This window comes from Oreochromis niloticus, linkage group LG4 (genome assembly GCF_001858045.2).
Source record: "Oreochromis niloticus isolate F11D_XX linkage group LG4, O_niloticus_UMD_NMBU, whole genome shotgun sequence".
In the NCBI taxonomy this organism is placed as follows: domain Eukaryota; kingdom Metazoa; phylum Chordata; class Actinopteri; order Cichliformes; family Cichlidae; genus Oreochromis; species Oreochromis niloticus.
Genome location: NC_031969.2, coordinates 33,669,321 through 33,813,499, shown reverse-complemented (window position 1 = coordinate 33,813,499; position 144,179 = coordinate 33,669,321). Strand labels below are relative to the sequence as shown.

General features: G+C 43.6%; 4 protein-coding genes and 2 long non-coding RNA genes across 10 annotated transcripts in view; 4 read left to right on the top strand and 2 right to left on the bottom strand.

Moving 5' to 3' along the window:
• Positions 1-21,093: 21,093 nt before the first annotated feature.
• Positions 21,094-24,027, top strand: LOC102079304 (protein glass). Its single transcript, XM_005469233.4, has 2 exons — positions 21,094-21,552; positions 22,574-24,027. The coding sequence occupies exons 1-2, from the start codon at positions 21,360-21,362 to the stop codon at positions 23,620-23,622; spliced, it is 1,242 nt and encodes a 413-aa protein (XP_005469290.1). The 5' UTR covers positions 21,094-21,359; the 3' UTR covers positions 23,623-24,027.
• Positions 24,028-32,311: 8,284 nt separating this feature from the next.
• On the bottom strand, positions 32,312-100,292 carry doc2a (double C2-like domains, alpha). The gene is given in 12 exon segments (XM_003442450.5): positions 32,312-32,929; positions 33,332-33,428; positions 34,645-34,726; positions 37,340-37,548; positions 53,477-53,536; positions 54,104-54,230; positions 61,918-62,027; positions 66,341-66,415; positions 76,541-76,620; positions 80,880-81,080; positions 81,083-81,211; positions 99,997-100,292. Coding segments are annotated over 12 exon segments (1,455 nt in total). The 5' UTR covers positions 100,145-100,292; the 3' UTR covers positions 32,312-32,792.
• Positions 71,469-88,223, top strand: LOC109201863 (uncharacterized). 3 transcript variants are annotated; one of them, XR_003219742.1, is made up of 4 exons: positions 71,469-74,679; positions 74,768-75,452; positions 75,691-75,960; positions 76,530-76,664. It is a non-coding gene; the product is annotated as an uncharacterized LOC109201863 (long non-coding RNA). The 3 variants fall into 3 exon arrangements; XR_003219743.1 differs by lacking the exon at positions 76,530-76,664 and adding exons at positions 77,947-78,150; positions 86,896-88,223 and having other exon boundaries at positions 71,470-75,452; XR_002061782.2 differs by having other exon boundaries at positions 71,479-75,452.
• A 24,228-nt stretch (positions 100,293-124,520) lies between the features above and the next one.
• nupr1b (nuclear protein 1b) lies at positions 124,521-126,283 on the bottom strand. The gene is made up of 3 exons (XM_013269859.3): positions 126,105-126,283; positions 125,891-126,026; positions 124,521-124,638 (listed from the first exon to the last, which is right to left on the bottom strand). The coding sequence occupies exons 1-2, from the start codon at positions 126,199-126,201 to the stop codon at positions 125,899-125,901; spliced, it is 225 nt and encodes a 74-aa protein (XP_013125313.1). The 5' UTR covers positions 126,202-126,283; the 3' UTR covers positions 124,521-124,638; positions 125,891-125,898.
• Positions 126,284-128,480: 2,197 nt separating this feature from the next.
• Positions 128,481-132,114, top strand: LOC112846638 (uncharacterized). Its single transcript, XR_003219739.1, has 2 exons — positions 128,481-129,032; positions 131,917-132,114. It is a non-coding gene; the product is annotated as an uncharacterized LOC112846638 (long non-coding RNA).
• Positions 132,115-142,703: 10,589 nt separating this feature from the next.
• sgf29 (SAGA complex associated factor 29) overlaps positions 142,704-144,179 on the top strand; it is a 3,998-nt gene continuing 2,522 nt past the window's right edge. For all 3 annotated transcript variants that reach the window (XM_003442558.5, XM_025906487.1, XM_013269858.3), the window contains exons 1-5: positions 142,704-142,847; positions 143,280-143,353; positions 143,436-143,511; positions 143,587-143,659; positions 144,079-144,143. In XM_003442558.5, the coding sequence (XP_003442606.1) occupies positions 143,288-143,353; positions 143,436-143,511; positions 143,587-143,659; positions 144,079-144,143 (280 nt within the window). In that variant the 5' untranslated portion in view covers positions 142,704-142,847; positions 143,280-143,287. The remainder of the gene's footprint in view (positions 142,848-143,279; positions 143,354-143,435; positions 143,512-143,586; positions 143,660-144,078; positions 144,144-144,179) is intronic.

The window sequence follows — 144,179 nt, the reverse complement described above, 5'->3', positions numbered from 1 at the left end:
CGACATTAGCTACACTGGCTTCCCCGGAGTACCAGGAGGATGGACACTTTGAGCCTTCCCCTCAGTTTCTGCAGACTTCTTTCTCCTCGCGTTGCAGTTCTGAGCGACAGTCCTCGTCATCTTGACTTATCTCTGCGTCTGTACTCCATCTCACAAAGCCTTAGTTACTTCTTTGATTGTTCCCGTCTCATAGATGATGGATTCAAGGTTCTCATTGCTTGGACCAGAGGAGCTGGGTGAAGCCTCCCTCTGCATGCACAGGCAGCTCAGCCCACCTGAATATCTCTTCAGACATGAGAAAGCATGCGTCTGAGTTTTTTTATGTTGGTTGTTTGATTGTGATGTTAACATGGACTGCATTTTGATCTAAGACAAAATAATTATTTAAAAAACGTATCCTTAAATGTAAATGTGTAGACACAGGTCATATCTGCCATCACATTATACTGGCATACAGTTTCTGGGCACTGACTCGGGTGATTCAGGACTCAATATCATGTTGGAATTACATGAAAGTTTGTAAAGGTTGCTATTTGAACTCTGCAGAGAACAAAAATATGTGCGGCAGATGTAAATGTGTGAGTTTCTCCAGCCTACGAAGGTCTCGCATTGACGTCAACAGAAATGATGGAAAATCAAAGACGCCACTTGTTTCTCTAGTTTCAGAGGAGGTGTGCGCTGGCAGGCCATGGTTACCCAGCGATAACAACGTTTGGTCCCCTGAGACGACTGCCGTGTAGCGAGAGAGCCAGCGAGCGGGATTTTTATTTTGGTTCGAGTCGCCAGTGAAAGTGTTTCTGTGCCGCTGCTCTCGGCAGATTCATGAGCCTGCAGACGTCGAGGAGGTCGTATTTAACGTGGGCTTTATTGCCTTCAAACATGGTCAAATATTCAACATCAGAAGTCAAGATCAACAGTGTCTTTGATAAATGTTTTGTGTACAACCATACTCATTCATTATGCTCCATAAAGCAATCAATTTAAGGCATGCACAGGCACAACGAGAGTCCGGTGTCAGGACACAGCAATCAATAATAAGAGGACATAATGAAGTTGGTATACTCATGCTTACACCATCCCCCGCCTTGCAGTTTCTCCTTTGTCTTAAAAAGAAAAAGCAGGAAGCAGGTCATACTGAGCGATACAAACATTAGATTACCATGTAAATACAAAAGAGATTCAGAGGATGAGACTAGAAATATAAAAATACAAAGATCAGGTTATCAGGTGTTCAAAGAGCATTTACAAAAGAAATGAAAATGACAACTGGTGTAACATAAAGAGTTAAAGTAGGCATCAAATGAACGGACCGTCACTAACTGCAGCTTCTATACAGCATGTACAGGTGTGTGTTCAAAATGAGAAGCTCCTGGGAAACTTTTCAGTATTTAAATGACAAAATGATAAAAGTCTTTTAGGTATTTTGGAAAAAATGTAACCTAATTTCATGATCGTTGATGAGAAATTATGACATTGAAATAATTAGCTAAACATAACAGAACATACAGCACATCCACACTGGTACTGGTTCAAAATTAGCATAACCGTATTAAATTACATTTGATTTTATTTGCTTTGAATCAGATTGTTAAAAAAAAAAGAGCATTAATAAAATTTCAGTGGTAATTTCAGCTGCCGACCATGGCTCAGGGGATTGGGACGCTCATCTGTAACCAGAAGGTTGCTGGTTTGATCCCCATGCTCTCTCTGTCCTGGTCGTTGTGTCCTTGGGCAAGACACTTTACCTACCCCTGCCTACTGGTGATGGCCAGAGGGGCCGATATGGCAGCCTCGCTTCTGTCAGCCTGCCCCAGGGCAGCTGTGGCTACAACTGTAGCTGCCTCCACCAGTGTGTGAATGAATTGTAGAATTGTAAAGCGCTTTATAAATGCAATCCATTATAATTTAATTTTTTTACTATTTCTTGTTGGAAAGTAGATTTCTAGCTAACCGCTGCCACTGATTTTTAGATTTTGTGCTAAGCTAATCATATTCTGCATCATTTTATTTAAAACAATTCAGATAATTTCTCTATGAAGAACAAGAAAGCGTCACCATGAAGCAGTTGGATTTAAATATTTTCATACATTATAGTTTTGTGTCAGGATTAGCTAACTAGCTAGCAATGCGAATGTTTGCTTCCTTCTATTCAATTAAACATTGTGCCTAAAACCCCAGTAAAGAACACTTCCCTGTCTGTTCAATATATAATGTCACAGAGTCACATGATCATATTAAACATTATGGTGGTTTCATATAAAGCATGCATTTCAGAAACATTTTTTTTAAGTAAATTTCAAACAAGTTGCAAATTTTCTAAATGAAAAGCAAATTTATATATTTTCAAGCCATCTTTGGTATCTAGATTTGTTAGCTAGCATGCCAGCCTCCCACACTTTGCATTGTCAAATAAAATGTTAGCTTCCCCACTGAAGAACCAGGCTGTCTATTCACTGCGGACTCATTTTCTGTGAATTTATAATGTTAAGGAATTAGAAGGTCATATTAATCATGGCCAAGTTTTCCAAAAACAAGTTAAACATATGCTCAAGTATGTGTTAAACGTTGTGTTGACTTTTGTTTAAATTTATTTATGTAATGATGTCATGGGATTGCAACTAAAAGTGCAGAATTTAAGGCACGTTTCAGATGTTTTGAGCTCATCTTTTACTGGATCGTTTTTAGGGTTTGAACTTTGGGGTCATTCATGTCATCAAATATTACCTGAAAACTTTTACATTTATTATATTATGACATCGTGGTGGGCACAGCCACAAAACACCCCTAAAGTAAGAAGAGTGTAGCTGACAAACTCTTGCTGCTGACCCTCAGCAGGCTTCCAGAATCTGGCCAATCAGAAGACAGTGGGTTTTAGCCGGGGCGGCATAAAAAAGATTTCAAAAAGATGAACTAAAAACATTTAGTATGGCATCTTCTTTAAAAAAAAAAAAAAAAAAATCTAAATTAGAAAACAAGACTATTTTACTAATTGTTTCTTTAAAGATGATAAATGCTGGTTACCAAAATCTTCCTCAGAGCTTTTCATTTCTCAGTGTTAGACAGCTTGATTCTTATAACACAGTTTTCTGTTTAAATATATCTTGTAGAGATTTTTCTATTTACACGAGTTGTGGCGGCTGGACAGATGAAGAAACGTATAGATTTGTGGAAATATGTTCATAATCAAAACCCTGCATGTAGATATCATAATTACAATGGCTGCAGTGAAACTCTCACAGGAACAGAAGCACAAAGATTTAACAGTCACTTAGAAATCGGTGACACCGTGTGATGTGTGGTTGGTTAATAAAACACGGTAGGCAGCTTTGAGAGGTAGCGCAAGCAGAGTCCGTATGAAACCGTGTAAGAGTACACCACAGCAGAAATCAGCAAAGCTAGCATTCATACTGATACTGAGCCAGGCCTTTTTTTTTCCTTTTTATCATTTTTATTTTACAGTTTATTTTTTTGCATAATGTGATTAGTAAACAGGCATGCTACATACAGAACAGGAGTGGGCGGAGTGAAGGTGTGAATGGGATGGAGGTGACCTCGTGCTGCGTTCATGTCATACTGGAAGTATTTGTGTTGGTTTACGACATGTTTCTGATTTTTCATGTGAAAATACGGACAATGAAACCTGCGCTGAAGAAAGTTCTACAATTAACTAATGTTGTGACGCTGTCGACAAACGTACATCTAAAGTTAAACGACCGCCTCTGCAGTGACGCAGTCGATGATGTGACTGCTAACATTTGTGAAATATGACATGAACGCAGCGCTATAAGACCCTCCTTTCCTCCCCCACCTCTGAGCCTGACCTCACCTGACCTTACCTGTACACTCTGATTGGCTCTCAGTCCAAATGTGTCACCTGATCTCCTTAAAGACCTGCAGTGCATTTTTGGCACCGAGGTGACTGCAGTTTTGTCTCAGTGACAAACCCAGAGAGGCTGATGGGTTACCTTCCAATTATCATCCCATACTGTTTATTTACAAAGTGCTACTCAGTTAGCTCACCTGCTAACTGAGGCTACAGTCTGTATAAAAGCATTCAGTAATAAATACTCCAAGCATGCACAGGTTATAGGGGATGAAGGGCTGATTTAGTTCCACAACAACAGCTTATATCCTCAAAAACTCCCTAAAGTTTCTGTTAGCACACACACAGAGAGGCTAAAAGAGAAAGCGGTCCTGTGCTGGTTGGTGCGCACTCTCTGGTATTTGGCACAGCGTCACACTGAGGCTCAGCAAGCTGAGAGAACGCCAACTGGATGAGGACAAAATGAACGTTTTGAGAGCTTTTCTATGTAAAACACAAGCTGTTAAATAGCCAGTGTGCTCTAAATGGGGTCATGTCATAACCACAGCTACACCCGGCAACTAAGAATGAGCGTGTGGCCCAGAATCGCATTTCAACAGCAATAAAAATCGTGATTTCAGGTTTGCTAAACAGTGTGTGGCTGCAGACAGTCGCTTTGTTTACAGTGGATTAGATCATTCATCAGGTAAACCGTAATACTCCATCATAAACATCTGTGAGTGTTGGATGGATTGATAATGCCAAAGCTGTTTCGCAGCTGCACTCTAACCAGATTTGGGTATTAGTATTAGCATAGTTTAACTTGGTAATTATTAACAGAAATTAAAGGCTGGTAAGAAAGAAGGAGACACCTTATAGATCTTATAGATCCCTCAGACTGACTTACAAACTAATTACATTGATGACTCCTGATGAATAACTGCAATTAAAAGAAGTAAAATGCCAATGATGGGCTATAAACAAGCTACACCATGGTTGCATGACTTTAACATCACTTCACCACCTTTAAGCTCCTGTGTCACATGTACGTGAATCCGTGTAGTCTCCTTTAGGCCCTTGTTAGTGAACACCTTATCCTGAACATGTAAAACGCTCATCATTCAGCCCTTTATTAGCAACTTAGCTACTGGTTCTAAGACAACAGGTCCTTTTAAACCAAACCATTCAGGAGACTCTATACATATCCTTCGGGGCTTTTTTCTGGTTTTGCATTTGCACTGCAAACAGGAACGATAATGAGCCAGCTGGTAGCAGGTATAGATGACTCAAAATCCCATTTGCTTCCCGTAAAGGTCAGTAAAGCCGGGGCTTCACCTCTTAACATCCACATGTCATTTAGAATTTGAGCCTGTTTGGAAGAACCAAACGGAAAACACGCCTCACAAAACTCAAAATTCTAAAGATACGAATATACGAATATATGCAAACATCTTCATGTTATCACTAATGTAACAATTCAGCACGTGAGCGTCGGCTAGAACAAATTCCACCTGCAGCGCTGAGCTTAAATGGGTTGCTAGTTACAAGAAAACAATCGCTTGTTGCCAATGTTGCACCTTTAGCCAATAACCAGACAAAGTGAACCTCCAGTTTAAGTCATTATCGGTAACCCTAACTCTGTGTTTTTCAGAAAAGCCAAAAGGACTTTTCAGGAAGAAATGTAAATAGTTTTAAAATGTTATCGTCTCCTGCCAGGAGAATAGTTTAAAAGAGGATAATTTAAAAGTATATTACATATTCTGATAGCGTTAGCTTTAAGGATAGAACTAACAGCCACCAGGTCACCAACGAACCACCTACGTTTAAGGTTAGCACTGCAATTCCGACATATGCTAAACAAGCCTAGCTTAGAAGCTCGAACCATTCAAAGATCAAGGCTGTCACAGTTCTTGTGTAGCTATAAGAACTATGTTCATCCACTGTCAAAGCAAAGAACCTGATTCAACACTTCCTAAAACTATGAACAAACTCCTTCCAAGGTTGTTACCAACATGAGGGTTACACTGACGAACAAAGATATTTCAGAATTATGATTTTAGGCCATTGAGTGAAGACTGAGAACTTCATGCAGGAAGTTATTGTGGAAGTTCTTCTTGTATCTGCAGCAAAACACTTAAACAGAAAAATGTCTTTGTCTCCTTTATGGGAAGCGGGCAGCAGCTGTAAATGCTAGACTAAAGTAAAAGACGGACATTAAAAGGCCGGAGAGAAAGGAATTGATCCATCTCACATGAGATCACGCTGTGAGCACTCAGAGGGAGATCCCTCGGTCCAAATGTAACCTCATCCACCCAAATTAATAGAAGTCCTGGAGAACATCAGGAATAATGTGAAACTTTCCATCATTTTACATCCACTTAGAGCCAAAGGCTGTGGTTAGGGAGAATAATTCATTAATTACTAATGGACTCAGAATCGCTTACAGTCAGACGAGTGCAGCTAACAGCCGGGAGTCTGAGCATCTGTGGTCAGTTCACGGTCTCTGATAACCTTGGAACATGATGAATGTTATAGCAGCGCCGGGGGACATTTATCATGAATATGGAGAGTAAACGTCAGAATCATGCCTCCGGTTTTTCACAAAGACAGTGAAACAGAGAAGGTCCATCTCTGTGCTCGTGTGCTGAAACAAAGATCACTCTCCTACCTGCCGTCACAGTTCAAAGACTTTTAGAGTTCATCCTCAGTTCGAGTTAAACTATCACAGCAGCAGCTTCTCCCAGTTTCAGTTCAGCTGAGACTGCGTTTCTAAATTTTTGGCATCAAATGCAACAAACCAGGTCCCCCAGTTCGCACCATTATCGGACCATTAGGAATCCGAATAATCCCATTTCCCAGGATGTCCATTTCCTCTTGTAGGTGTGGCGTCTGAGGAGGAGATAAGCTGCTACCACAGACTGAAATGAGCATCTGGTGATCCATCCTTTTCTCCAGATCAGGTGTCAGGCATCAGGATTGGGTTTGTCGGTCGTGTCAGAGGTAGAGCGTCAGGCAGACCATGCTTGTCGTGCAGCAAGAAACAACAGCAAAGAACGGAAAGTGGATTTTATTCGTTTTACATCTGGTGCAGGCGCTCGACAACGATAGTGCTTCAGGAACGGGAGGAAAAGGTGTCGTGTCGGGTTCGATGTTGTCATGAAGTCAGTCTCGCCGTACTGGTTGGTTTTAATCAGGATTTTAATATCACTGGAGAGAGATAAGGATCAAATTCACACAGATTTAAGCTGGTTTTACATTTTTAATGATCCTGAACATTCGAGAAAAGCTAGTAGAGTCAACTTTAGGTCACTTTTTGAATCATGAGACTTACATCCCCAGTTCAGGACGATGGCTGCTGTGATGATGGCAATCCCTCCTAAAATGGAGACAACAGACAGCACCATGGCGTTACGGCCCAAACGGCGAGCGCCGTCAATGTTGCCTTGCTGCAGACTGTTTCGGGACTGAAGGAAAGCAGAGAGCAAAGAAAACAAGCAACAAACTCTCACTCAACATCGTAAAATAATGATATGATTGGGTTGGCACAACAAGACAACATTATAGCTACTGTTAAAATGAAGACAAAGATCACCAGATTAGACAGCAGACAATACGACTCGATACTGACAATTTAAGTGTTATATAAATGTTTTTCTGCCTGCGGCTCTATATTTCTATTGTGGGACCTCACCAAAGAACCTCGAGGCTCTCAGCTAAAATATATTCCTTATTTATCATTTGCTGGTTCTTTCTGCAGTTCTTCTAACAGGTCAAATAGATTCTTCTGTTTTTCGAGTTGTCAGCTCTTTTTGTCCTTAAAGATGAACAAGTTTTTGGTTGTGACTTATAAATCTGTCCGAGCTGCTGTTAACTGAGAGGTTTAAATGTGATACTGTTGTCAGAAGTCGTACCATCACAGAGAAGGCGAGGGCCACGATGTTGATGGGCCACATTGGGCAGAAGCAGGATAAGATGGCGAGGATCAGGTAGTCCCTCGGCTTGGACCCATCCACAGCGGCCTCTGTGATGGCGCTGGGCTGGCGGGTGAGCGAGGGCCTGGGCGAGCCCATCGCTAGCGAGCCAGACCGGCTGCCCAAGCGAGGCCGGCCATTAGCATGGCCAGCTGGCTTTGCATGCAGCTTGGGCGACACAGAGGGCGCTATGGGTGACGAGTCAGCCATGACAGGTGCGACGCCATTACCTAGAAAACAAGAAGCTGTCAGAGGGAACTGAAAAATAACTGATAAGCAACCATCATCTCTACCTGGGGTTTTAGCTTTTGTTGGCTGTGTTGAGCTTCCCTGAAAGTATATTCCTCAAGAGGAAACCTAGTAGGTGCTGAACCGCTTCACCGTGCTCTTTTCAAAGCAGGTGAAGCGGTTCAGCATCGGAAATCTTGGCCTTTTTCTAAAAATAAAACACCTAAAAATAGATGTCAGGGCAGGAAGTCAGGAAGCTCCAAGAGATGAACTAGCATGTCGTTTTTGGATATTCTCACAGGAAAGGATTGTGATTAAAACAACGATCTGCCAAAAAACACCTTTCAATATGTTTTGTTCATTTTCATTCCTGACGGCCCGGTTCAGTCGCAGCACCGGCCGTAATCCTGCTGACACGGTGCAGGCTGTACCAACAAAACAAAGCCAGTCAGGACAGTGGGCCATTTTCCATCATCGTCAGAATTTCCGTCTAAAACGAACATCCATCCATCCATTTTCTTCCGCTCATCCAGTTCAGGGTCATGGTGTGGGTGGAGCCTATCCCAGCTGTACATCCTGGACACGTTGCCAGTCAAATGCAGGGGTTCCACAGACAGCCTAATTTAGCCTGTTCACGTCTTTGGATTGTGAACCCACGCAGAGACGGGAGCTGTGTCCAAATTCATAGGCTGCATCCTCCTGAGGCCACATTTGTAGGCTGATTACGTCACAGCGACATGACAAAGGCTGTCGAAATTCGTGGACTCCTCCAAATGCGTCCTCCTTTTCCCCAGATTTGAAGGATGGGTCGGGTGTGTCCTTCGTGGCCCACCTATCCCAGAATTCATAGCGCGGCCCAGCCAAACTCCAGTTTTCAACAATGGTGTACTAAGTTTTAATATTACTCTTATTAATCTTTCTGGGTCACAAAATAAACTTTTAACATAGTTTCAGGCGAGAATGTTTCACACAGCTGAATAAACGTCAAACAGAAAACTGATTAAACAGAAGTGTGAGACGGTCGAGAGTTTACTCCAGTGTCCTGTTATATTTTAGATAGCAAGGAGCAGATGGACGTGTTTATTAAACTGCACCGAGACAGCGGTGACGCTAATCTGAAGGCTCGACCGTCCCATTTCACAGCCTTGCACTTCTGGCCTTCTCGGTCTTTGAAGGACCCAGCCCACGTAGACCGCGAAGGCCGCGTCCTCCGAAGGATGCAGCCTATGAATTTGGACACAGCAAGGGAGAACTTTTAGTCAAATTTATTTTCAAAATGAAATTGATCAGAGTTCTTAACTGTTATATTATGTCTCTAGTAAATCCTGGATCTTCTACTATCCAACAACTTTTGTGACGTTGATATGTGATGTATGTAAATAAAGTCAAACCTGTCTTCATTCATTCTTATTCTGGGAACACAGATCAACCACTAAATCAACATCTTTGATGAGGAAGCTTGTTTCCTCCAATTGTATATTCAATCCTTCACTTTTGGTCACAAACACAAATAAAGATCTGCTGAATTCATGGCTGTATGTGAGATAAAAAGGTACATTGACCCACAAATCAATGACTTCAGCTTCACCCTCAGCTCTCAACATTGACATCACTGCACCGATGCATCTGTCCCGCTCCAATCTTGCCCTGCTTGAGAACGAGACCCTGAGATAGAGATGTGAACCCACTCCAGGTTCTATCTCAGCCTCAGACTACACTACTACACACCCAGCTCTACGACACTGGACGAAACCGAGTCCACAAATCCAACAAACAAAGATATGATCCCGGGGCCACCTAGAAATTCTGTCCATGAAACCTGAGAACAGAATTGGTGACAACGGGCACCCAGGTGGAGTCCAACACCAACCACTGAATGAGTCTGACTGACCAAACTGTTACGTTAAAGTCAGAGAGCAACAGAATCAGAAACGTTTAATAACAGATTTTAGAACTGAGCAAAGGTAACGATGGTAACCTTTGTTCGGTATGACTGGCATTACACTGAGTCAACTCAACATCAGCTTTGAGTGAAACTACTGGAGAAGAAAACTTATCATGGCGGACTTTTAGGGCTGTATTTACTGGTCTCCGTGTTTTCGCTGAGTACTGTCAGGTGGTCCATCCCCTTCCCGTCCTCCGTCTGCTGGACCTCGGGAGCATCTGTCGTTGAGGGTGGGGGCTGTTGGTCAGAGCTGGTTGGTTGGGAAGTCACAGCAGTTTGGGCAGCTTCTCCATCCTGCTGCGTGCTGATTGGCTGGTCTGGCTGCTTGGGTTCCTCCATATTACCGGGCTGATGGGTGGCGCTGGGGCTGGTGGTCATCGGACTGCTGAAGCTAACTGTTGAGGAAATCTGAAGGCAGGGCTCGCTCTGAAAAGAATTACAGAGATGCCGTCAGTTATGCTGCTGCTATGAAAGTCATTAGGGCATCATTTTGATTGTTGATTGGCTGATTGATCTGGCTAAACCACCAGCTGCATAAATAAACAGAACGTGGCAGATCAGACTCGTGGAGGAAAAGCTTTGCAAACAGAAAAACACAACCACTGTATTCAAAGTCCTTGTATAATCTAGTTTGCATGGTGAAGCATTGCTTGATTTAAGAATGCAATCTATGGCAGCATGGAGCGTCCAGATGATCTAAAGGTTGCAGCATCAATAATTTGATTAAGAGCCAGAGGTCCTTTGTTGCAGGTCCTAATCATGTCTGTGTTTATATAAAGCAACCCTCAAAGTCATGTCAGCATTACTGAATATATAACAGCTTTTGTAACAGCCAGCCTTGCTCAAAGATCATGTTTATCTGTATCCACATCTGGTTTTCAGGTGCAGCTGCCAGCCATCTCCAGCTTTTCTGGGGGACATTGAGCAGTTTGAGTGCCCATGTTACCAAGACCCCACCCTGGATCCAGGCCAGTGAGACAGGTTGGGCACCAGTACCTTCTGGCCATGCCTTCGGTGCAACATGTCTCCACCCTCATGTGGGATACCCACCCAGAGGAGCTTTAGAGGTTCAGTGCTTTGTGCAGCAATGCTTTGTTTATCTGATTCCATATATCAAAAAATCAACCTAAGATTTGTATTTTATTTTATTATTTTAACTGAATACAGCATTGAAATTATTTGCCACTCTTACTCCAACGATATTAATCATTGCAGTTTTGCTGAAGACATTCGGATGGCCCTGTTTGACTCCATGTTCTTGGATGTGTAGGGTTACTGTTGTGAGGAGCTGTAGTTTACCTTAAAGCACGACCTTTTCTTACCCTAACCAAACCAGCGTCTAGTGCCTGAACAGAATTACCATAATGAGTAAAAGTGACAATAAAACTTTAAGGTCTCCACCCTCTGAATCTGCAGGTCTGATTACCAGTAAATGAAGACATTAAAGACACCTCGAGTGTAACAGTGAGACATGGGCACTGAAATTATAAAGCTCTGTGTTGTAATTTCAACTTTGACCCAGTGGTGGCAGCATTGCTTCAACCAAGAAAATACCTCCAAATAGTCAGAAATCCTAAAGCATAGAGGTCGATGTCCCCATCTCTTTGTTCTGAAAGCACAAATAGCGAGTCGGGTGGAGCAGGCACCAACTTGCGAGAGGCTGCACGGCGCTAACGTGTTAACGAGCTAACCGCGCTAATGCGTTGACGTCGTGCAGCCCCATGCATGGGGCAATCCGCGCTAACTCGCTAATGGAGATTTGCTGCGTTAATGCGGTTATGGCGTTAACGTCATTTTAACGAGATTAACGCTGACAGCAGTACTTCTAATATAATGTACGACTCTGCAGATACAGTCGAGGTTTTAGATGTTTTACAGGTTTCTACTGCACTAAAATATCTTTGTGTGAGTATTTGCAACATCACAATACCACAAGCTGCTTTGCGTCATCCTCCATTTTGATTTGGGGCGTGAAGCAAGCAGCAGCAGAGTATTTGTAGCAACAGCCTCCTGATAGCATCATCTTTATTGGCCACGACCTGCTGCTTCTTCCAGACTATGGAAGTCCTGCTGGGCTTTAACAGCACTCCTGACGCCGGTCCAGATATACTCAATTCTTCTGGAGGAAGCCTCAAGTGGCCATTAGAGGAACTGCAGTCGTTGGGCACTTTGTTCAAACTGAAAGCAGTTTTAGTTTAATTTGATGAATTTTCTTTTAAGAAACTAAATTTGATTTTGTAGTTTTTAAATCATGTTGTTCTTTTTGGTTTGGATGTTTATGTGTTATAAAAAGAGGAGATTAATAAACTAATTGAAATGGATCACTTAGCTCAGCATTAATCCATTGTAACAAAAGCAATAATCCCTCAAATATCCTTGCATGCTTTCAGCAGGTTCTTTCCTCTCATAAGTTCAGTTTTATTAAATCGCAGCATCCTGAGAACGAGTCGGTGGATGCAGCAGAGGAGACATGATATTAAAACTATAATGAAAGAACAGGATTTCTGCTCTGCTCCCGTTTCTCTGACGTCTCTTTCAGGTGTTTACCGAGGATGTCATCAGAGATATTAAAGGAAACAAAGCCTCAGATGAGTCCTGAGACTCCACACTTCATTGCCAGTGAAATAACAACAATATTGACGAGGGTCACATTTATGCCATATTTTATAAATTAAATTGAAATTAATCTTTAATATTAAATTTATTTACTATTTTGTTATTCCTTTAACTTTTGATCTTAATTTGATTATTTATTGAGATGTTCCTTTGTAGGCAGAGCCTCTGAGCTGTGATGTTCAGAGTTCCTTTATCCCGAGCTCCTTGTTCTTAGTAAAAGTTGAGATTCCTCCAAATGGACCGGGCGGCGGAGTTATTCATGAAGTATTCAGACGTTTTCTCTGACAGCTTATCTAACAGCACCAAAGTTAAAAGCTGAAATTATGACAGTGGTGCGTCACAAAGCTCAGAATAATTTTGTCTTTCCAAAGGTCGAGAAAAAGGAGAGGAATATTTATAAAACCGATCTGCAGCATCTGTGTGGGTTGATGAGGTTGCTGGTTTATTATGATGACTCAACACTTTCTTGCTGCTGAGGTTTGTAGCTCGCAGGCCTTCATGTAGGAGGACGTGAGCTCCGTCAGGAGCGCGGATTCATGTGTTGGTGAACAAAGAGCACAGTAACAATCATGTAATTTATCAGCGACTGAGAAGGGATCATTAGGCTGTCAGTCAGTCTGCGAGTACGAGCAGTCAGAGGAGTAATTACAGCCTTCAGTCACAACAGTTTTATCTGTTTTACATCCTTGGATTTAAATCTGAACAATGACTGTCTGAACCAGCTGTGAGATCCTCAGGTCTGTGCCCGGTCAGGTTACGGGCGTTATCTCAGAGCTCCGGTGTGTGGATGCAACGTGACGTGACATTACCTAACGAGGGTATCCTCAATAATCACAATCCTCCTTTCTGAAACTCTGAATGACCAAATTTACTAAAAGGACCCGACATCAGTGACCGAGCCCATAAACTAACCAGGAAAGTGTTACAGCAGAGGGCCGATTTCCCCGTAAACTACTACAGGACCAGAAGTCACGCTGTAAGCACAGGTATCGCCCCCTGGTGGCCATTGCAGAATGCAGAATGCACCCCGGCGCCCACATCGCTCCTCTGCTTTTAGAAGTCGACAAAGAAAAGAAACGGCCCCAGCTGGGTCAATGTTTAGACGCACTCATAGAACTGCAGTTACGTCCAGTAACCACTGTTTCTGTTTCCCACATGCGGCTCCCACTAACAGGAGGTCACTGCTAGACTGGGTAACGTGTGGTGGAGGTCCAGCCTGAGCAACATGCAGACGTCCTCCACTGTCTTCATTCTTAAACAGAAAAACAGGAGCCTGGAAACCAAAGAGGGAAGACTCCAACACAAGCTCCACACGGTGGTGCAGACAGGTGCCAGCATGAGCTCGTGTTTGAGTTTCTGATACGAGCAGTTCACCGTCAATCAAATGAGACAGAGTTTAGATTCAGACACGCCTTTAAATGTTGTTTACACTCAAAATAAAGCCACATGCTTTAAATTTGATCCTTACACGAGTCTGAACAATACTTCCTGTTTCTAAGATAACATAAGAATTTATTAACACTGGAAACACTGCAGATTCCCTGAGTGTGATAATATTTCAGACATTTTTACGTCTAAAGTTGTGCTAACCATAAAACTAAGTTTAATGTGTAAAGAGAGAAAAGCTGAAGCAGCATCATTTATCTGACTTTTTCAAACTTGTGCTGCGTTTGCTCCCGGTTCAGTGCTAACCCTGCGCTCCTCACTGTGATCAGCAGTAATCTTATCGGATCAATCAGACAGGCTCATCGATCCGAGCGATGCCTGGAGGACGAGCTGCTTCCTAAAGAGCAGGGGCTCTGTCGCAGCGCCTACACGCTCGCCGTTGTAACGACTGCCAGGACTGCATCGATCGCTCATCCCCCTCCCCGAGGACCCAGCGCTGCAGCGCTGCTTCGCTGACTGAAGCAGAGTGTGTTATTACAGCGCTGCACGAAGCTGCACGTGCTCCCTGATGCAGTGCGACCGTTTAGCAGCATCAGTGTCATTCGATGCAGGTCACAGGATACGTCTGCAAAACACCTCCGATCCTCCCAAGTCGCTGACGTGCTCAGCGTTTAGAGAAGAGGACGAGACAGAGGGTGTTTACCTCTTTCTTCCCTTTTTTCATCACTCAGCGAGGCGAGCACTCGGCTCTTTGTTCTTTTGGTGGTTACCTCAGGAGCTTCAGGTTAAACTTAACTAACTTTGAGATTTAAGTTTCATCCGGTCTCATCCTGGATCTGTGTATTAAAACCCATCAATCATTTAAAATGAAATGTGATGCAGAAAGATGAACTCAGCACTGCTACTGAGCGATCAGCAACATCCAATCAAAATCCTCGAATTTCACTGCTCCACTAAAACTGGAGCTCAGAGGGTCTGTTACTAAAGTGACCTCACAGGGCCATATTATTGGTCACATGACATCATTAAAAAGGCTCAAACAGCACAAACACAGTCCAGACCTCCAGTTCAGGTGAAGCTAGCAGCTACATCCACCTGTTAATCAAAGAGGCCACGCCCCTAATAATGCTAACTTTAAGCCTTAATGTGATTTAAACAAGTGAGTCATAAATTATCCACAGAGATCAGTTTGTGCATCAGGATGTAAACATGTGTGCTTCTTTGGGGACTCACTGCTTCCTCTGCTGGACGTTAGAGGAACTGCAAGTTCTGTTTTTATTGTAAATTTATATTCTTATTACTTTTATAAAGATTTTTTTGATACCACTTTGTAAATGTTTTCCAACTATTTCAAGTTTTCACACAAAACCTTTGATCCCAATTAGGACACGCCTCTGCTTTCTCTTTATTCAAGACAAATTCAGGTGATTATCATAAAAATCTGACGCACTCTGCAGCTGATGAACTTTTCAATGTCTTCATCATCAGGTTGGAGCTTTTACTTCAGAAGCAGCTCGAGAAAATGACATGAGCATATATAATCATCAGCTTACTGCAGTTGGAAATAAGAATAGCCACATCAGAGGCTTCGAGGAAATATCTGCAGAAAAAGCACAGGACTGTTTTTTATCTGCTGCCAATATTTCAGATTTTTATTTTAACAACCTGAATTTGCCTGAACATGGAGGCACACGGGTGTCCTGAATAATTAAAGAGCTTCTGCTCAGAACGCCGGTTTGAATTATTTGTTAGACCCACGAGCCTCAGCGGCTGCTGTTTGGGACCAAGTTTGTCAGACATATGAACAAACTCTCCTATGAACATTTTAGGCTTCACAGTGAAACATCAAAAACTATGTTTCCATAAAAAAGGAGGGAAAACTCCCATAAAAATAAGGATATTTCATCATGATAATAATGAAAACGTGCGAGAAATTAGGAAAAATTAAAACAAAATTCTGACACAAAACAGAAAAAAGCAAGTTGCTTTCATGTCCATCTTCAACGTACAGTCTGAAGTTCTCCATGAGGAAAATGATTTCTGTGACTAAATCAAACAAAATCATTGAATTTAAATGATTTATTAATCATCCATTCTGCTGATTACAGCGGTACACTGAGACTTTACTGTTGTGTCAAAGTTCAGGGACTCATTCAGATTTCCCCTTTTGTTCTCATTGGCTGGAGGAGGGTCACAAGGTCTTTAATGAAGGGTCCTTACAGGAGCCGGGGTTTAACATTAATTAACCTGCTGCTGCCTTCGTCCTGTCAGCGAGCGTCAGGATTAGCGCTGCGAGCCACGGCGGGCGCTCCGGAGGGAGCGACAGCAGGAAGACTTGACCATCGCAGCCATCAGTCTGTTGTTTTTAGCTCTGCGGCGGCGGGGCTCTGCTGATGTTTGTTTCATGCTGCTGGAGTTAGAGCGCCAGTCAGCTGATGCGCTGACATGATAGAAGCCTTTTATGAAATCCTGGGTAATGGCTGCTTCCCTGCACTCACAGACTCTGAGCTTGTTGGGCTGTAACTGCGAGGCTGCGGCACTAATCAGCTACAGGACCCTCGGACAACATGAGTCTGAGAGACGAGGCTATAACAGGATGAAACAGCCTCACACGGATCTCCGACTTGTGTCAGCTGATTTTACGCCACAGACACAAAATGAATCCGTTCAAATTTTATAGCATGAAAAAAAAAACATGTTTGGAGGCTGGATGGAGATTTCAGAGCTGCGAGTCATCTCACCGTTCACTTAGATTTGTCTTCTTAATCATTAATCACAGGGGATATCCTCCAACGCCCCCGTGACCCTGCAGGTTCAGGTTTAGTTTGTTTTTACTCACTAGAACAGCCTGGATCCAGATTCAGATCAGCCCCAAAAGGTCATCATGTTTTACGGTGGATCGAGACACCCCCACTGAGTTTGGTCCCACCCCAGTCAGAAAACCCCTCCAGGTTAGAGCTAGGGTTCAGTTTCTCTCTGTCTGTTTGGAACAAATGTGAAAGCCTCTGCCAGAAACAGTGAAATGCAAACGAGTACGAGCTTTTCTTTGAACAGCAACATCTTCCACCTCATGAGAGTTTGCCCCTTCGGCCCTGATCCAGCATGGGTTACTGGAGAGCTCGTGGATGACCTGACGGAGGTATGTAACCATGCAGCTCCTCTGCATGGTTACATACCTCGAACCAGAGGCGGACTTTGAACCTGCACAGAAGAAAATTCTTCATACACTGAGTTTGTATCCTTTACTTCGGTTAAAGCTGTCTGTAGTCATGTGCAAGGTTAAAGATGTTCACTTCTCCAACGCAGGCACCATAAGAAAGACTCAACTTTAAGGACAAGAAGAACACAGAGCCCTCAAACAGATGTATCAGTCTGGGATTGTGCGGGGACTTTCAGGAGTAATCCACACAAGAGCTGTGGAAAGTTCACTGAGATGCTCCAAAGCCATGTAAGTCCAAGACCAGTATAAAACCCAGAGTCCCAATCCCAGCATCCATGGCACTGAGTCCCAAGTCCTCCGAGATGATCCAAAACCAGCCTAAACCATGTTCATGGGCGAACCCTGATCCAAAATACTGCACCAAGAGTCCTGACAGGGACTAGAACAAGAGACAATGAGATTGGGAGGCATATTTCTCCGATATTGGCTTCCCTTCATTGGCTCCCTGTTAAGGTCTTAAATAATCAGGCCCCATCTTATCTTAATGACCTTGTAGTACCATATCACCCTATTAGAGCACTTCGCTCTCACACTGCAGGCCTACTTGTTGTTCCTAGAGTATTTAAAAGTAGAATGGGAGGCAGAGCCTTCAGTTTTCAGGCCCCTCTTCTGTGGAACCAGCTTCCAGTTTGGATTCGGGAGACACTCTAGAGATAGTGGGTCTATCTCGGGCCCTCCCCCGTTAGGTCACGCCCAGAATAGCTCAATTGGCTTCTTCCAATATGGAGGAGCAGCAGCTCTACTCTGAGCCTCCTCTCAAAGTAGCTCCTACTGAGCTCCTCACCCTCTCTCTAAGGGAGAGGCCACCCACAGATCAAGCGGTAAATGGAGAATTTCACTTTCAGGTTCAGCTCTCTCTTCACCACCTAAGACTGGTACAGCGGTCACATCACTGCAGGTGCTGAAACAAACCGTCTGTCAGTGTCACGCTGCCCTCACTCGAGGACAAGACCCCGATATAGCTGAACTCCTGTAGCTGGGGCAGTAACTTATCCCTGACCTGGAAAGGGACTCCACCCTTTTCCGGCTGACGACCACGGCCTCACAGTTGGCTGCAAGGCTGGACTGGGGCAAAAAAAACGCCCTGATATTTCAGGGTGTGACCCGCTCTTCGGTCGGGTCACACCTCCTGACTGCGACTCCTCTCGTTAAAGCTGTCACTGTGACTAAAACCAGCTCACTCAGTCAAACGGAAACATCAAAAGTCTTTAAAGGCAGACTTTCAAAATAATATTCACATTTTTTAGGCAGTTTAATTTGAAATTCTTTGGCTGACTTCAGACTGTAAACAATCTGCTCTTCTTTCTTTCAGCTTTTTGGAAATGAAATATTTCCTGAGTTTAACCTACTGGTCGAGCAAAGCAGGTTAAACTGATTCACCTCAGGTGAGGACGGCACGGCGGCGAGGCAGCGAGGACACGAGGCGGCGAGGACACGAGGCGGCGAGGACACGAGGCGGCGAGGACACTAGGCGGTGTCTGTGTTTTCTAGAAAATACCCGAAAAGCTTGAATGAAATCCTGCGAGGCAGCACGACTGCAGCCATATTTTATACATAATTAACACACAGTGATGCATGAACATGTCCATGCCTCACTCTCTCTCTCATACACACACACACACACACACACACACACACACACAGAGTCTTGGTGTGAATGCACCAAAACCTTCATCTTCATCACAGGCAGACAAAGAAAAGAGAAGAATCCAGATGGAGGTCCGATGCAGTGACACACCCACCCAGGCGGAGGCAGCCGCACATGTCCTGCACATCCAACCTGTGAAACTGAAAGATTTTTCCCAGGACGCTCACCTGGTCCTAGTCCAGCACGGGAAGCTGCAGGGTGAGGTTCATCGTGTCTGTGCAGGAGAAGCGGGAGGTACAGATCCCCTGATAGGAGCGATAGGAGCTGAAATGAGAGATGACAGGGCGCTGCGCTCGGCGAAACACCCGCCAGATCTTCTTTTAAATGATGCTGTGGCTCGCTCAGCCTCCTCTCACTGAGATCTGTTTGATTTGTGATGCAGAGAGTCTCTGCAGCAGCTCCGTCTGCTCCACCGCAAGAGGTGAAAGGGAAGGGAGGGGTGCTTTAACAGTGTGTGTGTGTGTGTGTGTGTGTGTGTGTGTGTGTGTGTGTGTGTGTAGTAGTAGTAGCTGCCCTCCTCTCCATCTTTCCTTCAGTATCGAGCTGGCTCAGGCTTAAAAGCACCTTCTGACAGAGCCTTCAAAATAAAAGCCTCAAGATGAAAGCTCAAACCCTTTCATTGATGTTAGCGCCTCTCTGCCACCAGATCAGTGATTCCAAAAGTTGAAATCCCTGATCCAAAAACCAGACTCTGACCCATGTTTAGCAGAATCTGTGACGTTAGCCCCAAATTAAAACCTGAAATTGAGCCTGTGAGATGTGGGCTGGTTCTCCAAAGGCACAAAGACCGAGTGGAAGATTTCTATTGGTCACGACAAGCACCACAAAACTCCACAGCGACGCCTCGTACAACCTTGACTGTGAAAAAGTTAGGATGATATATCAAATATAAATAAAGCTGCACAAAATAGTAAAAATGATGATGTCAGCAGCACAGGTCTGTGTTTCCTCTCTAAAATCAGTCTGTGATGTCTGTGAGCCGAGGACAGCAGCTGGCCTGATGGAGGATACTTTTCTGACCTTTTATTGCTTCAGTCTCAACTTTTTTGAGACGTGTTTCTGCCATCAAATTCAAAATGAGCTCATATTAAACATTTGATATATTTCTGTGTTTTACTGATAATAAAAAAATTGTTTATAGAATAGAATAGAATAGAATAATCCTTTAATTGTCCCACAAGGGGAAATTTGGTTGTAACAGCAGCCAGAAAGACACATATATAAAAAAAACAGTACACAGGACACAGAACATATTTACATCAAGGACAATGGTTACTATAAACAGAGTACTGAACAGTTATTAAATTAAATAAAATTAACTACTGATAAGAGGCAAACCAGGTTGTAGTGCGAATCGGTTGATTAAATTATTGCAGTTACAGCGCAGATGTAAACATCTATGATTGTTGGGAGCAGTTTTGATTGTTCAGATTGTTTATGAGATTTGTATTTTCTTTCCTTAAATAATTTCCCAGGTTTTTGACTCTTACTTTGAAATAAGACCCTGATACTGAGAATCATGTGTGTTTCCTGCCCTCCAGTGGTCACAGTGTGAAACTGCTTTTACAAACGTGTTACAGGTGCTCAGTCTGACACACACTTTCCTGGTAGTTCTTTCAAAATAAGAGGGGAACCAAACAAATTAATCTTTTCATTTTCTTTGAACTAAACATTTCCACGTGTCTCAAAGGTTGAATATAAAGTTTTTAATGTAATCTTATTTTCCTAATAAGTTCACTTTCATTATAATCCTGTTCACCTGGCTGGGAGCGAGCACTCTGGGGGTCCTCCACGAGAGAAGTTTACCTCTGAATCTGACTTAAATGTTATTTTTGGTAATTGTGTTGTGTTTAGTGTTTGAACTTCCTGTATGACAAATGGAGTCCTGGCGTTTGTGTGTGTACATGTGCTGTGAGCCCATGAAGGATCCAGATGAAGGATCACAGTCTGTGACTGTGAGTTAAACCGCCTCACATTTTTCAACCATCAACCTCTAACCTGAAAAACGAGACAAGAGCTGCAGTTCCTCTGACGTCCAGCAGAGGCAGCAGTGAGTCAGTCCCATAGACTCCCATGTTAAATCCTTACAGCAGTAATAAACATGTTTACAGCCTGATACACAAACTGTTTGGTCTCTGTGGATCATTTCCCCGTCATAACAGCTGTTTTTATAACTTAGCCTTTAAAGTTTGCATTACTAGGGGCGTGGCCTCTTTGACCGGCAGGTGGAAGGTGATACAGGTGGCTGTAGCTGCTAGCTGTCTGCTAGCTTCACCTGAACTGGACCTCTGGACCGTGTTTCTGCTGTTGGAGCCTTTTGGAGCATCTTTAATGACATCATCAGATATGTCATATCTCTGCTGTGAGGTTACTGTAGCAACAGACCGTCCATCACTGAAAGTGGAGCTCAGCCTTGTTGGAGTCTACGGACGGAGACTGATGACCACGCTTTAATTTTGAAAGACCGGAGCTGAGCAGGAGCGTTTCCTGTCGGGTTTGTTGTTTCCGGTGTGGATGCAGCTGTTGGAGGTCCCAGCATCAAAATGACCAAGCTGCAGCTGCTGAACGCTTACCTGACGGAGCGGCTGACGGTGGTGGTGAAGGAGATCCTGGACGTGGTGGAGGATACGGTGGCCGAGTACCGGGAGGAGACCGCCAGAGCCAAGCGGGAGAACGAGAGCCTGCGGAGGCAGCTGCGGGACATCCTGCTCCTGGAGGCCGGGACCGAGTGGCTGAGTAAGGGCCGAACTAGCCGGCTAGCTCCGCGAGAGAACGCGCGTTCAGAACTGGGAAGAAAATACGCCTGGTTAAAAGAAATACGCCGTTTTAACCTTAAATTCGGGCTTAACTGCGGATTTTAACGGTTTTATGTGATGCTAAGGACGGACTTATGTATTCGGCATCATTCAAACCGTCTGATTTTGCCGACATTTATACGATAGACGTGACTTTCTGTCATTTTTCGTGTCAGTTCCTCTTTGCCTTCGAGCTTAATGAGAGTTACCTGATGTAGGTAGTCATTTCACTTTTATTCACGCAGTGTTATTATTTAGACTTTATTTACACAACGTATTTCATTTACCCAATTAAAAAAAACGGAACACAGCTGAGCATTAAATTGACAGATTATCACAGTGACTTTGGTATGAGGAGCTTTGCGTGAGGTGTCAGTTGGGGAGAGCTGACTTTCAGGAAGTTTGAAGGACTTTCGGTCATTCGGGTTTCTGTTAAAGGGGAATTCCGTACATATTTACGGTACAGCACAGTGAACTGTAAAAAAACTCACACACACATTTGCATAGAAACCAGACGGTGAGAGCAAAGGAGGTTGTTTATGTTCGGTAACCTGTGAAAATATGTCAGCCTCTAAAATAATGAGGATAACTGGCTGACGCCTGGTGGCACTACTGCTTAACATGGACCTGTTCTGCTTTGTTTTATGTCCTGTTTTAAATAATGAGGTCAGTATAAGTACATGTATCCATGTGAGCTAAAAAAGAAAAATTAAAATGGCCCCACCCACCTCCCATTTATGAGGAGCAGCCAATCAGAAGAAAGCTGGCTTAGAGGACAAGGGGCTGTCCCTATTCAGGAGTGACAGTGTAACACAAAGAGAGCTTATTTTGAACTGTGAGTCATGCAAAGCTTTTCTTGGGACCCAAAAACAAACTCTGGAGCTCCAGGTGTGAGTCGAATGTTTCTGCTGATGTGCTGGACGTCATTCGGTCACATTACCTGTTCGCTTTCTGTGTTTCAGAGTCCACCAGGTCTAGTCTTGGTTTGGCGGCTCCCGATCGGCCTGGTGAGCCCGAGCGGAGGCCTCGCTCCGAAGAGCCGGACTCCAATCCGAACCCACCCAGACCGCCGCCACCTAATGTGGCCAAGCCCACTCATGAGCAGGTGGTGTCCGTGCAGCTGCTGGCGGTCCACAGCGACTCATCTCCGGGGCCGGTGCACCTGCCTGTGGAGAAGAAGCTCTTGGAGCTGCGGGACGTGGCGCCGAAGCCTGACCGTCTACAGGAAGCGTTTGGGAAAACTTCACCTGTCACCTCGCACTCCTCCCTGAACCCTCCCACTGTCTCCGTCCCCAAAATTCACATTGAAGTTCCTGCAGTGCTCAGTGAGGAGCCCCGGGCTCCGCCCCCCGTGCTCATCAAAGCTGAACCTGATGAGTACAGCGTGAGCGAGCCCAAAGGTCGCACAGACTCTCTGACTGAGGCTGCAAACAGTGCCACAGAAGAGTTCTGGAGCAGGGCGGAGGCAGAGAGGACGGTGGTGGTGGTGCGCGCTGAGAGGCAGGAAGCTGAGCGGAGCAGGAAGTCCTCCCAGGAGAAGCCGGCAGCCGGAGACAGCGCAGCCTCCGCTTTCATCCCCGAACTTGTCCATCGCTGCCCGCGCTGTGGCGAGGCCTTCGGACAGGCCACCAGCCTCCGCCTCCACCTGGAGCAGAAGAGGAAGACCTACGCCTGCGACTGGTGCTGCAAGTCTTTCGCGCAGTCGGCCGACCTGCGGCGTCACCTGCGCACGCACACAGGGGAGCGGCCGCATCGCTGCACCTTCTGCTCCAAGAGCTTCAGCCAGAGAGGAAACCTGCGACGGCACCTGCGCATCCACACAGGCGAGCGGCCATACAGCTGCCCGTACTGCTGCCGCACCTTCAGCGACGGCGACACCATGAAGAAGCACAAGCGCACGCACTCGGGAGAGAAACCGTACCGCTGTGCGCAGTGCGCCAAGACCTTCACCAGCGCCAGCGGCCTGCAGATTCACATGAAGAAGGACATGTGCTTTGTGGCTAACGCCTGATTGGGCCCCTTTGGGAATGGACGCCATTAGGATAGAGTGGAACGATCAGGCAGAAATGCTCAGACATAGCAGCCAATCAGAGTCCTCGAATGAAAGCTGGATGTATGACTGATGATGTCACTTCCAGGGAAGCACCGGTCCGATGTTTCAGACAGCTGAAGCTGTTTCAGGTGTTCTGTGTTTACTCTCATTAGCAGCAGGTGAGCTAGCGCAGCAGAGAGCACGCTAATGGTGACGGAGCGAGGGGCCGGCAGCGTTTCGTGCTGATGCACCCACAGATTTCTTTCTGTGTGTGTAAAATAGAGCTGGGCGATATAAGATTTTTTCATATCACGATATGTTTTTTTCATTTCAGGCGATAACGATATATATCACGATATAAGCCAAATAACTATATTTGTAAGATTTAAATGTGCCGTTGCTCACAAGTAAAATGTGAAATAATCAGCAGCTTGTTTTGATTTAAATATTTATTTCCCATAATAAGTTCAACAGGGTAGATGTACTTAAGGAACAGGAGACTTCAGTTTCAGATAAATAAAGGCAAATATTGCAAACTACACAAAAGGCAGCCGCTAAAGAGTTTAAGTTTCAAAACAGAACAAACAAACAGACTAAATTGTCAATTCCACTTAGAAACAAAATATTAATTCTAAAAATAAATCTTAGTTTGTTTTACAGAAGAACAGACAAAATTGACTAACTTTTGTCAATATCAAATAAACTGAGAACTGAAAGGAAATTCTCAATCTCTCCTTGTTGTATAGCTTAGCTTTTCAAACAGTTTTAACAGTTACTTTAGTCTGACAAAAGCCGAATGACGAATCAGCGCTTTCAGTCAGAGATTGAGCATGCACCGCTTTATTGTATTTCCTGCTTTCGGCACAATTTACAGTGCGCGCTACTCTGTTTTTTGTCAGACTTGAAATAGCCGAAATACCTTCACACTACGGAACTTCTGTGGCCCTTCCGTTCGACAAGCTCTCCGGCATTGGAACCATCATCGGTTTTTTCTTCGGTAACCTTCGCTCACGCTCTCGGTTGATTTTTCTCTAGTCGGCAAACTCATTTCCTTCATTACCCGGGCTGCACGGCTGCAAAAACAAATACACATGTGCGCCTTGGCACTTGTGCTGCACGTAACAAGTCACGTGACGTGACGCTGCGGCTGTGATTGGTTCGGCTCTGCGCTACTTAATTTGGATTGGCTGTTCTTTTTTTTTTTTTTTTTTAAGAGGACAAGAGAGATGAGGCCTATCGCAATAGTTTAATTTTTCTATCGAGAAAAAATTATTTCGCAATACATATCGTTATCGTTTTATCGCCCAGCTCTAGTGTAAAACTGTAAACACCGCTCGGTGATGGCGTTTCCCATCCCAGCTTCTCCTCTAGTGTTTTAGCTTTGAGCTCCATGCTAACACGAGCCACGCCTCCTGCTGTCTGCTCCTCTCCATGTGTGAGGAGGCGCAGGAAATACTCCTGCACTCAGCTCCAATCAGAGCACAGATTTTATATTTATGTATTTATCTGTCGCTCAGTGAGATTAAAAATCACTTTTATTGAGAGCGAGTGACGGACGTGCCAGCAGAGGGCGTTTTAACCCTTTATCAGCCAGCTTCATAACCTGAATCCTGTCGTGTAACAACGGCCCGTGTTTCAGATTTTACCTTCGGCTTTTATTCAGATTATGTTCTGGCACCATGAAGCTCACTCAGACATTTTAGGAGTTTCCAGAACTTTCAGTAAATTTATTTAAAGCGTTGACAGCGATGAGCCGTCTTTGTGCTGGATCAGTTTCTGGGACAAATCCTGGCTGATGGAGATCTTTCCCGGATCTTCACAGTTTGTGGGCTTCTGCTTTTTAAACACTGACCACAGATCCCGGATCAGAGTGACTGATGGTTGGAAGAATCCAGTCATTCTTTAAAAAATAAATGCCCACAAAGCGCGAACCTTAGAATTAGACTTGAAGCCCTGCAGCGAGTGTTTCAGCTGCTGTAGGCGACGCTCGCTCTCTGCCTCCCGGCGAGGAAACGTCGGACTCAGAACACCTGAAGCCAGTTTTTCGTGGGTGACGCATCGGATCGGTGCGTCCCTGCTGCTGTCAGCAGACTTGTGGATTCATGACAACAACAGAAAGCTGGTGAAGCTGTCGGTCAGAGAGCAGCTGACCAATCAGAGCAGAGGATGTGACTGAGCTGCAGCTGTGAGTCTGTAGGTGTGATCAGAGCGAGCTGCAGCAGGAACTGAAAGTGAGACGCCGCGGGCCAACGTGTGAAGACGTGGGCGAGCGACGGGAAACTGCAGAGGATGAAGAGCACGCTCCTCCTCGTCCTCCCGTCTTTGACACAGTTTCTCTCTAACAGGACTTGGCGGCATTTGAAGGCAGCTACACGGACATCGTTATTTATCTATTTATTTTCCTCGCGGGTCACTTCCTGTGCGGCGCTTTGTTTCTTCTGTTTCCATCACAAATATATCCGTCTGTTATCACAACTGTCTGCTTACTTTGCACCACGAGGTGCTTCCTGAAATATCTCACTGAGCTGCCAGTTTGTTAGGTACGCCTCCACCTTAACGCAGGTCGGGGAGGTCAGCTTATCAGGGCTCACCTCCAACACTGTGCCAGCATGGAAGCAGCTTAAGAGTCCTGAAGGGATATGAAAGGAAAATAGTCTTTAAACTCACGAATGAGGTTGTTTGTGTTCGTGGACAGGAAGTTGACAGGTAAAGAGGTCATGGTGTGTGCTCGGGTGGTTAGAGGGTTAAATGTGGCTGTTAATAAATGAGGTAAAAAGACACACGTGGACCCTGACTCTGAAAACTAAAAGTTTTATTTTGACTCAGTGAGGCTAAAAAAGTCAAAACAAAAAATACTGATGAGGTGACAGGTAATATCAGGACATCACACAGTGTGCAGTGCACAGATATGCCACCAGAGGGCAGTATATGCTGATGGGCTGGTAACCATGGTGACTACATGTTTAGTAAAATAAGACAGATCTGTGACATCACACCGTGAGTGGAGCGTTTTCTCCATCTTAGTGTTTTGAATGTGGGCGGGTCAGTCTGTGATTGACAGGTCTCCGCCCCTGGTTTATTATTCAGACAGTTCACTGACCTCAGATCAGCTGAGCACATTTTCTCAGGTCAAGTCTCTCAAATCAGCGATCCTGGTAAAACTCCTGAGACCCACCTGAGCGCTTGAAATGTACGTATAAGTATAAAAAACTGCCTCCACCTGTGAGACTGTCTGTGTTAAACTATCAGATCTGACAGATTTCAGGACGCAGCTTTTAAAAGAAGAAAAATAACTGAGTTCATGACAAATACAATGCAAGTCAGCGAGTCTGTTTTAGGATCAGATTTTAAAACCTTTGTGGAATGAAATATTTGAATAATCTCTGAAAGCGAACGTGTCCGTGCTCCTCGTTTCCTTAGTTATTCCCAGCAGGACGTCCGGGAAGGCTGATCAAAAACAGGAAATACAAGCGAGTGAATTTTTAAGTTATGCTGAAGGTCCCTAATAATGATCTGTGAGAGCACCTGCACAGCACACTCACCTGTCCACACTGTTTACCTCCAGCTCACAGGAACCAGGTGGAGTTCATGTCTGCAGCAGGTCGGCCATCACATCGTACAGTCTGTTTAAGGTTTCAGTGTTTCTGCTGAAACCGCCGTCAGCGCGCCGGCTCATCAGCGCGACATACAGAGGGTGAGAAGTCCTGCCTCTCAGGAGGCTGTCGTGCCGACTCTGAGGTTCAGGCAGAGCGCCGCCACTGCCCTAACCTGCGCTGAAGACGGTCGCGTTCAAGACCAGACAACTCACCTACTGACCAATCGGATCGCTCCGAGTGCAGGTGTGAAAAACTGTTTTATTGGTCCAAAAGCATCAATAACATCAAACGCAGCATCTGTTTGTCGACTTCATGTTAAACCTGTGAGGTTGAGCAGATCTGTGTCAGTTCACTGAGCTGAGAAACGTGTTTGATACTAGCTCCTCCTCCTCAGAGGAAGAGCTCCCCATAACTAGAACTTGCTCTTCCTGGACTTCCTGGTTCCTGATGTTGAACAAAAAATTGAAACCTTTTCTGAGTTTGTTGTGACCCTTTCAAACAGATTCTCCTCAGAGTTGAAGCTGCTTCCTGCAGCATCGATACAGACGCCACATTAAACACAGTCCAGGTGTCTTCCTGTGCTTACCTGATGAGAGGTCTTGTGCTGCGTTCAAGGCCCGTGGTATATCTTCAGCCCTGTGTCACATACAGACAAGGCGTTCGCTGTAAATTGGACATTTTGTTACTTTGAGTTTAGAATTTTAATTTAAACAAGTTTGGCTTCCAGAGATGTAATTGAGATGAATTATTGATATATTATTGTCATATTCTCTGTTGTATTTCAGCACATCTCTGTCCTGTGGCAGCTCTCGTTCAGTTCACATTGATTCATTTCATTTAGTTTTGTCGGCTGAATTATGAGTAAAGTTCATAAATACACAGTTTTTCCAGATTCTTTGATAAATATGAGTTTTGCTGTAACAAAGCAGCCCTGCTTCAGCTGCTGATGTGAGTGAGAAAGGTAAATCGCAATAACATTTAAATAAAAATATGAGCTTGTAAAAGCTTGGATCTGAAAAAAGATTTTGTGGAGCTTTGAGGTGAGTTTGTGTAGCGTTAGAAGGTTCTTCACATTTATAAGCTGAAAGAGCTGCAAGTGTGGTTCCATTCATCCTGCTGCGAGAATAAACTCAGCTGACAGACGGCAGCTGTTGTGCTTTCAGGCAGCAGGGGGCGGCGTGGCACCAGAACCATCCCGGTGTGAGAACAGATCCACACTCACTCTCCCGTCTGCATTGCATTCCAAATTTATTGTTGCATTGTACATAAAACACCTGATAGAAATGTAAGAACACCTGTAAAGCACGAGCTCAGTGTGTAAACAACGATATCGTATAGAAAGCCACATTCGTACATTCAGTCGTGCATAAAAGAGGACCAACAACAGCGTAAACAGGAGAGTCTGGAACACGAGCCGTCCCTGAAGGTCTCGCCGTGTCTCACTTCCATTAGAAAACAGGCAGGCGGAGTATAGAGATATAAAGAAGTATATCAACATATTGCATCATGCAACAACGAGGAAGAACCACTTGTATTGATATATCGTCATCATCATCAGTCGACAGGATGCATTTGGTTTTTCACAGTCTTACTGGAGAGTGCAATAGAAGTGTGATCCGTGCGTTATGACTCATCAGAGAAATGACATGAAGCAAACTCTGATTTGATCCCACACAGTTTTCATGTGGAACCTGCTCGGGTTAGCGTCTTTAAACGATGTCAGGCACTCTGGTTTCTCCCCCTCACAGCTGGAGCTCCCCTGCAGCGTTAAAGGGGACCTATTATCGTCACATCATGCTCAGCTTTACAATTTTTATTCTGGAGTAGCTTTGCACGAGTCACAGTTTTTAAAAATCCTCTTTATCAGAAACAAGCTACTGTCTCTTTTAGGTCCCCCTCCCTAAAAGCCCACTTTCTCCTGATTGGCCTCTTTCTGGAAGCATCCAGAGCTTCTGAGCTAATGATCGAGGATAACACAGTGTGTATTTCAAACTGTCGATCACATTCTCCGATAACCGGAGCTCGTTTTAAAAGCGGCGCCATGTGTAGCAAGTGTAGCTAACACTAGCACTGCTCGCACCAGCAGCCTTCTGTGGTGCGAGTGGACGTGGGCCCGTTTATTCCGGCTCGTTTCGCACATTCAATAACCTTTAAGCTGTTGCCGTCGTCTTGGTTGGAAAGTTGTTTCAAAATGAAAGTTGTGCTGATATCGGAGACTTAACATCGATGTCTACTTCACTCGCTTCTTGAACTTTGAGGAGATAATTCACTGTCATAGACCTGAACCTCATTCTCTAAAGTCTATTTCTGATCCCAGCTAGCTAACTGATCAGGTTCAAGTCAAGGCTTCATCAGCAGCATCAACATCTCCATCATAGCGAGACCTGGGAGATGACGTCAGAGTTTCAGCCTTTTCTCTTCTCGCAAAGCAAAAAAATTGATCCGATTCTTTCAGTGAAGACAGAAAATGTACGTGTTTGCTTTATTTAATGCTTTAATAAGTGATGGCGTCCACTTCACGTGTGCAGACTCGTAATGCTGGACCGTGTTTGTTCCTGTTTCTCTTTGTTAGAAGAAGTCCGGCACACGGTGTCTTTACATCTCCAGCATCAGCACAACTTTCATTCTGGAACAAGTCTCAACATCGATAAAAGATGGTCGGCTGTCAGTTATTCAAGATTAAAACATCTGCTGGAAATACTCATGAGGGGACAAGTGGGGAGTCAGTGAAGGCACTGGACTATCAGCTCGACGGCTGAGGTCTGAGCCAATCTTCATTTGCTTTGGGAAATTCAGAGAAAGGTCTGCAGTCCAATGTTGAAGTGTGCTTTCTGACACAGTTTAAATACAAGTGAACTGTTTCTGCAGAGCTAAGTTGATCAACATAACTTCCTGTCAGAGTGAGAGGCGTCCTAACATCTTAGGACCAGTAATTAACTGGTCCTGGTTTAAAGATCAATCCTTTATTTAACCGACTATCCAGCAGTCCCAGTGACATGTAAGCATCTACGTGACTAATCACTCGTATTGTGAGTGCAGACAGAGTAATCGAGGGCATACCTCCATGTCTGCACAGCAAAGTGAACCTGCATTCTTTGTCATGGCCAGCAGAGGGCGACTCTTGTTGCAAAAAGTATTTTGGTGACACAGAAAAGGATCCTCGCCTCCCTTCCTGGTGAGTTTATGTGCTCAGTCATTAGTTTCAGGTAAAGTTAAATAAAACCAGAAGCTCATTTTTAACATATCTGTATATATGTGAGAGAATAAAACTGCAATAGATCCCCTTTAAGACTCGTGCTCACTGCTGTGGATGGAGTCCTCCCTGATGCACATGCTTGAATCACCAGAGTAATGCATATGAACAAAAACTTTTACCAGAGATTATTTTAAAATGCAGTTAAGACGATATTTCCACTGGGCTCTGCAAAATAAAACTTTCCATCCAAACTCCATCAAAAGTGTTTCTGGCCCCAAACCACAGCTACAGTAAGGAAAAGCACCCCGTCAAGTCTTTTCCCCCAACAACACACCACATGAAAAAGCTACCCAGTGATTTAAACAGGTCTCATCACAAACGTAATGTTACACTGGAGTCATAACTGAACCGAAGTTACATTCATCATCATTTTCAACCAGTTTTTACCCACAAAACTAAGAGAGAGCTACACTGTGTTCACTGCATCATTCCATGTTTGGCACTGATCACCACCTGCACTCATGTATGTATATATCTATCTATTTAGCACTTTTAATTCTTATTTTTATGTTTATTTAAGTGTTGTCTGACAGTATGTTTGCACTAAGTACCGCAGCAATTTCCTAATGTTGTAAACCTGCTCAACATTTGGCAATAAAACCCTTTCTGATTCTGATTCTGATTCAAATGATCGAGTTCCACGACAGCGAACAGAAAGCCCACGTGCTCCGTATGAGGGCTGGAACTCAACAAAACTACGGCGTCATCCAAAGGGCAGAAAGGCTTTGACCTCCCTGAACCCATGAGTTAAAACACCACCAACTGTAAGACTCCACATTACACAAGCAAACGTAAAGCTTCACGTTGTCCATATTTTGATATGTTTCATCTTTAAATGTGTTCAGCTTCCTCTCCACACGTTACTCCACGATGCCGAAGCACATCATGCTGAAATATTCCATTTATCAAAGCGCTGACTGCCACATAAGACTTTCAGTTCAGACACGTTATGGATGCTAGGTTGGTTAAAACTGAAATGAAATTTGGACTTTTTGTGCAGGAGCAGGTGGAAATCATTCAGAGCGCCCCCTGCTGAACTGCCGACATTTTGTGTCAAATGGGATTAACAGGAAGTGGATCGGCTCAGCTGTTCTTTGCTACAAGTCCATTAGCTTTTTAGCCAGCTAATGTTAGCGCCCAGTTTCTCCCAATAGCTCTTTTAGCCATTAGCTAAAGTGCAACACAAGACACGTCCATGCATGTTTCTCACAGTCTGGATTATAAGTACATGTAAACCTCGCACAGCATGCTGTGTAAGTACTGCAGTACTGAATCGTGGTCGAGCAAAGGAACAACAGTTCAGTGTAAACAGAGAACAGCGATATTCTGACTGATTGACTTTCTCGTTTTTACTTTTTAAAAGAGCACCACACACGTAATGCACAGGAAAATAACATGCAAATTCATTTTAGTCTTAAAGTCCACAGATTTTCTCTTAACTTTGATCAGTTCCTATGATGGCGAATTAAGCCAAGAGAGGGCAAAAATCACATCTAAGGGCTCGGCAGAGGAGTGAGATTATGAGAGAAAAAATGGCAAATTTACATGAGAAAATATAAAATTACTAAAGAAAAACAGAAAAAATTATGAGAAAAAGTTGTATATTTACTAGAATTTAAACTTCACCAAAACAAGGAAAATTCAAGAGGAAAAAGAAAATCTATGAATAAGGTTAAAATTTTAAAAAAGACAAAGACAAAAGTCTTTTCTTGATGTGAAAACATAAGAAAACCAAACAAACTAAAAAGAAACAAATACACAAATTTTATGAAAAACGGGCAGATTTACAAAAAAGTTAAGTAAATTTTAAAACAAAGAAAAACTGTCAAAACATGTCAAATAAAACAACGTTTACAAAATGTGAATTTTTTGTGGCAAATTTGCAACTTTTCTCAAAACTTTTGAGGTTTTTGTTTTATTTTTATTTTTTATTTTAACGCCTGGTCCAGCCCCTTAGTTTCTGTAAATGCTGTTTGTTAAATCGGAGAGTTCCACCCTTCATGAGTTTGACCCAGTTATGTATTTTTGTGACCTGATGCTGAGGGCAGATGTGACGCTGCTGATGTACCCAACGGCCTCTTTGCTCCAGATGACTTACAGATCAATAATGAAGGCACACCACCATGCTGCTCCGGCCTCGCCCTGCTCTCACGGCGGCTCATATTATAATACACTTGTCCACTAAGTTACCGCCGTTTCCTGTGCTGAAGTCGCTCACGTCTGTGCTGTAAAAACCCCGAGAATCTCTGTGAACATTGAGAGCGACTGTCTGCATGCATGGACGCCGCTGCTCAGGTTTAGTCGTGGCTGAGGGTTCGCGGCAGCTCGTTGGTCAGGATGTGCCACCGCTCCACCCTTTGGCCCTTGTTCTTCAGGCAGTCAGTCCAGTGACGGAGGGCGTCGCCCTGGGACTTGGAGCTCAGACAGACGCCACCTGAACAACAGGAAGGAAGCACAGGAAGACTTCCTGCAGTTAGTGTAACAGTCTCACCTCAGGTGTCCTCTCTGGCTGTTTGAGTTTGTTCTGATACTTGAGGACAAACACGAGAATACTAACAGAGAGGAACAGTTTATGAAAACAGAGGAAAAGAATTAAGTCAGTAATGCAGATGGTAATTGTGATAAATATGCAGTGATAAGCTTAAACACACTAATCAGCAGCATGTGTTAGACTCATGAATATTTACAGCAGTTTATCACAGCTCAGCCAGAGGACAATGATCCTGTTAAACTTACTGAGACACTCGACACAAGTACAAAACACATTTCTGACAACTTCCCAAGAAGCTGCAGGGTTCAGGCGAGTCTCAGTGGATGGGACTGATCGGTCGCTCACCTATGAAGTCGTTGGAGCGACCCAGGTCGTAGTCCCACACTGTGACCTCCAGAGTCTTGTTGGCCAGCTCTGACAGGGAGATCTCATAGAAGAACTCCTGCAGTGAACACAGAAACAAGAGGAAACAGATGCAGGGAGGGAGTGAATACAGGGCTGAGAGGTGGTCCTCAACTCTGGGTGGACCTGCAGCTCAGATGAAGCAACCAGACTCTCCAACCCCATCAGGAATCTAAAATTCACTGATTGGTTAGATCCCCCGATCCTAATGTTATAGATCCTCCTCGCTCTCACCCATCGAGAACTCTGCAGACTTCTGAAGGTGTCCTCTGCCCTCCATGGATCTGCCTCATTTTTCCAGCACACCCTACAGTTCCCCAGTCGAATTGAGATCTTGGGAATTCAGAGGCCAAGTCAACACCTCAAACTAGTTATACGACCTGTTCTCATCTCTCGGTGTAGAACAGTCATCTTTGTGGTGTTGTTCAGACCAGTCTGTCACTCCCACCTCGTCTTTGTCGACGAGGTGAACCCGGGGTACACCTGGAACTTGGTAGAGAGACCGTGTTTGGCTTTGAAGTGCTTCAGGAGGAACTGGAAATGACGTCTTATTCATCTCTGGCTCTCTTCCATCGCATGTCTTTTGTCCTGTCTTCCTCCCCTCACCCCGCCCCTCCCTGAGCCTGGTTCTGCTGAAGGTTTCTTGCTGTTAAAAGGGAGTTTTTCCTTCCCGCTGTCACCAAGTACTTGCTCACAGGGCTTTGTGTGATTGTTAATGTTATTGATTCTCTGTATTATTGCAGGGTCTTTACCATGATTATAACTGGAATACCCTGATTAACTGGCCGCCACCACTACATGACTGGACTTTTAAGCTTGAATTTTATCCCTGCAAACACCTAAATCACATATGTTTGGTTTTTTTTAGTAACTTCACCAAAGTCTTCTTCTCACCAAAATGTTTCTACCAATATCTATTCATACTTCAAAGCAATACATTTTGCGGTTTCTTCCATAAAATTAGGAAATAGAGTTTGCACTTGATTTTTTTCCAGCATGGCCTAAAAAAACTCATTTCAGTGCCAGAGAAGCGCAGTCGGCCTATCCACTGATGTGGGAGAAACAAGGGTTATTTCCTCGGAGAGGAAAACAACATGCAGGAGATTCATCCTCCAGCGATGGCGTCGGCGAGCCGGACCAGATATAAATGAAACTTTAACCGCTGAGGTGAACGGAGCGAGCTTGTTAACGGCGCCGCTGTGTGAGGACGGAGCTCGCTGGCATTCGGCTGAGGGGAGCAGCTGCGGGGATCTTACCTCGTTAAATTCGGGGTTCAGGGTCCTTTTCATCACGGCCGTTTTGTGCTTGGATTTCTTCTCTATGTCAGGCTTCAGGTATCTGACAGCAGAGGCAGAAAAGGAGGAGAAACATCAATATGTATGTCTGCAGAAACTATTAATATACAGAAATATCTGCAGAAACTAAAGTTTCAGCAGACAAGTCCGGCAAATGCTGAGGAAGGGGATAATAAATAAATAAAGACTGAATTCAGCTAATTAAACAGATCTGTTCAGTTACTCTGTTTGGGCTGCTGTTACACACTGGCTTCAATTTAATTTTCATATCATATCAGTGACTTGGAGAGGAGGTGAATGTTTCCATTGTGTGTGGTTGCTGTTAATAAGAAATGCATTAATGAGAGAAAACAAAGCGATCTGAAGTCATGGACTGTAAATGAAGCTTAATTAAACGAATGTTTGGGAGCCCGAGGCGACAGTCGCTCTGCGCAGGATGAATTTCATGCTGCTGTCTGATGAAATCCTGGAAGTCATCGTTATTGAAGCTGTAATGCAGAAATAATCGAGTCAGTTTTACAGTGCTGACAGCAAAGTGATTAACCCAAACCTAATCATGCCCCGAACTCTTAGAGCAGAAGGTAAAAGGATGCTCTGAGGGGCAGTACAGACGGAGAACAGCCAGCTGAACGCGAGCAGAAACTGTGAGTGCAGGAAAAGCCAAAGTCGATCTTTATCGGGATGTGAACCAAACACTTCTGCTTCAAACCTCCCAACGAGGACTTTGTAAGTCTCAAACAGGACGGTTACCAAAGGACACTCCGTGAGTGACATCACGCAGCATCTGATGTGATGGGAGGAGATGTAATGGTCGTCATCAGTGAGCGGGCTAACCCTAACCTGACCTCGGTCCCCACAGTGATGCTGCTGGTCCAGATGTTCACAGGCCGGAGGAAGTTCGCCTCTGTGGAGGGTTTGTATGAGCTGTTCTCAAAGTGGGTAGGACAATAGGAATGCAGTAAAGGTGGAGGACGGTGAGGGTCCCCTGATGGGCGGAGACAAACGCCATCATCTCACAGGAAGAAGACTCAGAAAACGGAGCAAAGTTCAGCCACAAGGACGTCTGAGACGATTCATCTGCATGGTTTGGATTACTCGCTGTCAAAAAGTCCTGATCCTCTGTGAGCCCGTGGGCTCCACCCATCGGGAACCTTCGCCATCCTCCACCTTTGCTGTGTTCCTGTTGTCCTGCTTTAAACACTGAGCTGACAGAAAGCTGCAGCCACCAAACTTATGTGGGGGAAAACGGAGCCACAGCCACAAAATTATTTCTGTGTTTTACTGCTGATGTTCCTGTGTTTGGAAAAAAGGCTACTCAGATAAAAGCTTATGATAAGTGTAAACTGACTGGCTGACTGTAAATCCACACTAAAACTTATGAAAGTCATAAATCTCCTTGTGCTCGCTCGCTGCGGGCTCGGCCGACTGGTTGTTCTGGCTGCGTCTCTGTTTGTATTCGGCGAGCGTGCAACAGGAAAAAACAAAAAAACAACAACTGTCGTCCTCTTCAAAGCGAGCGTCCCTCGAGAGGAAACAAAAGCAAAAGAGAAGCTTTAAATCCCGGCTCCGGCCCCCAGTGTTTCCCTCCGACAGAGCCGAGACGCCGCTCGCAGTGCTCTCTCCTTCACGCTAATTATCCTTCCCGCCAGGAAACAGACGGAGCTTTTAAACAATAACTGCTTCCTTGATTTGCAAAAGTTAATAAGATGGCAAAACTCCAGCTTATAATTGTCTTATTCAGGCAGAAGTGTCGGGTTGAGTCCTCAGCGATGGCTGCAGGGAGGAAACCGCAGAAAAAAACAAAGAAATCTTTGTTTCCACTCTGGACCAACGTGCCGACCAGCCCCACTCACCATTCCTGCTTTTAAACAGTCACTCGGGGAGACCATTATCTTTTTGGTTAACTGCTGAAACAATAGCAGAAGCTTTTCCACAAAAAGGTACTTCACTGCCCAAACGCGCCAAAATATCTCCAAAATATGACTTCTCTTTTTAAAACAAATATATCTGGCTGGAAAAGCAAAAAATTAGGTACAAATTAGGAATTAAAAACCTTCTCTCACTGATTAGAAGTAACCTCTTTATGCCTAAAAGCAAAACACAGTGAACTGAAAAATTATTCTTAATGTGCCTGAATGAAGACCTTTTGTGTCGTTATGCAAAATATATTTACAGAAGAATTGTTTATAATGATCGGCAGTTCAGATCGGTTTGAAAAGACTTTTTCTGGTCTGATAGAATTCCTTTGGAAAACTCTGAGCTTTGTCTTCACTTTAATCACTTTGTAAAATTCTTCAAAAAAAAGTTTTAGCGCTGAAGACAGCATGAAAACAGGACTACAGCGCCCCCTGCCGGTTATGGTTAGGATCTTTTTCCACCTTCGGGACATAAAAATTAAGCTAACGATGAAACCTGCAGTTCCTCTAGTGTCCAGCAGAGGCAGCAGTGAGTCAGTCCCATAGACTCCAATGTTAAAACTTTACTACAGAAACAAACATGTTTACATCCTGATGCACAAACTGACTGGTCTAAATCAGACCCATCCACAGCCAATGAACAGCGCCGTTCATGGCTTCAAAAGAAAATGAATTTAGTTTTGGACTCACACACACACATACACACACACACATACACACACGTGGGGCTCAGCTCTTACATTTTCACGTAGGGGTCAGAGAATCCATTAACATCCATGGCTGCCAAGTGGGCGCAGCGCTTCACGCCCACACAGAGACCGCCGTTGCGACGACCTTCACCTCCACCTCCTTCTACGGCTTTGTCCTCCAGACTGACATGAGGCAGGAACTGAAGGGCGAGGAGAAGACGACCTCGCTCCTCCAGGCTGTGCAGCTGCTCGTTCTCCCACTGCAGACAAGATCACACCATTATCAGGGAAGTCGTGTCAGGTTGGTCATGTGACAGCTCAGGTTGGAGTTGGAGAGCCTGAGATGGTTTGCACGTGTGCAGAGGACAGAGGACGATGAAAATGGAACATCATCTGTTTTCTCACAGCACAGGAAGTCTTTCTGCAATCGCAGCCATCGCCACCTGGTGGCCTTCAGGTAGAACGCAGGATTTAAGGCATTTACGCTTCATTTTAACGTCCATGTTTTATACCCTTTACTCCAGCAAGCGGTAACCTTTAGGGAACCTTTCAGGAATGTTCCCTGAAGAACCTCTGGGTTTTTTCACCGGGTTAAAGAAATGAAAGTTTTAGGGTTATGCTTTAATTTCTTATCTTGGGTATAAATGTAATAAATACTAAAACAACGAATGTGTTACTGGACATGTAGATTTGAACTCAGCACCAGGTGTTCGTCACACCATTGCCAGCTGCCAATAAACCCCAGAGAAGAAGAAGAGTCTCCCAGCCTTGTTTTCATCAGGATTATGTGCAGGAGGCGTTTTTCCACGCTGAGGCTGAACCTGATTCTGTCGCAGTGTAAACGCAGCAAGCAGGAAAAACTGTTTTTTAATAATGATCTCTCAGTGTGATGATGTCACCCTCTGACCTGGTTATGTATTCATCATACTGGAGCCCTCATGCTGTCTTCATATTATAACAAATTATATTTATAATTATATTAATTGTTATATTATTACAGTTATTAACTGCAGACCTGTAAGCAAACAGCTGAAGCTCTTCATCATCCCCGTACGTGTCGGAACAACTGGGAACATTTCCCCTTTATTTTCCTGTCAGTGGGGAAAATCTGGAATTGCGAGCCGTTATCAGGGCTCGTTTTAAATCTTATACGGTGCAACACACAACAATCAAAGTTTGTAGATTTTAAGGCCTTTTTATCATTTTTCCACCAATAAATCATGATGTTGACCTCGAGGGATGGAAGGGAAATTTTAATGATTGTTAACATGAGCCTGCTCTACACGCACAGAGTTTTATCACAATTCATTAAAATGTTTTCGAGCTATTGCCTTTGCAGACAGAGGGACACACACACACACACACACACACACACACACACACACACACAAACACACACACACACACACACACACACACACACACAGACGCATATCACCTCATTGCAGAGGTCTATGAGCTACAGCGTGTGGAGCGTGTATTCGGCTCACATTAAGCTGGTCGTCTTTCCTGCACAGTCTCCGTGCCTGAGGAGAAAAACACTGACCCCTCATAAACACACGTATGTAAAACTTCACCATGAAATAAACTTCAGCAGAGGTTTATCTGAGCTAGTCTCGATTTATGCTGAACATTGTTGCTCTGTACCTGACAGCTTACATTACAACAGCCTGTGAAACTATGTTTGTGATTCTACGCCAAATCACAACAACAGAGAAAAACCCAACAATCATATGACCCCCTATGAGCACTTTGGCGACAGTGGGAAGGAAAAACTCCCTTTTAACAGGAAGAAACCTCCGGCAGAACCAGGCTCAGGGAGGGGCGGGGCCATCTGCTGCGGGATAAAGACATGCTGTGGAAGAGAGACAGAGATTAATAACAGGTATGATTCAGTGCAGAGAGGTCTATTAACACATAGTGAGTGAAGAAGAAACACCCAGTGCATCATGGGAATCCCCGGCAGCCTACGTCTATTGCAGCATAACTAAGGGAGGATTCAGGCTCACCTGGTCCAGCCCTAACTATATGCTTTAGCAAAAAGGAAAGTTTGAAGCCTAATCTTGAAAGTAGAGATAGTGTCTGTCTCCTGAATCCAAACTGGAAGTTGGTTCCACAGAAGAGGGGCCTGAAAACTGAAGGCTCTGCCTCCCATTCTACTTTTAAATACTCTAGGAACAACAAGTAAGCCTGCAGTGTGAGAGCGAAGTGCTCTAATAGGGTGATATAGTACTACAAGGTCATTAAGATAAGATGGGGCCTGATTATTTAAGACCTTGTATGTGAGGAGCAGGATTTTGAATTCAATTCTGGATTTAACAGGAAGCCAATGAAGGGAAGCCAAAACAGGAGAAATCTGCTCTCTCTTTCTAGTCCCTGTCAGGACTCTTGCTGCAGAAAGAAGTTGAACACTTGAGGAAAGTTGCCTGATGTGAAGCTAACATCAGATGCTTTGGATTAATTTCCCTTCGGAGCTTCAGTTTCTCCTGTAGGGCTTTGGTGCTTCAGCCGCTTTGATGGGTTTTTTTCAAGCGTTTCAGACTCATATTGCGGACCGGCTCCCACAGGTGAGAACGCTCCTGAACCGGGAACCAGAGAGTCGGTGTGACATGGAAGCCCTGTGTGTTCTCTTTGAGTGTGAGGCTGCCAGATTTATAATGACTGCGTCCACAAAGAGCGCTGTTCATTATTTCCACAGCAGAGTCCACGCTGTGAGGCAGGAATGCTGTTTTTGGCCTGACAGGTGAGGATTTCACATCTGTCACAGTTTCACGTGTGTCAATGAAAGCAAAGAGTGGCAATGATCCAGAGTCCAATACCCATGTGACCTGTGGGAGTGGGCACAGGCAGTGCTGTCAGATCTGTCTGCTGTGAAGTACTCTGGTCCACGAGCATCTGGATGCTGACGCATTATTGCAGTTTTGTCTCTGTCCTTCACCACAGCAGCTTTTAAACCATCAGCTGTGATCGAAGTGCAGACGCACAGCTTTAATCCAAGGGCTTCATCTAAAGTGTGGCATTAAAATTCGACTCATGTATTTCAGACATTTTTATGCACAGTCCCACATCATCAGAGGCTCAAACGCCATCAGATGATCGCCTGACAGACAGTTTCAGGTCAGCCCAGTGCAGCTGATGCTCTTCTGACCTCTTCTGAACTTTCACCTTCCTCCTCCAAACATTTGACCCTCCTCCACCTCATCCCTGCTTCCTGTAGTCCTGCCGTCCTTTACAGAGGCCACAGTTTTATCCTGAAAGGGTTGAAATTACTGCACATTTCTGAAATCTTACTAAAACTGAAGTCCAAGATTCTCATATTAAAGAAACAAATTGATTTTTGTTTCTTTAAAATGTTCCCACAGACGAAGGAGGTCAAACAGACGCGTCTCCACGGTGATGGCGTTCGTTAAAACTCGTCTCACAGCAGGTCTTTGATTTGATCTCTCTGATCACGGCGCAGCAGAAGGTACGAAGATCGATAGTTTAATCCTCCGTCTCTGTCTCGCCCTTCATCCCAGGGTGAGCTTTCCTGTCTCCGTCAGATGCCACGAGTTCACTCCATCACTCCAGCCATTCTCATTACAGCCCTACTGAGCGCGCTCACAGTTTATCACCTGGACCTTGGCCTAATTCACACTTCGACCTTTCACTGTGCCTTAAAAAGACAAAAGCTTCGGTTTGGAACTCCGTGAAGGGAAAATGAAAGGGCAGAGATTTTATTTAAGTCGTGTACTAACCACCTCCTACGGTCTGAGTTGGTATTCAGCTCCAGCGAGCTCACTTTCCACCATTTGACACAAAGAGCTGCAGCTAAAAAAAGGAAAACAGGTCAGGAATGAGCAGATCGATGGCTTTTAGTGGGAATCAGCAGGGCCTGGCAGGATTTCTCTCCCGCCCACCAAACAGAGGGAGAGGCACTTTGTAAACACTCCGAGCTGAAATCAGAGTCTACAAAGTGAACCTCCCATCCACATTTCAGCATGCTCCTCTGCTGCAGCAAATGTCATCACGCCGCAGGTTCACGTTCCAGGTGAGTGGGTGACAGACAGCCGGCACGCAGACTGAAGCTTCCACGCTCGACTTTGAAAGGGAAAGGTCTGAGCTGCTCGGGTCATCCAGATAAACCGGCAGCAGGGATGGATTTAAAATCTGCTGTTTGATGTTTTCCACGAGACTGAAAAGCAGCAAAAACACCTGAGAGACGGTTTGTTACACTGCAAACTCTGCTTCAGTGTGCTTTACCCAACTTTTCATGTATTAGATGCTTTTGACTGCCTCGAACAGCCTGTGGACTGATCTCCATGTGAACGGCTCTGTGAATTTTCCACTAAAGTCCAAAAAGGATGTGACGCCTTTCTTCTACTCCCAGCATCAACACAGAGTTCACATCAGGAAAGAAACTATAGACTGATGTTCACAGATGGAGGATTTCAGTGAGGTTGGACAGCTAGCTGCTTCACAGGAGGCTGAAGCAGAACTAACTCTGTGAGTCTGACCTCATTAAACATCTTAAAACCCTGAAAACAGAATTTTAAAAAGATTTTTTTCCGTCAAAGTTTCTGTCACCATGTTCACTGTTATGGTCTCCTCGGGATAATCTGAGTGTTTGTGAATATAATCACATTAGCAGGTAAGCTAATGTTAGCCAACATTATGAAAAAAGAAAGCCAGTTGTATCTGATGAACCCGACGGCAGCGGGACATTCGATTCATGAACGTATGGTTTCAGATTCGACCCTCAGCTGTCTTTTAGCTAACACGGCTGAAAGCTAGCTCACATAGTCGCGCAACACAGACGGAAAAAAACATGGACGAGGCTTCGGGGTCAGAAACATGAAGTCTGGTGCTTAAAGCTGCGTACACACCAGAGCGACCCGATAACCACAGACCGCAGAAAGCGAACGACATTCAGTGACATCAGCAAAAAACTGCTTGTGACAGGAAGTGGGCGGGACTCCAATAAACGTTTCTCAGATTTCAGCAGAGCGAGTGAAAGAGCTACTATGAATACATTAGAGAGAGCAGCTGCTTGGTTGCAAACCTTTAGGGAATGTTCCCTGAAGGCTCCTTAGAGGGAACCTTCAGGGAACATTCTGAAATGCAACATTTAGGGAGCCTTTAGGGAACGTTTTCCACCAGGTGGGGATGAAAGACTTCCCACCCGATAGAAGTCTTGAAATAAGATATTTTACCAGCTTGAACGTGTTGTTTTTTTGTTGTTGTTGGAAATGTGAATGCACTGTAACATAAACTGATGCTTTCTCCGTCTCTCGGTCATCATATATTATGCTGTGAGTAAATTTGGCCGGATTAATCAAACTAGTTTGTCTGCATGGCTGAAGACGCCAAAACTACAAAGCCAAAGTAATTTCTTGAGGCTAATTCTCTGCAGCCCCAACTCCTCTTTTACAGCTGCAGGGGGAATTTAAACCATCTGCATCCAGCCATCCACATAAAAAATAATACATATTAATGGCAGAGCAAACATTAACTGCAACACATTATGATGTGTAATAAATACTGATGGCTTTTTTGAGCTGAGGGCTGTAATTATACATATTCTGTGCCGCTATAATTAGTTTAATTGGACTTTTTGTGTAAGCCTCTAAAAGGGAAAACACTCAGCCTTTTAATTGCACTTCTAATCAATCAAATTACTTCATTTCCACAGAGAAAACGTGGAAAATGAGCCCGGAGAAGGAGCTCCTCTAATCCCCGGAGAGACTCCGAGCAGCTGTGTGTGTCCAGGTTGGATTTTCAGACTGAAGGTGAGTCATTAGGTAAAGATCTGTTTGTCTCCGCGCTGAGGCCAATTGGCTGAAAACAGCAATAGTAAAACACCCCCGAGCGCCCGTCTTTGTGAAAACACCTGTACGACCGCAGAGGCGAGCGCAGGCGGCTAATGAGCTCGCAGCCCTTTAAACAAATAAAAAAATAACAGCAGCGGCGAGCTGAGCCTGCGTCATCCACGCCGCGTGAATCCAGACTAATCTGTAAAAGAGTTCGACTCGACCCCGAGGCTCATTTCTTTCAAACGAAGACACGGCTCTGAATACATGTTTCTTTAATCGCCCGAAGGCAGCAGCCCCTCCGCCATGTTTTCAAAAGTCACAGACGGGAAACATCCAGAAAATCAGAACAGGAAGTGCAGGTTCAACGCTTCAGCCTTAACCAGCAGGACGATTAGCAACAAATTCTCTGATGTCATAGAGAGAATCAGGGATTTATATACCTAATCTATATACAGTGATATAATCATATATATATGTATTCATATAGATGGATTAGTTCATACATCAAGTTACTTTTTGCACAACACGCAGTGATTGTTGCACTTTTCTGTTGCACTGTTGCGTCTTTGTTTAGGAGTCTTTGTCATATGTAGCACCGCCGTCTTGGAGGACCGTTGTCACGTTTCCCCGTGTACTGTACGATGATGTCACATGGTTGGAATGACAGTAAAGTCACTTGCCTTGACCAGCACCACTATGATCACAGATGCAGGTTTACAGGTTTATATTTCAGGTTTCTTGTGTCACTTGTGGCTTGTTGTTATTATTAGCACTGAGACCTCGTTCTGTTTCTTTATGATGGATCACCGTAAATTTTATTTAAATCATTTTTGATCGTATCTTTAGGCTCTTTGTTGCCAGCAGCTCGTCACCAGAACACATCACTGCTTCCCTTTTCTTTACCTGAATCTATGAAAAATGCCAGCGATGACAGTCTGACATTAAATGGTGGTAAAGTGATTCCCAAAACTTTAATACTAAATGCTGACTTCCAAGAACGTTACAAACTCTGGATTTCCACGTATGATCACACACTTCAGTAAATCCCTGCAGCCCTCTCCTGTGAGATGAGAGGTGACTCATTTCTTTTGTACATTACTGTAATATCTGAAGCTGTACATGACACTTGTGCCATTATTAGCGATCAGAGCACACGGTCATCTCCTTGGACATGTGCAGGTACAGATTAGTGACCGAAGCGACAGACTTATAACACGACGTCCCGAGGGTCCCGAGGGTCCCGGGGATCGGTGGGACGGGCGTCGCTTTTCAAACCTGCTGCTCGGAGACACTCAGAGGTCCTGAAGGACTCATCCAGGAGAAAATGAGAAGTAGTTTCAACTCATGATGGTTTAATTCACTGGAAATGATCTCAGTCAGAGAGCGTATAATGAGGACTAATTCAGATAATGGGTTTCACTCTGCTCTGCCAACTTTATCTGCCCACATGGAGAGGAGTGATGAAGAGCGCATCGCAGAGAGCAGAAATGAACCTCTGAAAATAGACTCAGAGCCCCCGAGTGCCTGACCCACTGAGAACCAAACATAAATCACCTGTGAGGTGGATAACGCCTCATTTTAATATGAAAATGCTCTCTGCTTAAAGCCTGTCTCCAAGCTACCTGTGTGACATGACTGAGTTTGCTCCTCAGACCACGGCAGAGAGACTGGGCTCAGCACAGGAGAACACATCAGGGACGCACATGGACATAAAACAGCCCGATGGCCGGATCACAGAGGTCTGCAGACGATTCCAGAGTCCTGACCAGAAAACTAAACACACATCTGCACCGAGTCTGTGACGCCACATGAACCAGTTCTCCTCATGTGTAAATAAAAGTGTAATGTAATGTAAAATGTGACATTTACTAAAATGACATTTGGAAAATGAACTACATCCATATTTATTGTCACATCTTCATAGATGGTTTTGCTTTTAAATGATTGTAAAGGATGCACTGACTCGTCTTTGCTGCTGATCCTGGATCAGTGAGCTTTTCCTCCTGAACCACCTTCACAGCCTCAGTGTGACCTCCCGGGAATCTGTGAGAGACACGTCAGGATCTGAAATCCTCCGAGCATGTTTGAAAGTGTGCTGGAGTGGGCTGTGATGAGGTCACACTCCTTCAGGAAGTCTCGCTCCCTACATTTCACACACGGGCCACGAATGTGTCTGAAAAAACAATCAGTAGTCGAGAGTTGTCAGAGTGTTTGTGAGGGCAATATTTCAGCACCAAAATCTGCCCCATGGCTTCCACCTCAGAGCACAGCAGCAGGATTCATGTGGTTTTCACTGTGATATGAGTACGAATCCGAGGCCTGAGGTACAGACAGATGATACAAAGCTGCAGTTCCTCTGATGTCCAGCAGAGGCAGCAGTGAGTCAGTCCCCATAGACTCTCATGTTAAAACTTCAGCAGTAACATGTTTTTTATAACCACATGTTTAAAGTTTGCATTATTAGGGGCGGGCCTCTGACTGACAGGTGGGTGGAGACACAGGTACAGCTGTGTGCTAGCTTGACCTGAGCTGGACCTCTGGACCGTGTTTGTTGGAGCCTTTTGGAGCATCTTTAATGACCAATCATATGTCTGCTGTGAGGTTACTGTAGTAACAAACTGTCCAATAAGGCTGAGCGCCAGCTTTAGTGGGCAGTAAAATTCTAGGATTTTGATTGGATGTCACTGAGCCACAGATGTGTCTTTGTCATGCTCTCAGTCTGTGGATGCACACTGTTTAGCAGCATTAGCTGCTAACTCAGCACTGCACCCGCTCGTCCTAAACACAGCTCAGAGTTGGTAGCCTCACGGTCCCACAGCAGAGCACACAAAGTCCCATCATGGGACACATCAGAACAAGCGCCAAATCACAACAACAGTCGCCTCCAGGTGCTTTATATTGTAAGGTAGACCCTACAATATTACATACAGAGAAAACCCAACAATCATACGACCCCATATGAGCAAGCACTTTGGCGACAGTGGGAAAGAAAAAGTCCCTTTTAACAGGAAGAAACCTTCAGCTGAACTAGGATCAAGGAGGAGCAATCTGCCGTGACCGGTTGGGGATGAGCAGATGAAGTCCAAGGATCTGCCCGTGAGCCACCCGACTTCAAGGATCTACCACCAGCTTCTGCAGCTGGATGTCGGAGGAAGCCCTCGGAGGTCTGTGGGAGACCACTACAACATCTGATTAGTGTAAAAAAAAATCGTTTCTTGCATTTTAAACTGCGAGCATGAAATGGTGAAACTGGGAGAAACAAACAGCGAACTGGGCGTTCAGCAGAGGTTGTGTTTACACGTGCCTCGCTTCAAAGAGCGTCTGACCCTGTAACAGTACAGAAAAACAGGAAAGGTGAACTTAAACTGTGCCTGACTGAAATATTAAAACCCAGAGAGGTTTCTTTCAGTCTGACTGAGTCTGAAGACGTTACGCTCTGTATTTAGGTCCTGAACCGTGAGCTCAGCGGGGGGAAGACATCTTTGTCTCCAGACTACTCAGGAACGAAGCACGAGTCACTGCGGGCTCCCCGCCGACCATCCAGACCTCTCAGTGGGTTTTAACTCGTCATCTGTCGCCTTTTTTCCTCCCGCTGTCACTTTCAGCTCGGGTGATGAATTAGCTCTCATTTTTCTGCAGACTCATGCTCTCCGGCCTGCTGCTTCTGTCACAGGCTCGGGTTCTTTGATGACACGTATCTCCAGCGGCGGCTGCGCGTCCTGTCTCGGTGCTCCCGTCCTGTCTTCAGTCCTGCGCTGTCTCAGATTTTGCTCGTTAGTTTGAGCTCTTATTGTTTCCTGGCTCAGAGTTTCTCATTCTCTGAACCCAACACAGAATTCTGCCCAAGATAAATCATTACTGCAGACATCAAACCTCTAATAACACACTTCCTCAGATTCACTCAGGAATATTCCAATTGGTGGAGTAAATGGACTGAATCATGTAAAATGTTTTTTAAAAAGTTAAAGTTTTAAATGTAGGATACAGAAACAGAGAGACAAATAATTAGTTTAAGAGCCCTGATGAGTCCATCTATGATCCTAACCGAAACACTTTCACTTCCCCCTGGAGGATCCTGAGGATTTCCTGTGCCTGATGAGATGTACAACACACACTTCATGAAATAATCACAAGTTTAAATATTAATATTTTAATTTTTCCACATTCAGAAAACAAAAACTGTCCATATTTGTAGGTTAGAGGTGCTGTCACAGACCTTCACCTTTTAATTCTTCATTCATTTAAAATACGTGGCGGGGTTAACGTCATTCATTATAACTGCTGGGTTAAATTATTAAAAGGGAGTTTTTCCTTCCCACTCTTGCCAAGTGCTCACAGGAGGTTGTCGGATTGTCGGGTCTTTACCTTACAGTACAAATACTTTTTAAAAGTTGAACTGAACTGAGTTACATTTGCAAAAAACGTCTTTTAGAGCTTTCCTTTTGTGGTTGCCATGGTGACGTCTCCCAGCTCAGAGGTGTGGACTCGAGTCACATGACTTGGACTCGAGTCAGACTCGAGTCATTAATTTTATGACTTTAGACTTGACTTGAAAAAAGGTTGTAAGACTTGTGACTTGACTTGGACTTTTACACCAGTGACTTGGGACTTGAATTGGACTTGAACCTGTTTACTTGAAAAGACTTGATATTTTACCCAAATCTAAAATTTAACATACATATTATATAAAAAGTGCGGACCATTAATTCACTTTATTCATTCATTCATTCTTACCACACTCCGTATGTATGTGAGCGTGGGCTGTAGCACAGCCAATCAAATTAACCAGATTTGAAAAAAACAAGAACAAAAACGCTCGAGCCAAAAATGCTTCCAAGAGTAATTTCTTTCGGGTACATAAACTACGAAGTAGTCAACAAAAAACGAAATGCAATATGCAAAACATGCAAGAAGAGAATCACAGACGGAGATGGAACAACTTCCAACTTTGTCCGACATTTGAAGTTGCATAAAGAACGGTAGGTGGTGCTTTTTTTTTTTTTTTTTGCTACGATGAGACAGCTGACTTAGCTAACTTCATCTTATTAGCAAATGTTCTTCGGGCTACGTTGATGATACTGTTTGGCTTTAACAGGTATGATATGTTTGTCATGCTATTTTAAATCCGGTCCTGCAAGCGCATCCAAGAATAACATGCAACTTGTTAGCTCAGAATTGTCGGTGAATGGTGAGCAGGGTCCGTTTCAGAAAGTGGGTTCTGTAGCTGTACTCAGTCTCTCTCCGTCTCCTCCCCATCATTAACCCCGTAGATTTAACCCAGTTTAGACTGACAAATATTTATTTTACCATCACATCACAATTCAAAATCACTGTGTTTAATTTGCAATTAGTGTATGGTCGTGTTTAACTTTTGCATGTCTGAGCCAGGGAAAAAATTTTGGGGGGGTTAGAAAATCTGGCCCACCTTAGTGTGTAATTGAGTAGTCCTGCTATACATGGCCTTTTTCTTCTGTCATTTATGTCAATACATCAAATAAAATACTTTGATCTTATATTATTAGCTGTTGTTTATTTGCAAAGGTTATTCTCAACAGGGATGCTAGACAAAAACGGCGTTTTCTACAGACAGCCTAGCATACGCTCTCCACTTGCGAGTGAAAAAAGAAAAAGAAAAAACACCCCTTCCCTATTGGTGTTAGAGTTTACCATGTCAGCCAATCAAAAAAATGATAAGGCAACATGTGACATTTGGTTGTTTAGGGAGAAGGGGAAGTTTTTAGGAGTGACACTCGCGAGGAAAGTGGGCGAGCGAAAGAAAGAGAGAGAGAGAGTTTTCATATGTGAGACATTAGTGACGTTTAGCGTGTTTGGAGGCTGTAGTTAGTTTGTTGTGTAGTTATTGTTTTGTATTGTGTGTCGGTTATACTGCTGAATTTCATATTTGATCTAAAAAAGCTGTCAAAGGCAGATTCCAGTGTAAACGCTGTCTCCACATAGAAAACTGGACTGTTGCACCTCCAGTTGTCAGACCTGCAGGGTTTAGGCCTGTGCTGTTCTCCTCTGTCTTATACTGAACACAAACTACATTTTTTGGACTGGCACAAATAATTTGTGTGCCTTCTTATTTGATGCAGCACACCTGATTGTTCTGTAAATAGATTTAAATGGTTATATAAAAAACGCCTGAGGCCTTGGCTGCATTTTTAGGTAAATAGTACCATATAACTTTGTTGTTTGCAAAACTTGTGCATAATTTTTAGAAATGTACAATTTCTATTTGCATTTCAAGTTATGAAAATGATTCGTTAAACATGTAAAAAAATATAACTTTTTTCTACTCGGATTCTGAATTTTTTGTCTGAATTTAGATCAACTGTGCTAATATAGTATACCAAAATGAAAAAAATAACTCAAATTTCAGATATTTGAGGTTGTGCTGTAAATAATGATACCAAACAAGGCAAGAAAAACATATTTTAAAAGTGAAATATAGAAGTAAAATCAAAAGTAGTCAAGAACGGCCAATTATACCCGGGACCCCAGAGGGTTAAAAAAAAGACTTGAAATGACTTGAAATTCAAAGTTTCGGACTTGGGACTTGACTTGAAAGTTGTCTGTCTTGACTTGCGACTTGACTCTGACTTGCTTGACTTTACTTGAGACTTGACTTGTGACTTGAGGATAAAGACTTGGGACTTACTTGAGACTTGCAAAACAATGACTTGGTCCCACCTCTGTCCCAGCTTCCTCAGGGCATGAAACATACTTCCTTTCCTTTGCCTTTATTTATGTATTCATGCTCACTACCACCAAAAATTAATGTCTGAAAATCAGTTTTGTGACTATTTACCGCAAAGATGCTTCATGTCTCCATGTTCAGCAAATTTCCTCCCAGCTGGAAAAACCTCCAAGGGGAAGCATCCCGAAGTATCCTGATCCCCCTCAGCAACACAAAGGAAGCTCTCCTCCACGTTTCCTCCAGATATCTGAGCCACCCCACAGACAGAAACTATGGCAGCTGCAGCCCTGTTGTTCTGTCACGACCCAGCACTCCGGCCCAAACGTGAGTGTAGGAACGACTGGAAAATCATCAGCCTCACCACAAGGGTGCGCCCCATCCTCCACCGTCCCATCACTCCGAGCCCTGGCGTCCAAACAGGAAGCGATTCGTCAGTCGCTCGGTGCTTTGTGGACATTTCATGCTCTTGGTTCCCTTGGTAACGATCTAATGAATTTACCTCCCTGTCATAGGACAACCAACGGTATCCTCCCAGTACGGATCGCTAATTTCTGCGGTCGTTGCTTGAAGTCGCTCAGTGTGGTCAACTTCCTGTGGTCCCGCCTCGCTGTGAATCACTTCCTGTGACAGCGATCGTTAAGACTCTCATCCCAGCTGCTGTGTTTTATATTTTAATGGAGTTAAAGCTGCAGCTCAGTTGTCCTCATTATTTCTGTAAATGTGTTTATTGTGTATTCGAAAGGAAACGACTCCCAGTCTCCTCTCATGGACTCATGGTTCGTATCTTCAGAACAACAAACATCTCCGGCCTCGTCCTCTGAAAAACACTTGGACAACACCAGAGGCTCACCTGCTGTGTGATCATGTGACCCATCTCGCGGTCACACACTGATTTCCATCATTACGGAGATCCCACAGGGAAAAGTCTAATTAACAGCTGTTCACTAATGATCAGACTGCACTGCAGGTGCACTGTGAAGTCCGCGAGCTTGAATCAGCTTCACACTGTCTGATAACAGTGATCCTGCAGGTTACTCAAACTCAGGTCAGTTTGGGTCTGGGTCATCCCGTCCCACAGATCCTGATGTCCTAACTGCACTGTTTGTTTCTCACCATCTGTTTTTTTTTTTTTTTAAATTACGGGACACAGCCCAGGTAAGGAGCCGCCAGGTGTGGTGCAGACTGTGAACCAAATGTGTAGCCTCCACGATCCTAACATGGCAACCTTTCACCTTTGACTGTTCAAACTCAGACGTCTCAGGAACTATTACTGCTGAACTTACTGCCACGCTGCACTTTGTTTCTGTTGATTTGGTTGGAGGTGCACTTTGACAGGATGGGTGGAGACAGATCGACAGAGCCAGGGTTTGTTTTGTTTTCACACCCGTGGAGCTGTTACTTTACATTTCGACACACTCGCTCCTGATATAATCAGAACATTTGGAGCAGCCTTTGAATTTGCTTCCTCCAAAACGAGGTCTGCAGTACACTGGAGGATGTGGAGAACACCGAGTTTGCTGTTGCCTGTTTTCAAAATAAATTGGCAGGCAATTTATTTTAGGGAGACTGAATGAGGTGGAGCTGAATCTAAATGAACTGCAGCACAATGTGAGACACGGCGAACCCTCCGGGGCCTCCGAAGGAGTCGAAAACCAATCAGCTGACACTCTGGTTTGTTACTTGAGGCCTTCACGTCCGAGGAAGACCAAACGCACGCACGCAGCTTTGTGTGCATAAATGTGATAAATGATCATTTATTACATTTGACTTTTTTGTTTTACACTGTTGAATGTCAGATCTCTGACTGCACCAAGCTTTTGTCTTGAATCTGTGGATCCAGCGGTGAGTTTCTGCAGTACTTTGGGTCGTGGTTGTAGTAGCAGAAGGTTTTGTTGTTTATGAGCAGCAGCCAATCAGAGGAAAGTTGGCTTAGAAAGGGAGGAGCTTATTTGGGGTTTGAGGAGCGCCTGCTCTGATGATTTAATGATACTTTTATGTTTCTGTTTGATATCTCAGATTTTATTTTCCCTTCACCTGGGAACTTTTATCTAATTTTAATATTTTGCTGAAAATAAACCCATCAATTAAAAAGCCTCTCGTTAGCATCAACATGTGAAAACAGCCCCGGAGGGAAATCTTTAACCGCCTCCTCCCGAGGAGCCTCTCAGAGAGCTCGATGATGCCAGAGGGGAATCCAAAGAGCCTCTCCTCTATAAATGTTTTGAATCCACTTCACATCAAATATCACTTAAAGACAGAGACACACACACACACTCTCTCAGCTTCCTCGCTCAGCTCCTCATCGTGCAGATTATGCTTCCTTCACAGCTCTCTGGGTTCTGATGAATAAAGACGAGGAGCTCTGACAGCTTAGAGAGAGTCAGCGCTCTGCAGCGTCCCCGACTTAAAGAAACACACTAGTCCAAACACAGAAGCGGGGTTAATTAGAGCATTAATTCCTCCGACCTCTCCAGTTCTCAGCGTTTCAGAGCATGAGTCACATTCAGCTCAACACGCTGGATTTATTCAGGAAGGTCGAGCTCTGGAGACTTATTCTCCATGACAACCGTCTCGTCAGGACGGGAACAGCTGAAGTCGTCGTTCAGAGATCTGATGCACCGACAGCTCTAACTAATAATGCTGTCCAACCAGTAACAGCAGTAATGAGGTGTAATCTGGGCTTAAACTGGGGTTTGTCACTGGTGGGATTTTTTCTTTAGCAGAAAGTAGATCCACTGGAAACTGCTTTTGTTTGCTGAGACTGTGGACTGAACCTGTCGCAGGTGTACCTGCTGTTTGTGCTTTGACTGCTGGGATATGCTCAATAACAACACATCCTTTCTGTAGGTTTGAGCTCTGAACTACACCCACTCTGAGTCTGTTTCTGTTTTTGCTCCTGGGTCTTTTATTTTGAAAACTGATATGATTCTCTCTGCTGTTCCTGTGGTTGACTTCCTGCCCTGCCCAGCTGCTCTGTGTAGCTTCAGACGGTGAAACTGGATGTGTCACGAGTGGGTGTGAGCAGGTCCACTCATCAAAGCCAGAACACAACACGGCCGTGCACAGTGTGATTTCTGTTTCCACTGAAACAGGCCCCGCCCCCCCAGAGGGCCTAAAGCTGGGATCTAAGAACTGATTGATTTATGCTCTACTCACCCAGAGCACCAAAGTATTACACATACTGTCAGCTGAGTTTTGCAGAGGGGCCAGAAGATAAGTTCATGTAAAAATCATCACCAAACAAATCTGTTTTATTAAGCTCGTCACTGAAGGACCAGTTTCTGCTGAGCGAGGGTCAGTGTAAGGTCCTAATGACTGTTCAGCAGCACCACAGGACGCCAACAAGGAGCTCCAAAGATCAAACCCTCCCTGTCAGAGCACAGGCATCTGCAGTCACGCGTTTAGAAAACATCATATAAATACTTTAAAAAGACAAGAGCGCTCGTTTTAGACAGACAGCACAGCCGGATGCTGCTGGCGATCGATCAGACACCTCAGTGATAATTCATTACTGCACGCCTCCCGCTGCTGTACAAGCATGAAGAGTTTGCACAGCACAGCGTGTTTAGCATGAGCACTATAGTCATGTGATCACCTCACAAAGCTGATGACTGTGGTGATCACATGACTTTGAGTCTGCTGTGAGACCTGCAGACCTGCACTTGTAACCGGGCAGACGGAAAGCTGAAGCGTTACCTCTCGTAAGTAGCAGGAAATTCCTCTCAGGGCTTCACCCATGGCAGTCGGAGAGGGAAGCTGAGGGAGAGACGAGAATAGATCAGAGAGAGGAAACGGTGAGGATGACTTTTACTGCTTCATGCAGAATCATATCATAGACTGTATGTAACAGGTGGAAGTATCACACTGTAAACGTGTTTCTTTCTGCTGTAACGTGTGTGTCTGTGTGTGTGTGTGTGTGTCTGTGTGTGTCTGTGTGTGTGTCTGTGTGTGTGTGTGTGTGTGTGTGTGTCTGTGTGTGTGTCTGTGTGTGTGTCTGTGTGTGTCTGTGTGTGTGTGTCTGTGTGTGTGTCTGTGTGTGTGTCTGTGTGTGTGTGTGTGTGTGTCTGTGTGTGTCTGTGTGTGTCTGTGTGTGTGTGTGTGTGTGTGTGTCTGTCTGTGTGTGTCTGTGTGTGTGTGTGTGTGTGTGTGTCTGTCTGTGTGTGTGTGAGTCTGTGTGTCTGTGTGTGTGTCTGTGTGTGTGTGTGTGTGTGTGTGTGTGTGTGTGTGTGTCTGTGTGTGTGTGTCTGTGTGTGTGTGTGTGTGTGTGTGTGTCTGTGTGTGTGTCTGTGTGTGTGTGTGTGTGTGTGTGTGTGTGTGTCCTACCGGTGGCGGATGCTCCAGGCAGGTGTGGAAATGTTTCGTCTGGTCGGGTTTCACGCGCTTCAGAGGGACTCGGGACTCCCCGATTAACTCATTATGAGTCAACTTGTCCTCGTCGCACACGGACAACCTGAACAAGGAGAGGACGCAAAGGAGTCAGGAAATAGGAAAGGAGAGGAAAGAGGAAAAAGCAGAGGAAGGAAAAAATTGAAGAACTAGAACCCTTAAAATTAAATAAACAGGAGAGGAGAGTGAAAGAGCACCAGAGGCAGGAAAGGAACCAGGACATCGCAGAGGAGACAAAAAAAATGCATTTAGGAGACTGGAGAGGAAACAGGGAAGGAAATATGAGACAGGAGATGAAACTGCAGATGTATTAGGAATATAGTAAAGATTACATGAAACAGTACAGCAGACAGGAAAGGGATTAGGAAACAACTGGAGTAAAGGAAGCAGGAAACAAATCAGAAGGAAAAGGAAAAATGAATGGGATAAGGACACAGCAAAGGAAACAAGGGAGGACAGAGGAGACGAAACAGAAGAGGAAACAAATTAGGCAAAATGAAAGGAATCAGGAAACTGAAGAGGAAACAGGAGAGGGAATGGCAAAGGAGACAAGTGAGGGAAACAGAAGAAATAGAACAAGAAAAAAGACTGAAAACAGAAGAGGAAATAAGAAAGGAGAGGAGGAGATTACAAAGGAATCAAAAGAGGAAGCTGAAAAGAAACACAAGAGGGACAGGAAACAGGAAACAAATAAGGAAGAACATAAAGATCTGAAGCTCAAAACATCCTTTTTTTCTCAATGATTCACTGAGAACTTTTAAACACACAAAGTGCTTCACAGACACAGGAAACACCCAGGCTGCATTTCTAAAATAGAAATGAGCCGTAAGAAATGCAACATAACCGAGTTAAAGATGAACAGACCCTCCGCCCGCACGCCGCTGCCATGATGAGCTTTATTCTTCTTTTGCCTTTCAGAGTGAGATTAATGATCGTCTTTAGAGCATTTCAGTTTCCACTGCGTGGCCGTGTTTGCATCTCGTACTTTATTCAGTGGGAGAAATCTGGACATGAGCAGGAGACAGAGGGAGAGTCGACCTCCTTGGGCTCGACGTTTGACTGGAACTAATTCAGATCATCATTATTCCCGTGCTTCCTCTGGGATTTCCGACAGTGATTCACGCTTCTCCTCCGTCACCTCCGTCAGCAGCAGGCGTAGGAGAGGAAACCCTCCTCCTAATCGTCCTCCTCTTCCTCCTCCCGCTGCTGCTGACGAGCACTCGACAGCTCTGAAAAAGGTCGCGAGTGTGATCGCGATCAAACTGCAGAAGCTGCCAGTGAAAAAGCAAAATGTCAGATCAAACGAAGCTGCCGACTCCCGACACGCTCCTCCTCCTCCAGCCATCAAACACGGCACCTCCACAGGCTGTCGGAGGGTGTGGAGGCTGTGGCTGAGCGTCAGCAGGCCTTCGTCCACAAACACAGTTCATTTACATTTCGCCCTGACGTCGAGCCCTGCCGAGGTTCATACATTAGGACAAGAAAGGAAACAGGAAACAAGAGGAAAGTGTACATTTAGAAGACAGGAGACGAGAGAAAACAGGGGCACAAACTGCACTGGAAATATGGGACAAAACACTATAGGAAACAGGAAACAGGAAAAACAAACATGAAAAAGAAAAGGACAAGGGGAAGGAAACGGGAGAGGAAACATAACAGAAAAAAGAAAAAGAATCAGGAAACAAATGGAAATCTGACAGGGGAAATGAAAAGTAGACAGGAGACTAAGTGTTGAGGATAAAGCAGTGAAGGAGGAAAAGAAACATCATCAGGAGGAGACATCAAAGAAAAAACCATGGAGAAAGATGAGGAGACATAAAATTGAGGAAACAACAGGAGAGGAAGAGGACACAGGAGAAGAGAAAATGGAGCAACAGCAAAGGCGAGAGAAACACAGGAGAGAAAAGTAAAAACGAGGAAGTGAGAAGAGAAGAAATGGGAGGAACAGCAGAGGACAAAGGGAGGGAGAGAGGAGTGGAAATACAAGTGGGAACAAGACTGGAATAGGAAAGGAGACAGGATGGAAAACAGAGGAAACATGAGAGGAAACATGAGAGGAAACAGGAGAGGAAACAGGAGAGCGGTGTTGGTTTGGAACGTGCTGAGACCAGAGGCAGATGATCAGCACAGAGGTGAGAACGGGTTCATTTAATCCGCCCTGCTGGAGGTTTACCTGTCGTAATTCTCACCTGACTGTTTACATCTCCCTCCTGTTCTGACAGTGTGTAAACACACACACACACACTGATATCAAACAGAAGCAACAGTAAACTGTCACTTTCACACAGCACAGTCCAGACGAATGAAAAGACGTTTCTGCTTTTCATCAAACTGCATCAGATCAAACGTCGTGTTTGCAGAGGAGACAGACGGCAGACGGCACAGCTTCGGATTAAACCACATACAAACAGCATTTTAAACGTGGACCCAAACAATGTGGGAATGCTGATGGGAAAAGTCGAGACAGAGCGAATGCTGTGAGCCGAGCGTGTCACCAAACTGCTGCCCACCAGATATATTTATAAAAAATGAAATTCACAGCGTGGAGCCTGTCGACACTGAGAGTGGGTCTGTGTGTTTGGGTGACCGACCTCTCCTTAGCAGGCCTTTTATTTTTATTTACAGCCTGAATCAGTCTGAGATTTCCAGCTTCTGGGGATCAAATCGGTTCAAAGGTCAGAAGCCTGCAGAGCTAATATTGAGAAATCGAGACATCTTTATCTGAACATAATGAAGTCGTGACCTCTGACCCAGACCACGACCCTAAGCCGTGCTCTGACCTTTAAACGGGAGCTTAATGAGGCGAGGTCCACAGAAGCTGTGAGAACAGTTTTAGAAAATGAGGATTTTTCATAAGACACATTTGTAAAGAAAGTGAAAATATGGACTGTTTTTTAAAAAAGAAACTCGACTAAGAAATAAGGAATTGTTTTATAAATGAGACCAAAGCTGTTAAGAAAGGATTTAGCTTCTTTTAAAGAGAGGCCTTTTGTTAAAGACGATAGCAAGGACAGTGTAACTACAGCCCAGCCCATGCAGCAGTATATTAATGACTAACCTCGTGTTGTGGATGGATTATCTCAGTTGTTCTCCTGACTGAAGTTTGGTCCGTTTACAGCATCCTGCCATGCGATTGCATTTGTCCCTAACCATCAGGAACCCTCACGTTAACTTTTATCGAGTGGAAAAAAGTTGGCATTCATCCTCCAGCTTCACTGTTTATGTTGTGCTAACATAGCTGTGTCGCTAGCGATCACGTAGCACATCAAATGTAATAAATTCTGTTTTCATGGATGCTTGGATGTTACACCTGGTAAATCATTTTATTAAAGATGAAAGAATTTAGACAGTTTGTAACTCTCAGTGATGCTGCAGAGATCGTTTGACTTTGGCTTTGAAACGGCTTATGATGTCAGACTTACAGACCAGATAGGCTTATTATTAGTTACTAATCACTCTAACAGGAGTTTTGATGCTATCATTAGTATTTTTCTTTTCTTTCCTTATTTTTTTATGGCTGTGGCTCAGGAGGTAGAGCAGGTCATCCACTAATTAGAAGGTTCAGTCCCTGGCTGCTCCAGTCCAGTCTATCCTTGGGTGAGATACTGAAGCCCAAGTCACACTCTGATGCTTTCATCAGAGTGTGACTGTTACACAGAAAGTTTAAGTACTTATGTGAATGAGGCATGTTTTATTTGAGTGATCCCGTAGAGTAGAAACTGCTGTATAACAAGAGATAAATCCACGATGTAGTGAGTCTGCGAAAGGTACACATCTGTGTGGTTACACAATGCCTGAGCTGACGGGGTAAGGGGCAATGTTTTTAAGCCCCGACTCTTTAATTAAGCTTGTTTTCCAAACAGGTGCTTTGGTTCAGAAAGACAAAACCTGTTTGTTAAAATGTGAAGTTTCATAACCGAGGATGTTTCAGCTAAACTGTTTTTGGAAGTGACATTAATACAACGGATTCTTGGAAGTTTTTTAAGTTTTGAAAAAGTGTCATCATCTGACTTTTAAAGCATAATGAGGAGAGTATTTTAATGAAACACAAGGTTTCAACTTTTCTTTTTCCCAAACCGTCGAAAAACGAGGTTTTCGCAGCACTGACATCAAACCCAGATCTGATCTGCACTGATCTCAGCTGTTTTCATCAATGTTCAGCGAAGGTTTGACACTTACAGTTTTGGCTTGGGGCAAACTGAAAAGCCCTGGAGTCAAACAACTCCTGTGCACGGGAGGCCAAAGAAACTCCGGACTTACTGGGCTGCTGTTGCTTGGCCTACGTTTTCATTTGGATTTCAGAGGTTTTCAGGCTGTGAGCGACGAGCAGAGACAGAAAAGTCATACACTGCACATCAGATCCATAACTAACCGTCAGATGTAACGATATCATCTGTATCGTTACATCTGATGTCCAAACTCATTTAGAAATCAGAGAACTAGAGAGTCTTCATGTTTTTATACTTCAGTGACGGCTCAGATGAAACGATAAAAAGCTAATTCTGTGGATTCAGTCTTCAAATTGTAAAGAAATGAAAGGCTACAAAAACTGCGGGTAATGGCCCCGAATGGCCGAGCTGCCGACAGAAATGACCGATAATCACCTGAGCCTGCAATTACCAGATAACGTCTCTCTGTTCAGTTTGCTTTCATGGCTGTACTGGACCTCCATGGGATGAAATATAATATAAGTCTCTTTTATTTATGCAGCTTCAAATCACAGATGCGTGTCAGAAGGTTAAAGCCAGAGATTTATTTCCTCTTGGGTATGTTAAAGCTCCCGAAGCAACAGGACGGCAAAGTTTTACCTCTGAAAAATAAAACTTGTCTCAGCCAGAATTTATTATCCCAAATCCTTTCAAATCCAAGCAGATCACTGCTTTCGTTGTAAAGAAGGAAGCAGAGTATTTGATGATGAAAAGTTTTGGAGTGGAGGATCACGTTAAGGAGCCAGGATGAGGAGGTCACTGCTTTAGGAGGAACTATCAGACGCACGTCGGCCAGCTCGTGTTTCCCTCACAGGTTCATTCACAGCTTTGCTTCTATGTGTTTTTCACACTAACGTTTGCTCCCGAGCTCCGTAATCGAAGGCTTCCCGCTCAGTTCTTTTTGATCATCCTGTGTTCACCGTCCCACTGTGCTGCAAACACACGTTTATCAGTACAGGGTGGGCGCCGTCATTTAGAAAACCACACCACACTCCACTGGAAACACATTTCTCCACAGGACACTTCTGATTATGCTGCACTCTGAAGTCAAATGAAAAAGCAGCAGGATCACTTTGAAGGAGCCGTTGCCTCTGTCATGTGTTCTGTACGTCATGCATGTTGGCAACAGCCTGGAGGGCAGAGTACGCTGTATTCTGACTCTACTTTCTGACGAAGCTCAGATCCTTCAGCGTCGGCACCAACATGTTGGAGATCTAACGGTCACCAGAGGTGAGAGCCATTTTCTCTGCATTTGTGCCAGCGGGGTCAAAAACTAACGTGCAAGGCTGAAATGATTCAATCATTGGTCAGTCAGTCAGTGAGGGTCAGGACTGAACACACTGCTGTCCATCGTGGAGAACCAATCGTGGAGAACCCATCTGAGGAACGCTGCAGGAGATGATGCTGTTCTCTCTGCAGCTACAGCAGCTCTGACAGGTGAACACTCCTGTCAGGACGTTAGACTCCACACACATTTCTGGATTACCCTTCATGCTGCTGTCGCTTCAGATTTACACTATATATTATTTATTAATGCCACTTGCAGTACCACTCGCTAGAAGTCGAGGCCAGAATTCTCTCTTGCACAGTCTCAGTGCACGCTACATCGTCTGCAGAGTTCAGCATGAGTCTCATTTTTTTGTTATCTTATCACTGCTGTATATACATTTTTGCACTACTGCATTATTAGTTTTTCACTTTACTATTAACAGTGTTGATTTTGTGAATTATACTATTTTATTCTGTATGCTGCTGTGGAAACAGTAGTTTCCTCTTCAGACCAACACAGTATCTATCAGAGAATCAGTACAGACCGGTGCTATATCGTTGAACCCAGACAGAGTATTTATTACTGCTGCCACTGTGACACCGCGCGATAACGTGTGATAACGTGTGATAACGTGTGATAACGTGTTTCAGCCCTACAAACCACAGGTTCTAACTGTGACTGCTGCAGTGAATGACAGCCCGGTTAGGGTTAGGTTTTCACTCAGTCGTGTGGTTGTTTCTCTCAATCAGCTGAAAAACCAACAAACCATGACTGAGCAAGGCTTTCTAACTGCAGGGACTCACAACAAGTTTAAATAAGAAGCCACAGATTTCACCTTTGTAGGGTATTCTGATGTCCGTGATCAGGCGTGTGGGGAGTCTCAATGTAATCTGAATCTTTGTCATTGCTCTTTTATTTAGTTGATGGTAGTTTTCACTCTCAAACTGGTGTTTAGTGATTTCATGAATAATGTTAGACTTGATCCTTCCCACTCGACACACTGTCCTCTTTATTGGCTGTCATGGTCCTGGGTCACAGATCCAGTGCTTTGTGTTCATGGACGTCTTGACTGATCATCATGGTGTTTCTAGAGTGACTCATTTTTCCTAGTTTAGTTTTCCCTAGTGGCTCTGGTTTCGTTCCCTTAGTGTTTTCCTTGTGTGTTGTCGGCAGTGCTTCCTGTGTTTGTCAGTCTTGTTGTCATGTCCCGTCCATTATCGGTCTCTGTGTTTGGTCTTTAGCACACTCCTCTGTGGGTCCCTCTCCTATTGTTAAGCTCGCGTGTCTTTGTCTGGGTCTCACGGTGGGTTTCACTTCCTGTTTTATTTTAAAGCTACATTGTCTCAGGTGTGTTAAAGAATAAAGTATTCTGATTCTGTTCTGTTAGTCAGATTTATTCCTGCTGTGTTTCCACCTGTTTCCCATCCTCTCGTTATCCTGTGTATTTAAGTCTCCAGTTTATCTCTGTCCCTCCGACATGTCCTCCCTCCAGTGCCGTGTGCTTCATGTTTGCAGCTCAGTTACCGCACCAGCACTGAAGCTGTTTAAGTTCATGTTTCGTCTCTGGAGTGCTGCGTTTGGGTCCAACCTGTGCTTGCCACACAGCCAGACCCTCACACTGATGTGAGGTCATGGACGCTGAAAGTTAAAGTTCATTTCTGGGTTTTTGTTTGCAGTGTAAATTATTTCAACATGCACCAGCTCAGTGTTAGCCATCATCAGCCAGAATAAAAATGGCTGAGGCTCATTTGTCATTTAAAACCAAACCCAAAAGTCCTTCTGATGTTTACTGTAATTTTTTTTACGACGGTCAAATTCTTGGTCAGACATTCTTCATTTGCTAAAACTAGCCTTTTTTGGCTACAGCTGTTTATCTGATAACTCAGACAAACTGCTTTATTCACAGCAGCTCGCTGTGAACTCTTTACTGTTGTCTCTATCTGAATCCTCTGTGAAGGATTGTTTCAGTCCAATCAGACTGTTAGAGGCAGCCAGAGACTCGGGGAAGGTCTGATGTTGATACAATATTGGCAATAAAAAGTGTTTGATACCGGCGAAAAACAGCAAAGACAACATTTAATTTCATCTTGGTGCAGCTTTCTGCTCTGACAGCTAAACTAATGAAATGTGACAACTGAGCTTCATATGTGAATGTCAGGATGTCACAGCACCTGATTAATGGCTGTAAGTGAAATTGCTCTGAAATGAGATGTGATGAATTATCCCCAGTGTGTGTTTGTCACACACATGCAGATATACATTTAAACACAGACCTGAGCGTCTTCCTGTGCATGTCTTCCTCTGTGATGCCGACATAAGTGAGCGTTTCATTCCACACTGGATTCAGAGAGTTACGGATCGTCCTCGTTTTCAGCTTATTGGCCTGAAGGACACACACACACACACACACACACACACACACACACACACACACACACACTGATATATTAGTAATTACTAATATAGTTTGACATTTCATTTCAGCAGCTCTGCACAGAAGTTCAAACAGTGCACAAAATGTGTTTAAACCTTTTTAAACTCAGGTATAAATCACATTAAAGACTGAATTTACAGTAATCCAGGTTTCTAATTCACTTTATTTCCAGACTGGCTGCTGGCTTTTATTTGTCATTTAAGCTTTTATTAAGTTTTACCAATAAACGGCTGCATTTCTTCAAGACAAAAGTAAAATGAAAATAAGATCGCATCAACAACAGAACGAAAGGAAAAAGCAGGTCAGAGAGAAGATTTTCTTGTTTCACACCAGAGCCAAGATGGAAATAAACTTTATTGTTATTTGGGGACCCAGACAGTCATTGCTGTCTCCTCACAGCAATAAACGCAAGTTCACAAAGATTGCACAATTAATAAAGCAACAATCAAACCATCACTTCAGCGAAGGTGCCAGAAACCTGCCGAGAGATTTAACTACCATCAGGATAAAAGTCAATCCGTCCTCAGTATTTTTACATATTCCTCGTGTCAGCTATGGAGGAGGAGGATTTCATTTCATGGCTTTGAAACGGCTTCTGAAAATCCTGAAATGAGTTGAAGCCAAAAATGTGCTGCCAGCACCACCACTGAACCGTGGACGGTACATTTCAGGCGCTCACAGGCGGCTTTACGGAAACACGGAGGCCATAAAACCAGAATAAAATCACTTTTTAAATATTTCAGCTGACTGTATAACCTTCTGCTTATTTCCAGCTTCATATTTTTATTCTTAGAGCAGTTTTGCATCATTGACTGCTCAAAGTAAAGCGCTCAACAAAAACAGGATTTTTTCCACAGACTTTCACACAAAATAACCTCCATGGGAAACAAAACCTTGTGACACTTTTTTTGAACATGATCAACTTTGTAAACTGATGTCAGCTTGATTTTCTGAAGCATAGATATTGATAGATAACAGTCACGTGATTTCAGCCTTCTAACTTCCTGTCTTTGACACGCCAGCGCCAGAGTGTCCCCAACAGCTTCTGTAGTCTAATGAACTGTTTATAATGGAAAATCAATAGTTGTTAATAACTAAGCTCGACGTTTTGAACCTGAATTATCAGATTTGACCAATCAGAACATGAGGTTGACTTTTCTTCACATTGAGGATGAATTTTATCCAAAAACAACATGTTTGGTGTGTTATATGTTACACAGGAAGTTAAAAAAAATGTATCACCTTCACACAACCCACTCTGTGTGACCCGATGGCCACTCTGACAGAGGTCCAGTGTTGCTCTGGGGAGAGAGGAGAACCTTCCAGAAGGTCGACCACTTCTACAGCACGCCACCAGTCAGGCCTACAGTAGTACATGTCTGCATGTGCAGAGTTTGAAGCTTAAAGTGAAGCGCTGTGAATACTTTACTGATGCGCTGAACACTGACTTCATTATTAGAACCTGGCCGTGTTTAATGTGAACGCCGTTGGAACAGCAAATATTTGAGAGGAAATAAGAAAAAGCAGAAAAATAAATCTAGTCAGTCTGTGGCTGTAGGAGCAGATCAGAGAGGCATTTTTACCTCAGGCTCATCAAAATTCAGAGAGAAAAAATAACAGCCTCAAAACAATGAGTCAGTGACACCGATGTTACCGAAGCTGCTAAAAAAACCAAAAAAACTTAACTCGACCAAATCTGGTGTGAGAGAAATAAACAACATCCATTTTAAGCAGCGCAGCAGGAAGCTGAGAGACACAGAGGTCAGAGGGCGATGGTTCGTCCTCTTATTCGTTCAGTTACACTAGCAGGTCTGCGCACCTCTCTGTAGGTGTTTGCTCCATCCACTGAGTATTAATCCTTTGCACTTGTTCAAATTCCAGTTGAGGGGAAGTTCCCATTTTCATCGACCGACTTGTGTAGAAACACGTCTGTTGATGCTACTTTATCCTCACGCTGGAGAGAATTTCACTTGTTCCTTTATCCAGCGTATACAATGAAAACTAAACAAGCGCGATGCAAACAGTTTGTACTTTGGTCATACTAGTGATATAAAAGAAGACAATTTATAAGACATATAAGATTCTTTTTTGGAGTATGAGTTTCTAACCTGCCCACAGTGGTTCAGACTCAAGCACGTCTTTCATGATGAAGGCTACCATGTCCTTCATGGCCCCGTTTGGCTTTACTGTGAAACTGTTCCAAACGTAACCTTTAATTCACGTTGATGTTCGTGTGGGATGAATTGTTGTAACTGTTGAGAACAGAGTCATCATCTTTAATTACTTTACAGCACCAAACTCTGGTACTGTGTGGCTTCCCCTAACACGAAGTCTAACGTCAACAGCAACTTTGTTCTAGATAAGTAGAAGTATGTGTAGCATCTGCAGGATGGTTATTATTCCTTCAGCTGTTTCGTCAGGGCACTGATGTCTCCGTGTGCACATCTCTCCAAAGACAGTGAGATCTAAAGGACGAGTAGTGTTGGATAGTCTGGGATGTTGCATTAGTCGGTACACTCAAATCTTGCCCTCACCACGTTTCACTGGTATCACTGGTATCACTGGTATAACCCTGTGGTATCGATCACAAAGAGGACGACGAGCCAGCAGGTAGCAAAGTATGAAACCTCACAAATTAGTGCCGGGTGAAGCAAGATGATCCCAACAGTAAGTGAATAATAGTAACACAGGACTGAACAGCTAAAGTCAGGGACTACAGTGAGGACAAAGACAGCAGATCAGACTATATGTCAGAGGAAAACAAGACAGAGGCAAAAACACCAGAGACACACATGGTGAAAAATACTTTCAAAATAAAACAGGAAGTAAAGAATTTCTCATGAAGGTTTCTAACAGAGCAAAGGGACCTGGAAGTATCTGCAGTCATAACAACATTAAGATGACCTCCTTCACCCGAGGATGCTCTGGAGGATCCTTACAAGCGTCCTTCACTTACTGCCACTAATGAGTCATCAGTCATTTTTGCCATCACCCACTGTGGAATGATGGGAGGTCAGCTGAGTGTTTCCTCTTTTTCTTTCCCCTCCTGAGAATGCTTTAGTGCTCCTCATCCAGCAACGCTTTACTGGAAACATGAGGCACAGCCTGCAGGTTGGTCAGAAACACCTGAACACTCAGTGGGACTTTCTTCATCTTTCCACTGGAACTTTTAAGGTCCACACAGTCTGCCTTTGCGCAACATCTCTAAAATTAGAAATATCCTGTCTCAGAGTGATGCTGAAAAACTAGTTCATGCATTTATTACTTCCAGGCTGGACTACTGTAATTCTTTATTATCAGGATGTCCTAAAAACTCGCTGAAAAGCGTTCAGCTGATCCAAAATGCTGCAGCAAGAGTCCTGACAGGGACTAGAAAGAGAGAGCAGATTTCTCCTGTTTTGGCTTCCCTTCATTGGCTTCCTGTTAAATCCAGAATTGAATTCAAAATCCTGCTCCTCACATACAAAGTCTTAAATAATCAGGCCCCATCTTATCTTAATGACCTTGTAGTACCATATCACCCTATTAGAGCACTTCGCTCTCACACTGCAGGCCTACTTGTTGTTCCTAGAGTATTTAAAAGTAGAATGGGAGGCAGAGCCTTCAGTTTTCAGGCCCCTCTTCTGTGGAACCAGCTTCCAGTTTGGATTCAGGAGACAGACACTATCTCTACTTTCAAGATTAGGCTTCAAACTTTCCTTTTTGCTAAAGCATATAGTTAGGGCTGGACCAGGTGACCCTGAATCCTCCCTTAGTTATGCTGCAATAGACGTAGGCTGCCGGGGATTCCCATGATGCATTGAGTTTTTCCCTTCCACTCACCTTTCTCACTCACTATGTGTTAATAGACCTCTCTGCATCGAATCATATCTGTTATTAATCTCTGTCTCTCTTCCACAGCATGTCTTTATCCTGTTTTCCTTCTTCACCCCAACCGGTCGCAGCAGATGGCCCCGCCCCTCCCTGAGCCTGGTTCTGCCGGAGGTTTCTTCCTGTTAAAAGGGAGTTTTTCCTTCCCACTGTCACCAAAGTGCTTGCTCATAGGGGGTCATATGATTGTTGGGTTTTTCTCTGTATTTATTATTGTGCGATCTACTGTACAATATAAAGCGCCTTGAGGCGACTTTTGTTGTGATTTGGCGCTATATAAATAAAATTGAATTGAATTGAATTGAATTGCCTCCATCCTACCCAATCCCAGCGTCCTGCTCTGTCACACCAACCCTCTGTGGTTATGAACGGTTATAATGACGGTCTCTCACCTTACAGGCTCCGGGCAGCAGGTGCAGTTTGACGTACGGGTCAGCTAAACCATTGAAGTCCATCGGCTTCAGACCCTGCAGAAAACAGAAGTAAACATATAATTATTATTATTTGAGGTTTCATTGCATCCAGATTACAATCACAAAGATGGCAAGAGGAACGTCACGGCAGGTACAGCCATTCTTTATATTGACCATGAGACTAACCCTGGACCTGCCAAAGGTTATAAAAGCTATAATAATAATAAAGTTAAGACAGCTGAAACTTGTCATTAGAATAAATACAAAATCCAAACAGGAACCCAAAAACAAGTATTCCCACTTTATTATAAATCCAGCTGGTATAATCTGTGATTCCTGACATTTTGTCCACATCTTCTTCCTCCGGCTGTTCTCGGGAGCATAAAAACTAAAAGAAGCGACAGGACAGATGATTTTTCCACATGGGCAGATGAAACACTTGATTTGAATCTCTTGACCTCATCAGCGGGAGCAGATCATCATGACAAATTGCTCCTAAATCTCTTTCAACAGCTTTGACATTTGCAGTGAAGCAGTTTCTTCTTCTGTGCATATTCCCCTCCACCTCACACCACCTCCACCTCCACCCACGGCATTTTTAATGAGACTGAGGTACCACACAGAATCTGACCTTCCACATCTACCTGAAATACAATCCAGTGTCACAAGTGACAGCTATGATACCTCGAGTTTCAATTACATGTACTTTTGTTCAGCAGTGTCAGACGTCCAGTTTAATTTGAGTGGTGTAAGCAGGTAGTTGGTTCAGCCGAGGTCGTTCAATGCAAGTTTCATTCTGAAGACTAAAGAGCAGCACGAGGACTCATTACGAGTCGTGTTTGTGTTTGACTCTCCTAAAGCTTTGAGTTTGGGCTTCGGCAGCTTCCAAGGAAAGCTGAAGGTCAAAAACCTGCAGTTCCTCTAACGTCCAGCAGAGGCGTCAGCAGTGAGTCAGTCCCCATAGTTAAAACTTTACAGCAGAAATAAATATGTTTAGAGCATGCGACAAAAGTTCCCCCCTCATAACCACCTGTTTAAAACGTTTTAAGACTTAAAGTTTGGATCAATCACAGAGATCAAACACACCTGGGAACACAGGTGAACTAAATCAGACTAACAAGAAGGTGGAAGCAAAACTGAACACAACCCAGGAAGCTGAGGAGATAAGACTCAGACATGGGACCAGTGGAGGCAGGACCGACACAGGAAGATGGGCTGATAAAGTAAAAGAGGAAATGACAGAACACAAACGCAGACTTGACACTGAGACAAAGTAAACAAACACGGAGACAAGACTGACCAAATATGAGGGACGCCAGGGGAACGCAGAGACGAGACAAGACAGGCCGGACATGAAAGGGAACTGAGGAAATGGAACAGGGAACTAGGACCTAGAAATAACAAGACTGAGGTACCAGGAAAACTATGTGCAGGACTAGCTGATAAAGAACTTGAATTTTAATTATTATATAGCTTCAAAAGACTGAATCATGAGTCTATAACGAAGCCTCAAAACAACAGGTCCAAACCCAGAAATCCGAGGTAAAGTTTTGGTGAGTAAAATTCCCCAAATCTAGAAATATTTTGATTGGATGTTTCTAGGATCCAAGACTCCACCATTTATGAGTCTTTAAAAGGGATTTGCAAACCAGTAGGTGTTACCACAGGAACCATCTTCTGATTGTCCAGACACCACACCAGCGTCTGTTTGCAGTTTGTAAAAATATGCAACTTTATCTTAATTTCAATTACAATTGTATTTATACAGCACCAAATCACAGCCAGGCGCTCTTTAATGTAAGGCAGCCCTCACGATAGACAATGAGAACTTAAGACGTATCTAGCATTACTAAAGTTTGGCTAAAATATATTTTCAAGCCACCAAGAGTACTTTACTAAAGGTTTCCTGACAAAGGTGCCACATGTAAAAACTACACTTATTGGCATTCAGGACCCACCCTACTGCTCCCACGGGACACTGATCCCGCCATAACACAAAACCTAAGGAAGGGCACGGGTCTTGACCTGGCCTCTTGACTCGCCTGAGCCAAAACCATCCATCTGCTGCCCTTTTTCCAACGTTGGATCATGGCAGCGTCAGGCTTAACAGGATATCTCCCAGCAATGTTCCCCAGGTCCTCCTGGAGGATCCTGAGGTGCTCCCAGGCCAGATGATTTAAGAACAAAGGAGCGACTTCTGTGGTTGAGTCGATGTTCCAACTGCTTCTGAAATCTTGGATTCAGGAGGAGGAGTGTTGATGTTGACATGTGTAAACTTACAACAGGGACTCGCTTATGGGCAGAAATCTGCGCCATCAGAAACTGAATTTGAATAAGTTAAATTTGAATTTGAATTGCTCAGATTGAATCTGAATTGTAACTTGAATAAATGCTTTTGAAAACTGAATTTGAATTAGTCTCATTTGAAATTGAATTTATGGTTTGAAAATGAATTGATTTGCTTTGAAACTGCATTTTATCCTTTAAAAATTCAGCTCTCGAATAATTTCAGTTTCAGTTCCAAAATTCAGTTTTTTGGGACTTACATCCGGTTCAAGAGTAAACGAGTGCAGATTAATAGAACTACGTTTTACTAGCGGACTGAAAGTGTTACTGACGGGAATCTACAGCGTCTGGAGCTGAATTAAGACTTCAGAAGTCATTCGTCATGTCGAATGACCAGCGGATAAACTCTCAGGTTGGTAATAAATGTATTACATGTATAAGAACAAGCGTCATGTTAACAATTGATAGCCGTACAGTAACTTTTATGCTTATTGTAGCTGTTAGCTAAAAACGCTAATTTAGCCTAGTTTGCCCTGGATTCAGCTTTGACAAACAAATATGATCGACTGTTTCTAGTAGGATTCCAAAGTTGTCATCTTGTACCCTGTCAGAGCCCTGTATGCTTGCAGAGACCCCTACAGTAAGGAAACATGCAAAACAGTGTCCAAACCTTTGTATTTGAGCTTTATTTATGTCTTACACAGCATCCCAACTCTTTAGCTAACTTAATAACTTTAGCTAAAGTGAATAGTTAGTCTAATTCATTAGTGGAGCGTTACTGGATCACCTCTGTTTGAAGTGATATGATATACAACTATCACTGTGTTTAACTATCATAATAATTCTTAGCGTACTGAGTGCATGCTTAATTAGTTGTTTTTTTTAAACATACTGCTCCATTGCTATGTTTGACAGGCTGAAGTTGTCAGGTCACCTCCTAAATCGACCATCTTTTACAGGTGTTTTGTGCCAGAAATGGAGTGTGCACTGAAGACTGAAGATACTGAATCTCTACGCCGTGCCATTGATCCCTCCTGTGCCTTCATCTAGACAAGAGACATCAACTTAACCACTCTCACATGCTCTGTACCTACATCACCTTCCCTGACAGTCGTAGTTTGGCTCATCTGAGGGTGAAATTATAAGAATGTGTTATTTTGCAAAGTGCTCTCTAGGGTTCCTAAATAAAATATGGCATTGAGGTCATTTCTTTTGAATTAATCCCTTCTTCTGAAATATAAGAACCTCTCCTGGTTTAAATGGCACTTTCTGTTCCTTACTTCCTGTTCCACTCCCAACCCCAAATAGATGCTGACACAGTAACATGGAAGAGGGAAAGAAGTTGGAAAGGACTTCTATAAATAAACCCAATGCCTAACAATGAAAAATGTAAAATAAGAACAATAATAATAATAAAGATAAAAGATGAAGTAACAAGTTTTTAGTTTTTTGTTTATTCCAAATGATCATCCAGATGTCTGTGACATGTGATGACAAACACCATAATGGAAGGCCTTTGTCATCACATGCTTAAACTCGTGTATTTTTGCATATGCTGAACAGGCAGTCAGACATGCTGTAACTGTGGGGTAGAAAACTGCATGAACACCATACGGCAGGGGTCTCAAACTCCAGTCCTCAAGGGCATGGAAAAGTTGCATGACACCGGCCCTCGAGGACTGGAGTTTGAGACCCCTGTCATACGGAATATGACAGGTGTGGTTGAACTGCATGAAGACTCTGAAGTTTCTCTTCTCTTCTGGCAGGACAGGAATGTAGCCTTGTCCTGTGAGCCACCGTAAGGATGTACTTAGAGTAGAACTGGAGTGTCACCGGCCTCAGGCTCTTCACCTTTTCAAAGACAAAGCAGTCATTTAGATAAAATATTAGATATTGTTTACCTGTAAATGCACAAAGAGAATTTAGAAATGTAATTCTTGTCAAGAGTGAAAAAGCACTGATAGTGTAATCTACAGCTGTGGCCAAACGTTTAGAGAATGAGAAGTGTTGTTTATTTACAAAGTTCGCTGTTTCAGTGATAGTTGTATATCATATTATATCACTTCAAACAGAGGTGATCCAGTAATGCTGCACTAATGAATTAGACTAACTATTCACTTTAGCTAAAGTTATTAAGTTAGCTAAAGAGTTGGGATGCTGTGTAAGACATAAATAAAGCTCAAATACAAAGGTTTGGACACTGTTTTGCATGTTTCCCTACTGTAGGGGTCTCTGCAAGCATACAGGGCTCTGACAGGGTACAAGATGACAACTTTGGAATCCTACTAGAAACAGTCGATCATATTTGTTTGTCAAAGCTGAATCCAGGGCAAACTAGGCTAAATTAGCGTTTTTAGCTAACAGCTACAATAAGCATAAAAGTTACTGTACGGCTATCAATTGTTAACATGACGCTTGTTCTTATACATGTAATACATTTATTACCAACCTGAGAGTTTATCCGCTGGTCATTCGACATGACGAATGACTTCTGAAGTCTTAATTCAGCTCCAGACGCTGTAGATTCCCGTCAGTAACACTTTCGGTCCGCTAGTAAAACCTAGTTCTATTAATCTGCGCTCGATTACTCTTGAACCGGAACTGGATGTAAGTCCCAAAAAACTGAATTTTGGAACTGAAACTGAAATTATTCAAGAGCTGAATTTTTAAAGGATAAAATGCAGTTTCAAAGCAAATCAATTCATTTTCAAACCATAAATTCAATTTCAAATGAGACTAATTCAAATTCAGTTTTCAAAAGCATTTATTCAAGTTACAATTCAGATTCAATCTGAGCAATTCAAATTCAAATTTAACTTATTCAAATTCAGTTTCTGATGGCGCAGATTTCTGCCCATACTCGCTGCCACCTTCAGAGGTCCCGTGTCCACGGCCCATTGGCTCAGAGCTGGATCGTGCTTCATCTGTGACTGTTTGAATAATGTCGGATTCACTGCCAACACAAAAAGCTGCTTCTTAATGTTTCTATCAAATATTTAACCTTAGAATCAGAGGATTATTCTGCTGAACGTTTCTGGCAGCGGTTACCAGGCATGTCTTTTATTTGCTGATGTTAAAGGTGTTAAAAAATCTCAGCTTTCCCTCGTTCCTGCAGAAAGAAATGTATGCGCACAGCAGGGAGCCCTGAGTTAATCCACCTGCTCGAATCTGAAACTGCTCCTTCATCTGCTACAGAAATGAGTCGATGCCAGGAGGGAAATCATTGACATTCAAGTAGGTACTCAAATTAAGAAAACAGCAGAGGAAACAAAGGATACAGCAGGTGCTCAGATTATCTCCCATCCCTCACAAAATAAAGCAATTTCATTCTCACATGTGTTTCTATTAGTGATGCACTGCAGAGTGAGAGCAGCGCCGACTGCATCAGTGTCACGGTGATCTCAGAGGGAAGGAGAGGACTATCAGCAGCTTTCACAAACGCACATCGAGCTTTGCCTCTGTGCTCGAAGCGGCTCGTGCTGATCTCCGCTTCCTTAAAATCTGAAGACTTTGCAGCTTCAGGACACAAAGCTTTGAGCTCCAACAACTTTATGTCACCAGCTGTGGAGCTCAAAGTGTGATTCAGTAATGGGACGAATTCTGCAGGATTCTTTTCATTTGTGTTAATTGTGTTATTTTGTTTTCAAAATTCGACTGTAGTTCATTATGACCTAAAGTTAGCTTTCTGCTTACATTAAATAAAGCTGAATCTGTGGGTTTTTGTGATCTTTTTACTCTATCATTTCCTTTTTATTTGTTGGGTTTTTACAGGAAGCCATTAAACATCCCCTGTTAGATTTAGGCACTAAAAACTACTCAGGTTTAAGCAGTGGAAGCACTCGGGTTCAGGCATCACACGGTGCCGCCGTGAACCTTCAAACGTATGCGTGTTGCAGACGTGAAACTTCCAGCTCAACTAAAAAATGAAAGAGTTCATGAAAACAAACAGCCGTTATCTTTCTCATGCCGGTGGGAGGTTTTTCCACATGAGAGCTGGAATTTTTGAAAGAAAACCTCAAGCAGTCAGAGTCATGGCTTTGCCTTCCAGCACGACAACAACCAGAAACACACGTTTGGTCATCACGTTGGTCTCGTGGTGAAGAATGACCTCCAGAAGACCAAAGTGAAGGTTACTGACGGGCTTCAGCCCCACCGATGGTGAAAACACCATCGAACCTGAGGAGCTTCACAGATGCTCCTCAGAAGAATGAGCCGGGATTGGTCAGGAGACGTGTGTGAGGCTGCAAGCGCTGCAGCTCTTAGCACAAAGGACGACCATTTGAGCCTAGTAGCTTTTGGGTTTTGTTGCAAAGTGAAATTATAAACGCATCCAAAATAAAACTGGGATGTTTGGAAATTTGTCTGGGGAAACAGTTTGTGGAAGGTGCATTCATCACTGTGTCCTCATGTGTAACACAGGCTGAGAGCTGAGCTGAAAAAATGCAGTTTGTTCTTTTGTGTTAATATTTTGAATTTGCTGAAATCCATTTCTGGTTCTTTGAAGCTAACTTTGGTGTGACTAATGAAAAGCTTTTTGTGAAATACAAACACTTTGGTGTTGTTTATTTAATGAGAACGAAGAGTTTATTCTCACCGTGAAATATAAAGCCAGCAGCCTGCTTCAAACAAACGGTCTCTGGACAGATAAACAAGGTAAAGGCAGGAGATGAAGCGACTGTGCCATAATTCAGATCAAGCTGTCACAGCAGAGTCCAATTTAAGTGTCACAAACAACAAGAGGGAGACAAATGGAGGCTGTAAAGAGACGACGGGCTGCAGTCAGAGCAGGTTCAGCTCCCCACACTGACTGTAACTGTGACTGGACCTGTGCATGCACACTGAGACAGCGGCTGCATGCAGCACACACCAACATGCAGGGAGGAGAAATGTCTTTAATATATGCTGTGTTTGTGCAGGTTAGCAATGCTGAACAGCCTCAGCAGTGTGCGCACGGCGACAGCAAACACCGAGGGACAAACACGTCTCCATCATATTTGTGTCTGTAAAGATGATGCTGGGAGACGCCACGCAGAGGTTCTCTGAGACAGCCAGAAATAACCTTTCATTTCTCTCCTCACTCAAAATAACTCTTTAGATCCACTTTTTATAAACACCTAAAACTTCATAGATATTTTTTTGTTGATGGCTGAAGGCATCAAACACCGACCCGTCACTTCCTGGACTCCACAGCCTACTGTGGTTTGCAAATCCCACTTTTTAAAGCCTCAAAGAGGGTGGAGTGTTATTCCCAGTAACATGCAATTAAAATACTGGAATTCCACTCAGCACACCTGGAGCTCAGGCTTCCTGAACTGTTAGTACAGTAACCTCACAGCTGCCATATTACGGGTCAAAAAATGTCATTATTATAATTTGAAGGCTCCAACAGCACAAACACAGTCTGGAGGTCCAGCTCAGGTAAAGCTAGCAGACAGCTAGCAGCTGCAGCCACCTGTGTCAGCTACAGTGGCCACGCCCCTAATAATGCAAACATTAAGCCTTAATATAGACAGGCTATAAAGTGTTGGAGCCTCTAGATATTATATGGACATTAGAGGAACTGCAGATTTTGGTTCTTCAGCCCGTAATGCTGATGGTTGTTGATGTTTCAGTAAAATCAGCACCAAAAACCTTCTGCTGGGACGTACGCACCCTAATCCAGAGTAAGAGTTTACTGCTGGGACTGGCTGCAGCAGCAAATTCAGCCCACGAACAGAACGATCCAAAAAGACGTCTGCAGTAACTCCACAATATCCTCACGGATCTGCTGTTGGTCCATCTGCATTCTGAAAAAGGTGGTGCAGATTTAAGCTGATTAGCAGCATGAAGCAGCTGTCAGATCTTTAGGAACACCCCACTCTGGATACATGGATGAAAGGTGGAGCTGTTGGATGGAGTTGTTTGGCCACACTAAGCACAGTAGTTATCAGGAAGAGAACCTCAGACCATCTGTGAAGCCCAGTGGTGGAAATGTTCTGGGTGGGTTTGTTTCACTGCCTCAGGGATGAGTAGACACCTTCAGATAAGTGGAAGTAGGTCTTTCAGCTACAGATGATTTTCAAATGATCAATCATCGAGTTATAATAAACATTTCTGATTTTTTCCATCTTCTGCCACAAGCTGAACGCGGATAAGTTTGCTCCATCTCCGTGGGCTCGTGTTGAGGGTGGGAACGTAATGGAGAGCGTTCCTTTCACCTTCAGCTCTCTCTTCATGACGTCTCAAGCCGAGAGTTTGAAATCACCATCTTGGTGTAAGATGTGTGAAATCAAGAGTACCATATGCTCGTAGTGATTGTGATTGAAACACTGACCCGTTAGACAGTGAGCTGGATGATCCTCCTCTCACACTCTGAGAATGACCATAATTTACAAAATGCATTCAATGTTTTATTGAGTAAGACTTCAGACTTGTGACCGAGCCCATAAACCCATCAGGAGAGTGTTTACTGAGGTCACAGAGGAAGTCATGTGACTTCTACACAACCAGGAACCTTTTTGCAGCCGACGGAGTCGCCTCCTATTCTTTTGTAATATCTGTGAACATTCAAAGTGAGCTGTGAGATGCTCCTCCGAGCACGCATGTCCGCCCGGATGAATGTCTGTGGTGCTCAAATAACTCCACCAAGGAACGGCTCAAAAAGAGGAAATGGTGTGAAAGCCAGGAATGAATCCTACGTGGTGTGATGGAGAAAAACCTTCAAACATTTTGCAGCTGAAGGAATTTTAAAAAGAAGACTGGTCAAAGATTTCAACGAGCCGATGTCAGACACTGCTGGACAATTATGCAAAACGCCTACAAGGAGGTATTTTGGTTAAAGTGGGCGACGCGTGTAACTGATGCCAGCGGTGTAGTACGTTTTTCCAAGGGAGAAAATTTTAGTCTGTTAGTCTGATGTTTGTATTGATGTGTATCGGTGCTGATATTCAAACAAAATGTCAGATATGCAAACTGAGGAGCAGTTTTCAAAGGGACGAATTACATTTTTCTTGTTTTCCGTAATCACACTGATGTAAAACAGCTGAAAATGTCATATGTTTCAGGCTGGGTGGATGTGACTATTTGCTGGATATAGCACGCGGCATGCCCATCACACACCTGCTCTTCACACCAAACACGGGTCTCCGGCAGCAGCCCGAGGCTCGACTGCCTCGTATCTCACCTCCTCCTGACTCCTAACACCTGCTGCGTGTTACCGGGTCAACGACGAGCTGAGCTGCACGCAGACGCATCGTTTTCCTGCAGCTTCCTCAGATCCATAATCAGAGATTACTCTCGCTCCTCAGCAGCAGCATCCAGACGAATAAACGTGTGTGAGTGAAATTTACTGACCAAATCACAATCTGTGCAGCAGACCCACAGGTCCAAGTAGCTCAATAAATCTGAATTTCCACAGAAATACTATTAGAGCTTATATTTATCTTTGACAGCACAGCCTTCATTATTCTTCACTCTGTGGAGGGAATCTAATTCGTAGCGGTTCATGAAACTAGAGCAGATTTAATTTATGATGAGTGGTGAAAATCCACAGCTGAGAGCAGACTTTAATTATATAACATAGTTTCCTGTGTTTGATCTGCTTTATGCAACTTTCTCATATATTATTATTATCATTATTATTATCATTATTACTCTTATTGTCAGCGTCTGCATGGATTATAACTTGTCTTTAAAAAAAACCCTAAACAAAGTGATTTTCACGTGAAGGGCCCGGGGCGGATTTTTCTTTAAAATCCTGGGATACTCCTCCTTCAACGTGTCTTTCATTCCTGATATGAAGGTTTATGAAATATACTGAAGCTAAAATCAGCTGATCGGTTTCAGGCTGACCCTGATATCAGAGAAACTAGAAAACAGAAGACGATTGTGTCCGTGTCTGCAGAGCGTCCTCACCTTGGCCCGGAGCACGGTGCAGTGCAGCTTGTTGGAGCTCTGCTCGTACTTCAGCTCGAACTCCAGCGTTCCCAGAGCAGCTGGGGAATCATCGCAGGCAGAGGGAGGAAACAGACAACATCCATGACTCATGAGAGAAAACATGATTACAAGCCTCACATCAACAAGCACAAGAGATCAAAACTGTTGGATTTAATTGAAAGCATGCAAGAGAACAGAGAAACATGTCAGGCATGTCATGCAATCAGAAGATGGAAATCCAATTCGGAGGAGAGCGCACGTGCCCGTGACTCGGAGCGCGTCACATGTATGCGTGAAAGTCTTCCTACAAAGAAGAGCAAACATTCACAGCCGTGCACGTGTAACAGGGCACACATGCTCGCTCAGATAACACGTATGATTCACACTAACACATCACTGCTTACATAACTAACTGCACTCATACGCTAAACTCTGAGCTGCTGTGTGTAGCGTACTAACGGCTACGTTATTCTGCTGCACGGTGAACCAGAGCGGCCTCTGCCACGTCCTGGTTTTTCTTCTTCACCGAGTGAACCTCCTGGCTCAGGGCCGGACGCTGTGACTGAACATTTTAATGTTCACATGACAGAAAGACATGAAAATGACTGCAGAGGCCACAGGATGAGCTGGGAGTGACGGTAACACAAAGAAAAAGACAATCAAACACAAAGGTGTGATTTTGACTCATGGTATTCATTTCATTTCAGTCTTTTGATGAAAATGTTTTAGTTTTACACAGTTTCAATTCAGGTAATCAGGTAAACTCCCAACACACAGTGATCAGGAACGTTTCAGGCCACGAGCAGGTTGTAGACGACTTTGTGGGTTGTTGTGATGAGTGTTTCGTCTCATTAAAGGCCTCACAAAGAAAAGACGTGATTATTGATTTTGGGAAGTCTTCTTAAAGCTCATCACCTGCTGTCATTAAAGATACTGAGTGTGAGCCTGTGATTCAGCTTCATGCAAAAAAGTTCTTTTTAAGGAAAATGAGATCTTTTAATGTCTCATCTGAGATTCTGTCCTTGTTTTACAGAAGTTTTATTGAATCTGTATCACTGCTTGGTTTGGTAACATGACTCTGAAGAACAAGAATCAGTTGGGACTTTTGGTATAAACTGCCAAGATGGACTTTTGGCCATTTATAAAAAGCACATGCTGAAGAAGGCTCGTGTTCAGTTTGACTTGTTGCCCTCTGGCTGTCGTTTTACCTGTGAGGAAGACCAAAAGACTGCAGGATTCTTTCATCCCGACTGCGACTCGTCTCCTTAATGGAAAATAATCTAAATAACTGTCTTGCCTTTGCTGCTAAACTAATTTCCCCCTGTGGGACAATAAAGTATTGAGTTGAATATCCATCCATTCTTTTCCGCTCTTATCCTTTTCAGGGTCGCAGAAGAGTGGAGCCTATGGACAGGTCGCCAGTCTGTCGCTAACACATGGACAACCATTCACACAGTTGACCTATCCCCACTACCTGCATGTGTTTGGATTGTGGGAGGAAGCCGGAATACCCGGACAGAACCCACATACAAACTTCACACAGAAAGACCCCGCCCAGATGGTGGAATTGAACTCAGGACCTTCTTGCGGTGAGGCCACACTGCTAACCACTGTGCTGCTTGTGAATCAAAAGTCCCAAATATTTCATTAGCAGATAGTACTTATACACAGATCAACGTAGCGAACACTTCTAGAAGCAAAATATTCAAAAAAAATGTTCTTATTTAAACCTCTATAAACTAGGAAAACACGAGAGAAGCTAACTTTGAATCCGAGCTTGAGTAAATCCCTCAGAGGCTGGATTACATCTTCAGTACAAAGATGATGTTGCTAACTAATTAGCTTAGCTAACTGCACACAGTTGGTGCAGAAAAAGGCGGGAAAACCAACTGGCATCCAGCATGAGACAGACATGGAAGCCTGTTGGTTTAGTGATAACGTCTGTCCTGCATGAGAGTAAAACTCAGAGACTCAGTATCTCAACACTATGAGACACATTTTCAGAACAGTTAATGATGACTTTATATCCCATAAGGTCATGTTTGTATCAGTGATAGCTCACTCTGTATCCCAAAGACATGACTCGCTATCACATCCAGGTAACTTTGCATCTCATGGCACCGACTCTGTATCTTGTAAGGCAGCGTAGTTGTGTTATAACACAGATGCTGTATTTGACGTCTGTATGTCTTTTAGTATCTCGAAGCAGAAGCAGGCTTCAGTTTCTGTATTTGAGTCTTTTGGCCTTTTTCCTGTAAGTAAAAGATCAGAAGTCGTCCTCAGAAACTTAAATCACTGCTTCTGACTGTTGGGGGAACTTTTTTGAGTCGATCCTATAGTCGTCCTCTCTCTGCTGAATCCACTGCAGTCCTGAACACTGAGTACAAATAAAAAAGACTCCGAGCCTGTTTCCACCCACCTACACTGACTTACAGCAGCCCGAGGCAGAGACGGCTGAAACATGTCAGCAAAACCTCAAAACGCCCTGTGACCGTCCTGCGCAGGAATCATCGCTCTGCAGCACCGAGGCTGCAGGGATCACGCGTGCACAAAGGAGCGCCCCTGTGAAGACGTTCTTTGTTAGCCAGAGTTTCTTTTATGTTTGATCAAAGCCTGGAGTTTCAGTTCGAGGAGACGGCCTGTCAAACGTCGGCGCTCCGCTCCTCCCTCAGGCTTTCCCCGCGCTGATGAATCTGACGCCTCGTTATTAAAAAGCACAAAAAAATCATCAAGTGGTGACTGCAAAACAAATATATGTTAATGAGGGGATAAAAATGGTAAAAACCTCTAATTAGTCTTTGCTTTCTGAATCACAGCAGAGCTTGAAAACATGTCAGCAGCTCTGAGAGCATTCAGCCTGACTCATTTATCACAATTTATTCTCGTTTTGTAACTGAAGCGGCGATGAAGGAGAGGATGAAGGAGAGGATGAAGGAGAGGATGAAGGAGAGGATGAAGGAGATGATCGGCGCGCTCTCGCTCCTTGTCACATTTCAGCCATCTCTGAAGGACGGACCGTGTTTCGGCTGCGGTCGCGTCTTTTACCTGCCTCCCCAAAAACATTCAGCATCTGCAGTCTGTGAGCTGCAAACACATGAATTATGTATCCACGAGCACCGGTGGAGGAGCGGCTGTTAGGGTTGCTGCTGGTTAAATACATGAAATGATCAGATTGGAGCTGCTGCAGCGTTTTAGCTCCCCTCAGTTACCCCAAGCGACCTTCGTGGTGTTTCTGCAGAATCTGTGACCTTTCATCCCAAACCCACATCGACATCTCCATAAAAGGCGATTCTGGCAAATTAGCCAAAGGAGACTTGAGCACTGTTGTCTGAAGGAAATTCACAATGAAAATATTTGTTTTAGCCTTGTCCTAAGCCAGCTTTCAGCCTCCAACAAACAACATGATTCATTAAAAAAGACGAGAAATAATTCAGCCCCAGATTTGTTCTTCAGAGAGAGAATTAAGAGATTTAAGAGACGTGGAAAAAATATTTCAGTCCATCTGACAGACCCAAAACATGCTGTGATGTCACTGCAGAGGTCGCTCCTGCTGTTTCTCCGTCCTGCTTTATGTGCACTACGGTGCATCCACCAGGTAAACGTCTGCGGTGTATGTAGCAGACGTCAGGTATGTAGCAGAGGGGTTGTTCATGAGTTTCAGCTGCTTTGGTGTTCATTAAAATAACAACAGGGGCAACAATGAGTGGGATCATCCTGACAGAGAGCAGAACACAAGAAACATCCAAAGAAGAGCTCTGAATGTCCTTCAGGAAGCCTGGAGAATATCCCTGGAGATCCTCACCGAGCCGACAGAGAGCTCAGCCTGAGCTGGAGGATGAAGCAAATGTTCACTTTCAAACTCATTGCAGGTTTTGTTCTATAGTGTTGTGTTTGCATTTTCAATAAATCTCTGAAGCCATTTTCCTGCAAAATATAAATGAATGAAGGGTAACTGTAGACTGACGGCTCTCACAGTGATGGTCTTTTAAAGTCCTCTGTACTGTGTTACAGGCCTAACGGTGGCCTGTACACCCCTGGAGAGGTCGCCAGTCTGCTGCAGTGACAGAAACTCATCACTCTGATAACCAAGGAGCAAAAACAAATCCGAACCCCAAAAGCCTGACTGATCCCTGGGACCGTGACAGTGGCGAGTCACGAGCACTTCCTGTGTGATATTTTTGAGCCTCATGAAATGTATGAAAACAGACTTGAGACGGAGCGGCGTGCAGGAAGCAGCAGCAGCCTCAGGGTGACGTTAAACAGATGTGTACAGATGGGTGACACACGCACACAGACACATGCCGACAGCGAGGCTCACTGCAGTCGTCGCTGTCGTCGCTGTTGATCTCCACCGACGTGTCCACGCTGCTGGTCAGGGATAGGGACCCGCCCCCGCCCGGCCTGCCCTGGGCCAACAGAGGAGACAGGAGGTGAGACCCGCCCATTCCAGACGCCACCGAGCCGGGGCTGAGGGACGGCGGCGGGGACACGGTGGGGTTCGGGGAGACGGGGGTGGGGGAGGTGGGGACAGGCGGGGGAAGTAGGCGGAGATCTGGCGGATGGGTCTGATGGGGCCGGGGCAAACGTCTATGGCCATGTGTTCCTGGATGGAGATGCTGAGCTTCTTTCCTCTCCGAACCGTCATAGAGTCTGAAAACAAACAAACAAACATGTTTACTCACTGGGAGCTTTTGATGTCAGCACATTAACGTCATTTAAATTCAGATTATTTCGTTTATTTTAAGTTTACTTGAAGTTTTTTTGTGTGTTTTTTTAGTTTAAACTAGTTGGTTTAAATACAGATTAATTAGATTTAGATTCATAATAATTAATTACATACATAACTTTGATTTACTGGTTTAACTTTATGTGGGTTTAATTTAGTTTACTTTGGTTACAGTTATAGGAATTTGGTTTGGTGTAGCATAACTAATTTAGTTTCAGATGAGTTTAAGTTGGTTTAGTTGAGGTTAAATTTGGGTTAGTTTGGATTAGTAGTCCGGTTTATTGTCTCTGCTTTGGTTCGTTAACCCAGTTAGTTACAGACCCAGAATAAGTGTTTAACCCAACAGTTTCCTAAACCTGACCGAGCATTATGAAACATCTGACGTGACTTTCTTTACGTGTCCTTAAGAAGATATTCCGAATGAACCCAGGTCTGGATCTCATTTGTTTGAAGTGACTCACAGAAAAACTGAATAACAGCTGAACAGATCTGTTGTGATGAACACCTGAGGAATACTTGAGTGTGTTTGATGTCAGATTTCAAAGGAAATAGCACGAGGCGTTCGGGAAATTAGTCATGGGAAAGGTGTTGCTGCTGTCACAGGACTTAATTGAGCCACCAGGAGATGAAAAGAATTTGAAGGGAGCCTCAGATTTTAGGCGGTTCATGACTAATTATCCCAGATTTTTCTTCCTGGCAATGAAAGGAGAAATTGTCGTCATATTTTGAGGAGAATCTCTGACAGTCACAGCCCTGAAGACACGATGATTTTAAGGGTTCGTTGTAGTGAATTATACCTGCTATCTATCAGAGATACCTTACATCACATGGCGCTGCTTTCTAAGAACTGAATGTGACGAGCTTCAGGTTACGTCAGGTAAAATAATCGCAGTGAGCGGTGGAGCCTGTCCCAGCATTCATAGCTGTGAGAGGCGGCGCACACCTGGACAGGTTACCAGTGTCCGGCGGGGTGAACACAGACACAGACGATCAGTCACACCCTGTTAGCTGAATTTCATTACAAAATAAAATCCACGAGGAAGAAACACTTTAACTCTTCCTTCTGTTTGGTCTTATTATCCTCGCCCAGCTTTTCCTCCTGTCTGTATAGCTGCACTGTAATTATACACTTTGTTTTCCCAACCTATGCTATTTAAAACATCCTCAGCTCTCTCTGCATAACTCGAGTAAGGTGCCTTTTCCTGCTGCAGCAGTTTGTTCAATAATCCTCTGACCTGAAATTAAATGCAGTGTTTCATTTGACAGAAACTCGGTTTTATTTTGGCACTAACAGCACATCTCAGACAGACGGAGGCAGTTTTATTGACAGCCGGCTGTAACACTGATAAATATGTTAAGCCAACTGCAGGCGACTACTGTTGTGGTCCAAAGACAGGAATAGACTCGAGCTGCAGGAGAAATATCAGCTAAACTCTGCGAAGAAGCCTCATCGCCAGCCTGCAGATACAGCCCGTCTTTATCCAGATGTGTACAGATGTACAGATGTTCAGTCCCGCTGTCACTTTTACAGCTGCTGATCTCTATGAACATGCTGGGTCAGAGATGAAGATCTGGACCAGCTGACTAACAGCAGACCAAGAAAACTAGCATCGGAATTACGGGGAAGAGTACAGTCCAAGATCCAAGACCCAACCAGGCAACCCACAACTGGATAAAAACATCATCACTGAAAGATCGGAGTCATAGTTGGAGTACCAAGGCAAGAAAAACAAGACCAAAGCTCAAGATCTCCACTTTATTTATACAGCACCAAATTACAGCAACAGTCACCTCAAGGTGCTTTATATTATAAGTCAGTACAATAATATAGATGAAACCCAACAATTATATCACCCCAAGCACTTTGGCGACAGTGGGAAGGAAAAACTTTGTTTTAACAGGAAGAAACCTCCAGCAGAACCAGGCTCAGGGAGGCGGGGCCATCTGAGAGACTGGTTAGGGGTGCAGTGAAAATCAGCAGGGCTGAGCGGACGTAGACCGAGATACATACAAGTCAGGACACATCAAACACGTGAGCAGTGATGCAGCAGTCGTGACCAGAATATCCCAAATTAAACACAGCAAACAAACCAAAGTCAAGACTGACCGACTGAGTGCAGACCAGAGTGTCTCTGCCATGGCTGATATGAGCAGAGTTAAATACCAAGTTAAAACTAGCCTGAACTTTAAGTGTTGCTGGACGAGGGACAAAGTCTTGCTGATGAAAAGAAGAAAAAAAAACTGTCGATGTCACTGAAAGCAGATGGAGATACTCCTCAGAGAGCAAAAATAAGCTTAGAGCTTCACATGAGTGAGCTGACAGAGTGACAGAAAGTCATGGAAGACTTTCCACAGGTGTCTGTCTCCACAGGAATGACGAGGCCAAGCCTCAGCCAGGTGCTGCTAATCAAACACACCCGATTAACTGATCATCATCAGAGTGAGCACATCTGTAAAGCAGAGGTTTCTGATGTTTGCAGGTCTGGAGCGTTCAGGTGTGTTAACAGCAACACAGTCTTCCCAGGAGTGGACGTCCCAGCAGATTCAACCTGAGCAAAAACCCAGGAGCTCCATCTCAGACTCCACAGGCCCCAGTCAAAGGTTAAAGGTTAAACGTAGCAGCACAGTTAGAAACAGACTGAACAAGTATGGAAAGTCTGTCCATGAAGCACAAAACCAAACTCATAAGACCTCAGAGCAGCTGTGAGTGCGGCGCTGGAGGGATGATGGTTTGGGTGCTTCAGGGTCACTGAGTGGACCATGAGCTCCTTCATCAAGCTGCATCTCAACAGTAAGCACCGAGTGTTGGGCCTCAGCGACACAAACAGAAACACCTGTGTGGAAGGATACCTGCTGGTACGTTCATCATCAGCTCGGCTGTGCTCGAGGGAGTTACTGTCTAAAACTGCAGAAAAGGATCAGTGCAGCTGTTTAAGCTCAGAGCTAACAGTCAGGAGGCGAGCGTGTTCGATCGTCCGTGTTAAAGGAAACCCTTTTCTTCTGTTTGACACATCGTCGTCCTGACAGCAGCTCCACGCCGCTGCAGGTAGCTGACAGCAGGTGTTTAATGAGGAGTGTGTGTGTGTGTGTGTGTGTGTGTGTGTGTCTGACACATGAAAAAGAGGGAAGCCCAGGCATGCAGGGTTCATAGAAAGCACAAAGAAAAGGTGTCGCAGCAGGACGCCGACACACACAGGCTGATGAAACAGGAAGTTTAATAACCACAGTCCTGTAAGGAGGTGTGGTCATAATGGGGGAAAATCACAAGACCAGAACGACCCGAGAGTGAAAAGTTAGCTCGCTAACAACACACAAACACACAGCCTGCAGGTTGCATGAACAGCAGGGTGAAGTCAAACAGCTTCTTGGGCCTCGAGCCAGAATATTTAATCAGTGAGCCCCTGAGGGAAGATCTCCACCTGCTGCAACAGCGAGGCAGGTGAGACACCTGAACGCAGCTCAGACTGCAGAGCGAGGGCTCAGCCCCGACTTACAGCGGCGTCAGCGAACGAGAGTTATCAATGAGAACAAACCGCAGTCAGAACGGCTCACATCAGCCCCAGTGTGTTTGCTTTAGAGCAGCTTCGCTTTCAGATTAAACAGATCTTTGAGTCAGGCTCACGTTTGTGCAACTTTCATTTAGTTTGTGTGAAGGAAGCTGGAGGAGAAAAACTGAGCTACAGATGAGCTAAACTGGTCCAAGAAAACAGTTCAGAGATCTGCTTTAAATATGCAAAGGCTATGCCCACACGTAGACAGCCATCATGTTTACATCTCTGTACACATGAGAAGGCAAAAAATGACTTCCTGTGCTGTCGAGAACATGTCGAACCAGCAGGTGGCGATATAGCTGTAGCGTAGGGTGTGGCTGCGGCTTAGCTGCAGAGGGAGAGAGGCGGTGTATGGGCTCAAAATGTGGTCATAAATATTTTGTACTTGTAAATCAGGATTTGTGTGTGTAAAAAAGATTTGTGTGTGGACTTAGCCAAAAAAAACCCTGCAAGTTACAAGTACGAATTTTGACCCTGTTTTTCTTCCTGTCATCTGATTGGTCAATGTCATGTCAATCACAAATGTAACAATCCAATCAGAGGACAGATGGGTTTGGCTGTCGGAGGGGCGCTTTTTTGAACTGCAGGTCCTTGAAGGGAATAAATGCCCTTTTACATGCCAACCCAGCGTTTTCCTTCATCACCACGAAGGTAAACAGTCTGTGGTCGTCCGAGTTTGGTGATTTTTGTGTCACAGGTCTACGTGCTTTATACAGGGCAGTGTTTTGGAAATGACAGTCTTCATTACAAAGCTTTCTTCGTTATGAATTAGCATACATGTTTTTATTGAACATTTGAAGAACTAGCAAAAAAAACAGAAACTGTTGTAGAGGACATAAAGTCAGAGATAGAAACGACAAGGAGCAGGTGCATCTAGTACAGGTAGAGCTGCTGCAAAAACCCACAGAGCTCAGCAGCCAGCGCAACAAATTCTGGATCCTTTGCTTTTAGTTAGCAGTTAGCATTAGCAGCACATCCTGCGTCCGATGTGAAAGGACCTTTATGCTGCGCACTGTGACTCACAGCAATGGTCCCGGGTCAGCCCTGACTTTGTGTTAAACTAATCCTAAAGTAATAATGGTATTTCTAACCACTGATATGCCACAACTTTATCCTTTCAACAGCTGCTGAAAGTTAGCGGACCTAGCTGCTATCGGATATTTATATAGAGATCCTCCAGCTTCAAACTGTATTACCCTTCAAGGACCTGCAGTTCAAAAAAGCGCCCCTCCGACAGCCAAACCCATCTGTTCTCTGATTGGATTGTTACATTTGTGATTGACATGACATTGACCAATCAGATGACAGGAAGAAAAACAGGGTCAAAATTCGTACTTGTAACTTGCAGGGGTTTTTTTGGCTAAGTCCACACACAAATCTTTTTTACGCACGCACAAATTCTTTTTACACATACAAATCCTGATTTACAAGTACAAAATATTTATGACCACATTTTGAGCCCATAGCAGTGCTGCACAGCTGGTGCTGTTTCTGCAGGGGTGCGCTGGGACTGGGCGGAGCAGCTGGCAACACTCCCAGAGCTACGACTGAAAAGTAAAAGCAGAAACGTACGTGTGCTACGGAAACGGCCAATGAAAAGCTCACAAACAGGAATGCAGCCAAAAAAGGAAGTGAAGGTGCACGCCAGAAACCACGTCAGATTGTGAAACGTGTTTATTTCTGCTGCAACGTTTAGCATGGGAGTCAATGGGGACTGACTCACTGCTGGAGCCTCTAGTGGGCGTCAGAGGAACTGCAGGCATCGGCTTCATTTTCGAACATTGTTTTATTTGCAGGCTGAATAAAATCCACATACATAAATGCAAAGTCCCTCTGAATTCAACATGTACTGTGATTATTTTTTAGAAATTTGCACTGATGACATCAGCATCCTGTTCTATTTAAAATATCTTTATTTACTGTACAGATTAAAATCCTACGCCTGATTACATTTCATAATATAACCTAGTCTTTATGTTCCAAAGCCTGAACACAAAGTCAGTTAGTCATCTTGCTCCTGTGTGTGAGAGCTGAATCCTCATGCTTTGACCTTTCAGAGTAATTTTCGTGGTCAAATGTGGCGCCATCAGCCCTCCATCACCAGACCCGAGGAGTGCAGATCGCCGCTGCAGGCTCGAGTGGATGCTGAGTCACCGCACAGGTAGAGGTAAACAGTGTCAGAGGTATTACACGATGATTCACTTTAACATTTACATGTGAATATGATATAAAAACACATTTTAATGGACTTCCAGTCTTTTCAGCTGCAGCACTCGTATGACTGATGCCTTGAAGTGCTGATTATGAGAAATGCTAAAGGGAAAGGGACGTTAAGGGAAAGTGTTTTAATTAAAGGCCATGATGAAGCAGAAAAGTTCTCTCAGAGTTTCTTCCAGAAATGTGGAGCATAAAGCAGCGAGTGTTGCCTCTGCTCAAACACTCTGGGGACGCTCAACAACACCAATAAATATGCAACTCCAAACCAGCTCCACCCTCAGGAGAGCCGACTCGATTTAGAAAAAATACACAACAGGCAAAATAAAAGTACGTAAGTCACTGCTTCTACCGCCAGTGTCATCCTCCACGATCAGGCTGAATACAGTCGCTCGTTTTTCTGCTTTATTTACTCCGCAAAGACTCAAATTCAAAATATTACATTTGTATTTCCTTCTATTACTGGCTTATATGGAAGGCCATGCATAAAATTATTAAAATAGATTAATTAATAAATCAATATGTCATGAAATGCATTATTATTGCTTTGATTGTATTTGTTATTACACAATATTTCCCCTATTTATGTACTCTGTGTGTAATCCATTACTTTGTTTATGATGATATCCATGTCAACCAGCAGCCCTCTCTCTCTGTCAGCCACCTCATTCATTTCCTGTTTTACTTTGATGGCTGGTCGTCTCATGTCTTGTTTTTGAGTTTCACTTCCTCCTCCTCGTCTTGATTGTGTTCAGCTGTTTCTCGTTGCCCTCCTGTGTTCAGTCCCTGTCTTTGCCTGCCTGTGCTGGTTCTGGTCACCGTGTTACTCCGTGTGCCCTCGTGTCTCTGTAGCTGCCCTGTTGGATCTTACAGCCGGGTCTTTGGCATTAAAAGTTTGATATTTGTTCCTGAGCTCTGCCTCCTTCGTTCTGTGGCTCGGGTTTGGAAACTCTCTCTGTAGTTTTTGACAGATGTTGCTTCAGTCTGTCTGTAAATCTCCCACTGCCTTCCTTTCTGACTCTTGAAGCCTGACTCTGACTTCTGCATTTGTTGCAGCAACATGGAGTCAGCACTCCACCCTTTTCTGACTGTGAGCTGTGGCCTCAGACGTGGATGCTGATTCTCATCCCGTCTGCAAACTGCATCAGATTGTGAGGGTGGATAATCCCTGCAGGACACCCTGCTATTATGAACACACATTAAATTACAGCAGATTGAATAAAAATGTAATCATTTTAATAATATTATAATAATAATATTGGCGATTTCAGCCTTAGTTCGTACACTGATGACAGCAGTGAGGTAAACTGAATGTAGTGCGACTCAGAGACGACCTGACTGAAACCCGATAACAGGTTTGGTAATCCTCTGAGAGCCGAGGCTGGAGAACAGAACACTGTGCAGTTTGTGACAACATTTAATCGTGCTCCTTATTTTCTGTTTAACAAACACGTGTCTTTCAGCTTAGCGGTGTTATGTTGAGATTCATGTCCACAAACTGAAGACTTCTGCTGTTAAATTAGCGCGAGGACGATACGGCTGTAAGGAGATACAAACTGCTCGTTTAGCTTTAGATGAAGCTTTTGGGGGTAAAATAGCGCACGTGCAGTTTTTTAAAGTTCAGTTTTCACCAGGCTGAGAAGAGGCCATGTTCACAAACACAGTCGGTGTTGTAATGACTAGTTCACCTTCTGCTCTGAGCCCGCATCAGAGTGAAAGCAGAGAGGGGCCTCGTCATTAGCTCAAAATGTTCAACAGCTGGCTCCAGTTATCTAACATGCAGCCTGAGCTTCTTTCTTGTTAAGTGATCATAAAGAGAGAGGACGACTCGGATGTCCAACAAGACATTTAAGCAGTGGGAAATTTCACAAGCTGTGTAATTGGAAGGAGATCATGCTTGTTTAAGTGTCTCCTCTTTAGAAACTCTGCAGGGCGTCCTTAACGAAGCCGGAGCAGAGCCTCGAATCGAACATGCGCGAGTGAAGGTTTAGGACTGGATGCGTCCTGCAGACATGATGTTATTGGTGCTTATTGTTCTTAAATATTCCACTTAAACCAGTGGAGCAGACAGGGTAAGAGATTAGGAGCTAACGACCTGCTGCTGGATGCAGTTTGGAGAATGTACCGGTTTTGTTTTTGTGTTTTACTCAGAGATCTGAGGAGAGATTCTGCTGTGTTGCTTGGTTCGGCCCTCAGAGAAGCGCTCCAAATAAAATTAACAGAATAAATTCTCACATCCTCATTCTGTGTGTTCAGCCTGCAGGAAGCTTGAAGCTTGTAGTCCTATTAGCAACACACAAGACGTAAACAGCAGGGTCACGAAGCTATGCAAGTGTCTGTGATGCTCCTTCAGTTCCCAAAACCAAAAAACACACTCAGAGCTCACGAATTTACACGTTAGCTACACCTAACAACCAAAACACCTGTATATGAAAGATGGTCATAATCAACCCAATGGTTAGACTCCAACAGCACAAACACGGTCCAGAGGCGCAGTTCAGGTGAAGCTAGCAGACAGCTACACCCGTGTCTCCATCCACCTGTCAGTCACAGAGGCCACACCCCTAATAATGCAAACTTTAATCCTTAATACAATTTAAAAAGGTTAGATATAAAAACAGGTGTTATGAAGGGGACATGATCCACAGAGACCAGACAGTTTGTGTATCAGGCTGTAAACATGTTTATTTCTGCTGTAAGGATTTAACATGGGGGTCTATGGGGACTGACATACTGCTGCCTCTGCTGGACATCAGGGGAACTGCAGGTGTTGTGGCTTTATTTGTCAGCCTTAGATGCTAATGTTTGGGCTATAGCGCTTTATTAACGGGGAAAACTAAGGGGGGCATTGGGAGGGTATTTGATTCATGGAGGATCGTTTGGTTTTCTAGATAAAATCTAAATTCTAAATCAACTATTTTATTCTATTTAATTTATTCTATTCTGTTGTTTTTCTTAATTTTTGCTGCTCTTAACTTAGTACTGTCCACTTTCTGCCGTGACCAAGCAAATTTCCCACTTGTGGGACTAATAAAGGTTTATCTTATCTTGTCTGTGAAGGTTCTCAGTCATCCAGGTCATCGTAGTCAAAGGAGTTTGCAAAGAAAAGCGTCTGGACTTCTTTAAGTTGCTTGAAGACGTTTCACTTCTCATCCGAGAAGCTTCTTCAGTTCTAAGGTCAAATGGCCGAGAGTCCCAGATTTAAACCCAGTGGGAGTATCCCCCAAGGAGGGACAAAGGACCCCCTGGTGATCCTCTAATCACATGCGCCAAGGTGTGAAAGCGGGTGTGGGACCTAATCAGCCAGGGTTTCGGGTGAGCTCATTGTGAAACCTGGCCCCACCCTATCATGTGATTTCCTGAGGTCAGATGGCCCAGGATGTGAGTGGGCGTTAAGGCGTCTGGGGAGGGAACTCAAAACTGGATTATAGATGGCAGACAGTTGGTGTCGTAAACCACCGCCTCTGTTCAAAGATGGTCGCTCACAGTGGACATAGATGGCCTCTTTCACTCCTCTTTCAAACCATCTGTCCTCTCTGTCCAATATGTGAACATTGGCATCCTCGAAAGAGTGACCTTTATCCTTAAGATGCAGATGGACTGCTGAGTCTTGTCCTGTGGAGGTGGCTCTTCTATGTTGTGCCATGCGCTTGTGAAGTGGCTGTTTGGTCTCTCCAATGTAGAGGTCTGTGCATTCCTCACTGCACTGTACAGCATACACCACGTTGTTCAGTCTGTGTTTTGGAGTTTTGTCTTTCGGGTGAACCAGTTTGTGTCTGAGTGTGTTGCTGGGTCTGAAGTACACTGGGATTTCGTGCTTGGAGAAAACTCTCCTGAGTTTCTCTGATACACCGGCTACATAGGGGATGACAACGTTGTTGCGTCTGTCTTTCTTATCCTCCCTCGCTGGTGTCTGATCTTCTTTTCTGTGCCTCTTTGCTGACTTTATGAACGCCCAGTTAGGATAACCACATGTTTTCAGTGCTTCCTTTACATGTGTGTGTTCCTTCTTTTTCCCTTCAGGCTTAGAGGGAACAAGTTCTGCCCGGTGGTGTAGGGTCCTAATTACTCCAAGTTTGTGTTCCAGAGGGTGATGGGAGTCAAAGAGGAGGTACTGGTCCGTGTGTGTGGGCTTCCGGTAAACTTCAATGTTGAGGTTGCCATTCTCTTCAATGTGCACGGCACAGTCCAGGAAAGGCAAACAGTTGTCCTTAGTGTCTTCCCTGGTGAACTTGATGTTTTTATCCACGGCGTTAATGTGCGCAGTGAAGGATTCCACTTCTTGTGTCTTGATTTTGACCCAGGTGTCGTCTACATATCTGTACCAGTGGCTGGGTACTCTCCCTTTAAAAGAGCCAAGAGCCTTCCTTTCCACTTCCTCCATGTAAAGGTTGGCTACAATAGGTGACACAGGGGAGCCCATGGCACAGCCATGTTTTTGTCTGTAGAAGCCTTCGTTGTATTTGAAGTATGTTGTGGTAAGGCAGAGGTCTAACAGTGTGCAAATCTGATCGGGTGTGAAGTTGGTCCTGTCTTCCAAGGAGCTGTCTTCTTGTAGTCGTTTTCTGACAGTCTCCACTGCCTCCGTGGTGGGTATGCAAGTGAAGAGAGAGACTACATCAAAGGACACCATGGTTTCATCTGGATCCAGGGTAAGTTTCTGGACCTTGTCGGTGAAGTCGGTGGAGTTCTTGATGTGGTGTGGGGTGTTCCCCACGAGAGGTGCCAGGATGGTAGCAAGGTGTTTCGCAATGTTATAAGTGGCTGAGTTTATGCTACTGACTATGGGTCTGAGTGGGACCCCTTCCTTGTGGATCTTAGGAAGTCCATAAATGCAGGGTATGGCATCCCCTGGATAAAGGCGGTGATATTTGAGGCGGTCAATGATTTTGTCCTTTTCAAGGTCTTGAAGGCAAGCTATAACTTTCTTTTTGTAGCTGCTTGTGGGGTCTCGTTTTAAAGCTTCGTAGGTGTTGTTGTCACTGAGGAGAGTAGTGATCTTTGTGTGGTAATCCGTTGTGTTTAGGACCACGGTGCACCTTCCCTTATCCATAAGGGATAAGGGAAGGTGCACCGTGGTCAACAAGCAGCTACAAAAAGAAAGTTATAGCTTGCCTTCAAGACCTTGAAAAGGACAAAATCATTGACCGCCTCAAATATCACCGCCTTTATCCAGGGGATGCCATACCCTGCATTTATGGACTTCCTAAGATCCACAAGGAAGGGGTCCCACTCAGACCCATAGTCAGTAGCATAAACTCAGCCACTTATAACATTGCGAAACACCTTGCTACCATCCTTGCACCTCTAGTGGGGAACACCCCACACCACATCAAGAACTCCACCGACTTCACCGACAAGGTCCAGAAACTTACCCTGGATCCAGATGAAACCATGGTGTCCTTTGATGTAGTCTCTCTCTTCACTTGCATACCCACCACGGAGGCAGTGGAGACTGTCAGAAAACGACTACAAGAAGACAGCTCCTTGGAAGACAGGACCAACTTCACACCCGATCAGATTTGCACACTGTTAGACCTCTGCCTCACCACAACATACTTCAAATACAACGAAGGCTTCTACAGACAAAAACATGGCTGTGCCATGGGCTCCCCCGTGTCACCTATTGTAGCCAACCTTTACATGGAGGAAGTGGAAAGGAAGGCTCTTGGCTCTTTTAAAGGGAGAGTACCCAGCCACTGGTATAGATATGTAGATGACACCTGGGTCAAAATCAAGACACAAGAAGTGGAATCCTTCACTGCGCACATTAACGCTGTGGATAAAAACATCAAGTTCACCAGGGAAGGCACGAAGGATAACTGTTTGCCTTTCCTGGACTGCGCGGTGCACATTGAAGAGAATGGCAACCTCAACATTGAAGTTTACCGGAAGCCCACACACACGGACCAGTACCTCCTTTTTGACTCCCATCACCCTCTGGAACACAAACTTGGAGTAATTAGGACCCTACACCACCGGGCAGAACTTGTTCCCTCTAAGCCTGAAGGGAAAAAGAAGGAACACACACATGTAAAGGAAGTACTGAAAACATGTGGTTATCCGAACTGGGCGTTCATAAAGTCAGCAAAGAGGCACAGAAAAGAAGATCAGACACCAGCGAGGGAGGATAAGAAGGACAGACGCAACAACGTTGTCATCCCCTATGTAGCCGGTGTATCAGAGAAACTCAGGAGAGTTTTCTCCAACCACGACATCCCAGTGTACTTCAGACCCAGCAACACACTCAGACACAAACTGGTTCACCCGAAAGACAAAACTCCAAAACACAGACTGAACAACGTGGTGTATGCTGTAGTGCCGCGAGGAATGCCCAGACCTCTACATTGGAGAGACCAAACAGCCACTTCACAAGCGCATGGCACAACATAGAAGAGCCACCTCCACAGGACAAGACTCAGCAGTCCATCTGCATCTAAAGGACAAAGGTCACTCTTTCGAGGATGCCAATGTTCACATTTTGGACAGAGAGGACAGATGGTTTGAAAGAGGAGTGAAAGAGGCCATCTATGTCCACTGTGAGCGACCATCTTTGAACAGAGGCGGTGGTTTACGACACCAACTGTCTGCCATCTATAATCCAGTTTTGAGTTCCCTCCCCAGACGCCTTAACGCCCACTCACATCCTGGGCCATCTGACCTCAGGAAATCACATGATAGGGTGGGGCCAGGTTTCACAATGAGCTCACCCGAAACCCTGGCTGATTAGGTCCCACACCCACTTTCACACCTTGGCGCATGTGATTAGAGGATCACCAGGGGGTCCTTTGTCCCTCCTTGGGGGGATACTCCCACTGGGTTTAAATCTGGGACTCTCGGCCATTTGACCTTAGAACTGAAGAAGCTTCTCGGATGAGAAGTGAAACGTCTTCAAGCAACTTAAAGAAGTCCAGACGCTTTTCTTTGCAAACTCCTTTGACTTTATCTTATCTTCATTCACGTAATTTTCCAGGGAAGAACAGTGAGCTTTGAGCTTTGCTGCTGAGGCTGCAGCTGCCAACATTTTAACTTTACTGAATTTAATTTGAACTTAATTTAATGAGAAGTCAAATTTATTAGACTGTTCTTGAATGTGCACTAATCACTTTGTCCCACTGAGGAGATCTCCAGGCATCGTGTAAAATTTCAAAATGTAATGAGGATGTAATTATAAATTAGAAGTCACACATCTGAGACGCCGTCTCCTGGGTTTAAATCTTCCTGTTTTGATTTTCCGGCCCTTCCCACTCTGTCGCGTGTGTTTGCTTCCCGAGTGTCTGTGGCGCTCGGGGCCGCCGGCGTCATGTTTAATTCAGGGGGAGGTGGTGTTTATCAGCCAAAACATTCTCCCACATGAAAGTGAAACCTGGTGCCCGTCCAGTGTTGGATATGCAGTCACAGCGGGATTACTGGTGAGACTTCAGCACAGGGGAGGATCTTAATGAAGACACACAAAACGCCTCTCCCTCCCACTCACTCGTGCCGGTCTCGTTCCCACCCTGGAGTCTGCAGACACTCTCCCTCCCCGCCTGTTTTTGCCCGCCCTGTCACCGTTTCATGTTCCTCTCCGCATTAACAGTCTCAGCCTCGCTGTGCAGAGGCGACTCGGTGGTCAGAGAGTCCTGTCACCTTATATACGCTCACCTGATGACTGAGTGACAGGTGTGAGGGGAGCTGCAGCCGCACACGTCGCTATGATTGGACCGATTCTGTCACTTTTCAGCTCCTGGCAGTTTCAAACCCAACTGCACGACAATAATTAAGTTCAGCGTTAATTCAATCATGGACTGGAGTTTTCGGTTAATGATGATGTCACCCATCAGTTGTTTTCACAATACACCCCTTCGCCAAGGAGGCCACGCCCCTAATGGTGCAAAGGCTTTCTTATTAGCATCAGACTCTGTGGGGAATACCTGCTGTGAGCCGGCCAATAACTAAAGAAGGTGGCTCAAAGGGGGTGGGGCTAAAACACAGCTTGTTTCAGACAGGATGAAGTGATGAGCTGCACAGAGACATGAGGATTACTTTGAACTGTGACTCATGCAAAGCTGCTCTGTGAGGTCAGCCTGTGAGACAGTGTTCAGTCACTGTAGGGACAAAAAATCTGAAATTTGGAATAAGCACAAACACAGCTGCTCCTCCATAACTTCATTAATTACTCATCATTATTTGATTATTATTGCAGGGTTTTCATTATTACTCTGTCTCTGTCTCACAGCTTCCTCTCTTCCTAAACTGAGCATCAGCTCGTGTGGTGCAGAGAGGGGAGACGAGGAAACCTAATATAATTCAGTTGTTCTGCCAAAAAAAATCTCTGTTCCTCTCTGGGATTTAAAAATCCTCCAGTCACAGAAAATACCACATTATAATTCATAACCAGCTGCATGCAAATCAATACCCAGACCTGATGTTACTGGCTGATGTGAGGAAGCTGCTTTGGCACAGAAAAAGGAGGAAGGAGGGGGAGCAACAACACGTTAGCGTAGCATCCATCACAAAGCGACACGCTGTGGCTCGGCAGAATTAGCTCAGTCTGAGTGCCGGTCCCTGAAGAGACCAACCAATTTTCAGTCAGAAGCAGGAGGCAGTGTGATCCAAGCGCACAGATTTGGACATTTGTTTTTTTTTGGTTGTGGTTGTTTGGTTGGAGTCAGCAGAGAGGTTGTAATTATTTTAATGAGTTCAACGGACACACGAGAGCTCGCTCGCACACCTCAGAAACAAACACATCATCATCACACTGAAGCTTGTGTGTCATCGGCCCTGTCTTCCTCACACAGCCCCTCCCAGAGCCTGGTTCTGACGGATGTTTCTTCCTGTTAAACGGAAGTTTTTCCTTCCCACTGTCACCAACTGCTTTGGTCTCTCTGTGTTCACATTATAACTGCTGCTGTGATTTGTTGCTATATAAAAAAACTGTACTGAACTTAATTAAAAGCAAGGCCAGGCGGTCGGTGTGCAGGTGTGCACGACTGTGAGCGCGCAACTTCTTGCAACAGCGTTCCAGTAGGAAAGTCGGAAAAGTGAGAAAAAGGCAGGATTTGTTTTGCTTTTTAATGAGGTAGAACTTTGCATGCATCAATAGTGTTGCAGCATGTTCACTGCCGCCATCGTGGAACATTAACTTGGGTTGGTTGGCTTGCTCCAACTTTCCAAGTAGGAAATCAAACAGGAATGGAGAGCATTTCCTCAACAACAGATCCAGAGATCAGACCCATGTTATATGTGCCGATATTACAGATCTGGACTATAAAACCTCCCTAAAACACACACTTGAGGGTTTTTTTGTGACTGCTTTATTTTCAGGCTCGGTCGCTCATTTTGAGTCAAACTGAATGAAACATTAATTTGGGTCATTTGAACTTCGATAAAGGAGGATACTTTAACAGCTCGAATCTATCACTCACTTACTTCATGTGTATTTAATGTGCAGCACAGTCACTTCATCTGTGTGACGCTGCAGAAGCTTCCAGTTTGTTTTCATCATGTTCGAGGTCTGTGACATTAATAAATATCAGACTTATCTTTGTCCTCTTAAAGTAATTAAGATGAAATTAGCTGGCTGGGCCGAGTATTAGATTTGGGACCGTTGCTGACTTGGTAGCATCCACCCATCTGTTGGAGGGTGGTGCAGCTTCCTCTGATGTTTTAACTGCTGATTTTAATTGGCCTGTTTTGTTTGGGAACAAATGGCGCCACAGCAGATCAGCAGCAGTCACTCGTGAGGTGCGGCTCAGTCCTGTCTTTTTAAGAACCTCCTTCGCTAAAAGCCTACTTTCCTCTGATTGGCTAACATCCAGAAGCCTGCTGAGGGGCAGTTTGTGCAGCAGAACAACTGAATAAAGAAATCTGGCTGGAACGTACGACAGAAACACGGTGAAGCATGAAGGTACCGTTTGACCTGCTGTTGGATATTCCCTGTAGAACAAAGCCATTGGATGACCTTTACAGCACAGCTGTATACAGGAAGGTCCCGTGAATCATTAATGACCGCACGCGTCGCTCTATAGATCAGCCCCGACAAGGAGAACCATCCACGAGAGTTCTTTATTCTAAATGCCATTAATGTGGTGAGCACACTCACCCAGTACACTATACTGCTGTTTTTATCTTTTAGGCATAAAATCGTATTTTGTGCTTATTTTATATCTTTTTGTGGCAGCATTAGTGATTATTTGTAGAAGGAACTCTAGCCCCAACTTATTAACTGCGGTTTGTTTAATGCACTGAACTTCCATCGGGTCAGCAGAAAACTAAAGGTGGAAGGTTAAAGTTGCATTTTAGCCTCATGCTAAACACGTTCATATCAGATCTCTTTCTTCTTCTTTGGTCTCACTTCTGTTTAAGATTTCCCGCTTGGTGCCAAATGGATTAAAATAAATAACTGGGTGGATATGAACCTGAAGCTAAGGGTAAACCTGTTTGGAAGTTAAGAGGTTAAATCTACCAACGTGTTGCTTTCAGTGCTCCTCAATAACCTCGGAATAAAAAATAAACTCATGTTTGTGTCCAGGTCAGTGGAAGATTAATGTTGGGATTAACTGAGCCTGACTCAAATGTTTAAAGGACACATCATTTAGTGACACATCAGTTTGGCTGAAACAAAAACCAACCTTAACCCTGCAGAGGTCACATGGCTGATGTTACAGTCGATTTTTCCTTTTTCTGAAACCTGAGGTCGAGGAGCAGGACCACCTTAACGACTCCTTTAACCACCTGCCCACCCAGAACTCACGTCATCAGGTCACCCTCCTACTTTAACCACCTCTCACCCATCCCTCTTCTGCCCTTGCTCCAGAACAGCCGTGACCTCACCAGAGCCAATCAGGATGTCTCCAACCTGTCAGTCCTCATTCCTTATTTATCCCCATCATCCAGCATTCGCTCTGCTCTTTAAGCCTGTAAACTCACATTATTTTGTCATGGTGCTCGCTATTAAAATAATATAACATGTAATTTGAATAAAAAAAGTGACAGGGCCTCCGTCATACTTTCATCCATTCTTTGAATAGTGGGTGGTGCCAGTTCTCCACTTAACGTCATTTTAACCATCGCAGAATAACAACAGACGAGCTCCGCTCTAACTTCGAGACAGGAAGAGAAAGGAAATCTGATTCTCCTGGTTTCCTGTTCAGGTTTGGTCTCATCACGTTCGTCTCTTCACTGGATCAGAAGCTTGAAGCAGACTTTACCTGAACCTGACCTGCTGAAACCTGCAAACACGCCAACAACTTGCACAGGTTTCTATTCTTTGTAAATATGTAAGACTTCAGAGTAAAGAGCCGCGTGTTTGGACAAAGACGACTTCAAGCATTCTTTGAGAATGCTGATGACAGACAACATTCAAAGACTTTCAAAAGTCCAGCAGCTGAAAGTATCAGCGTGGACAGGATTAAATATGAGTCCATCATATTTATACCAAGGTGCTGATGCCACTTTTGTGCTGCAGCTCCTGGTTGGTGCTTTTGCAGTACTGCTGTCCAAGTCTTGTCAATGAACACTGAGGTCAAAGGAATAAAGTTCTGCAGAAAGAACAGATGTTCTTCAGGCAACATGTGGAGACGTCGAACATGAGCCGGATACAGTTTTTATCCCACAGAATCAATTCCAGAGTCATCATGTGTGCTTACTTCTGTTCTGTCTTTATTTCACGACGACTTTTCCACCACAGCTATTGAGATAAATGTTTTAAATCATCATAATTCACAGCATGCAACACATGCATGAAGTACTAACTGCACAAAAAGAACATTTTCGCCTTAAATCCAAACAACAGACAAAACTTAAATGGAACCACAGCGATGGCACAGTTTGGTCTCTGGGCTTTATTCAGATTAACATCCAAATAAAATCCCAGAATTTAATCAAACCTGGAGCTCAGCCTTGTTGCACGGTCTGTTGCTATAGTGACCTCACGGCAGCCATATTATTGGTCAGATCATTAAAGAGGCTCCAAAAGGCTCCAACAGCACAAACACGGTCCAGAGGTCCAGCTCAGGTGAAGCTAGCACACAGCTAGCAGCTACAGCCGCCTGTGTCACCATCCACCTGTCAGTCAAAGAGGCCACGCCCCTAATAATGAAAACTGTAAACCTTAAGACAATTTAAACAGCTGATTCGTCTTGTATGGAGGTCCAAACCAGCCAAATAAGTAAAAAAATAAGTAACTTATCACTAATCACTTGCTTTAGTATGTTTTCACTTTTTGTTCATATTTTTGCTCTCCCTCTCTTCACACCGTGTCCCGTACTCGTGTATCGAAAGAGAATGTCAATAATGTACGAGCCCTTATTAACAAATAATGTAAATTATTACAGACATAATTAAATTCATACGTACAGTTGTATACTGAGGGAACTGAATGAGAGGTCATTTCTGTGAGGAAGCCAAACTATGAATGATTTCACATTTTATTAATTGACTTGTGTGCGCATATATTTCAACATTATTTCCTTCTATCCTCTCTTTTATTTTTTTATGTCTCAATATTAATAATATTGTTGCATTTTCAGTCCTCCATAGATCACACATCACCAAAATAACTTGATAACAACATTTAAATCAGATTTAAAAATGTGAATTTTTAGCTACATAATCAATAAACAGACCATCTGTGGTTAGTGTTTTATTTTTTTCTCAAACTCAAAAATGAAACATGGCTACTAAATACCTCCAAACTGTAATTAAAGCATTAAAGTGCAATAAAACAGCAGAGCGCGTCACGTAAACCTCGCTGCATCAGAGTAAATGTACTTTGCACCACTTGCAGAAACACAGAAATTTGTTGAGAGACGAGAGGAGGGATACTGTAGAGGAGGCAGAGACTGGAACGGGAATAAAAGCTTCTGAGAAGTGAATAATCCCCCCCCCCCAAAAAGAAAAATAAAAGAAGAAGAAGACGCGCAGCAGCATGAAGGCAGAATAACGAGAGTAAATGTCCGTACCTTTGATGGTGAGTGGAGGAGATTCCTGCACAAACAAGTGGATGTCAGTGCATGAGGGGTCCGCACTAACAGGTGGTGAGAGAGGAGCGAGCAGCCGAGCGGTCGAGAGAGGTAGGAGGGAGGAGAGAGAGAGAGATCTCCTTCTCATAGATTCGGACTTTTAACTCTTTCTGCCCCCCACCCCACCCCCTCCTCACTGCCTCTGTTTTCAGTGCGATATTTAAGTGTGTTTAATATCCTTTCGCCGGGCTTCACATCCATCTGAAATGTCACCGGTGATGAAGCTCTTCCTTTAATCACACTACACATGTATTAGATTAACTCCCCCTCCCTCCCTCCCTCCCTCCCCTCTTTCTCCCCTTCTTTTTCCTTCCCAGGGCTGCAGATTGCAGGGAGCAGAAAAATGTGCCAACAGCAGCATCTGTCTTTCTCTCTCTGTATAATTTGTGGTTAATGATGCCTAATGATACATTTGTGCATCCAGCACACATATACAATCACACATAGCATTTTTTCCTCCTCCCTTGCAGGAAAGGGTGGAAAACATGTGGCCTCCTCCTCCCCCCGATCCCTCTCGTCCCACCACCTCCTCGGCCCTTTGTTCCTCCTCTTCCTCGCTCCTGTGGTCACACAGATAGGTGTCCCTGGGGTAGAGCAACCCCTTGTTAAAAAGAGAGAGAGAGAGAGAGAGAATGTGCCACTCTCCATCCTTCCTCCTCCTCCTCCTCCTCCTCTTCTTCTTCTCTCTGCATCTCATCCACCCACACACTCAGTCTTTCTCTCTCCGTCCACGCATGCCAAAATGGACAAGGAAACCCTGTGATTATTTCTCATGTTTCATGCACACCTCTCTCCTTCTCCATCTCCACCTCTGGTCTCAAGTGCAACATAACAGGAAACCCTGCAGTCCACTTCAAGGGTAAAACGAGGACGGGTACCACAGCTGCTCCCGCTGCTGATGTTCTTGGTTCTTGTTTTTAAGAGCCCAGATGGAACAGTTTCCTTTTAAGAGGCGGTAATGAGTACACTGAATGAAACGACTGAACTCTGTGGGTAGATGGAGATGATGCTCTGGAGACTGGAAGCTGGCAGAGGTTTGAGGAGGTGAGCAGGATGGAGGATTAGGTGGAGAGCGTTGGGGAGTCTGGGCAGGTAGGGCAGTTGAATTATTATTACAACTGCACAAAAGGTAGGGAAAAAAACTTTAAATGTACTAACTAACTAATACTAATGACTTCCAAATTTTATTTATATAGCAGCAAATCAGAACAGCTGTCGCTTCAATGTGCTTTATATTGTAAGGTCGTCCTACAGTAATCACAATAATCCAGAAAACCCCGACACTCACATGATCCAACTATGAGGAAGATCCTTGGCAACAGTGGGAAGGAAAAACTCCCTCTAAACAGGAAGAAACCTCCGGCAGAACCAGGCTCAGGGAGGGGCGGGGCCATCTGCTGGGGTGAGGTGGATTCAGCAGCGCTGGTCAGCGTTGACCCAATGAGCAATAGCGTGCGTATGAATAATTATAAAGTAGACAGGAAGCACAGACTTTGGCTGTGCCATGAAGTGAGTGGCCACACCCACAAGAAAAACATGAATCACACTCCCTTTTAGCCCCACCCCTTTTCTTGAAGCCGTCCTCAGAGAGCTGACACGCTTTTTGCTTAACTCCTGTGCTATGTGTTTATTCACCTCTCTGCATTTAATCTTTAGTTATTATTCATCTCTGACTCTTCCACAGCACGTCTCTGTCCGGTCTTCCTCCCCCCACCCGGTCGCAGCAGATGGCCGCCCCACCCGGTCGCAGGTTTCTTCCTGTTGAAAGGGAGTTTTTTTCATCCCACTGTCACCAAGTGCTTGCTCATAGGGGGTCATATGATTGTTGGGTTTTGGGTGTATTACTCTAAGGTCTTTACCTTACATTGTGAAGCACCTTGAGGGGACTGTTGTGATTTTGTGTGATTTTATGTCTTTTCCTTCAGAGCTACACAAATAATTTTGCGCTGCAAAAGCTGCAACAACAATATCTTTTCTAAAAAGCATTCAGGGTTGAGAGCTGCAGGGGTTTTATGATGATGAAATTTAGAAATGTGTGCAGAAAGAAGCTGTTTGCTGAGACAGCAGAGGGTGAACATGGGGTAATTAAAGAGCTTTTGCTTCCTTCTTTACTTTCTCGTCTGTTTCCTGGACTTTGATCCAAAGAAAACTTTGAAAATCCAAAACTTGAAGTAAACATCCTCTGCTTTTCCTCACTTCCTGTCACATATGTGCTGCTCCTTTTGTGGACGTGGATATTAAACATAAAGTTTCTAATAATGAGCTCCGTGTATGCACACGACTCCTGCAGACTGGTCTGAACACTCAGTTTGTGGCAGGCTTTTTAAGTTGTTTTAATTCTGTATTCTTCATACTGCAAAGTAACGACGGTACAATATGAACCCGAGCGGCCTCTGAAGGTCCCACCGCAGCACTGTGTCGCTGTTAACGCTGCTGAACGCTCACACTGATGATGATCAGCCAATCAGGTGTGTTTGATTATTAGCACCTGGCTGCTTCTCATCATCTTAATTCTGGTGGAAGGAATGAGAACCTGTGAAAAGCTCTGCATCCATATTTTATACATCTGCAGTCTCGTGTATGTCATGTAGTTTATTTTAAGTAGATTTAATGTTGGAAACCTCGGAGAGAAAGAAGAGCAGGGCAGGATTAATTTAGCTTCTTCCAGCAGGTCTGTCCTCTGAACGTCTCCCCTGCAGGACGAAGGATTTCCGCTATAAGAGCAGTTAAATATTCTATCATCGGGGCCACGTCCAGCCGCCCTCGGACAGACGTGCCTTTAATCAGAAACCTGGTCACACTGTATAATAAACTACCTCACCCTGTTCTACTTTTTCTCCTCTCTTCTTCATTCATTCTCATGGCCAACGATGCTGTTAATTATCGATGATAATGATTCAGGTAATTGAAAATGTTAACCGGCCCGCTCGTCTGTGCCGATCTCTGCCTTAGAGATATTGTTGGATTGTTGTGTATTATGCAGATTGAGTGTTATTAACCCCGATGGCCCTGAAGACATGAGGCAATACCCAGTGAGTCTGAATTCAATCGGGTTGTGTGTTGTGATCCTGTTGTCATGTGGAGCCTTTATCCTGCTTTGTGTCATTTCCTCGGTGCTACGGTTCATCTTCTCGCCTGAATCTCACTCGGCTTGTTGGAGATTCAGCTCACGTCTCAGTGACTGCTCAGCAGCATCGACTGTCTTTGAATGCTTCACCTCGTGGGTCCACACTTCAACCCCCCCCCTCAGCAGAAGATACTGGCTGAAACTTTGCTCCCTTAGCTCATAACCATCATCCACAGCTGCCATGCCCCTAAATTCTGTGTGACAGCATTTGTTATTCATGCCTTAATTAATTCACACCAACGTCTTTGTTGTTAATCACCCTGAAGACTTTTAGATTTGTTAAAAAAGCTGAAAGTAAAACTATAAACCTTTTGATTTGGTTTCACCTCTGGGTGAAAACGTCAGTTAGAAGTTCCTCACGGTACCGACAGCATCTGCAGTGATGACAGAAAACAAACGTCCACTGAGATCCTGATCACACCATCAGGGATGTTTGGCTTCCGTATGCGGTGCCACGAGAAAAGCAGCAGCTCATCCATGACGGACGGATCGATGTTCTCGTCCCTGAAGTTCGATCAGTGTTCCTAATGTGTCTTTGTTAGCCTCACCACAGCTCTGCAGCCGCCAGCAGGTCTCACACCATCTCCAGACTTCACCCTCCAACCTTTCACATCAGAGTGAAATGGAGGCGACTGGTTGAACAGGTACTGGTGGTGTGTGTTAAAACATGAACATTCTCGTAACACTGTTTGTGATTCATTCAGTGGATTTAGTCAGCTCTGCAGCTGATTTTAAATCAAAACTCTGAACATCACCTGCTCCAGACCAGGTTATATATTCATCATCAGTTACCATGGTGATTTAGCCAGGTAAAAAGTGATCCACTTTCCTACATGGAGAAGAAGTTGGACACAGCTCGTTGTCCCATTAGTCCTCCGGGGGGAGGGAGGGCTGCAGCTCCATTTTTGTTTTTGTCTGTTCTGTGTTACAGCGATGTTCAGCTTTAACGCCATCTTTAGCTGCCTACACCTAGGATGGGTGGAGGAAGTGCAGTCTCTGGTGTGTAGTTCATGTGTTTTGTCCACCCATCGTCCACCCCAGCCTCCTCCCGATGTCGTTCTGAACTGTGAAGCTTCATTCAGAACATTTCCTCTCTGATTTTTCTGCATCTCTAACTGACGAAGCAGCTCGGTGGTGTAGGAACATCATTTCTTTGAGCCATTAGTGACAGACTGGTGAAAAACACTTGAATGTCACTGAGTCAGAGGTTCCTTACACTGCATTTCCATTTCAGACTCCATCTGTCTGCTCCTGCGTGCTGAGGAAAAATCATTTTAAAGGCAGTAACCAACACGTTGAACGCTCCCATCATCTGGGAGAGGGGAGATTAAAAGTGCCCAGAAGTGTCCTGTTATTGTTTCATAAAGCTCATAAAGCCTTTGCTGGCATCAGAGCTGATGTACGCTCGGAGAGGATTTTATGTGCTTGCTGCCAAATGTTGCTTTGATTGGGAAGTTTTGGTTGCAGTTTGGTGTGTCACATGGTGACAGTCAGAAAGTGATGCAGTCAGCTTTTATTTGGCACTGTGAGGGTGTGTTTTTATAGAGCAGAGCTTCTCCAGAGAACAGCCAGTACAAAAGTCTGCTCGTACATCAGCCTTTATTTTCGCAGAAACAGAAACTCACTGATTGAGAATGAATTTCTCTGATGAGCACAGGCTCGGCTTCAGCCGGCTCCTCTGTGGAGTCGAGCTGCACTTCTTACTTTGTCGTTGTTTTTATTCTTTTATCTGATTTTTTGTGGTCCTTTTGTGTCTTTTGGTTGTCGTCACTTTAAAGAATAAAAAGCAGCACTGAGCCAGAAAATCATTCTGTGGATTTAAAATGTTTTGCTGCTCTGTGCGCTGAACCACCAGATTTCCTGCAGCTTAGCTTTGTTTTTTATATATTTGTATCATCAGCAGCTGATAATGTCTCTGATTGGAGTAGGTGACACTCATAGGGATCACTTTGTGCTGATGTAGAGTCACGTGTCTACTGTGGACTTTGGACCCTGATGCAAGATTCAGAAAAAGGCCGAGTTAACTCAAAGTCCATGAAGGCAAAGCACGAGTCAGGAAACAGTGTGAACAGACGCTGAGACAAGAAGGAAGACGGCGCTATTTAAACATATAATCAGAAACTGTGGACACAACGAGGTAACAAACCACAGGTGAAGATAAAGATGGTGACACAGGAGAGGAAGTCAAACTAAACCAAGACACATAAAAGAGGAAGTGAGATACCTCAACTACACTGACACGAGATGAGGATGAGACGAAACACGGAGGGATTTTTTCTCCTGCTGTTTAATCTTTGCTCATTGAAAAGGTCCCGATGAGCTAATGAACCGTTAATTTACCCACTGCAGTGTGTGCTCGTGCTTCAGCTGGAGCTCGTGGCTGTACAGAGACCAGCAGGATCATTTTTAACGCTCCCGAGTGTTTACGTCCTCCGCCTGACCGCGTGCCGGGTCGCAAGCCCACGAGTCTTAAACTCTTTGATGAGCGCCCGCTCCCTCCGAGCCTCATTACGTCGCTCGTGTCGAGCTGGATTTCCTGTCGCCGCTGCTTTGCTGCTCTTTGTAGACTCGCCATGGCCCTCAGAGAGTCTCCGCTGCGGCTGCTGGACAGCATGAATGATCAGATTCCTTTTTTATTATTAGGAGGACTGCATTTCATTACGACGCCTAAAGCTTCTAACAGAGAAACAATGGAGGAAAAGCACCCTCATCGTGTTTTATTTATTATCTGCTCACACAGGGTCGTATCTCCCCGATTCAGTCATGGCCTCGTTGATGTCCACGTGCAGATTGATTTCTTTAATAGTCTGCAGAGATTAGGCAACAAATCCCAGTTAAACAGCCGTGTCCAACATCAGCAGCCATGTGATTAGATTCAGATTTTCCAATCTTTCTTTCACATCTCGACGCTGCATTCAGGGATGAATTTACGAGTTTTTAACACCATTGCATGTAAATGAGCTCCACGCCGCGCTCGCACAGGATTCGGTTAGTTGGAGATATAGTGCACGGAGTTGCAGCTGCTGCTTATCACCTTCACTTTGTCGTTTTTTAATATGTTCCCCTGATTCTTGTCCTCTGCCTGGATTTAATCAGGTTTTCACAAAGTCGCCGCCTCTCAGCTAATGTGGTGATTTAAGCTCGGAAATCATCATTATTAACGACGACCGAGGCCGCTAACACCAGTCCTCTCCGCTGCTCGCCTCCATGTGCTGATGTGTAAACACCGTCTGTAACAGCTGAGAGAGCAGCGTACATACTGTACACCTCAGACAGCAAACAGCAAAGCATCTGTTAATGACCTTGTAGTACCATATCACCCTATTAGAGCACTTCGCTCTCACACTGCAGGCCTACTTGTTGTTCCTAGAGTATTTAAAAGTAGGATGGGAGGCAGAGCCTTCAGTTTTCAGGCCCCTCTTCTGTGGAACCAGCTTCCAGTTTGGATTCAGGAGACAGACACTATCTCTACTTTCAAGATTAGGCTTCAAACTTTCCTTTTTGCTAAAGCATATAGTTAGGGCTGGACCAGGTGACCCTGAATCCTCCCTTAGTTATGCTGCAATAGACGTAGGCTGCCGGGGATTCCCATGATGCACTGGGTGTTTCCTCTTCACTCATTATGTGTTTATACACCTCACTGCATTCAGTCATTAGCTGTTACTAATCCCTGCTCTCTTCCACAGTGTGTCTTTATCCTGTCGTCCTTCTCTCTCCCATGGCAGATGGCCCCGCCCTCCCTGAGCCTGGTTCTGCTGGAGGTTTCTTCCTGTTGTTTTTCCTTCCCACTGTCACCAATTGTTTGCGTGTTAGACATCACACGGTGCTGTTTGCACCACGCAGCAGGTATAAAATCGTCTTTAATCCTCAGTGAAGCCACATCGGGGTTCGTGTGAGTCCTTACGTGTTTGTGTTGGGATGTTTAACACGTGTGCTGTTTAGTCTTTCCCGCTCGCTGCAGTTTATTTGTGCAGATGTGGCGTGTAACTGCCGCGCACTCGAGGCAACCACAGCTGTGAGGGGAGTCGTCTCAGTCCAGTTCCCAGTGACTGTTTATGGTGAGGGGGTGACCCGACCAAAGAACCTTCCTAAAGTCAGATATGCTTTGCATTCTGGGATGCAGGAGGATCCAACATGTTGTCGACCAAACAAGCAAACAAGGCACCTGCTTCCTCCGTCACACGGGTGTAGAGGCCGGCCAGCGACTCCTGGAAACCTCTGGAAGAGTGTCTGATATTACAGTCCGATACCAAGCACTAATATTTTTAACTCATAAATGCAGCTTATGCAGGGGAGAGCAGCGCGTCATAATTTGAGGTGAATGACCATCAGTATACTAAATCTGCATACATGTTAATGATCACTGAATGATGTGATTGTTGTTCTTCACTGTTACAAATACACTGCTCGCAGGTTTTCACGTGTTTTGAACCTTTTGGAGTCCTGAAATTTAAATGAGTCTGCATGAGAGACGTGTAGGTCAGCTTCTGCTGTCTAAATCAAAATGGACCTGACAGTTAACACAGAAGGGTTTTTATATTCACAGGTTAGGATTTCAGCTCTAATAAAATGACACACTGGTGTCAGAGGGCTGAATGTAGTATTGGACTGTCTGAATATAATCTGCTGAAGAACCAACATGATGACCAATAAGATTTACTGAAGGATCGCTGTTATCGTCATCTGTTACCTGGATATTCTTTACCTCTCTGAAAGAACTGCCTGTGACCTCCGACCTCTGAGCTGCAGGTATGAGTCTTGTCACAGTCGAGTTTTGCTTCATGTACGCCATCAAATATCTCCATGTGAAGCTGCTCGCTGTCACTCGCTGCAGCCTACCTGCAGTCAGGGGGAGGAGCTTCTTTCTGATAAGCAACACAGTGAAACTAAAATATCGTTCCCATCGTGCTAGTATCGATTCAACGCCAATACTTGTGCTAGTGTCAGTACTGTCAATGTTTGGGTCGACCCCCCTCCCCACCCCAAATCTCCCGACACTTGTAAACTTGCTGCAGAGAAACACCGACAATCACATGAGCACACGCTTGGCGACAGTGGGAAGGAAAAACTCCCTTTTAACCCCATACGCTCAGTCTGTGTGACCTCAGCCCACTGAGTGTTTGTAGTGCTGCACTGTGGTTCACTCGCAGTTAGCTTTGAGCTTTCTTTGTGGACAAGAAACTAAATCACAGAAAAAAGTCGTCAAACAAACTCGTCAAAGGATTCAGAGCAGAGTAAACGATCTGGAGCTGAGAACGCTGCGCTCTGAAGGCGGGACCAGAACAAACACTCGAAGCATGAACATCCTTTGAGTTTAAATTCATCTTTCAAACAGTTAAAGTCTAATTTTCTAGCACTGACGACGCCGAGTGTTTGGCACATGAAAAAGAGTTTGTGCGTTTTTTGCCCGGTTCTCGTGAAGCGTGTGAAGTCTGTGCCGCGGTCAGAGCTGCTCGTACTCATACAAATCTTCAAGCGGAGCTTTTTTCCTGTAGAGAACAAGCAAAGCATCCTCTCTTGCTCTAATCATCGTCATCATCGTTATGCACAAGTCAGCGGGTGTCAGTGTGTGTTTGGGAGCCTTTGACGCTCGGGGATCGTCGTGTTCCACTAAGACCAAAGTCAGCTCATTGCTTTCGTGGGGAGTCGCTGCGCGGTGAACTTAACATTTCATAACATCTTATTATTAGCAGCCGTAATGACTTCTGTAAAGACCTGCAGGCCACACTGTGGAAGATATTAACTGCAGACTCACATCGACTGCTGCTCCAATCTCAGGGCGGGAACACTTTAGTCAGAATAACCTCTGTTTACCCTTCATGATGCTTTTCCTTTTCTTTAACAAATATTTATATTACAGTGTCAGATATTTATAACTGAAGTTAAAAATGACGTGACCCAGACGCTCAGGCCTTTGCTGTGGTCATCTGTTACCACTGCAGGCCACAGTGAGATTATTTAACACATTTTATACAGAAAGACATTTCAAAGCACTTTTTTAAAAACAGCAAATCATTAAAAGTGAAAATGAGAAGAATCCGAGGAAAACAAATAGACGTAAAAGATACAGAGAAGACAACAAGATTACTGGAAGTAGAAACAGGTTTAAACCTGATTATTTTGAAGCAGCAGTAGCAGGTAAATTAAAAGCTGTGAAGAGAAACTGATTTTACTTTTTCAGCAGATGAAACTGAATATTAAACTGTGTAAATCAGATGAAAATAAATGATCGTAGCTGGGATTAAAGGGTTCTGGCAGATATTTAGGAAGCTTTTTCCACAGATGAGGAGAACAGAAAAGCTTCTTCAGCCTGAAAAGTTACAGCCCTGAACAAAACGAGGGTCTCGGATGACCGGCGAGCTCGGACGCGTCCTCTGAAAGTGAATCTACCGTTAACAGCACAGACACTCAAAGTCCTCAGTGGTCATCTGCAGAGATGCAGCTCTGCTAAGGACTGCTTGGTTTCCCTCTCATCTGTTCTTTTGTTTGTGGTGTTCCCCAAGGATCAGTACTAGTTACTCCTTAATTTCTGTTGTCACCACAAACAGAACATTCCCATGGGTTTGGACTCAACCGCCATGTTTGATTGACCAACCATATTTGGAGGGAGAGCTGTGTTTGTGTTTGTGCTTCGAACCACACCTTAGTCTGCCTCCTCTTCAGCACACCTGAAGCAATCAAGCTCACCTGTTTCTCATCTGCTGATGAGTCTGCCACTACCTCCCGGTAGCCCCAGAGATGGGGGCAAGACACTAACCCCCGCAGTGGAGGAGATTCTGTTCTTGCTTGATGATTTTGTAAATGGTTATCCCCCACCACCACCACCACCACCACCACACTTCATTGCCTCCTGTAACGCTGCATCTACGTGTAGCAGCTAGCGTATGCAGCACTGCACACCTCCACTCTAATCCCTGAAAGCAGCTACATCAGGTGTGATAGCAGCGTGTAGGTGGTGCAAACAAAAACAGGTCATAACAATGTTTTTATTTTTGAAATGAAACCTACATATTTGACAACTGGTTGAGGAATACATCCCTTCCTTCCTTCCTTCCTTCCTTCCTCTCCTCCATCCCGCCTTTTCCTTTTCAATCCTTAGATTCCTTCGTTTGCTGCTTTTCCTTTTTTCCTTTTCTCTTTGTTCTTTTTTTATTCATTCTCCATTCTTCGCCTCCTTCCTTCCATCTTTTCTTCATTTACCTTTCCTTTTCCTTTCATAGTTTCCTTTACTTCCTCCTTTCTTTCTTTTCTTTTACTTCCTTCCCTCCTTTTGCACCGGCGGCTGCCTCACATCTTCGTGCTGAATGTGCTGCAGCTGTAACCAACAGGAGATAAACTCTGCAGACAGTTCACGTATGTCACGTGTTCGTTGTAGCCAAACTGTAACATTAACGTTCATTTGTGTTCACCTCCCTCTGCCCGCCTGCTCGCGTCCTCTCTCCCGAACACGGTTTCAGTCGTATAACAGGAAGCGGCCCAGTCGATATTTGTTGACCCACAGGCCGCCGGGAACGAGAAAACAATGTCTGCAGGGCGACCTTTCCCTCGCGCCCGCTGTTCCCTGTAATAAAACCAGCAGCTCACACAGCAGATACCAGCAGCAGCAGGAAGTTCGATCTGGGCTGATTTCATTCAGCTCTCCACGTCCTCGTCACCGCCTGAGCCTCCATCACGTCCGAAAGCGTGGTTATCTCCATCAGCCTCGATATGAGACTCGTTATGATGCGAAGACGGACTCCTCGGCGGTCGATGTGTTTTGTTTTCATCTCACTGTATGACAAAGGTTTATAGATTTTTGTGCTTTAGGCCGACCTCTCTGACCTTAAACCACTGTTAACCTGCTGTCCACAAACATGGAGGCCAGATTAGTGACCAGGACTAAAACTTTAGTACTCGGCCTCGACCTAAATGTTCCTGTTTGTCTCTATGTGGCAGAAAAGAAGATGAAATTGTAACGAAGCTGGAAGTTTACTTAACAGGCTTTATACACTCAAACAGATACATTTATATAAACATAATGTAAAAATAATCAGATTTCATCAAAGGAAATTTACTTTACTTGGTCACGTTTCAGTTTATTTCATGAATATTTCCCTTAATGGTTAAATATTTGATAAACGTTTGTCCTCAATACACAAAACATGTCCCCACTTTACAGAAACTCCATGAAATGTCTGATTTGCTTACATACATGCAGAACAGTCGTGTCGACGTGTGATGGTCGAGGGCAGACGTGGACGGCGTCCCGACTCGTCAGAGCTGAGCCCTCAAACGTGCTTGGTTCCAAAAAAACTTCAGTCGGTCCTCACAAACATGGACGTGAAAGCTCACACCCCCACTTACACAATATCATATTACCCACTCATAACAGACGAATGATCTCTGTCTCTTTGGCAATCCTCAGGACCAGTTGCTAGGCAACCAGGGGAGTTTCTAAGAGCACTGGTATCTCCTCTGCAGAGGGGGAGGTGATGGGGGAGGCGTGTGTGTGAGATAGTGGTACAGAAACACTGATCTGGATGTTGAATGGCGAGGCTGGTTATGTAAGCGTGTATAAATATTCCTGATCCCTGTTTCCACATCGGAGCCAAATCCTGCAGGTGTACGGGGGATCCGAGCCGTCCTGCTCCCCGCTCGTCCAGCAGCAGCAGATTTTTCCGGCAGCATCGCTTACAACGGTGGTGGAGCCAAACAGGAAGTCAGGATTAAACAGAAATAGACCGTTTAGTTGGCCCCGTTCGCACCGCACGAACTGATCCTGTCTCACTAAACGCTCGGGATCTGGTTTCCTGGCAGCAGGAGGCCCATGGAGGCTCCGGACTGAAGGTCAGGATCTGCAAACAGGTGAGACCATTCAGGTGTGCTGCGCGTCAGCCCGTGGACTGAAAAACCCTCAAAATCCATCAGCTGATCAGAGCGGCAGGGTTCACGCTGTGACAGGCAGATGCTGCCAAAGTCATGAATAATAAAGGAAAAAATAATCCATCAAATGCATCAAAAATATAAAACATAAATATACATGTTTGGTTTTGTGAAAATCACAAATAAGATAGCTATAAATAAAAAATTATTAAATTTTAAATGAAATATGAAGGTAAACTCCAAACATGCCAGTTTATGTAAATGAGTCAATAAATAGATTGATCTGAATGTTTTTGGTCCCTTTGATGGCATCTTGATGATACGGAGCCATTTATTTGTTCCAGCCTCTTACTGAAGAAGGCCTCCATTAAAAATTAGCAAAGTCATTTTTCCACCGATGGGGCTAAATACCTAGAAATATAAATCATTTACAGGTATCTTTCCAAGACAGATAAATATTTGGATGAGCATTCTTTAGCCTGCAGGTGTAGATTTGATGAAACGTGTTCTGTTTTCACACTGACACCAATCAGCCTCCAGTCTCTGAAGTTTCCACATCCTGCCCGGTGCCGGGCTTACTCCCAACTCAGCCGCCGCAGAGCTGGATGTTAAATTATAGATCTGACTTGTCGACTTCTTTAAACTTTGGGCCTTCAGTAGAGATCTTTATAAAAGATATATGTCGCCATGGTGACTTGACCCAGAGGTTTCTGGGTTCTGCATTTTGAAGTTTCAACAAGTTACTACTGATGCTAACTAGTTTTGCTAGCTGTTAGCTGCTAGCTGTCCGCAAAGACAGCTAGCAGCTAACAGCCACCTGTAGGTTCCTCTAACATCCATTTTTAATAGGGTGACCAACCGTCCTCTTTTCCCCGGACATGTCCACTTTTCACGTTCTGTCCGGGGGGATTTTCGAGATGGATGAAAATGTCCGGGTTTTCCTATAGGCCTACAGAGGACACATATGTGCAACGTCATCTCCGAACTGCTGCGTTGTAAGTGGTTGTTCAGCGCTCACAGACGGGACAGCGCGCGCAACGGCACACTGAAAAGATGCCAAAGCGCAAGTGCATCTTTTCAGACAAACCGCAAAAGAAATTTCCCTTGTACCATCCCGGTCAGAATAAATGGGAGGCGGAGTGCACTGTGTGCAGAGCTGGCACACACTTTTGTGTGTGTAACAAAAGTGCCGGAGATCTTCTTGCTCACAAGGACACAGAAAAACATAAAAAGGTGAAAATTCATCTCAGTTCTTTTTTACACCTGGGAAAAACGAGGATGCTGTTGTATCTGCAGCAGAAGGTGCACTGGCATTTCATACTATGAAGCATCCCAATAGCTACAGATCCATGGATTGCACTAGTGTGTTTCTAGAAAAAAAAGAAAAGTATTTCCAGACTTTCACACAGCTAAAAAGTTCAGCAGTGCCCGCACCAAGACTGAAGCTATTGTCAATGGTGTGATAGTGCTACACTCAGTGGAAGTCCTTCTTGAAGCTCTTAATGAAATTCAGTACTGTGGCATTTCTCAGACTTAAGTAACCATGGAACAGAAAATATTCCCAATCATACTTTGACTGGAAGAATGGTGGCGTGCAAACAAAATTAACTGAGGTTAGAAACGCCAAATGAGACAGCAGAAACTATTGCACAATACCTCACTGGTCATTTTTTCTTATACAGATGAGGCATTATTTTTGTAACATTATTTAATTCCAGAGGTTTTTAAGTTATTTTTTTTTTTGCACTTGTTGACTTGTAAAAGCCTATATGGCACTTTTTATTTCACTATTCATTAACTGCACAGAGAAGGCATCATTTAAATATGTTAAAAATTTCTTTAAGCAAACATTATCCTCCTAGGACCTGGCGTCCACACATGTGGACATCACATTTTGGGTTGTCTCGAGCAAAATACAAAATTTTGCTCTACAAGCGCCTGATATCCACTTACCAGGACATTATACTGCCTCTGTTTTATCAAAATGTAAAACAAATATCCTCATATGTGGCTCTCATTTTTCTTAGAAACAAAAGTCAGGTTTGAACAATCTATTGTGTTAAGGACTTTGAGCTATGGAAAGAACACGCTTACAAAACACATATACTATGTGATTTATTATTATCCTTTATTCATTTATATTCTTTTATTAAGCTTTGAGTAGTGGCATTTGATGAGAACATTTATTCAACATATTACATGTATGTTTCAGTTAGGTTATTGCACACATGCAGAGTTGGCCTCTGTCCTTATAGACAGAGTGAATGCTGAGGTCGAGGCGCACACACACACACGCACACACACACACACACAAGCAGTAGTTAAACTCATGTAGAGGGGGAGAGTTCAAATATTTAAATAACAATCTGCAAAGCCTTGTAGCTGTTTGATTATGCTTGCAGGAGAGACGGTTTGTTCCAGGGGATAAGCAGAGTTAGAAGATTACTGGGAAGGATCTGGCCTCGGGAAGAAGAAGATGTTCTTTTAATGTGTTAAAAGTTGTCAACATTGATTGTATTGTACCTACTTTACGCATGAGGGGGGCGTTCCAATACCCTGATGTTCATAACAACTATTGTTGTGTGGTTTTCGGAGAGAGATCTGGTGCTGTCTGCGTGCAGTGTCCCATCTCCCACACGTGTGCATTAAAATCATCGTTTGACTTGACCCGGCCGGACCAGTGTTGTTATTCTGGTTTTCCTCTTGTATCCATCCCCAATATTTTGAATCTGTAACACTCTATTTATATTTATATTGTATCCCGTTCTTATTTTTTTTATCTCTTTATCCTGTATATATTCTTATTAGGTCATATCTCCAGTGTTTCCTCAGAGGGGGCTCTCTGCACCGGGGCTGTGATCGACCGTGGCTGCTGGGGCTCTGTGGGTCCTCTCAGCCTGGCTGGGGGGCTTCTTTGCCTCCCTCCTGCTGCGTGCCCAGCCTGGAGGCTGCGGTCTGTGACCGGCTCCCGGTGCAGACGGCTCCCTGTGATAGTGTTTCCTCACCTGGCTAATACGTACCCAGCTTAATATTATTCTTTAAGTGTGTGTGTGTGTGTGGGGGGGGGGGGGGGGGGATGTGTGTATTCATGATCTTTTATGTTAATGAGAGTGTGGGGAGTGAGTGGGAGGGTGGGGTGGGGTGGGCTGCTTTTAACCATGTAAAGCACTTTGTGCTACATTTTTTTTTTTTGTATGAAAAGTGCTTTATAAATAAAGATTGATTGATTGATTGATTGATTGATTGATTGATTGATAATAAAGGGGAAGCAATCAGGAAAAAGCAGCAAATTATTCTGTATTGAGTATTGGGGTCTGTATGGAGTCCAGTTTTAGAGCTGTTAAAGAAACAAAAGTCAAGCAGTGACCACACATGAGATTTGTTGTTGAGATGAGGAAAAGTACAGAGTACCGAACTCCTGTTTTTCTGGAAAGACATCAGATATGAAATAATAATGAAAAAGTGTCAGCCGCTGTCAGCGAGGCATCTCCACCGCTGAAGCCCTGACGGCACACATGAAAGTGCCTGTGTTCAATAAACCGAGTGGAGCGTCCCGTCTCACGCCGTATCTGCGCTCACACGGAGCGAGGCGGGCGATGAACCAATCACAGCAACGGTTCAGATTCAGCCGCCGTGAGCGGAGGAGAGCTGCTGCAGGTACGCAGCGCTTCACTTTGATAAACACAGATAAACAGTGTTGGGACTAACGCGTTATTAAGTAACGCGTTACAGTAACTACGTTATTATTGTGGTAACGAGCACGGTAACTAGTTATTATGCCAAAACCAGGAACACGTTACTCGTTACTGGGATTTAGATAGGCTCGTTACTCGTTACTTCATGTGGTGGATATCGCGGAGCTTCCACAGATTCAGTAACATTAGCAAGTGGTGGAAGCCAGCAGGTGGATGAAGGAAAAGGGAGGCAAGAGGAGAGACCCGAAGCCATAGCTGGACTGGCCATCGGGCATACCGGGCATTTGCCCGGTGGGCCGCTGGCGATTTTTGTTTTTATGGGCCGATGGATTTTTTTATTTTTTTTTATTTTTTTGGAAGGGTATATATAATGAAAGGTGTTGGATTGGCCAATTGGTCATGATCGACTCTGGGCTGGACCAATTACAGCCGAGGAGGCCGGATGCACCCTCCCCCTTGTTTAGCAATCTTATAGACGAACTAAAGAAAATGGAGAACAAAAAAAGGAAAGGAGGTGTTTATGAAAATATCACTAAATCTGTCATTTATTAATTTTAATATTAATTAATGATCATGTCTCACCTCTAGTGTTCTTGGTCTTAATTTAAGGTTTCTACCATGTGTTGTAGATAGTTCAGGAGGTTAACTCGACCAAGCAGTCTTTTTGTTTCTGCTATGTACTGTTTAAAATCCAGAACAGGGAGGATGGTGTAGGTTTAAGTTTATTAGATTGATACATATATACCAACAAGGCAGTGTACATCAAAGCAGTTGTTTTCATGCAAAGGCTTTATGGTTTTTCCTATAGCGATTGACAGATCACGTGACTTTCGCGCATTGCATGCCGGGAACTCGTGGCAAAACAATCCAAGTACCAATGCAAGCATTTGCAGCACCGCAAAGCGTTCATTCTCCGGTTCCAATACCTTCTTGGTTTTTCTTTGCCGCACAAAAAAGGAATGTACAAAACTAAGGAGAACAATGCCGGACCGTACAAAGACAGACTCGACGAAAAGGCAAAGAAAAGATACGAGGAAAAAATCAAAGGAGTGAGAGGGTCAGACCCTTACGAGCACACAGAGTGGACAAAAGACGTTAGCGTGCTGCCCAACTTTCACCACGCTCAGATTTATAATTATACGGTTCTTGGAGTGAGTGCATACACTCATGAAGTTTAGTAACTTCAGGTCACTGCAACAACCCCAGGTACAGTTTACCGATGGATGGGTACAGGACCTTGAAATGCACCGTGTAGAACGAAAGACCATCGTACAAACAAAGGTAAGTTTACCAGTCTCACAAATCGTCGTCATAAATACACATTCGTTAACCGTTTATTAATATAACCTTTGAGCTCAACGGTAATTAATTAGTAGTGGAAATAATTTCTGGTAGGCATTACAGAAATGTAGCAGTGACAATAATATTGTATGCTGTAATCGCACTGGACAATTAGTGATACAAAACAAGTGTTTTATCCTGTGAATAAAAGTCTATGTTTTTGTCAATGTACCGTGGTAATAACAGAAGCGAAACGCAATATTGTGTCAGGACAATTCACTATTTATGCACAATAAATAAAGGAGCATAGCGACAATTTCTGTTCAGCGCCAGACTTGCTTGTAACCTATATCACCAATTATGTTAAGAAAAATGACGTATTAACTACTACAAGACACTGACCTTTGTGGGAATGCTTGGAGCAGACTAACATGTGAGCTGGAGTGTTCTGGGACGTTATATTTGGTATATCCAGACCATCCGTCGGCTCTTACTTCGGAAACATGGCTTAAAAAATTTCTCTTCAATGACGTAATCCGATAAAAAAAAAAAAGATCTCTTTACCCGTCGGCTTCCCGTGGCTGTCATGCGACCGGCTATTGCAGTTAATAATACAACAGTTTCTTGCCATTTTTTGGGGTTTCTTTTTATCGCTGTGTAACTGAGTTCATTTGAAAGCCTGCGTGCGCTAGTACCTCTTGCCACAAGTTCCCAGAATCTCTATCCTGGTGGGCCGGTCTCTAGTCAAAATGCCCGGGCCGATTTTTTGTCCCAGTCCAGCCCTGCCCGAAGCGGCCGCCGGTCCGCATGTCAGGTGAACTGAACTTCAGGTAAGAAGTTATGACCTGCAGTCTATCTGGGTCAGATATAAACCAAGTTTAGGTGGAGTTTATTTTCGTTATGCTGACTTTTCCGTACTGCGTGCTAGCTAGCATGACGGAGTTTCTAAACAGCTGGGTGGGTGCTATGTTACTGATGTTGAACTTTATTTTATTCATACAGTTAATTATTAGAGTTTCCAACCGTCCCATAAAAAACAGAATCGTCTGGTATTCAGAGAAAATATTACGCGTTTCGAATTGAGGTGAAAAGGAACACAGTTTGTCCCGGACTTCAGCTACAATGAAAAAGACACAAAGCTGAAGCTGCACAGCTGCCTCTTCTTCTCTCATTCTCTCCCCTCTCTCTTAGGGATGGGTATCGAAAACCGGTTCTTGTTGAGAACCGGTTCCCACTGTTTCAATTCCTTGGAATCGTTTGCCATTTTTGCAAACGATTCCCGTATCGATTCCAGTCGCCCCGAATGACGTCACCACGTTGCGGAGCATCATTTACCTGGCAGGAAACACGGCGCCTAAGCAGCTCAAACGCTAAAAAGTTTGGTTATACTTTACGAGAACGGATGACAACAGGACAACTTGCAATACTTGCAAAGTAGATATTTCATTTAAGGGAGGAAACACTACGAATATGCAAAAGCATTTGCTCACAAAACACGCGATGACCTTAAATGAATGTCGTGTTTTTAATTCCGCTCCGGACTCGTGAATCTCAACCCAGCAGCAGCGGTAACGTTTGCACGTCCTCTCCCGTTAATGCGGCAGGTAAATAATCAGCTAACAGTGCATATTATGTTAGCGCGATCTGCCTTATTACAAAACCTGCCATTACTGTGCATTTAGGTGACCATGATGAGACAGACAGAGTCTGGCTGGCAGTTCTCGCTGCAGTCTACCGGTAGCGTCTCCTTTCAGGCCAGGATAGATGAATGTCTCCGAGCAGTGACTAAGTTTGTGGTCAAAGGCTTGCACCCGTTTGCCCCAATTTTCGGTAAGTGAATGTGTTTAATTGTAGGCAGGGACATTACTGGATATTCTTGTGTAATTGCTACAGAATAATTTATGTTATACTTTGTTATTGCTACAGAAGAATATTTATTTTATTGTTTTACATTTACAATTTTTTTTCCTGGGGACCCTGTGACACCCCATTGAAGAGCCGTAGGCTGTGGATCTCTTAAGATCTCACTGTTGGGTTTGTAAGGCCGTGTTACTCCTAAATTTCTATCTTGTTCAAAGAGAAGATATAAAACAAAGTTCTAAGTTAATCGACCTTAGTGTTCTCCTTTTTAAAAAGAATCGATAAGAGAATCGAATCGTTAAACAGAATCGAAAATGGAATCGGAATCGTGAAAATCTTATCAATACCCATCCCTACTCTCTCTCCTGTTGCTACTTCAATCATGAAACTGATCAATGATCAGCTGATCGGCTTTTCTCTCTTGTTTATTTATCGCCCACTTTGCGCCAGAAAGAGGAAACCAGCGGATGTCGCGTTAAACAACAGCAGCACGTTTAAGCTTGATCAGCTGTTGTTAGAATTTATTTAATATTAATTTCTAGTATCAGCTGATGTTTGCTGGAGCCACAGCTGTAAAGCTGCTGGTCATGATATCGGTTTGGTTATCTGGTGAGAGGGAAACATGCAGATGAAACCAGGAGATGTCCTTACTGAATCATCAGAGCTGAACAGGTGATGGAGAAACAGGTTTACCTTTTAGGTGACATGGATGAGTTGAAGGGAAGTTATGAACTGTTTCTGAGAGACAAATAACACCAGGATCCTTTTCTACGTAGCTGACAGCTGGTAACTGTGCAGGGGCGGGTCTAGCAAAGTGTTGCCAGGGGGCCAGGTAGGGCATTAACAGGGAAAGGGGGGCACAAGGAAATACTTTTCTTACTTATTCTCATTTAAAATGTCTCACTTTTAAAAAAATAATTATCTGAGTCTTACAACAAACAATTGATAGATTGATACATATATACCATCAGAACAGTGTACATCACTGTCACAACAGTGTTTGTTTTCATTCAAAGGCTTTATGATTTTTCCTATAATGGTGGGCCGGTCTCTAGTCAAAATGCCCGGGATGATTGTTTGTCCCAGTCCAGCTCTGTATGCAGCTCATCTGCAGTCTGGTGTTACCTACATCTTCCTATTCAGAAGGCAGAATTTCCAAGTTCTGAGTACAATCAAAAGCACCACGACTGCAGTTTTTGTGTTGGATGTAAAAAGCAGGCTAGAATCATGGCGGCGGTCAACGACGGTCCAGGCGTGGGATTTCTCTCATGGAAATGTGCACATTATTTTTTCCTTTCTATTGGTAGGTGGCACAGTGCACTTGTGGCAAGTAAGCAAGATAGAAGACTGGCAATCTGGCTGGTATCCAGTTACAGAAGCAACACATTAACAAGAGAATTCTGAGTAAAACCAAAGTTACTTTCCCTAGTAACTAGTTACTCTGAAAGTAACGAGTAACTTGAAGTAACTGAGTTACTTTTGATAGAAGTAACTAGTAATGTAACTAAGTTACTAATTTAAAGTAACTTACCCAACACTGCAGATAAACAAACATCTGCACAGATGCAAACACACAGTCAACCTGCAGGTCACATGACCACGCCCAGCTCATACCTGAAAAGCTTTTTTTAAACTTTCACTTAATCAAACTAATCAAATGTTTCTTTATAAAAACAAGCAAACAACAACCCAGCAAACTGCTGCTTCCATCGCTGTCACAGACCTGATCTCGCCATCCAGCGAAGACTTTACAAGAAGACTGATTTGATCCTTTTATTAGTTACAAAAAAAATTGACCTGAAACGTTTCCATGAGGAAGAATAAAACAGCTTTGAGAGGGAGACCCAAACAGGTCGAGGTGATGTGGCCGGTTTGTTCTGGACTCCTGAGGCTGGGCACACAAAGGAAGTTCAGCACAGCCAGGCTGCTCTGTGTTAGCTGGCTCAACAAAACTTAAACCCCAGTTGGTGATAACAGGGATCACAATGGCGAGCATAGATACGCCCACATCGCTCTCCTGCCCGGGTCCTCAGGTTATTTCTTCTGGAGTACTGAGGTGTTCCCAAGCCAGCTGAGACATACTCTCAGGTCTGCCCAGAACGTCCTGAATCACCTCCTCGGGCTCCTTTCCATGTGGAGAAGCAGCGACTCCACACCGAGCTCCTCCTGAATGACTGGGCTCTTTACCCCCGTGTGCTTCTTTCTGAACAGTTTCATTAGTTAAAACAAAAACCCAAGAACACGATCAAATGTTAATGCAGGACATGGATGATGTCATCTTTGCCTATGTCCATCATTTATATACAGTTTGTGTGCTTTTAAAAGAGAGAAGCTGAAGGTTGCTATGCTAATTCCTAATGAAGTGCTCGCTGAGTGTAGGGATGATTTTTACTCCATATAAAAACCCAAAAGGTCGTTGGAGCATCTTTGATTGTGGGGACGTCTTTGATTGTGGGGACGTTGTGGGCATGCCTGAGCGTTGAGTGCGGTTTCATCACCTGCTGCTGCTCACAGCTCTGCAGCTTGTCCTGAACTTCAGTGTGAGCTCCGCAGAGTCTGTGTTACATAACGCTGCGCTGTTGCATAAGCTCGCATCTAAAACTGCAGCACAATAAACTTCAGTGTGATCAGACAACTTTTCTCTGAGTCTTGCTCAAAGTCTGTGCTCACAGAACGACAGGGCCAGAGTCCAAGGTGAAGCCAGGCAACACATCACAGCAACATTACTGCAACTGGCAACACATCACTGTGATCTGTAAAGTCCTCACACACTTCACACACTCATACCAGACTCTCGATGGCTGAGAGATGCTGCCCCCTGCTGGAGGATCCATCCTCTACACACACACACAGACAGTCAGGTATTCATATCTTAGTGGGGACATCGTATTGACATAATGCTTTGCGTAGCCTCTTACTCTAACCATAACTAACTGTAACCCTGACACTAAAACCAGTCTAAGTGAGTGTGAGTCTCAAAAATGCCATCAAACTTATGGGGATGGGCATTTTGGTCCCCATAAAGATATAAATACACGCTCACACACACACACACATATGTGCGTGTGTGTGTGAGTGTCATGGTAACAAAAGGATGGATGTAAGTCAGAGAGGATAATACAAATCTCCAAAAGTTGATTCTGTTCATCTGGATGTTTTCAGTGGGAGAAACGTTTCATCATCATCCAGGTGGCTTCTTCAGTCTCAGCTGACTGCAGGTTTCCAACCTTATAAACAGGACATTTGCATCTTTCCCTTTTCACGTAAATGGCCTCCTTGACTCCGCGCTCAAACCAGCGTTCTTCCCTGTCCAGGATGTGTACATCCTCATCATTGAAAGAGTGTCCACTGGCCTGTAGGTGTGAATAGACTGCAGAGTCCTGGCCTGACGAGGTAGCTCTTCTGTGTTGCAGCCAGAGGTTGTTTGGTTTCCCCGATGTATAAATCCTGCCAATCCTCCTGCACTGAACAGCGTACACTGTGTTACTCTGTTTGTGTCGGGGGACCCGATCCTTGGGGTGGACCAGTTTTTGGCGCAGCGTATTTAGGGGTTTAAAAACCTCTCTCTCTGTGGATGGGACTCATGGTTATTGATCAGTGGTTGTTGATCAATGGTCATGAAAATTTGCATAATTATGATTAAGGAACTGACCTCACAGCCCATTGTTCCTTCAGTGGGCTGGTTTCAGTCATTATGCAAATGTCCTGTTTATAAGGTTTGGGGAAACCTGCAGTCAGCTGAGACTGAAGAAGTCACCTGGATGATGACAAAACGTTTCTCCCACAAAACGCTACGTCCAGATGAACAGAATCAACTTTTGGAGATATGTTTATAGGAGCAGCTAACAGAGCCAGCAGTCACTGTGTTCATGGCCTCCAGAGGAACAAAGCTCTGCTGGCTCCATCTCTGCACTTCACTGTAAGTTGACCCAGAGCACAGAGCTGGTTAGCAGCTACGAGCTAAACTCAGAGCAGGGAGCATCAGCAGGAGGCCTCTGTACTACGGATCTGGGATAAAGCTGCTGCTATGAAAAAATCTGTTTTCAACATGGAGAGAAATACGTCAGGTGTAGTTTGATACGTTTCAGACAGAAAGGTTTCTGAAAGAGAAAATTATGGGATTTGTGAGCTGAACTTAATAAACTGTGGGTAAATGATCAGCATTTGTTCAGGTTTGGATGTCATATCGCAAACATTTGCAGCACTTCTGAGACAAATTTCTCTCCATATTTCAGAGTCCCGTCATCTTTGGATCCACATGCGAGCAGGTTTTCCCAACAGGAACTACACAAAGTCCAAACGCGTCTTTCCTCTGCAGTCCTGCATGAATGTTACAGTGATTTCTTACAGCCCTGATATGGAGAAGCTCTGCAGTGATGTTCACAAACAGAAATCACACTAAAAAAGTGAGAACAGAATCATTTAATATGCTCTTATTTTAAAATAAATATCTATGTTTCTGACCCTGATGAAGGTTTACGTCACGCTCAGGACGGCTGATTGCTGCCTGCAGCGTGATGGAAGAACAGGAGATGATGAAATGGACTGAAGTCATAATTACATACAAACAGTTCAGATTATTCTTTTTATTTTAAAAAGTTTTATTTCTTTGAAACTGGGCTGTTTTTGATTTGATGAATTTTCCACAAGGTGTGAGTTCAAATAAACCTGCAGAATGATGTTTTATTTAAAGGCAGGTCTGCACAGAGTTATTATTCTTCTCTTCACAGCGTTTGTTCAACAGTTCTTCAAAAGAAAAACTTAGTATGTCTTCTTTTTAAGACATCTGATTATTCATCATGTAGTAAGTTTTTGTATTATCTAAAACTGGGTGTCATCAGGACGCTACAACACAGAGCGAACACCATCCCCACTGACACAGCGGCCAGAGAGGCAGAAGGACAGCACATCAAGAAGGCCCTGAGTAAATGTGGTTATCCCAGCTGGACTTTTGTCAAAGCGAGAAGGCACCTAAAGAAAGCTCCAGCCGATCCAGGAGAGAAGGACAACCGCTGCCCAGGCGAAAACCTGTAGTGATCCCATATGTGTCAGGAGTATCGGAACAGTTGAGACGCATTTTTTCTAAACACCGGGTCTCTGTGGCTTTTAAACCCCAAAATACGCTGCGCCAAAAACTGGTCCACCCCAAGGATCGGGTCCCCCGACACAAACAGAGTAACATAGTGTACGCTGTTAAGTGCAGGAGGATTGCCAGGATGTATACATCGGGGAAACCAAACAACCTCTGGCTACAACACAGAAGAGCTACCTCATCAGGCCAGGACTCTGCAGTCTATTTACACCTACAGGCCAGTGGACACTCTTTCAACGATGAGGATGTACACATCCTGGACAGGGAGGAACGCTGGCACCAATGTCTGGTGTTTAAACATCAATGTCTGAACTTTCCAGGCTCTCTTTCCTGGCACCTCACTACATCCATCTTTTACATACAGGCTGTGTTTTTTCACTGAGGCCTAAAAGGAAGAAAAAATGAACACTCTCATTTCAGTTTAATAAGTCTTTAATCGTAAAAACAAGTTTTAAAAAACATCCTTAAGAATGAGCCATTTGCCGCCACCGCAGTCTCGGTGCGCGGTCGCGGTCCGAGCAGGGACCCAGGGGCACGCCGCCTCAGGTGAGAGCTCTCCAACACCTGCGGGCCCATCGGAGCTCAGACGCTCCTGCCATCTGCACGTGTCGTTCTGTTGCCAAGGACGCCATGGTCGGTTTCCGGGATGAGCCGTCCGAGATTCCCTGAAGTAGAAAAGAAAAATATCAAATAATTAATTAAAAGACATAAACACGAGGAGTTCAAGCATCTATTTACCACCAGCAGCACCATGTGTTAAAAATCTTTTTAAAAAAAGCTTTAAAATCCAAAATTAAACTTTTCCATAATGTTTTCTTCATCTACAGTTTCATTACGTGATCTGTCAGCTACATATACGAGTTTATCCTGTAGGATTAAATCATAATAAAGCTTAAAAATGATGTAAGAACTGTATCATTTCTAATTGACTTGCAGTACCTGCACAGGCCACCAGGAGGGCACGTAAGAAGAAAAGAGATGAGGAGGCAGGAGGAGGAAGAGGACAAGGGAGAACATGAAGAAGACGAACAGGGATGTGGAAAAGAAGGAGGATGGAGAAGGCTTGGGGTGGGGTGGGGCAAAGAAGGAGAGGAAGAGCAGGAGGAGGATTGTAAAAGTGTACAAACTGTTAGCCTCTGCCCTCTGCACCAAACCTCTACTGGATATCTGCCCATTCAAACTATGAACCTGGTGATGACGTGCAGGAGGCGAGCGGCAGGAGTTAATAAACAGTTTTGTTCTGAGGGAATTCATATTCTACGGGAAATATATGACAAATATTATAGCTAAAACAACAGCTAAGCTGTCTTTTCACTCATGACGTCACTACTATTCAACCTTAACAGTAACAAGAACAGCTGGCTTTAAATTCAGCTGTTAATTAACAGTTAATTATTGTTAATAACTGTGGAGCAAGCGCAGTTTAGGAAAATGCTTGATGTGGTTCAGTATGCTGTGTTCCAAACATTCGTTTAAAAATCGCCGATTTCAGATTCAGACCGATCCTCGAGCAAAGAAACCGAGAACAAAGATTCAAACTGGACCTCCTACACAGGAAACACGCTGTGTAAAATTCGGCGCAGGACTCGATATAAAAAGAAACTTTGGACTCTTTTCTGAGGGCTGTAAAATCAAAGTGTGGCAGCAAAAACCGCTGCGGGAGAGGCTTAAATTCAAACAATCGTAAAGGAAGTTCTGCACGCGGCGCGTCTGGCGTCACGTTTGCCCTGTTCCAGCGTTCCAAATAGCCACAGACCAGACAGCGTTCAGAAATCTGCCCGTTTTTAAGTGTTTATGGCCTCTGTCAGTGCAAACGGACTCGTGTGAGTCAGACGACTTTGCTCTGGCTGAAACTGCATTCCTACTTTACTTCGGCGCACAGTCACTGACACACAAACACGGTTTTCCAGGGTTTACCTCAGTATTCACTCCTTGGCTTTCTTCTCGCTGTTCTGGAGCTTCTCCACGATCTTGCGCTCATGTCCTGCGGGGTTGTGTCTGTTGGTGTTGTCGCTGGCCTCCTTCTTTGTCCTGCCCTTCCGAGCCGAACCTTCTGCAACAGAAAAACTAAAGCAGTGAGTTTTCCGGGCCCGGAACACGAACCGGACGGAACCAGGACAGGGTAGCTCACCTGCGTATTTATCCGTCAGGTTATAGTACTCGTACTCGTCGTAGTACTCGTCCTCAAACTTGGTGGGCTTCATGTTTTTCACGTCGACGTGACTCATGTTTGTTTTTCTAGAAGTTTGTCAGAGATCTTTGCGTCTGCGTAGTAAGCCTCAGTGTTCGCAGGTTTGTCTGTTTTTCGTCTTTCTGTGTTTGTTTATATATGAGAAGCATGCACCTCCTCCTCCTCCTCCTCCTGACTCCTCCTGCAGGGCTCCTCTTTCCTCTGCACTAATGTTGCATCAGCCACAGAGCTGCAGCCTCTGCATAACAAGATTAAGAACACACTCTTTGTGTTGAATACACAACTTTTTATCTCATATTTCTACATTTTATTTATTCAAAGTCACATTCAGTATTTCTTCTCATAGTTTTAAACCTTTGTTTACATAGTTATTAGCTCTCGTTGGTTTTTACAGCTAATTTAAACTTATTTGACTGTATACTCTTGTTTTGGTACTTTTTATGTACCCACCAAGGTATCCTAACTTTCCTTAACCTGTCCTGTTTTTGACCATGAAGCTTGTGTTATCTTCATCACATGCCTGTGACACCTGTGTACGTGGACTCTGGTCCTGTGACTCACTGTGAGACCCGACCTTGGTTCCCGCAGATGATCCCGGGTCTGTTTTCCTTGGTTATCAGCAGCTGCTGTGGTCACATGACCCTGACCTGGTTCATGGTGTTTATCTAACGCTGCTCCAACTGCACTGCAGGCCGTGACAGCAGATCAGAGTCATCCTGCAGAAATGTTTCCATTAATGTGACCGAGGCTCATCTCCAGAAGCTTCACTGTGACTTTTGGAGCCTGGCTTTTCGGTTTGTTTCCTCTCATCACTCTCATCACTCAGACATCCTTTCAGACATGATTGTAACCGTTTCCACTTTTGTTTTTCATATCAGTTTAAATACTTACTTTTTTGGAAAAACATGCAGCGAAAACTGAAGACGCTGCTGAAGGATTCAAAGCAGCATGAAAGGGCCGCTGCAGTTACTGCATATATTAGCTTTGTGTCCTTGTGTTCACATTTAAACTGAGTTATCTAATCTGTGTGGAACAAACTTTGGACTGAGCGTCTCAGAGGAACAAACAGAAGAACGAGCGCTTTGTTGTCTGCTCGTGTTTGAGAGTCAGGACATTTTTACATTTGGGCTGTAAAACACTTCAGCTCAGCACAGGTGTCACTTTCTGAGCAACTGAAGCTGTTTCAGGTGGTTTGTGCTGTAAACAGCAGCAGGAGGAGTCAGGAGGAGTCGGGAGGAGTCGGGAGGAGGCTTCTCAGACTCCTCGTGAGCGACGTGACTGAGCCGGCTGCAGAGGAGGATGTGAGACTGCAGGAACGTTTTCCTGAGTCATGGCGTGTCGTAAACATGACCTCCTGACACACAGACACAGACACACACAGACACAGACACACACACACACAGACACACACAGACACACACACACAGACACAGACACACACAGACACACACAGACACAGACACACACAGACACACACACAGACACAGACACACACAGACACAGACACACACAGACACACACAGACACAGACACACACAGACACACACACACACACAGACACAGACACACACAGACACAGACACACACAGACACACACACACAGACACACACAGACACACACACACAGACACAGACACACACAGACACACACACACACACACACACAGACACACACAGACACACACACACAGACACACACACACACACAGACACACACACACAGACACAGACACACACAGACACACACACAGACACACACACACAGACACACACAGACAGACACACACACACAGACACACACACACAGACACACAGACACACGCAGACACACACACACAGACACACAGACACAGACACACGCAGACACACACACACAGACACACACACACACACACACACACACAGACACACACACACACACACAGACACACACACACAGACACACACAGACACAGACACACGCAGACACACACACACAGACACACACACACACACACACACACACACACACACACAGACACACACACACACACACAGACACACACAGACACAGACACACGCAGACACACACACACAGACACACACACACAGACACACACAGACACAGACACACGCAGACACACACACACAGACACACACAGACACAGACACACGCAGACACACACACACACACACACACACAGAGACACACACACACAGACACACACACACAGACACACACACACACAGACACACACACACACACACAGACACACACACACAGACACACACAGACACAGACACACGCAGACACACACACACAGACACACACACAACTTTTAAACCTTGAATTGAATTTTCTGCTTTTTAGATTTAAACCCATCACACGTGTTTGTTTATCATTCATAAGTTTTATTTTTTATCTTATAAATTTATTTGTATCTTTTCTGACTCAGGAAGTCGAATCTTTCCGATGATGATTTTGTGTTTTTAGCAGCAAACTGTGGACGATCATGTCTTCATGCTGCAGCTCCGACTCAGTGAAACATGATTTTTTGACGTTTTGACGTCGAGCTGAAATCTCGTTATTCTGCTGAATCAGGGAAACTTCTGTTTCTGTACTTTCTCTCCTCACGTTTGACTGTTTATCTCACAGTTTGAAATATTTCATGAATAACTGACTTTTTTCATGAAATCAACCTTTTATCATGTTTATGTCGCAGCTCTAAGTCACGGCTGCATGTTTACACGTTTTAAACCGAGTGTGTAATCTGCAGGATCTGAGCTCAGGATGTTTTCTTTGCTGCAGACGTGTGCGCAGTCACATGTGCGAGGCGTGTCGCGCTCCCACTGAACACACAGGTCACAGATATCAGCTGATATCAGCAGGTAAACATTAACTGCGGCTGAAAACTTGCTCAGGTGTTTTCATCTTCATGAATCCTTTTACTGCACGTTACACGCACTAACACAGCTGTAAACATTTCCTTTTAAATCTCCTGAAATTGTTTCATTTATTTATTTCATTCACCTGAGAGGCCGAGGTCACTGATCGTTGGACATGTTGAGGGTTTAGGGTGCACGTGCGTCCTCTCGTGCACGCGAATCATTTTGGTTTTTCTGAGTTTTAGTATTTTTACAGCTGGCCTCCATCACAGTGCTGCTTCTTTGAACCAGTGTTTCCAGTTTTTATCCGTCTCAAACCAGCACAGCCTTAGCCACCTCTGATTTACTAAAGTCAGGGCCCAAAGTTTGTACTGACGGGTTAAATATGAAAAATGTACAGTGCAAAAGACGAACAGTGATGATTACTTAACGTGTCATAATAGAATTCCATGTATGTAAAATAAAGCATGCAGAATCATTTTAACATGAAATGATTGAACAGTTTTAATTCAGACAGAGATTTTTCAGACACTTTGAATGTTTTAGTTCTTCTGATTTTTGGATGTTTGGAAGTGAAACACAAACTGAAACAAACTCAGCGACGTCTAAAAGACTCTCATACAGTTCATATGAAAGTAATCCCATTACTTTACTGTTTACTTATTTTCAAAAGTAATTAGTTACTTAATTACTTTTTAAAACATGATACACAACCTGAATTCGTAATAAAGCAACAGACGTTTCAGCCCAAATTTATTTTTTCTGCATAATCCATCATATAAAATGTAACCAAATGAAAAAGTCTCTTTTTATAAATTGTTTTATTTGTTTTCATCTTTATGCACAATGAATTAAGCATGAATTAAATTATATCCATCAGTCTTTGACTTTAACATTTAAACCTATTTCCTGCATATCCCAGCATATAAAAATAATAAATATTGTTTTGTGTTTACACTCTTTCAAATAGATGCAAGTAAAACACAGCAGGAAATAAATAAAATCAAAGATTCAGCAGCTCTGAGTCCTGTCGCTCTTAAATCTATTGTCACCTGTTTAGCAGGAGTGGGGCGGGTGGAGGTTTGCCCACAGCGGTCATGTCAGTGGGAGGATCCGGGGGTTTCTCTGTGAGTGTCACATTCCCGTGGCGGCGTGCTCGCTGCTCAAAGTTGAAGTTTAATTCTTTGCTGTAGAAAGAAGTTTTCTTCCCACGCAGAGTGAACAGCAGACGCTGATGTTTTTGTCAGTTTTTACAGAATCAAACTCAAAGTAATGTGATTACTTCCACGCTTTAAACGCTGCATGGTCGTACTCTCTCCATCACTCCATGTTATCCACGGTTGATCTGCACACGTCTGTTGCTGCCACAGACATCGCACACACTCGCACATCATTGTCATGAGACACTCTCACAAACAAAATCACGGTTTAATAACGCGAAAGTAATGGTAATCTAATTACTTTTTTGCAATCTTAATCCCTTACTTTACTTGTTACTTGAAAAAGTAATCAGATTACATGTTACTGCCCACCACTGGTGCAAAAGAACTCAGTCTCTTACCTTCAGTTGAACATATCTAAAACAAAGACATGGTTTCTGACTTTAGGCCACAGAGATGGAGCGAGAAAGAAGCACAGAGGGTCACCGGCACCCTCACTGCCAAAGGGAACTTGCTCATTTCCACACTGACCGAGGAATTCTAATTTATTTTTATCTCTTTGTTTGGTGGCATGGTTCAGTCAGACCTCTGCCACAGAGAAAAATGCACTGAGTCACATAGTGAGATGGTCCAGGCGTCTGACAGGTGAGTCACAGGGTAACCCCTCTATGGGGTGAACTGCCATCACTGAACTTAATAAGAACTGTTTTTTGATTTGATTCATCTCGTCTAATTACCAAAACAGGTGTGTGTTGCCAAACACATTTTTCAGTAAAGCAAATTTACCTACAGGTGTAAATAAAGTAACCTCGAACCTTCTCCACAAAAGTGAAGAAAAAACATTTTTATGCAACTTTCATGCCAGATTGAACAAATATGACAGGTTGTACCACAGAAACAGAAATCTTGTCTTTTCCAAAGAAAAACAACAACTGGAGTTTCCAGAAGAACGTCCAATTATAAATGAGCAGACGTGCTCTACATACCTGCCAGTGTTTGACCTTCTGTCCTTTCATAATTCAGGTTAAATTAAACAAAGAAACAAAACATGAAGACATTTAACAAAGTCTCAGTTATCACTGTAAATATAAATACATCATGTGTTTGATGTATGAAGCTAAAATTTCACAGTGCTCATTATAACTGCTCAAACTTTGGACCGTAACATTTTTGTTCAAACTGAAGACGGTCGAGAAGAAATGGAGCGACCCCGAATATTTTCACCTCGGTGCTTCCTGTCTCTTCCTCTTTTGTCACTTCCCACATGTGTAGTTATTGCTGCTCACTTCCTGTTTTATTTTGGTAGTCTCTCCTGGCCTTGATTCTTATCACCTGTGTCTCCCTGTGTGCAGGATTCAGCCGTTTCATAGTCCTGACTGGAAACTTGTTTTACAGACAGTCGAGAAATGATCCACAAAGAGCAGAAAGAACTCCACATCCAAAATACACCAAATATACAAAATCATGAGACGTAATCCTGCAGTAAAAAATCACTACAGTGTGTAAAAACCACTAAAGCGGTGCGGGGACGGCTCAGATGGCACATAAAAGGATCTAAAGAGGTTTTTGGTGCTGTTACTCGTGCGGGGGATCCACAGCAGCTCAGGCCTGTCGCTCTGCCTGCTGCTCGTAAACAGTATTTAGTTTGGTTCCAACATTTCCATCGATGACAGAAAATATTCAGACTGATTCAAAAAAAGTTAAAAACGTCATTTCTCTTCTTTCAGAAAAAGCACAGGCGTCGTGGCTTCTCCTGATCTCTGCTTCCACATCAGTGTCCAGCTCTAAACCATCATCAGCGACGGCCCAAGGTGTTTCTGTTGTTCCCTCCAGTATCTGAGTGCGTGATGTTGGACTGTAGTCCAGGGTGAGACTCTCTGAAGTCAGAGGACCAATGATGGCCGAGTCCTCTGAGAGTTTAAGGATGTGCCTGTTCGCATGCTTGGACAGTTTGGACTTGTTATTTTACAGCTTAAATAAAGGTTTGCTTGTGGTTTCCATCGGTGCACACAGCACAGCTCTGCCTGAGGCTGACTCTGCACTTGATATTTGCTGTTCACGGGCGTCACTTTGGTTATTGTTACGGGTCCGAAATTGAGGACGAGAGTAAAACAATGATGGTCCAAAAGAGGTCAATCAAACAATTGATTTTTAATGAATACACGCAGCGTGGGGAGACGTACACTGGAAACCATCAGTTGTAAATCCCCACCCAAAAATACACTTCAGATTGCTTTTATAACATCAGGGTATTATGACGCCCCCTCATGCGTTTACAAGCACATAATTTGCATCTTAAGAACATTATTTGCCTCTTCTACAGACAATGATCAATTTTAAGAGATAACTACAGAGACAAGAGTTCCCCTTTCTGGCATCCTTTTCCAAATATGGTGATGAGGTCCCCATGGACTTGTCCTCCTCTTTGGCCCATCTTCTGTCACCTGTTACTAGGCAAACTCAAATGCAACAAAAAGCTGAATACATTCAGGCCTTTGCTCAGCTACTATTTTACTGTAACAATATACTCAGCATATAAGCTTTTATGATTATAGATTTAACTCAACAATTTAAGTTGTTCTAACTGCACCTGTAATAAACATGTTAATATTTGATTATGATAACACCTGTAATACAAATTATAACATAATGCCAGCAACTTCAATAAATGCTTGGATGAAATGATAATTAATGCAATGATAAAGATGATGGTTATGTAAAATAATCCCTGTAATTCCACAATTCCCTCTTTTGACGTCTCTTCCCGAGACGTCACTACACCATTTTCTTGTGTCACTCCTCGACCCACTCTGTCACCTCTGGATCCATTAATGGCATCATGGGCCCCGAAACCACCATTCCCAGGTCCACCGCCTTCGCTCTGACCCTCTCTAGCGGTCCCCTGACTCAGCAAATCAGACAATAACCTCATGTCATCTAGGTGGTCCAGTAATAACACCCCAGCTCCCACTTGGAAACACTTCATGCTTAAGTGGTCTCTGCTCCTTTCCTGGGTCCCTCTCTAGTGGAAATCTAGTGGAATGGACCCTCGTCATCAATCACTAAGTAAACTAAATTGGCGCAGGTCTCAAATAAGAAGCAGAAGACTCTTGGGCCCTCGCTCAGGCCTGCTACTAGATTTATGTGTATTGTAAGCATGCATGCAATTAACCTGCTATGTTCTCATCTTCCCTCAACATGTATCACCTGGACACTCTCACCAGTGAAGCTTAAAACCCTCTTGGATAGAACATCAACTCTAAACAAGCACAGATATGCATTGTGTATAAAATGAACTAAACCTGTGAATAGAATGAATGTGATGACAAACATATTCAATATGCAATATGAACCCTGTAAACAATATTACTGATAAACAATGCTGTAAAACATGTTCTTAATGCAATCATAATAATCCAGATTATATAATAGGAATAAAAGAATTTCTGAATCCCCACGTTCCCTCTTCTGACATTCCGACAAGGAAAAAATAAATCAAACAAATAACTTAAGCTGTGTGACGGCACCTTGCGTTTACGCCAGGCTGTGAGCTGCCCTAAATCTACTTGCTACACCCCCTTTTTTCACCTAGTTTAATTTTTTCAATCCTAGTTTAAACTATTCCTGACTTCCCTCGGTACACACTGTAAAGTGTAAAAGATACAATTAGCTTTCTCCTGATAAAAGGTCCTACATTATTTTCTCAACCTTTGGAAACCTCCTCTATCGAGTTAACCCATTTCATTTTTCAAACTTAGGCCTGATTTCTTCGCCCCCTTTAACGGGTAGCGCCTATCCGGATTATTTCAGGATTTCTATGTTATGTAAAGTTCCTCTCCCTCCTTTTATGCTTCCATTATAACCTATGTCTAACGAGCTTTTGATCTTCTTTGTAATATAAACAACTAGGTGTCTTTGTGCTCTGTTTTTCTCCTTTCTCTGGTTGGTTCCGTTCGATCTGGGGCTTCCAGGATTCTCGCCCCCCTAAGTCGCTGTGGTCCTGAAATCTTCTCCTGTAAAAGATAGAAAACAAAAGCCTCTCTCTGCTCCACCTCACTAATCTATTGTGTTCATCCAATGTTCCTTTAATTATTCAAACTTGGTTCACAATATCATGTTCTGGGCTTTATCCTTTTTATTAACTTTACTTAATCTCAATACTCTTTATGTGTGTGAGCAATACTTTTAGTTTTATTAAACACACCCCGGGTAAAATATACACCATCCCCATGTCAGCCTAACTCTCCGCTAGAAAGCACGCTTCAGAATTTCTATCAGGATTTACACCTCTTTTTGCTTCAAGCATATACCTAACATGCAAAAATTACTGTTAATGCCAGTTACACAAGTTTCCATTATTTACAACATTTTGTTTCACCCGTCTCAGTAGTTGCTAAACAGAAACAAAGCAACATGTGTTCCACCTTTGCCCTATAAAATAACTCTATGTAATATCTGTATGTGTAAGCCTGCATTATAACCACTTATTCTAGAAATAAAAAGAAATCAAACATTTTCTACTCCTAAAATCTTCACTAGTTTTCCCCAAAGCATATCTTTTATTCAAAAATGTCCCACAATTTCCCTTTAAATTTGGTGTACAGCTTCTCATGAACACCGGCATTTTATCTTCTAAACAGGATTCACTTCATTTTACTTTAAAAATAACTTTATTTAAAAATAACAATTTCTGCCTCAGTTTTACCATATCTAAATTATCAACAACCCCAAAAGTCATAAAATGATCCTAGAACCCATCTCAAATTACCTCTTAAATTCCCCCTTTTTTTGGACACACCAAATGTGTCCAAATAAATAAAAACTCAAAAAACTCAAAATGCATCACCCGGGGTTAAGAAATTAAAGGAAAAAGGTTAGTCATATCATCTCTCAGAACAGCTCAGCAATCCTCCTCTCCGGTAGATCTGCTCCAGGCCTGTAAACCTGTGTTTAAGGAATAAAATCAATTTAATCATCATGTCAAATCTTCTCAAACTCCTTGCTCCATGCAAAAGTCTGGATCCTTGAAATTTCCTGGAAACAAAACCTGTACTTTACATTTCATACTCAACTCTCCCCCTTCATGATCCAATCTGCGTCACAACAAAGACTAAACTTAAAACAGAACAGTTATCAATCATGTGTTTCTTCAGTTAATGGTAACATGAGTTATATCAAAAAATGTTTCCCTTTTAGCATTTAGCTTTTATAATGTAATAACATAATCCAACCCCAGTAAAGAAAACAAAAGTTCCCTCCAAGCAAACATCAGCATCCCCAGAATTAAGTCTTCCACTCCTCCGGCTTGTCAACATTTTATTCATCCCCACCTTGGTCCAGTCACACACTCACTCACATGCATTAACATGAGGTCTTGCTGATAGTGTGGACTCCCTCGCAAATAATCAGAGTCTTCACTCTCAGCAACATGAGCTCATTCATTTGTTTTATTTTGTTTTCTCTTTTTTTAGAAAATAGTTCTTTATGGTTTTGTCTGGATTGGCTCGCAGCAATCTTTTAGACAGGGACTTTCAATCTGATCAGGTCCCCACAGGTAGCCTTTCCTCAGCCAGTTATAATCTGGAAAAGTCACCTCATATTTGTTTATCCGGAAATTTGTCAGCGCTGTTAGTTCACTTTCTTCCAGGCCTGCTTAGAGCAAAAATGAGAAAAAAGAGAGCTGATTATTAGCTCATCAAAGTACAAAACAAAATCACCTGACAGGTTCTTTAAGTGCACTGTTACAAAAACTATGGGCCCTTTTAGACATGTCCATGTTTATCAAAACTCCCTCTATTAAAATGAAAAACAACAGCCCCAGAAAATCTTAAACCATCTTAAATTTCACCCGTTCAACACACCGAAAACCTCGCCAAAAGCTACACCATTTCGTACACAACAATAACCCCGGTTAAGCACTTTACCATACTCAGATTCAGCCTAACACCTTACAACAATGTGTCAACCCTAATTTATAAACCTCCTAATCAAATTTGCACCTCTGAACAATCTACCCCTCCTTTAAGGCCTCAATCACACACACACAGCAAGCTCCTCTGTCGTCACTCACTCGAGCTAATTTGCATAGTGACTCACAGCTCAACAGCCAACTTGACAAGAGAAATACATGTTTAAACTTATCATATTATTCAATTATTTTCATTTTCTTTCTATACTAATCACTTACTTTGATCAATCAGTGCAAGAGCACTCCTAAGTCACTCTTATAAAAACTGTTTTAATCACTTTTCTTTTGTTTTTTTTGTTTTTTCCATAGCTCACTCCCCTGTCATCTAACTTCTCTGAGTCAACCTCGACTTCAAGCTTTAAGTCTATTTTATTAAACATTCACACCATTCTCTCACTCATACAAGCAGCAAGCTGATCTTCATTGCATATGCTTGTGTTCTTAGCCAGATTTAATCAATATCTCTATGCCTTAATCTTCATGAGCTTGTCTTTGTAAGGTTAATGCATTCTCTGTTTATATGTGTGGTTTTGCATATGTTGCTTTGCAGTATTTCAGACTCCTTGACAATTCTCCACTTAAACAGTCAGTTTTCTCTTTCCCGAATTACTAACCCAAATTTTTGATTTCCCACCTTAAATAAAAGCACTCCTAGTCTTCAGCCAGGAGTTAGGGCTTGCTTCTCAGGTTCATGGACACATCATTCTGTGAACAATCCAACCAGAAACTTGCCTTAACATATCCAGTGATGTCAACCTATAATTTTCTTCCGACTGCGGCAGTGGAGAGTTGATCCGGTTCTGCTTTACTCCTGAAAATAACAAAACTAAGACATTTTCATTATTATCACAAGTGCTTAAATGACCCATTTCTCTATCTCTGGTCAGAAATACCAATTATGCCATGCATGTAAGCGTGTTCTTCCTTGCATGCAATGTGATCATCTTAATTAAGTGTAAGCTGCATCTTCATTGCATCCTATTTGTGCTTTTCATTGCATTTTCATGTATTCATATTTAACACTTTATGCATGTTTTCACTGAGCTTTTAAATTCAAACTATCTCACTTCTGATTCGTCTCAAAAAAACTTTCACATGTAACAATTTGTATATGTGTGTTTTCTATTCATTAAGGTAATGACAATTATTTCTTTCATTATTCTTACCTTTTCTAATGTTTACCTCTTTGTTATGCTATGGTGGACATCCCTAAACAATTCATGAGTTCAGGTTTCAATTTTTAATCCAATTATATCCTATATTCTCGCAGTCAAACTCGTCCAGCTTCATCTCTCACTGGTCCTCTCTGCACAATGTCCTGTTCGTGCTTCAAAGCTCCAGCAAACACAGTCTGTTTCTTCTCTGTTTCTTTACAGTCTTTCTTTCAGATTAAGTCCCAGCATGGCAAAATATCACTCAATGTCCAGTGCTCTTCCACAATTCTTTATCCCACTGTTCAACTGCCCAGCCTGTATTTTCACAGTACATGTTACATTACTCTTACATGCTGCTGCTGGTCGTCAGTCGTCATCAGTGTTACTGGATCAGTGGCACTGTCGTTTGCCTGCTGTATTCAAGTCCACGATGTTCTATCGGTCTTCATCAGGCGATTAACTGTCCTTTGAACTTCTTCTCCGCTTCAGGGACAAAGTGAGAGATCCAGCCGCACAATTTCGAGCCAAAAACTGGCTTATTCTCCCAATTCTTTTAATCTACTTTTCTGCTGCTGAACTCAAGGTTCCAACGTTGAGAGACGCCCACCTGTATTGACACACTAGAGCATACAATTAGTATTATATTCATTTTTTTATCTTAAAACCTCGATTTGCTTCATCTTCTTAGAATTTAACTCTGTCTATTTCTCTGGGTGCTCCCCTGACATCATCAGTCACACACACACCTTCCTCTTACACACACAGGAGCACAGTATTTCCTGTTTCTCTTTCCTGTTTCTACAAATTAATCAAACACTTGTTTTTTCATATTTACAGTCTACAAACCCTCTTTTAGTTTTACTAGGTCTTGGTCTAAAAACAATACACCCTCTTCTCACACACACACTTTTAAATATACTAAGTTTTTGCATTTTTGTCAGTTTTTGTCACATCATTCGCACAATACTTTCATAATCATCTCACACCCACTGCCTTTTCTCTCAAACTTCTCCCTTTTTCACTCACTCAGACAAATCATTCAGAGACATTCAAATCAAATACTGACAGCATTCACACAGTTAAAATCACTCAAAATACGCTTTCATACGAGTATCTTGGACATGCCTTCCATGATCAGAAAGAGCAAGTCAAAAAAAGAAAAAAGAAGACTGAAACCTCTCATCGTCTCACACACAACTTCTCACCACACACACATAACTGAAAAATAAAACACACCAGCCTTTATGGCTCAAAATATATACATCTATCAAAATTCAGTCACTTACTATACATCCACTACAGCAACTCAAAACTTTATTTATAACCCTCTAATAAACATAAATGGTGTCTTAAACACACGCATTCAACAATGTTTGCAGCAGTACTTGTGAAACCAACTGTGGTTTAAGCAGTTCACAGCTTCTTAATTTGCATTTTATTGCCTTCTAGGACATTCTAGTCTCTAATTCCTCTGTTTTCATGTTATCTCCGTTTTACACACACAAACACACACTCCCCCTAAAAACCCACAAAAAACTATCCCTAAAAACACACACAAGAGCCCTTAAGAAACTTCATTCATTTATTTATTATTATTTTAAACCCTTAAGATGTTGTGCTGTGTTTCCTCTGTGCCCGTTGCAACCTATATTAACATAAAGCCAAAATGTAAACAAGTCTGTCAAATCTAACTACTTATATGTTATTGGACTAAAAAACCACTTACAATCTTCTAAAGTCCTCCTTTGCCCAACAAACATCAAACGACTTACACCTATATGTATCACTCAAAGTCAACAATACATTAGGAACACCAAATGTAACTGTGTATATTATCTCAAACTGAAACGAAACCCATCTAAAAATCCTAAAACATCTTACTTGAACACACCAAAAGAGACATCACTTACAGACATATTTATTAATGAAATTATTTCAAAGTCAATTTCAGTTTTCAAACCCCAAATAACGGTCATAAGTATCAACATTTTATGTATCCTATCTCAAAACCCAGCAAACAGTCATACAGTCATGGCAAGAAATAAAAACTTTACTTACAATATTGTAATAAGCGTCTTAAACACAGCCATTCAGCAAGGTGTACGGTCTCTATCTAAACTTCCTAAAACTCTAGGGACCTTCCAGCTGCCTTATTTGCATTTTCACACACACACACAATCTAAAAATAATACCAGTCTGCTGCAGTGCCCGTGGCAGACAGAGCCTATATACAAACATAGAAATTATAACACAGAGACGTCTGATAAATTAATTAATATTTACAAGGCCTTAAATTGCATAACCTACCGAATTTAGACGAAATTTTAACTTAACCCTCCAAGGGACAAACTCCAAGTTTTTTGCGATCAATTAACCAGTATCGGCCCCGGACCGTGGTCACATATCTAATGCCCTAACACAATTTAAAAGCGTCAACCAACTCAACCCCTGCTGAAAAGCTCTATTTAGGGGCATTTCACATCCCAGGCTTCCCCGAAGTTTTAAGTTAAAGTTACACGCCCAAAACCCGGTTTCTATTGACCAAAAAAGTGCAAACCACCGCCCCGGACGGTAAACTGACCTAGTCAGTAGCTATTTTGGGCCGTCCCCAGTTGCCCACGATTGCCAATCGGACTATCCCTTCCCAAGGAAAATCCTGACCGTCGCCAGGAAATTTGGAGCGTCACCTCCGAACAATGCACTTCTCAGAATTCCCAGAATCCCGTACTACAAAAATTTAATTACTTTTGAAGACACCCCATAAAATTACACAAGCAATGTTATTGATGTCCAAGCCCGGCTTTATATTCAATTAAGACTTGACTGTCACAAACTCTTCGCCAATAACCTATAACTCTAAATTCAGTCTGCAGTTCAACTGCTTTAAATACACTTATTCTCTTTACTCTTTACTTATTTTCTCTTATTCTCTTTACTCTTTACTTATTTTCAACGTTTTATTATCATTACTTCAACTTCAATTCTCATGAGATTTTCACCAAAATCACAGCAGACATTTATCAGTAATTTCAGTGAGTAGACTTTTAATTTTGTCATAACCAATCCAGCACTGTTTGGAAATAATTCAACAGGTAGTGCCTTACCTTTGAATAAGCCGGCTTATGTCCACTCACTTCGACCACTGACTCGTGTCTGCCCGTTCGAGCGCCTCGGACCCTCTCGGTCTCAATCTCCAACTCTATGTCCTCAACCCTGGCCAATGCACCAAATGTTACGGGTCCGAAATTGAGGACGAGAGTAAAACAATGATGGTCCAAAAGAGGTCGATCAAACAATTGATTTTTAATGAATACACGCAGCGTGGGGAGACGTACACTGGAAACCATCAGTTGTAAATCCCCACCCAAAAATACACTTCAGATTGCTTTTATAACATCAGGGTATTATGACGCCCCCTCATGCGTTTACAAGCACATAATTTGCATCTTAAGAACATTATTTGCCTCTTCTACAGACAATGATCAATTTTAAGAGATAACTACAGAGACAAGAGTTCCCCTTTCTGGCATCCTTTTCCAAATATGGTGATGAGGTCCCCATGGACTTGTCCTCCTCTTTGGCCCATCTTCTGTCACCTGTTACTAGGCAAACTCAAATGCAACAAAAAGCTGAATACATTCAGGCCTTTGCTCAGCTACTATTTTACTGTAACAATATACTCAGCATATAAGCTTTTATGATTATAGATTTAACTCAACAATTTAAGTTGTTCTAACTGCACCTGTAATAAACATGTTAATATTTGATTATGATAACACCTGTAATACAAATTATAACATAATGCCAGCAACTTCAATAAATGCTTGGATGAAATGATAATTAATGCAATGATAAAGATGATGGTTATGTGAAATAATCCCTGTAATTCCACATTATCTGTCAGGTGTGTGCTGACCTTCTGACTGCTTCAGGGATCAATAAATAAAACCAATAACAGCTGGATTGCAGGTAGAGAGTCGCTGTGTTTATCTGTGGCGCTTTTCCTTTGAGTGTCTCCTGCACGTCGGCGCTCTGACCTCAGAGTGACGGGTCACCTCGCCACAGACGTTAATGATTAACTATCAGGATGTTTACCTGTAGAGTTGTTTCAGTGTCGGATGACACCAGCAGCACACGCCCGACAACAGGCTCCTCCTCCTCTCACCTGAGAGATAACCACCCATTTCTTCTAACAGAAAAACAACAGTCAGCAGGATTTTATTTTGAAAGGGACGCTATCAGACAGCAGGTTTAGAGAAGACCTGAAATCAGATTTCCTGCTTCAGAAGCGGTGACAGACTCTCTGTCCTCAGCCTGGAACAAGTTTATTCCTCTTTCATGGAGCTGATATCAAAGAACCAATCAGAGGCCTTCATCTGCTCGCACACTGAAATCTTAATGAACTGTATTTATGATCGATCAGTGATCGATGTGTGGACCTCACGTGTTCCTCTGAAACATTCACTGCAAGAATAAGAGTTTAATGAAGCTTCAGACCCAGAAATACCGATCAGCGATCAATCACTGCATCTGTCTATCACTGTAATCAATCGCAGTGATGGAGACAAACCCGAGGAAACTAAAAGCGTTGATGCTTTTAATGGAGGCTGCAGAGCGTGAACGTGTGCAGTTATCAAACACATGGATCACACGTCCACCAGAATCTGATCTTTATCTTCAGTTTACGGCTGAATCCTGGACTCCATCTTTATCATGAGACTGGAAACGATGACTTTTCCCCTGTTTGTCGTCCACAATGACTCACATTTCTCAGTCCAGGGGTTAAAATCCAGGCTCTGCTCTTCATTTACTCGTAGCCATGGTGAATCCTGGTATCAAGCTGGTCTGTTTTTTTAAAAAAAAATTCAGGTTTTTAACATGAAGGTGATCTGTGGAAGGTTTACCCCTCCTCTCGGGGGTAAACCATAAATCAAAAAAACATAAATCAAAATACAGGGTCAGGCTAGGAGAGAAGAAACTGGAATTCGTGACATTATAGTTGCAGGTTCACAAAAACACACACACACATTTTCTGTTTTATATTTCTTAAATATTTCTTTCTTGTAAATTTCCATTTTTAAACTCACTCTGTCTCCTTCTTCTTACCCCAGCGTATATCTTGACAAAGGATCACAAATTTCCTCCAAGGAAACACTAGATTACCACAGAGGCAACTGTAAACAGCACAGGTAACGGGAAAGCGACAAAATGTTTGTACACAAAAAAATAACACTATAGAGCTGGAAAAATCTTTAAAAAACCACAAAATAACTGCACACAAATAAATTACAGATAAATAATGAATGGCTACAAAGGGGTATAATAAAGTCATATAAGTACAAGAAAAAGAAATACAATTTTTAAAGCAAAATGTTTACGTTTTTAAGCGCCCCGTGTCTGCAGTACCACACTCCGCCCAGCTGGTGGCAGTGTGTTCACCGAAACTGCTGCACACAAATAGCACCAAAGAAGAAGAACAGAAGGCCAGTACCTGCGGTTCGTGAGTTGAGCGCAAATAATTGAAGAAAGTGGTTCGGTGAGGAGGTTTGGGGGCTGGTTTTGAGGGAAATATGACGCTTATTCCGATCAATGATCTATCTGAGTTGAATATATATCGCTAATGTTTTTCTTTATTTCAATTTTTAGCGTTACGAAGCATCTCCGAGCCGTTTTTGTCTGTAGCGAACTTTACATCAAACTCCGTTCAGAAATCATTTATTTAAGACATACCGTGTTTTCCAGGCCACATCCAGCACACATAGAGCATGACTTCAGTTATATTGCATACGAGTATTAATTCGGAACTTTATCTCCAGTATGTTATGACCGCGGTGATCGAAATGTTCAGACTATTTGTGGTTTGTGAAGTGTTCACCGTCATTTAAACCGCCTTAAAGTAGAAGTTTTTTAAATGAGGTTTTGTGTGTTGTAACTAAGCGCTGCTGTTTGATGCTCCACATCCTCACAGGTTAAATCATGTCCGCTGACCCCAAGATTGCGGAGCTGCTCACTGAGCTCCACCAGCTCATCAAACAGACACAGGTTAGTATTGATCCGCTTCCTTTGTGATTGATCAGGTCAAGCTTTGATCACATCCTAATTACCTGCACTCGGCCTGCTTCAGGAGGAGAGGTCACGCAGTGAACACAACCTGCTCAACATCCAGAAAACACACGAGAGGATGCAGACTGAGAACAAGAGTGAGTGTCAGCAGCTTTGAGCACATGTGCTGAATTTGTCTTGTGGTCCTAAACGTGGACGTGTGTCTCCTGCAGCTTCTCCGTACTACCGCACCAAGCTGAGGGGGCTGTACACCACGGCCAAGGCAGACGCTGAGGCGGAGTGCAGGTGAGAGGCCACTGAGCATGACCTTTAACCCTTAAAGATCATGGTGATGTCACTTATACGCTATACAGGAGACTTCCAGTCTCAAGCTTGTTACTGTTTTGTTTAAATAAAGGTTATAAAAATGAAAAAATAAAGGGGGACAGATGCATGAACACCATGACTGAAGCACAATAAGCAGTAATTTCCTCTGAGTACAGACTGAGACTCTGTGCTGTTGGAGCCTTTTTAATGACATCATGTGACCAGTAATATGGCTGCTGTGAGGTCACTGCACGAACAGGCGATCCAACAATCTGAGCTCCAGTTTCCGTTCATGTCGGGTTTCTAGCCTGTTCGTTTTCACATTTTTACTAAGAGTGTGAGGATGATCAGAGGGTGAAAATCACCTTTTTCTTCTTCTCTTGTGTCTTTTCTGTCAGCATTCTGCGTCACGCCCTCGATAAGATCGCAGAAATCAAGTCTTTGCTGGAGGAGCGGCGGATCGGTGCGTGTCCGGTATTCCGCCTCTCACATCTTCCTA

What these genes read in the sequence shown, in the direction of transcription:
- LOC102079304 (XM_005469233.4), top strand. Translation starts at nt 21,360, where the DNA reads ATGACCAAGCTGCAGCTGCTGAACGCTTACCTGACGGAGCGGCTGACG. An exon ending in GGCCGGGACCGAGTGGCTGA is followed by an intron (nt 21,553 to 22,573) that starts GTAAGGGCCGAA and finishes TCTGTGTTTCAG; the next exon opens with AGTCCACCAGGTCTAGTCTT.
- nupr1b (XM_013269859.3), bottom strand. Translation starts at nt 126,201, where the DNA reads ATGAGTCACGTCGACGTGAAAAACATGAAGCCCACCAAGTTTGAGGAC. An exon ending in CCTGACGGATAAATACGCAG is followed by an intron (nt 126,027 to 126,104) that starts GTGAGCTACCCT and finishes TTTCTGTTGCAG; the next exon opens with AAGGTTCGGCTCGGAAGGGC.